Below are 144179 nucleotides of genomic sequence, written 5' to 3'. Positions count from 1 at the left end.
AGGTGAAAAAAAAAGTTTAAATCTCTTACCTTAGCTCTCCCGCAGTCGGGAGTGTTTGGGCCCTCTGCATCGAGGTGCTCAGCTCCTGCATCAGGGGATGTAAATTCCATCTCGCCGGATGATCGGACCCCGTGTCGGGGCTGGTCGAGCCTCTGTGCAGTTGGAGCTTCCCGACTAGCCTCTCCCGAGACTGAGAGCTCTTGATGGTAAGTCTGCAGGCCACGGTTGGAGCGATCCCAGGCAAGGGATCGGCTCCGATGTAACTCCACACCCCGCGGTGAGGCCCAAAGTCAGTCCGAGGAGGCCTCCAGCTCGATCGATGGTAGGCCGCAGAGCGACCAGAGAACGCAATCCGAAAGTTAATTGCATCTCTGGCAAGGTAAGAAACTGAAAAAAAAGTTTCCCCCGACCCCTCCCTCTCCCCCCACATAAAACAAACAGAACATTTACACGGACTTTTAACACACGCTAAAAAAAAGACGATAAAACACACAGACTGTTGGGGCTGCCAATTGTGCGGTGCCCCTGGTGGGGAAATCATGCTTGACTAATCCTCTGGAATTTTTTGAGGTCTAGGAAAATGGACAATGGAGAGCCGGTGGATGTAGTGTACCTGGACTTTCAGAAAGCCTTTGATAAGGTCCCACAAAGGAGATTAGTGGGCAAAATTAAAGCACATGGTATTGGGGGTAGGGTATTGACATGGATAGAAAATGGGTTGGCAGACGGGAAACAAAGAGTAGGGATTAACGAGTCCCTTTCAGAATGGCAGGTAGTGACTAGTGGGGTAACTCAAGGCTTGGTACTAGGACCGCAACTATTTACAATATACATTAATGATTTAGATGAAGGGATTTAAAATACCACTAGCAAATTAGCAGATGACACAAAGCTCGGTGGCAGTGTGAAGTTTGAAGAGGATGCTATGCGGATGCTGAGTGACTTGGACAGGTTGGGTGAGTGGGCAGATGCATGGCAGAAGCATTTTAATCTGGATAAATGTGAGGTTATCCATTTTGGTGGCAAGAACCAGAAGGCAGATTATTATCTGAATGGTGTCAAGATAGGAAAAGGGGAGGTACAATGAGATCTGGGTGTCCTTGTGCATCAGTCACTGAAAGTAAGCATGCAGGTACAGCAAGCAGTGAAGAAAACTAATGGCATGTTGGCCTTTGTAACAAGAGGAGTTGAATATCGGAGCAAAGAGGTCCTTCTGCAGTTGTAGAGGGCCCTGGTGAGACCACACCTGGAATATTGTGTACTGTTTTGAGGAAGGATATTCTTGCTATTGAGGGAGTGCAGCGTAGGTACACGAGGTTAATTCCTGGGATGGCTGGACTGTCATATGTTGAAAGAATGGGGTGACTGGCCTTGTATACAGTGGAATTTAGAAAGATGAGAAGGGATCTTATTGAAACATATAAGATTATTAAGGGATTGGACATGCTGTAGGCAGGAAACGTGTTCTCGATGTTGGGGGAGTGCAGAACGAGGGGCAACAGTTTAAGAATAAGGAGTAGGCCATTTATAACGGAGATGAGGAAAAGCTTTTTCACCCAGAGAATTGTGAATCTGTGGAATTTTCTGCCTCAGAAGGCAGTGGAGGCCAATTCTCTGAATGCTTTCAAGAGAGAGTTAGATAGAGGTCTTAAAGATAGTGGAGTCAAGGGATATGGGGAGAAGGCAAGGTCGGGTTACTGAATGAGGATGATTAGCCAGGATCACAGTGAAGGCGGTGCAGACTCGAAGGGCCTACTCCTGCACCTATTGTCTATAAAATTGCTGCTACAAGTAATCCAAGTTAAGTTGGGTTTTACAATCCTAGAGTTTTATTGCCAGCCTGCAGACTGAGCAGTAGCCTTGGTGTGCGGCCACATGGGACAAGTGGGACTATAAAGATCGTGAGTGTGGTATGGACAAATCATCCCTTATGTTCTACACCACAATATACTGCTCATGTTGTTGAACTATTAGCAATAATGTAATGTATATTGTGACGATTGTTCTTGGGCAGCCATCCATACTATTGTTATTCTGACCATCATGCACCTGCTTCCACTTTAACACCCTAACCTTCCACTAAAAGCGGTACTCCCATACACTCACAATAGAGTTTATACTGTTATTTCAATTTATTCACTTTTGAAATAATGGAACAAGAAATAACGTTGTGAAATCTATTTTATATTATCAATGTATATAATTTATTTTGGTCAAACAGCTCAAGCATTCTGTAGTTACAGAACTGTCCTTGCAGTTTAGAATTGGGGGAATTGTGTTATTTTCCATTGTAGCCCAAACACATACGTCGAGCTTCAGATTCAGAAGATATTTGTCCAAAACCTAATTTATACCTTGGGGGAGCTGCAGTGTATCAACAATCTGTTTTAATGGGACTATTTATTCAACATTTTATAGTTCTTTACATGTTTGCCTTTGACAGACATGGTTGGGCTGAGGGACTGTCAACTATCAAGATACCACATGTGAAATACATTTGTCCAAATGCGTAAGTACTTGAATCAAAAGGTTTATATGGACCAATTTTTACTTGCTTAAACATTGACAGCAAATTAGAATAAATCATTTATTATGAATGAATGAATACTTTATTGCCACATGTGACACAATGAAATTCTTTAAGGTAGACAAAAATGCTGGAGAAACTCAGCGGGTGAGGCAGTATCTACGGAGCGAAAGAATAGGCGACGTTTCAGGTCGAGACCCTTCGTCAGACTTATTCTTTGTTTTGCATACCCAAGGTTAACAAGGTCGCCACATAAGGGCGCCAACAAAGTAACATGTTGTGAGCCAATCATATTTCACCTTGATTTTCCCAAGGGAAAGTGACTAGGAACGATAACTCCTTTGAAATGCTAGGGAAGGATGACAATTTGTGTCTTGTGGTAGTTTGCTTATTGGAAGTGGCACAGCAGTTATTGCTGCTGCCTCGTAATCCCAGTGATCCAGATTCCAGGTACTGCCTATGTGAAGCTTGCTTGTTACTCTGTGTTTGTATGGTTACCTTCAGATGTTCTGGTTTCTTAGTATGTTAAAAAATCATGCAGGAAAATTAATTGACTCCTGTAAATAACTCTTGAGTATGTGGGTGACAGGAAAATCAGGAGGAGCTGTGAGCATGCGAGAGAGAATAGACTACAGGGATATAGATGAGGCAAGGGAATGGTGTGGATGTTCTGAAACGCTGGCATAGACTTAATAGACCAACCTACAGCCTCCAATGTTTGAAAAAATATGATACATAATTTAGCTATTTCTATTAAAAAATCAGTTCAAATCTAAAATAAAATGCTTTAATTAAAGCTAAGCTCATTAGTGATGTAATTGCAGGTCATTGTTTAAGATATTGTGTCTCCCCAAATGTACTCATAGATTTGTTTTTGTGGTCACCATCCTTTCCTGCAGCTCATTAACCATCATTCAGACTGTGATTCATAATGCCAAGTTTACCAACTAACTTCCACATTTGCAACATGAAAATCCTGCTGCTTTCACATTTATTTTCTGTGTCTGTTTTTCCCAGAGTCTCCCTTTTCCAAATCTATCAGAGATAGGATTCAAATCACTCAGAGCTAACATACCCAGCAGTTCAATACAGGCTTAATAATCCGGGTACATGATCTGATTATCAAGCGCCATGGATTCAAATCCCACTAATATGATCAAATAAAATTTGAAATTAAAGGAAATACTTCTAACTATAATGATGTCCATGAATTTATTCTGCTTCTGTCAAAACCCACCGATTGATTTCAAGGAAAGGAAATGTGTTGTTTTGGCCTTTATGTGACACTGGTCTCATGACAATGTAATTGTTGTCTGCCCTCAATCATCCACAGCCATGCACTGCAGTGGTTTGCCATGCCTCCTCCTTTGCTTGTTCCTCCAAAATCCTCGATCAAAAGCAGCAAGCAGGAGATCACTTGCACCTACATTTCCCATTCTTCAATGCTCTCAATTTGAACTAGGAAAACATATCACCCATTGTCCACGTGTCAGAATCCTTCTGTTGTTTTCTTTAATGTTAAATTATTTCAACATATTTCAGCAGTGTAAAAAATTGGCGGCTCATCATTATTCTCTCAAGCACTTGTTGATATGCAATAAATGCTGAGTTTGCCAGCATAGTCCACATTCTGTAAAAGGAAACTACCTAATAAGGTGTTCTCTTCCTTTGTTAAAATCTCTGATCATTGTATTCAAATATAATCATATTTGCTATCACTTTTATAACATTTTATACCTTCACAAGTACAATTTGTCGATGCCAGCCAAGGTGCCCCAATTAAACTACAACCATTTGCCTGCATTTGGCCCAAAGCTTTCCTATCCATGTACAGTGCCCTCCATAATGTTTGGGACAAAGACCCATCATTTATTTATTTGCCTCTGTGCTTCCCAATTTGAGATTTGTAATAGAAAAAAATCACATGTGGTTAAAGTGCACATTGTCAGATTTTAATAAAGGCCATTTTTATACATTTTGGTTTCACCATGTAGAGATTACAGCTGTGCTATACATAGTCTCCCCATTTCAGGGAACCATAATGTTTGGGACACATGGCTTCACAGGTGTTTGTAATTGCTCAGGTGTGTTAAATTGCCTCCTTAATGCAGGTATAAGAGAGTTCTCGGCACCTAGTCTTTCCTCCAGACATCCAGCCAAACCTTAGGCTTACCAAAATCAATTGTTTGGAACATCATTAAGAAAAAAGAGAGCACTGGTGAGCTCACTAATCGCGAAGGGATTGGCAGGCTAACGAAGACCTCCATAGCTGATAACAGAAGAATTCTCTCTATAATAAAGAAAAATCCCCAACACCTGTCCAACAGATCAGAAATGCTCCCCAGGAGTCAGGTGTGAATTTGTCAATGACCATTGTCCACAGAAGACTTCATGAACAGAGGCTACACTGCAGGATGCAAACCACTGGTTAGCCGCAAAAATAGGATGGCCAGGTTACAGTTTGCCAAGAAGTACTTAAAAGAGCAATCACATTTCTGGAAAAAGGTGTTGTGGACAGATGAGACGAAGATTAACTTGTATCAGAGTGATGGCAAGAGCAAAGTATGGAGGAGAGGAGGAACTGCCCAAGATCCAAAGCATACCACCATCTGTTAAACATGGTGGTGGGGGTGTTATGGCCTGGGCATGTATGGTTGCTGAAGTTACTGGCTCACTTATCTTCATTGATGATACAACTGCTGATGGTTGTAGCATAATTAATTTTGAAGTGTATAGACACATCCTATCTGCTCATGTTCAAACAAGGCCTCAAAACTCATTGGCCGGCGGTTCATTCTACGGCAAGTCATTGATCGCAAACACTGCTAAAGCAACAAAGGAGTTTTTCAAAGTAAAAAACAGGTCAATTCTTGAGTGGCCAAGTCTATCACCCGATCTGATCCCAATTGAGCATGCCTTTTATATGTTGAAGGGAAATCTGAAGGGGACTAGCCCCCATAATAAGCATAAGCTAAAGATGACTGCATTACAGGCCTGGCAGAGCATCACCAGAGAAGACACCAAGCAACTGGTGCTGTCCATGAATCACAGACTTCAAGCAGTCATTGCAGGCAAGGTATATACAACAAAATACTAAATCTGACTACTTTCATTTACATTACATTGCTGTGTCCCAAACATATAAGATTGTTAAGGGCTTGGACACGCTAGAGGAAGGAAACATGTTCCCGATGTTGGGGGAGTCCAGAACCAGGGGCCACAGTTTAAGAATAAGGAGTAAGCCATTTAGAACAGAGACGAGGAAACACTTTTTCTCACAGAGAGTGGTGAGTCTGTGGAATTCTTTGCCTCAGAGGGCGGTGGAGGCAGGTTCTCTGGATCCTTTCAAGAGAGAGCTAGATAGGGCTCTTCAAAATAGGGGGGGGGGGGGCTATGTATAAAGACTGTTGTAATTTCTACATGGTGAAACCAAAATGTGTAAAAATGGCCTTTATTAAAATCTGACAATGTGCATTTTAACCACATGTGATTTTTTAAATTACAAATCGGCCGCCTTCAGCACTATCTGAGATGCCACTTTCAGGAAATTATGTAATTGTATCCCTAGATTCTCCTACTCTCCAGGTGTTAATGTTCCCTGTGAAGATTTCTGTCCTGGTTTTACTTCCCAAAATGCAATAGCTCACTTACTTGAATTAATCTATATTAGCTATATTCCTCAAGATGTTCATGCGTCTTAGGACATCCAGCACCTCCTCATTTCGTTTTGTATTTGAAGCATAACTTGTTTCTGGAGTGCAGCTTCTCTTCTGCAATAAAGCTGGAAGTGATAATCTTGGATTTTTGACAACAATGGAACGTTGTACCTCATTGAGAAATTTTATCTTTGAATATGTACTATGGCTTGCCTTTGAGTTGTTCCAGAAAAGGTTTTGCCATTTCAAATTTATTTTAGGGGGAATGTTACTGATCTTTGATAACCTAACTGACATGCTTTTTTTTGTAGGCCTACTGCTCCTGTCACAATGAACTTCAATATGACTATGTCATCCTGGTAAGTGAGAGTGATTAATATTATTCATAATCAGTATTGTAATACAGAAAATCGGGAGGGAGGGACACGATCTTTTGAGTGCATGAGTAATGTTAATCACATAAATGTACACAGAAATATGCCCTTTCAGACCATGTTGTCTTTGCCAGCCATGATGTCTCGGATGTACCTAAGCCATTGGTCACCGTCATAGACATCAGGTTGGTTTTCTTGAAAGTGCAACTGACCCAAATGGAGTCCTCAGCCACGTCCTCAACCTGCACAAACCATTTGTCAGAAGTATTCGCAAATATCTCTAACCTTTCCCTATTCTATTGTGAGGATCCCACCTGCTTTAAGATGTCCACTAGTATTTGTTTGCCAAAGGAAAGCAAGGTAGTGTAAGTTAATGACTATCCCATGGTGGATCTGCCATCCATTATCACAAAGTGCTTTGAAAGATTGGTCATAGGATCAACTCCTTCCCTACAACCTTCATTCACTGAAATTTGTCTCCTGCCACAACAGGTCCAGGGTAGGTGCCATCTCCTTGGACCTTCATTCATCCCTGGAACATTTAGATAACACTTTGGTAGCAAAAACATGAAGGCAGATTACTATCTAATTGGCGTCAAGTTGGGAAAAGGGGAAGTACAACGGGATCTGGGGGTCCTTGTACATCAGTCTATGAAAGTAAGCAAGCAGGTACAGCAGGCAGTGAAGAAAGCGAATGGCATGTTGGCCTTTATAACAAGAGGAATCGAATATAGGAGCTAAGAGGTCCTTTTGCAGTTGTACAGAGCCCTAGTGAGACCACACCTGGAGTATTGTGTGCAGTTTTGGTCCCCTAATTTGAGGAAGGACATTCTTGCTATTGAGGGAGTGCAGTGGTGGTTTACAAGGTTAATTCCTGGGATGGCGGGACTGTCATATGCTGAGAGAATGGAGCAGCTGGGCTTGTAGACTCTGGAGTTTAGAAGGATGAGAGGGAATCTCATTGAAACATATAAGATTGTTAAGGGCTTGGACACGCTAGAGGAAGGAAACATGTTCCCGATGTTGGGGGAGTCCAGAACCAGCGGCCACAGTTTAAGAATAAGGAGTAAGCCATTTAGAACAGAGACGAGGAAACACTTTTTCTCACAGAGAGTGGTGAGTCTGTGGAATTCTTTGCCTCAGAGGGCGGTGGAGGCAGGTTCTCTGGATCCTTTCAAGAGAGAGCTAGATAGGGCTCTTCAAAATAGCGGAGTCAGGGGATATGGGGAGAAGGCATGAACTGGGTACTGATTGGGGATCATCAGCCATGATCGCATTGAATGGCGGTGCTGGCTCGAAGGGCCGAATGGCCTACTCCTGCACCTATTGTCTATTGTCTATTGATTGTAATCATGTATGGATGATTTACCTTAGTGTGAAAACTAGATTTTTTTGCTGTATATCTGTATAAATGACAATAATAGACCAATATCAATAATTGCCTCCTTTGGCAGCTCGTTCCAAAAAATAATCGCCCTTAGTGTGAAGAACCAACCCTTCAGATATCCTTTACATTTCTCCCCTCTCACAAACCTCTAATTTTACGGTAGACAAAAATGCTGGAGAAACTCAGCGGGTGAGGCAGAATCTATGGAGCGAAGGAAATGGGCAACGTTTCGAGCCGAAACCCTTCTTCAGTCTGAAGAAGATTTTCGGCCCGAAACGTTGCCCATTTCCTTCGCTCCATAATGCTGCCTCACCCGCTGAGTTTCTCCAGCATTTTTGTCTACCTTCGATTTTCCAGCATCTGATTTTTGACCAAAGATCATAGAAGGCTAAGATAGACCACTCCTGCAAAATCCAATGGACTGACGTGTAGTACGCAACGGAGCGGAACATCAGCCAGTTTGGGCACCTGACTTCTGTTATGCCTCTCGCAGTGTAATAAGTGTTGCGGGGGGACAGTGGGTGTGTGAGATAGCTCATCTACCAAATTCATAATTTTGTTAATTTTCTTTTGATATGTTTTCCTCCCTGCTTAATCTATCTCTTTCTGCCCATTTCCCTCCCATCCTTCCTCCCCATCCCCCTCTTTTCTGCATTTTCCCTTGTATTGCACTAACACACACCATGCACAAATATAACATTTTTGTTGTAGACCCCCCCCCCCCATCGGTCATGACTGACCATGGGCGATGCATCCTAGTTATTGGCTGCTTGCTCCAAACCTCGGCTAGAGCAGCGTCGCTTGTGGCTGAAGAGACCAATATGGGAGTGACCGTCTCTGTGGCAAACGTCACATTTGTATGTGGTCTCTGGTTTGTTAAAGTTGCTGTGCTCCTTTCTGCGTGCCCACTTGTCTGCCGCAGTTTCTCTTCCCCCGTTTTGAGATGTTGGTTCAGGGTGCCTCTCCACCTCGTGTGGTCAGCTGCAAGGCTCTCCCAGGACTCCTCATCGATGTCGAACGCCTTCATATGTCTCTTGCAGACATCCTTGTAACGTAGCTGCAGGCGGCCGATGGTTCTCCTCCCAGATGTCAGCTCTCCATAGAGAATATCTTTTGGAATACGGCCATCCTCCATGCGGTGGACATGGTCCAGCCACCACAGTCTGCGCTGCCTGAGTACAGTGTACATACGAGGAAGGCCAGCGTGAGACAGGATCTCAGCGTTGGTCACTCTGTCTTGCCAGGGTGTGCCCAGGATATAGCGAATGCCTCTAAGGTGGAAGATGTTGAGTCTTCTCTCCTGTCTGGCATATGTAGTCCATGTCTTGCTGCTGTACAGCAGCATGCTGTTGACACAGGCATTATAGACTGCTATCTTTGTCTTCAGTGTCAGCTTTGGGTTGATCCACACTCGAGTTGTGAGGTGAGCGAGAGTTGTAGCTGCCTTCCCGATCTTCTTATCAATCTCTGTGTCCAAGGAGAGGTTGTTGGTGATGGTGGAGCCGAGGTATTTGAACTGATGGACGGCATCGAGTTCGTAGTCGTCGATGGTGATGACAGGCGGCGCCTCTATCCTGCCCCAGGACGTTTGTCTTCTTCAGGCTGATGGTCAGCCTAAAGTCCTGCATGCCCGATAGAAGCGGTCCATCAGTGACTGTAGTTCCTGCTGGGTGTGGGACACAACTGCAGCGTTGTCGGCAAACATCATGTCTCTGATGAGAGCTTCACGTACTTTTGTCTTTGCTCCGAGGAGGGTGAGGTTGAAGAGCCTGCTATCTGATCTAGTCTGCAGGTAGATCCCTTCTGTTGCAGTGCCGAAAGCATGTTTCAGGAGCAGAGCGAAGAAAATCCCAAAGAGTGTGGGAGCGAGGACGCAGCCTTGTTTGATGCCACTGGATGTTGAAGGGCTCCGAGAAGCTGCCATTGAACTACACTGTCCCCTTCGTGTTGATGTGGAAGGATTCTATAATGCTCTGCAGTTTTGGTGGGCAGCCGATCTTTGGCAGAGCCTTAAATAGGCCATCCCTGCTGACGAGGTTGAACACCTTGGTGAGGTCAATGAAAGCAACATACAGGGGCATCCGCTGTTCTCTGCACTTCTCCTGGAGCTGGTGAATGGAGAAGACTGTTAGGTATGTGATAATTAGCATATGTAATTAGCATATGTAATGAGTGTCTTGTCATATGTTGTGCAAGTACGCATGTGCGGGAGACTCAAGGTGGCGTCCTGTAGTAAAGAAGCTTGTAAGATTACTCCCATGTCCGAGCCTTTATTCAAGTGTGCTAAGCATCCTGAATACATAACAATTGGCGACGAGGATAAAAGAACGAAGATAAGAACAAGGCCAGCAAGAAGAATCAAAAGCAAGATTTAAAAAAAGAAAGAAGTGTATTTGGAAACAGCACGAAGCCTAAAGATTTGGCGCCAAATGGTTTTGAATTGGCGTCAAAAGGAAAAAAAAAAAGAAAAGAAAAAAGGTAGGAACGGGAAGCAATAGCTCAGGGAAGAGCGAAGGAAAACAAGCAGGGCAGTTAAACGTCCGTCGTTTGAACCTCAAACGTCGCGTGAGGGCTCGTGCCGTGAAGCCAACGGCCAGCCCCAGGAGCAGCCACAGATGTCGGGTGGGGGCCTAGTACCGTGAAGGCCACGGACATGTCCAGAGAGCCACCGACAGAGTCTGAGTCTTCAGCCCAACCGGGAACAGTCAGCCCGGTGGGGGAAGAAAGTAAAGAAGGCCCGGTCGGGATTAGAGTCAGCCCGACCGTGAGCAGAAAAGAGGGTCCGGCCGCGTAAGAGAAGCGGTCCGGCCGAGGGGGAAAGCCCGGTCGCAGGGGATGGCCGAGAGCGGGGAAAGCCCGGACGTGAGAGGAAGTCCGGCCCCGAGTAAAGAGTGGGTCCGCACGAGAGAAGCAGGACAGCACTTAAGCACTTCAGCCCGATCGGGAGCAGAGTCAGCCCGGTCGCGAGAGAAAGCCGACCGAGGGAGAAGCGGGTCCGTTCAAGAGATGCGGGACACAGCGCTTAGCCAGCCCCCGACGGAGGGGCACAGTCCTGACGCTTGGAACAGCGGGGACTAGCAGCGGTAACTAGCAGCGACTCGCCTTCGGTAGGGTGTCCACGGAGCCAGCGACGAGCCGAGCAGCGGGTCCAGTAGCAGCCGTGAGGGCTGTGGAGCCAGCGGGCAGGCAAGTCAGCAGAGCAGCGGGAGTCGACTTGGCAGCGAGCCAGCGGCAGCAAAAGTAACGGTGAAGCCCGGGGGAGCCAGCAAAAGCAGCAAAAGTGAAGGTCTGGTGAGGCCAGCAGCAAAAGTACCGGTGGGGGCAGCTCGAGAGGTCGAGAAGGCATAGGCCGACAAGCTGGACCAGTGAAATCTTTCAAAGTAAAAGCAGGACTGTTGAATGTAATGCATTGTTCACTATTCCTTCACAGTAAAAGTGGGACTGTTTGGATTTAATGTATGGGCCACTGTTATCAATAATTTAAGTAAATCTGTGTGCATAGAAGGAATAGGAATAGAAAAGGGCCTCACCAAGGGAACTATAAGATTATACTATATTTTATGTGAGATTTATACTATTATTATAAGATTAAGTAATAGTCAGTGAGCTGGATAATCTCTTAGAATGTAAAATAAATAAGTCCAGTGCAGAGAACACTGTGTGAGAGAACAGAACGTAGTGTACCTGAATAGCAACAGTGTAACATGGCTACTTCAATTGTAGGAAAGTGGCCCCAGTTAGATTCTGGGTGCAATTTTGAGAAATGGACTGAAGTCTTGAAGGCTTCGTTCATTTCTAATGATATCGCTGCAGAGGAGAAGAAGAGAACATTGGTTCATATTAGCCTTAGGAAGAGAGGGTTATCATACCTTACGTACGTTACTGCTGCCAACAATGCCCACAGAGAAAACGTACGAGGAGGTTAAGGAGGCATTAATGGCTCATTTCTCGCCAAAACCTCCAAGGGCATCCAGAGGCAAGGAGCCTGAACTAAAGAGGGCAGGGAGTCCCTCAGTGGACAAAGGTCAAGTGCAAAAGGACAAAGATCAAGTACAAAAGGACAAAGATCAAGTGCAAAAGGACAAAGGTCAAGTGCAAAAGGACCAAGGCCAAGTGCAAAAGGACCAAGGTCAAGTGCAAAAGGACCAAGGTCAATTGCAAAAGGACCAAGGTCAAGTGCAAAAGGACAAAGGTCAAGTGAAAAATGACCAAAGTCAAGTGCAGAGGGGAAAGGCCAAAGGTAAAAGGCAAAGGAAAAGGAGTCAAAGGCAAAGGAAAATTGCCATTCAAAGGGCAACTCTAGTTATTCAAGCTGCATTTAGGGGGTATGAAGGTACGGAGAGAGAACCGGAACAAACAGAAGGCAGCAACGGTAATACAAGCAACATTTAGAATGCATAGAATATATCGTCAATACAAGGCAATGAGATTAGCAGCTGTAATAGTGCAAACTCATTATAGGGCACACCTTCAAATGGTAGGTAATCGCAAAACTTACATGAAGGTACGCAGCAGTGTTGTACTGCTTCAGGCAGCCTACCGAGGAATGCTTGTTCGAAAGCAACTGCGGTACATGCATAAATCTGCCAAGGTCAAACAGACTTATTATCAGATGCATAAACAGCGTCAGTATTTTAAGAAACTACGCTGGTCTGCCATTGCGGTACAGCAACGATACCGAACATGCCAGATAGGAAATGTCCAAGTGAGACAGTATGATAGTTGGAGAAAAGCAGTGATTGGTATTCAGGCCTTATACCGCGGGATCAAAGCCAAAGTATTGGTAGAGAAAATCAAGGCAGCACGCCGTATTAAGTCATTCATAAGAATGTGCATTACAAGAAAGCATTTCTTGATGCAAAAGGCGGCTGTAGTCACTCTGCAAGCAGCATACCGTGGTTACCAATTAAGGGCACGCTACCAAGCTGTGCGTCAAGCAGTCATTTCGATCCAGAGATGGTACAAAGCATGCAATATAGGGCATTCCCAGTTTGTGCAGTATCAGTCAATGAGGGATGCAACTATTACCATTCAGACTGCCTACAAGAGTATGATGGTTAGGCAGGGGGTTAAGCAAAAGAGAGCTGCTGTAAAAGTGCAGTCAGTACTCCATATGAGTTGGTATCGGAAAGAGTTAAGTGGACAAATAGATAAACAACAGAAAAGGCTTAAACGATACAAAAGGCTTAAACAATATAGGAAAGCCAGTGTTGTATTGCAAAGACAATATAGATCCTACTTCTTGATAAAGAAACAGAAAGGTGATTTAAGAAGACGAGTAGATGAACAACAGAAAAGGCTTGAACGATGCAAGGAAAGGTTGAATAAATGTGTGACAATGAGTAGAAGCTGCTAATAGAAAAGTATAAAGAAGGGAGGCTGGTCGGTCAAGACAAAAGTAGGCAGGACCGATTGCAATTAGGACACTTCAGTATAATCCAGCATGGAGCCTCCTTCACTGAGCAATGGACAAAGGGTTAGGCATTGCAGAATCTCATGAAACACCAAGAGCAGATAATTAATCAGAGAAGGGAAACTGGACAGCAGAGGAAGCTGCTAGAAAATGGAAACTTACAGCCATGGGTCAGATCCCACCTACAAAGAGGAAAACAAAACAAATACATAAACTAGAAAATGAGAACTCATAAAGCAAGGGGTAATGTATTTGGTTTAAGTATAATACCATTGTGTAACAGTGTATTATTCAATGATGGGTAGGAAAAGAGCATATACCATACAGGTGAAATGGACTTAAAAGGGGAGGAGTGCGGTGTATGTAATAGAAATGGTATTACCTGCCTCCAAGTTAAAGGGGGAGGAGTGTTAGGTATGTGATAATTAGCATATGTAATTAGCATATGTAATGAGTGTCTTGTCATATGTTGTGCAAGCACGCATGTGCGGGAGACTCAAGGTGGCGTCCTGTAGTAAAGAAGCTTGTAAGATTACTCCCGTGTCTGAGCCTTTATTCAAGTGTGCTAAGCATCCCGAATACATAACAAAGACCATGTCCACTGTTGACCTTCCAGCTCGGAAACCGCACTGTGACTCTGGGTAGACATGTTCTGCCAGCTTCTGCAGGTGGATCAAGATGACCCGAGCAAAGACCTTGCCGACAATGTTGAGGAGGGAGATGCCTCTGTAGTTGTTGCAGTCGCTTCTCTCGCCCATGTTCTTGTAGAGAGAAGTCCTGTAGGTTTTCAGGGAGGCCGGTCATCATTGTCCGGACATTCCACGGCATTGGGGGTTCAGTATTGATGTGGATAGAGAACTGGCTGGCAAACAGGAAGCAAAGAGTAGGAGTAAACGGGTCCTTTTCACAATGGCAGGCAGTGACTAGTGGGGTACCGCAAGGCTCAGTGCTGGGACCCCAGCTATTTACAATATATATTAATGATCTGGATGAGGGAATTGAAGGCAATATCTCCAAGTTTGCGGATGACACTAAGCTGGGGGGCAGGGTTAGCTGTGAGGAGGATGCTAGGAGACTGCAAGGTGACTTGGATAGGCTGGGTGAGTGGGCAAATGTTTGGCTGATGCAGTATAATGTGGATAAATGTGAGGTTATCCATTTTGGTGGCAAAAACAGGAAAGCAGACTATTATCTAAATGGTGGCCGATTAGGAAAAGGGGAGATGCAGCGAGACCTGGGTGTCATGGTACACCAGTCATTGAAAGTAGGCATGCAGGTGCAGCAGGCAGTGAAGAAAGTGAATGGTATGTTAGCTTTCATAGCAAAAGGATTTGAGTATAGGAGCAGGGAGGTTCTACTGCAGTTGTACAGGGTCTTGGTGAGACCACACCTGGAGTATTGCGTACAGTTTTGGTCTCCAAATCTGAGGAAGGACATTATTGCCATAGAGGGAGTGCAGAGAAGGTTCACCAGACTGATTCCTGGGATGTCAGGACTGTCTTATGAAGAAAGACTGGATAGACTTGGTTTATACTCTCTAGAATTTAGGAGATTGAGAGGGGATCTTATAGAAACTTACAAAATTCTTAAGGGGTTGGACAGGCTAGATGCAGGAAGATTGCTCCCGATGTTGGGGAAGTCCAGGACAAGGGGTCACAGTTTAAGGATAAGGGGGAAATCCTTTAAAACCGAGATGAGAAGAAATTTTTCACACAGAGAGTGGTGAATCTCTGGAACTCTCTGCCACAGAGGGTAGTCGAGGCCAGTTCATTGGCTATATTTAAGAGGGAGTTAGATGTGGCCCTTGTGGCTAAGGGGATCAGAGGGTATGGAGAGAAGGCAGGTATGGGATACTGAGTTGGATGATCAGCCATGATCATATTGAATGGCGGTGCAGGCTCGAAGGGCCGAATGGCCTACTCCTGCACCTAATTTCTATGTTTCTATGTTTCCAAGTTCTCAGTTTTAGAGCTGGTCTCTTTTGATGTGTTCTTTTGTTGGTAGGTGAGAAGGTTGCGACCTGCTGTTCGGATGGTTCCTAATCCCCGTGCACCCATGAGGATAGTAGACCATGGCGGGACAGCACCTTATTGACTGGGGGCTGCCCAGCTTGAGGCGGGCGGTAGCTGTCCACTGTGTTCCGAAAATCCCTCCTGCCATCAGGAGCAACCCCTGGCGCCTCGCTTTACGCCAATCTAGGGATGACTTGTAACCGGTAACTGTTGCTCCCCGTGTTGTGTCGACACCGCAGGCGAAGCTGGAATGTCCTCTCCAGGTTGTAGGTGTAGGTTTGCAGGTGATGTGTAGTCGGATGTAAGCAGGGCAGGGCAGTTACAGTTTGGCACCAGTGCCGTCACAGGAGCTGCCAGAGCGAGGTTGTAGACAACGATGAACTACTGCCTTAGGGACTCCGACTCCAGATTTTTCTTGAGGTTTACTCCTGGAGCCTTTTCCATGACTGGATATGGCCACAAAGCAGTGGAGGTTTTAAATTGGAGTTTTCCCTCTCCTAGATGGACTACCTTCCCAGGCTGACGAGCCCCATCTGCCCGAGACTCATGGAGGTGGGAGCATCTACATTCCCGTGCCTCTCATGGATCAGAAGCAACTTTGATTTAAAGCAATGCTCTATTTCTCTATCTTATTTCTCACATGATGTATACAAACCATAATATATATATTTATATGTATGATAAATATATGTGTATTTTTACAATGCTGGAGAGATTTCAGCACAGAACATTAAAAATGTCATATCGCTGTTACAAGTAGTATGGTGTTAATTTCTTCAGGGATTGTTACTCAAATGTGCACGAGATAATAGAGATAAAATCAAGTTAGGAATCCCTGATTCAACCAGTTTGTATCTCAAAAATATCAATTTTTAGCTCACAAAAAATGTGACATGACACAATGAAATAGACGCAATTTCTGCGTTAATTTCATTATAATCCAAAACATTTTCAAGTTTGTTGCTTTGCAGAGATGCATGTTTCACAGTAATAAGCTAAACTTTTGATGAATTTGGCATTAAGTGCTCTGAATGACCATATTTCAAAGAGTGTAACGGTGGTTACTCTTGGTGTCCACCCTATTTTACAGTAACCAAGTTCAAGTTCAAGTGAGTTTATTGTCATGTGTCCCTGTATAGGACAATGAAATTCTTGCTTTGCTTAAGCACACAGAAAATAGTAGGCATTTACTACAAAACAGATAAATGTGTCCATATACCATGATATAAATATATACACACATGAATAAATAAACTGATAAAGTGCAAATAGCAGAAAGTGGTTATTAATAATCAGTTTTGTCCGAGCCAGGTTTAATAGCCTGATGGCTGTGGGGAAGTAGCTATTCCTGAACCTGGTTGTTGCAGTCTTCAGGCTCCTGTACCTTCTACCTGAAGGTAGCAGGGAGATGAGTGTGTGGCCAGGATTGTGTGGGTCTTTGATGATACTGCCAGCCTTTTTAAGGCAGCGACTGCGATAAATCCCCTCGATGGAAGGAAGGTCAGAGCCGATGATGGACTGGGCAGTGTTTACTACTTTTTGTAGTATTTTCCTCTCCAGGGCGCTCAAATTGCCGAACCAAGCCACGATGCAACCGGTCAGCATGCTCTCTACTGTGCACCTGTAGAAGTTAGAGTCTTCCTTGACAAACCGACTCTCCGTAATCTTCTCAGGAAGTAGAGGCGCTGATGAGCTTTTTTGATAATTGCGTTAGTGTTCTCGGACCAGGAAAGATCTTCAGAGATGTGCACGCCCAGGAATTTGAAGTTCTTGACCCTTTCAACCATCGACCCGTTGATATAAATGGGGCTGTGGGTCCCCCTCCTACTCCTTCCAAAGTCCACAATCAGTTCCTTGATTTTGCTGGTGTTGAGGGCCAGGTTATTGCGCTGGCACCATATGGACAGTTGCTCGATCTCTCTTCTGTACTCTGACTCATCCCCATCAGTGATACGTCCCACAACAGTGGTGTCGTCAGCGAACTTGATGATGGAGTTCGCACTGTGGTTGGCTACGCAGTCATGGGTATAGCGTGAGTACAGCAGGGGGCTGAGCACGCAGCCTTGAGGTGCTCCCGTGCTGATTGTTATCGAGGCTGACACATTTCCACCAATACGAACAGACTGTGGTCTGTGGATGAGGAAGTCGAGGCTCCAGTTGCAGAGGGATGCGCAGAGACCCAGTTCTGCGAGTTTGGTAACCAGTTTGGAGGGGATGATTGTGTTGAATGCCGAGCTGTAATCGATGAATAACAGCCTGACATATGAGTTTTTGTTGTCCAAGTGGTCCAGTGCGGAGTGGAGGGCCAGCGAGATCGCATCCACCGTTGATCTGTTGTGGCGGTAAGCGAACTGCAGTGGGTCCAGGTTTTTGTCGAGGTAGGAGTTGATTTGCTCCATGATCAGCCTCTCAAAGCACTTCATCACCACCGGCGTTAGTGCCACTGGTCGATAGTCATTGAGGCACGTCACCTTACTCTTCTTGGGCACCGGTATAATTGATGCCCTTTTAGTGCAGGTGGGGACCTCAGACCTCAGAAGTGAGAGGTTGAAAATGTCCGTAAAAACTCCCGCCAGTTGGTCCGCACAGGTTTTTAGAACACGACCGGGTATACCATCAGGACCAGGTGCTTTTCGGGGGTTCACCCCTCTGAAGGATTTCCTGACGTCGGCCTCTGTGACTGAGACTGAAATGCCATCACAGCGAATGGGGGATCGGGAAGGCACATCAGTATTCTCCCTGTCAAAGCGTGTGTAAAACGCATTGAGCTCGTCAGGGAGTGATGTTTCACCGACATTCGAGCTGCCTCCTGGTTTCGCCTTGTAGGAGGTGATTGCATTCAGGCCCCGCCACAGCTGCCGAACATCTGTCTCATCCTCCAGTTTGGAGCAGAAGTCCCTTTTGGCCTTTTTGATGGCCTTACCAAGGTCGTATCTGGACTTCATGTAGGCCACTGTATCATCGGACATGAATGCCCTGTGTCTGGACTTTAGAAGAGTGCTGATCTCAAAGTTCATCCAAGGTTTCTGATTGGGAAACACTCTGAAGGTTTTTGTAGGGATTCAGTCCTCCACACATTTCTTTATGAAGTCTGTAACGACTGTGGCGTATTCGTTCAAGTCTGTTGCCGAGTCCTTGAACATTGCCCAGTCTACAGACTCCAAACAGTCCTGGAGTTGTTTTTCTGCCCCCCCCCCCCCACCAGCTTTGTGCTGTCCTCATTTCTGGGGGTGCGCTCGTTACACCATGGTGGTAAATTAAGATCAAAGAACTTCCCAAGGAGATTGAAAATGTTCTAGTTTGAAGAACACAATAGATAATTAAATTATGAGAAGAAAGTAACCTTAATATCAAGATTCTGTAAAAGCTGCTGCAATCCAAAATTAATGAATATTTTTTGTGTCCACCATCACACGCGTAACACCAACATTTTGCAGTAGCTGCAATTTATGTACCTGCAGTCTCTTTTTATGTATCGACAATTATTTCCATAAAGTTTATTCAAAACATGAGAAAGAAATACTGGAAGAAACAGGAGCTACTTTCATTTTGGTGTCCACCCTTGGACACTGTGTAACGCCTGTAACACACGTTTCAGTAGATAACAGGAATATTGCTCGTTTGGTCACAGACTCCATGTTTATAACAAGAAAGTACATTTGTATGTTGAAAAACAGCAAAAGTGAAGAAATCAGCTATCATGCTTTAGAGAAAAATAACTTTCTAAATTTCATGTAACGGTTGCTGTGGTAGACACCAAGCAAAGTGTAAAAAACACATAGGAACACTTGTTAAACAAGGAATTTTGTTCATTAATGAAATTTTCTCAAACTTCATGAACTATCTCCCTGTCATGTACTGCCGCTGTGAGGGTTTTTGATTCATCTGAATCATTTGGGGCACGGGTTATTGATAGGGGACGATCATCCATGATCACAATGAATGGCGGTGCTGGCTCAAAGTGCCGAATGGCCTCCTCCTACAGCTATTTTCTATGTTTCTATGTTGAAAAAAATTATTTGTGAACCTCAGTTTTATGAATGATGTCACACTTTTTGTACCTAGTATTGTAAAAACACACATATATTGGTGATATATACGTATATAAATACACACACACACACACACACACATGCACACGCACACGCACACATATATAGAAACATAGAAACATAGAAATTAGGTGCAGGAGTAGGCCATTCGGCCCTTCGAGCCTGCACCGCCATTCAATATGATCATGGCTGATCATCCAACTCAGTATCCCGTACCTGCCTTCTCTCCATACACTCTGATCCCCTTAGCCACAAGGGCCACATCTAACTCCCTCTTAAATATAGCCAATGAACTGGCCTCGACTACCCTCTGTGGCAGAGAGTTCCAGAGATTCACCACTCTCTGTGTGAAAAAAGTTCTTCTCATCTCGGTTTTAAAGGATTTCCCCCTTATCCTTAAGCTGTGACCCCTTGTCCTGGACTTCCCCAACATCGGGAGCAATCTTCCTGCATCTAGCCTGTCCAACCCCTTAAGAATTTTGTAAGTTTCTATAAGATCCCCTCTCAATCTCCTAAATTCTAGAGTATAAACCAAGTCTATCCAGTCTTTTTTCATAAGACAGTCCTGACATCCCAGGAATCAGTCTGGTGAACCTTCTCTGCACTCCCTCTATGGCAATAATGTCCTTCCTCAGATTTGGAGACCAAAACTGTACGCAATACTCCAGGTGTGGTCTCACCAAGACCCTGTACAACTGCAGTAGAACCTCCCTGCTCCTATACTCAAATCCTTTTGCTATGAAAGCTAACATACCATTCGCTTTCTTCACTGCCTGCTGCACCTGCATGCCTACTTTCAATGACTGGTGTACCATGACACCCAGGTCTCGCTGCATCTCCCCTTTTCCTAGTCGGCCACCATTTAGATAATAGTCTGCTTTCCTGTTTTTGCCACCAAAATGGATAACCTCACATTTATCCACATTATACTGCATCTGCCAAATATTTGCCCACTCACCCAGCCTATCCAAGTCACCTTGCAGTCTCCTAGCATCCTCCTCACAGCTAACACTGCCCCCCAGCTTAGTGTCATCCGCAAACTTGGAGATATTGCCTTCAATTCCCTCATCCAGATCATTAATATATATTGTAAATAGCTGGGGTCCCAGCACTGAGCCTTGCGGTACCCCACTAGTCACTGCCTGCCATTGTGAAAAGGACCCGTTTACTCCTACTCTTTGCTTCCTGTTTGCAAGCCAGTTCTCTATCCACATCAATACTGAACCCCCAATGCCGTGTGCTTTAAGTTTGTATACTAATCTCTTATGTGGGACCTTGTCGAAAGCCTTCTGGAAGTCCAGATACACCACATCCACTGGTTCTCCCCTATCCACGCTACTAGTTACATCCTCGAAAAATTCTATAAGATTCGTCAGACATGATTTACCTTTTGTAAATCCATGCTGACTTTGTCCAATGATTTCACCACTTTCCAAATGTGCTGCTATCCCATCTTTAATAACTGACTCTAGCAGTTTCCCCACTACTGATGTTAGACTAACTGGTCTGTAATTCCCCATTTTCTCTCTCCCTCCCTTCTTAAAAAGTGGGGTTACGTTTGCTACCCGCCAATCCTCAGGAACTACTCCAGAATCTAAAGAGTTTTGAAAGATTATTACTAATGCATCCACTATTTCTGGAGCTACTTCCTTAAGTACTCTGGGATGCAGCCTATCTGGCCCTGGGGATTTATCGGCCTTTAATCCATTCAATTTACCCAACACCACTTCCCGGCTAACCTGGATTTCACTCAATTCCTCCAACTCCTTTGACCCGCGGTCCCCTGCTATTTCCGGCAGATTATTTATGTCTTCCTTAGTGAAGACGGAACCAAAGTAGTTATTCAATTGGTCCGCCATATCCTTGTTCCCCATGATCAACTCACCTGTTTCTGATTGCAAGGGACCTACATTTGTTTTAACTAATCTCTTTCTTTTCACATATCTATAAAAACTTTTGCAGTCAGTTTTTATGTTCCCTGCCAGTTTTCTTTATATATTTCTCTAGTTTCTTTCTAGTGATTTCCTCTATTTGTAGAGCAACCCTTTTCTTTCAATCTCTCTCTCTCTCCCTCTATGAAATCCTAATATTGTGAACACATGCCAAGATATTTTTTTGGTAGACAAAAATGCTGGAGAAACTCAGCGGGTGCAGCAGCATCTATGGAGCGAAAGAAATAGCCGAAACCCTTCTTCAGACTTTTATTCTTTTCATTCTATATTAGTGTAATAAAATGTAGTGTATACATTGTATACGCTGATACAGATGTGCTAGCTTTAGACATGAATAATGTGTATTGCTACCATAGTTTAGTTTTGAAATTAACATATATCATGATCTTGATTTTTTTGACGTCCCATTAAATCAGTTAAATGTCTAAATTATGCTTGAGGAAGTTTTAAAATTTAAATTGCATTTTTCCATTTATTGTTTGAATCACAAAATTAAATATATCTACATTATATATTCTCAATCTTAAATGAGAAGTAGATAAGAACTTATTCAGTGTTCATTTTCACAATTGTCCATTTCGTTACTTAATGTGTGCAATATCTAAACAAATTACTTGCCTCTTAATTACTTTTTAATACGTGAATAAAAGTTAATGAGTGAATGCAAGCACCCAAGGACAGATCGGGGAAACTTCCCACATTTTCGCTCCAAGAGTGCATGCATTTTTCACTGCAGTCCCATTCAAAAAATTTGCACAATGAATTAAATTAATTGCATAGTCCAAACTTAGGATAAATTACTTCCTCGGAGATAACGCGGTAAATACATGGAGCTAGGAATGCTGTTGCTATGGTGCATGCTGACTCGAATTGCTTAATCACGGCTGCAGACGTGTATAAACAAAAATGATTACAATGGGAGCCCCCCCCCCCATTAATGTGCCTAAATATAACATTAATGTGCGGCGCTGGCGTGATCAACGTAGCGCTGCGTACTCTGTACTTGCAGGCGACGATACCAGAGCATGACGATAATTGCAAAGCCGGTTTCCAAGATGGCGCAAAAAATTACCCATGACCTACTACGGCTTTTTTGTCGAGTGGACCATCTTGCTCTTGCTCTAGTATCATTGATTTTGACTCTCAATTCTATCTATAACCATAATTTTCTGAACCTTCATAAGGTCAACCCTCAGCCTCCAAGGCTGTAGTGAGATTAAACCCAACCTATCCAATCTTTATACTTACAACCCTCCAGGCAAGGTTCAAGTAGATTTCTTCTGCGCCTTCTCTTTATTGCTGTCATACTTCCTCTAGTGTGACTATACTGTACACAAAACTCTCTGCACTCAAACCAATATTTTATACATGATGCCCCAGCTCTTATACTCAATGTTTTCTTGTGAACATTCTTTACTTTCTGAGCAGTATTCTAAGACTGATACCTTAAGCAAAATCCAGTTTTTCATCTATTAAATGTTTTCTTTCCATAGGTTTGATATCTTTGGACTAACTGTGGATTCTCATGAAGATGAGGGAGGCATCAGGAAGGCTGCTGATAATGGTGAGAGAGGAATGCCTAATTAGCATTGCCTAATTAATACAATAATTTACTTTGTTGCTAAATAATTATCGTCACGTAGAGTTTCAGCCATCTAATAACCAAATCATCTTCCCTTGCTCTACTGCCCTACCTCTCATGTTTTCTTTTATACATGAATTCTTCTGTGGAAAAATAATTGATTTTCACAAGGACCATTTATGTTTGTGTAAAGTATTTGTTCCATTTTCAGGACTATTTGTGCACAAATGAATAGGATTTACTTTCTGAAATTAACAAATATGCTAAATGAGCTTCTCTTGAACTATAGAGTTCCAACATTCCGCATCGCTGCCCTGGGTATGAAAGCATTAATAACAGCATTTGTCTTAGAGCCTTGAATTGAAATATCTGTCTTGAATGTTTTTTCTTGACACTATTTATAACTTTGGGGTTAGCATACATACTAATAGGTGTAAACTTCACCAATAATATAAACTCCAGGAGAGTTATTATTGATAAACCCCAAATCCAATACGACAAATTGTAATTAATGCTTTCTGCCTCATTTTTATGCTAAATTCATCAGTCTGCTTGGCTTAATGCTTGGGTATATTTAATAGAATAGAATAGAATACGTTTATTGTCATTGCACAACAATTGTACAACGAAATTCCATTGCATCTCCTTCGGTGCTTACATAGAAGACACGGGATAAAAGATTTAAAAAGAACAAAACACAACAGCCATTGACTCACATATACACAAGATCAGTAAAGAAAATAAGAAATAGGTATTAAAAATATTTTAAAAGAATATTGCGCATTATTTTGCACCCCAAATTAGTACAGATCAGTGTGTCCATATACCATTGTATAAATATATACACACATGAATAAATAAAACAGATAAAGTGCAAATAAACAGATAATGGGCTATTGATGTTCAGAGTTTTGTTTTGAGTTGAGTTCAATAGCCCAATGACTGTGGGGAAGAAGCTGTTTTTGAACCAGGACGTTGCAGTCTTCAGGCTCCTGTACCTTCTACCTGAAGGTAGCGGGGAGATGAGCGTGTGGCCAGGATGGTGTGGGTCCTTGATGCTGCCAGCCTTTTTGAGGCAACGACTGCGATAGATCCCCTCGATGGTAGGGAGGTCAGAGCCGATGATGGACTGGGCAGTGTTTACTACTTTTTGTAGTCTTTTCCGCTCCTGGTCGCTCAGGTTGCCAAACCAAGCCACGATGCAACCGGTCAGCATGCTCTCTACTGTGCGCCTGTAGAAGTTAGAGAGAGCCTTCCTTGACATACCGACTCTCCGTAATCTTCTCAGGAAGTAGAGGCGCTTATGTGATTTCTTTATGATTGCATCAGTGTTCTTGGACCAGGAGAGATCTTCAGAGATGTGCACGCCCAGGACTTTGAAGTTCTTGACCCTTTCCACCATCGACCCATGGATATAAACGGGACTGTGGGTCCCCATCCTACCTCTTCCAAAGTCCACAATCAGTTCCTTGGTTTTGCTGGTGTTGAGGGCCAGGTTATTGTGCTGGCACCATTTGGTCAGTCGGTCGATCTCTCTTCTATACTCTGACTCGTCCCCATCAGTGATATGTCCCACAACAGAGGTGTCGTCAGCGAACTTGGTGATGGAGTTCGCACTCTGACCAGCTACGCAGTCATGAGTGTAGAGTGAGTACAGCAGGGGGCTGAGCACGCAGCCTTGAGGTGCTCCTGTGCTGATTGTTATAGAGGCTGACACCTTTCCACCAATTCGAACAGTCTGTGGTCTGTGAATGAGGAAGTCGAGGATCCAATTGCAGAGAGATGCGCAGAGACCCAGTTCTGCGAGTTTGGTAACCAGCTTGGAGGGGATGATTGTTTTAAATGCCGAGCTGTAATCCATGAATAACAGCCTGTCATATGAGTTTTTGTTGTCCAAGTGGTCCAGAGCGGAGTGGAGAGCCAGCGAGATCGCATCCACCGTTGATCTGTTGTGGCGGTAAGCGAACTGCAGTGGGTCCAGATTTTTGTCGAGGTAGGAGTTGATTTGCACCATGATCAACCTCTCAAAGTACTTCATCACCACCGACATTAGTGCCACTGGTCGATAATCGTTGAGGCACATCACCTTGCTCTTCTTGGGCACCGGTATTATTGATGCCCTTTTAAAGCAGGTGGGAACCTCAGACCTCAGTAGTGAGAGGTTGAAAATGTCCGTAAAAACTCCAGGCAGTTGGTCCGCACAGGTTTTTAGAACACGACTGGGTATACCATCAGGTCCAGGCGCTTTTCGAGGGTTCACCCCTCTGAAGGATTTTCTGACGTCGGCCTCTGTGACTGAAATACCATCACAGCGAATGGGGGCTCGAGAAGGCACATCAGTATTCTCCCTATAAAAGTGTGCGTAAAACGCATTGAGCTCGTCAGGAAGTGATGCTACGCTGACATTCGAGCTGCCTCCTGGTTTCGCCTTGTAGGAGGTGATTGCATTCAGGCCCCGCCACAGCTGCCGAACATCTGTCATCCTCCAGCTTGGAGCAGAAGTCCCTTTTGGCCTTTTTGATGGCCTTACCAAGGTCGTATCTGGACTTCTTGCAGACCACTGTATCATCAGACATCAATGCCCGGTGTCTGGTCTTCAGGAGAGTGCGGATCTCAAAGTTCATCCAAGCTGCCATTTCCTTGGCCTTTTAGCTGAGACTCTTGACCCAAGACTAGCCATATCCACTTTTGTTCTCATCTAACTGTTAATTCTTTGCACCCCAAGGAATGAACTTAAAATTTTGAATCTCATTATGTAGTTATTTCAATAGTAGCAGTAAGTCACTTATGCTCACTGCATTCTCTTGCATGTCTTTGCTATTTGAGTCTTGTATTTTTGTTGTAGCTGCTTCAAAGCCCCCTCAGTTTTACTTTGTGTGCAGTTTCAAAAGTCAAAAGATTTGTCTTTGATTTCTTCTGCCTGAGTGGATGCTACTCGATCTGATAAGAGGCAGTGGAGGAATACAGACAGATGATGGAAATGTAGAGTTGGCTATCAGAGTATATCTGGTCTGCCGAGGGTATCTCCAGCAAGAATGGACAGTGTCCATGACTGAATACTTGGAACACTTGAAAGTAATTGCAGTATCGTAGGGAAAACATGTATTGGTGGAGGTAACCGTGGCTAGGATCAGAGAGCATAAGAAATAAGTTAAAATGTAATGTTGGAGGTACTAAGCAAGTTAGACAGCATCTGCAGAAGGAAAACAGTCAAGACATCAGGTTGGTATTATTTCAGATTTCCAGCATCTAGATTCTTCTGTGCTTTTCAGTTTCAAGGAATTAAGGCGTGCAAGTATAGTGGCAGACAATGGGGACGAAGCATTGGCCAAGGAGTAGTGTGATATCGATGAACAAAGCGAGGCTAAGAGGAAATAAAGCCACCTGGTCGGAGTAATGGAAATCCATCTGTGATTTTAGAAAACTGACATTTTAGTGCCCGGGCAGAAAAAGTTGGAAAGATAACCATGTATTAGTGGTAGACACAAAATGCTGGAGTAACTGGAGAGAAGGAATTAGTGACTTTTCGGGTTGAGACCCATCTTCAGACTGTATTAGTGGTATGGGATTTTGGAATGTAATGGAGAAGCAAAGTTTTACATGATTTGCAGATTTTACAAGGTTATCACAATCCAGGTCATTGTTTAGGTAGGGTGTTGGCAGGGAAAGTTGATACAATTTTGTAAGTTCACACTTTATGATTCTAATTTAAATTTAACAGGTGCAACTGCAACAAAGCAGATTCCTTCATATTTTTGATACATTGAATGAAATAATGAAACATGTATATTTTGTTTTTGTTTTGCAGTTAAAGAAATGATAAATCTGGAAGTTAGAAATGGGATACCATCTAATCGAATTATTTTGGGAGGATTTTCTCAGGTAAGATATGTTCACAAAACGTCAGGTCAGTTTTCATTTTGTCTCTTTTAAGATAGAGATTGGATGTCACTAAATATGAAACAATGTTTTGGATAACCTCTTTTAGAAAGCAATGTAGAAAACAACCACTGAAATGTATAGCGAGCCTTCATTTTTTAAATGGAATTATTCCATAACTTTAAATGCAGTAATTGCAATTATTTTGCTATGCATTGATCAGTGACCCCCTGCAGTCATTTATTGCAGATATACCAGCTAAGACATCTGTCAGAACTTGCTCTCGTGACCCTGTGGTCTGTCTTAAGTGTTTGAATTTTGTTGACATATTCTTTTAGTCCATTATTTTTGCAGTTTTTCAATTTTTCTGAATTATATTCATTATAAGCAGTATGATCAGCATATTAAATATATTGTTAGACAACGTAAGATTAGGAAACATACAGCAATTGGTTCTTGTACTTATTCTGATAGTATTGGTAAATTAATTTTATTATATTGTTTATTCTAACATAATGCCTGGGGTTTGTTTGAGTCATAGACTATACTATCGAATTCCTAATGAAAGTTAGAAATATTTTGTATTTCAACGTATTAAACAAAAACGGCTGATGCTGAAAAACTAAAGTTAAATAACAATGCTGGAAACACTCAACAAGCCAGGCAGCAAATGTGGAAAGAAAACAAAAACAGTTAACATTTTGCATTTAAGATCTTGTGTCAGAACAAAAACTTTTGGGGGGGATGGGCGAGGTGGAAGGGGGGAGATGGGTAGAACCATCTCTGATAGGATGAGATTAGATGGGTTAATTGACAGTTAAAAGCACATTTTGTTTCGTTATAAGACAATAATAGCAGTGCTGTAGAACAAGCCCGGCAGGCCAGGCTTACTAATGGGGGAGGGGAAATTGAGACATTATCGTAGATCAATGGCCAGTTCTGATACACATCGGAAAAACAATAAAACTGACTGTGACCTCGTGTGGTATTGTGAGGCCCAAGGCGAACTTGAGCAACAACGCCACATGGGCTTATCGTCACCTTCTGGATTTGATCTTGTATTCTTCAACCTTAGACAAGTCGCCCATTCTTTGCTGAATGTTAGCAGCATTTCCTATTTTTATTCTTTACAACTATTAATCGTTTGTTACTGTTGGATCATTGAATTATACACAGAGCCTTTTAAAGAAAATTGAAACTTCAGCCAGTGAATGTCAGAATGAGTCATTTGTTATAATGTTTAACAATGGGTAAATTATTGATTTGATTTATTCTATAGGGAGGTGCTCTGTCATTGTACACAGCACTGACAACACATCAGAGGCTTGGAGGTGTGATTGGCCTTAGCTGTTGGCTTCCACTTCGGAAAGCTTTTCCGCAGGTACTAGCCATTATTTTCCTTTGGTTCATTATGAAATGAATGGCAAAGATCTTATATATACAATTAAAAAAGGAGAAATCGGTAAAGCTTAAACATGGTGTAATAGTGGATATTTTATTTTAAGAAAAAGCAATTCCACTGTGAAAACTCCAATGACCAGATTTTGAAGAGGTAACACCATACATGCAATGCGTTGATTTGGTTTGGCAACTGTTATATTCATGTCTGCCCTATATTGGTGATATGTAATGTGGAAAATTCATGTGGCATTGCAATTGTGGTCACTGGTCCATTATTGAAGAATAATTACAAATCATAGTATTCGTTACACAAAAATAGGTGCCATCTTAAAACCAAGATGGTAAACACACAGATTCAGTATCTTATCTATATCTATATATCCATATCTATCTATCTACCCATATCCTTATTTATAACTATAAAACTCTGATCTTGGATGTGTGTGTGTGTATTTATTTATTTGTTTGTTTTCACATCTTCTCGAAAAAAAGACGCTCTAACGGTAAATCTTTTACATATTCCTGTAGAGATTTATCCCGTGAAGTCAAAAATCACCTTATCTGAAAGATTCATGCATTATTTCTCAAGTTATTAATCAATATGCTCAAAAATCTCAAATAACTTAGAAAATGAAATCGCTGGCTTTGGCTGATGACGTGATGATGTCACGATGGCTGCACGTTGTGTTCACGGGCTGCGAGTCACGTCGTTCAGGTCTGCCCGCTCAAAAGACGCTGAAAATTGGTAACCCCAGCTCCAAAAGGCAGCGGACACCCGGAACACCAGCTCCAAAAGGCAGCAAGCTATCCTGCCTCTGTGTCCCCTTATGTGTAGCAATGTTACAAAATTTTGAGATTTTAAAAATCAAGTCTGTAATTTATCCCATCAGATAAAGCATAAAAATAAGTTTAATTTGACACCTAATTCACTTTCATATCTCAAGTATTTAAAAAGTTATGGCCATTTTCATACTCGGAAATGAGCATCTTGTTCCCTATTGATTTTCTATGGACATAACAAAAAAGTTGTGATCGTGAACAGTCAAAAGCCCATAACTTTCTTAAAAATTAAGAGAACTGAATGAAATTTTCAGTTATCATAGATTGAAGCATTCTGAAACAAATATAAAATAATCTTACTTGGATGACCTGAAATTAAAGCATATAATTAGTTAGTTACCTAATTGTAGCTAATTTCAGACTTCAATTACTAGATCTAAACATCTATCCATTTCTTAATAAATTATTAACATTTTTAAATAGCCTAAATGTCCAAATAATATTCACAAATAATTCACAATAAAACATGATTTTTAAATCTCATTTACATTAATTTATAGACCAAATGGAAGGAATTCAGTGTTTAATTGCTGTAAATAAATGCCCATTTAAATCAGCTTTCCAGTGGGTCCCTGTGGAACGCGCTGGTTTAGAACGTTCACATTGCGGTAGATTTGTGCCCCAAATGCCCAGAAAAATACTGCGCGATATAATGGGCCCAAATTGAGCTACTCGCAATATTAAATTTTGTATAAAGGGATCTTTAGAAGCCCTTTTTAATGTAAAAATATACAACCTAACTTCTGCTATTTGCTTTATGAGACTCTGCGGTTGCTGGCGGTCGCGGGTTTAGAGATTGATTTTTAAACTACTATAACTATTATACGAGGCCTTTAAACCTAATAATAGCGTTTGCGACGGGGTCTTCCAGCGATTTTTCGTTAATAATTAACTAGGCTGAACATCTTCGATTTGAACAGCCTAGAGAAAATCGCGTTTTAAACCCGCCCCCTCTAAACGGCGCCAAAATCGCGCACACAGGCAGCGGCAGATTTTCAAAGACGCTTCAGGTACGCTTTGCAACATACCTATTATGTGCCCCTCTCTATGCCTCTGTGTCCCTCTCTGTGACCCTCTCTCTCTCTCTCTACCCCTCCTCCCTCTAGCCGCACCTGCGAGTTGGGGGCTATGCGTGTGGCTAGGGCGGGGATGGGATAAAAGAAGTGAATTAATAATATTAATATAATATCAATGGGGGTGGTTAGTGTGTGTGAGGGGTTGGTTAGTGTGTGTGTGACGCCGCAGGCTGCCTCCGCCCGCAAATGCGCATTGAGGGGACGGGACCCAACAGGTCCCACTTGGCCCACTTAACTATTAAAAGTCTGTTCTTGTGTGTTTGTTTGTGTATAATCACATCTTAGCATTTCTCCCTCCCAACTCACTCTCCCCCTTGCTCTCTCTCCCCTCTCTCTCCCCTCTCTCTCCCCTCTCTCTCCCCTCTCTCTCCCCTCTCTCTCCCCTCTCTTTCTCCCCTCTCTTTCTCCTCTCTCTTTCTCCTCTCTCTATCTCTTTCACATTGCCCCCCTCTCCCTCTTTCCCCGTTTCTCTCTTTCTCCCCTCTCTCCCTCTTCCCCCTCTTTTTACCACCTCTTTCTCTCCTCCCCCTCCACCCCCTCTATCTCTTCCTTTCTCCCCCCTCCCCTCTCTCCCCCTCCCCTCTCTCCCCTCTCTCTCCCCTTCTCACTCTCCCCCTCTCCCTCCCTATCTCTCTCTCTCCCCCCTCTCCTCTCTCTCTTCCCCCTCTTCCTCCTCTCTCTTCCCCTTCGTCTCACCCTCTCTCACTCCCCCCACTGTCTCTCTGACTCCTTTCCCTCTCTCTCTCCCCCTCCCTTTGAGACTCTCTATCCCTTCGGAACAGAGACTCTCACGGCAGCGGCGCAACGCTTCCGATACTTCCGACGGCCCGGGACTCTTGCACTGGGGCTGCTCCATGGCCGGAGCTGCAGCGAGCCACTCGCCAGCCCCGCAATCACTCGCCAGCCACGGCTCTCCGCATCTGTCCCCGCCCGCTGCTTCCATCCCTCCCTCAGCCCCGGCTCTCCAACACACACGGCCCATGCAATTTATATGAGTTTTGAAATTTTCATTGATCACAGAATTTCTCACGACGGAGCATGAGAAATTTGTGATCAGCGTGAGAGCGCGAGAATTTGCCCAAATGCGTTATTCTCACGCTCAAAGCATGAGAGTTGGCAGCCCTGGATCATTCTTGTAAACCTCCTCTGGATCCCTCCAGAGCCAGCACATCCTTCCTCGGGTATGGTCACAAATTTGTTCTCAATTTTCTAAATGCGGCCTGACCAGCACCTGAAAGAGCCTAAGCATTACATCCCTGTTTTGTATACAAGCCCTCTCAAAATAAATGCTGACATTGCATTTGCTTTCTAAGCAACCAAGTCATCTGTAATATTTATTCAGATAAATGAATTTTAACTCTGATATCAGGGTAACTTACCGCTTGACCCCTTTTGAGTGAGCTCTTTTATGATGATGCAAAAGTTGATAAAGCCTCAGTTTATCTGGAATGTTGAATTTGTGCTCAAGTCACTGAAGTAAGATTTGAACTATCAACTACCAGAGGAGAGAATACTCCTCACTTAATCTCTTCAACTGTAGTATTTATTTTGGCTTTTGATTGCACCTTGGCATGTTAATTATCATAACCCTGAGGCTTTAATGACAATGCAGCTTTGGGTTTAAATTGAACAATGGGAGTACAATGATACGATACGATAGAACTTTATTTATCCCGGGAAGTGTGAGGCCAACAGTCATAAAAATACATGAAGCATGAAATTAAAGTGATGAGCGGAAAGGATTGGGAATGTGCAAAGATGGGGGGGGGGGGGGGGGGGAGGGGGGAGAGAACTGCATAGTTTGATAGCCATAGACTATCTGCTTACTTCCATTAGCAGACAACAGAGCGCGCATCCTGATGGAGTCTTTATAGTAGCAGGGGATTTCAACCAAGCAAGACTAAAGACTGTCCTCCCTAAATCCTATCAACATGTGCAATGCCCCACATGAGGTAAAAACATACTGGACCATGTTTATAGCAACATCAAACATGGGTACAAAGCATCACCTCTCCCCCATCTGGGCCAATCTGACCACATCTCCCAGTTTTTAACCCCAGCATATTGACCACTCATCAATACGGTCGAACCAGCTGCTAGGGACCTTCAAGTGTGGCCTGAGGGAGCTTCTGGGCAATTACAGACTGCTTTAACTGAACCGACTGGGACTTGTTTGAGGACGAGGACATTGACACCTACACCTCCATTGTACTTTTTTACATAAAAAGCTGTGTAGACAATCTCACTAACACTAAACGCATCCGCATCCCTCCCAGCAACAAACCATGGATGACCTAAGTGGGACAGGCCCTTAAGAGTGCACAATTTGGAATGGAAACCAGCACAGTAACTTGCTCAAATTTTAATTTCTACAAAAATTACATAATTTCACACAACTTTATTCCATTTTCTTATTGAACAGTTTATTGTCTTTTTGTTCCCAAGGCTGCTGCTAATAGTCCAAACAAGGATATTCATGTTCTTCAATGTCATGGAGAGATAGACCCCCTAGTGCCTCTATCGTTTGGAGATCTTACTGCAGAAAAATTAAAATCTCTCATCAATCCAGAAAATGTCATTTTCAAGTCCTACCCAGGCATGGCACATGGTTCTTGTGCCAAGGTTAGTAATTGAAAATCTTAATGTTGAAGTTGAATATATTTAGAAAAATGTAGGTTGTGTTGGATGTGTAAAAGGGTCGTCTCAACATTTTAATATGTCTGTAAAAATTATAGATCTGATAAGCTATTAAGAAGGCAAGATTGATCTTTAAAATGCATAATTTCAGGCAGAAATTAGAATTATTTTTGAATTCTGTGATATTTATGATTTTTATGTCCTCCCATTTGACCTTAATTTCACCAAGCTGATTACATTTACTGGTATATGATTTGAAAAGAAAATGTAGTTTTGAGGTGCCATATATTATGCCCACATTCAAATGCAATGATGAGTAGCTAGAAAGATTCATGATCAGCACTCGACATTTCCAAGAAAAAAAACACGTAGGCATTTACGTATAGTAACTGTTAAATAAGCCTTGGGGATTAAGGATATATACATTTTGTTATTTACTTAATATCACATCTATTATTTGGTTATGAAGCTTTCTGTAAAAGCAATATGCCTTTTACATAAGATTTGAATTAGGTCAGAAGGCCAAGACGGTTAGAAAGGTTCTGACCCAAAACATAATTTTATAGCAATGTTACAAAATTTTGAGATTTTAAAAATCAAGTTTGCAATTTATCCCATCAGATAAAGCATAAAAATAAGTTTAATTTGATACCTAATTCAATTTCATATCTTCCGTATTAAAAATGTTATGGCCATTTTCATACTCGGAAATTAGCAACTTGTTCCATATTGTTTTTCCATTGACTTAACACAAAAGCTGTGATCGAAGACAGTCAAAAGCCCATAACTTTCTTAAAAATTAAGAGAACTGAATGAAATGTTCAGTTATTATAGATTGAAGCATTCTGAAACAAATATGAAACATCTTACCTGAATGACCTGAAATTAAAGCATATAATTAGTTAGTTGCCTAATTGTAGCTAATTACAAAATTGACCGTTGTGACGGAAATACTAATAAACACCCAGACTGCCTTAAAAATTCAAAATTGTGATATTCTCAAGATCAGAACTTTAATAGTATTGTATTATATGCTGTAAGTCCGTCACAGATAGGTAAATAAATTACAATTTCTAGCAATAGACCAAGTCTTTATGGAGAAGATCAGTTGCTAGCTGGTACATGGGCATATCATAATCAGTAGCATCATCATACTCCTCAGATTGTAATCAATAAGCAACTGTACCTTGTTTTTTCTCAACCTTTCCATTTTGGCATTGGAAACTACAAGTTTTTGCTCTTCAAACCACGCATGACGTGCCTTTCTGCCTACTACTTTCCCATTAAGAATGTCCTGTAGATCATCACATTTGGAGTAGTCCAAATTCGGAAAATCTCTGCGAATGCTGTCTAAATTGGTCTCTTTTGCTGGGCATTTGTATTGACAATTTTGCATTTCTTCTTTGGAGACATCTGTTTAAAATGTAAAGGAAAAAAAACACACTGAACAGCATTAACAGAAACAAGTTATTATTTGCAGTTTTAGAAAAAAGGTAGAAATGATAAAGTTAAACGCTAAAACAAATAGTAAATACCCAACAAAAAATTCATATTCATCAGTTTCATCAAATCAATTAAATTAATCTAATCATCTAATCCATCTAAATTCAATTACTAGATCTAAACATCTATCCATTTTTTAAGGCTATTTTTTTTTTTTAAATAACCTAAGTATCCAAATAACAAACTAATCCCATTCATACAAGAATTCACAACATAACATGATTTTTAAATCTCACTGTTATTGACTTATATGCCAAATGGAAGGAATTTAATGTTTAATTCCCATAAATTAATCTAGAAACATCCACTCTCAATATAATCAAAATTATTATTTTTTGCACAATACATGTGACTAAAACTGTTGTGGATATTTAGTATAAAAATATTGATTATGGATATTCAATTACACAAAATATAGACGATTCATGACATGATTGTCCAAAAAAAAAAGAATTTTAATCATCTTGCGAGTGTGTGTTTCTGGAATGCGACCGATTGGAATGTTGTTGCCGTGAATTTTAACCCCATATCGGCAGGCAAAGACATGACCGAATCGTTTGGGGACTAAATAACATTCTTGCGTCGTAAAAGTAGACTAAAGCCACCCCAAGAAGCAAGATTATATGTGAAATAGACGACTTACCCTTTGTTTTGTCCTGGTACGATCCGGCACGTTGAAGGCGTTGAGGGCGTTCGAAGTCGCTTTTTACTTTAATCCAGCTATTAAATTGTCCAGTGATTTAAAATAAATAAATAAATTATTGTATCGACAAGCGATACAAACCTGCATTTTTATCCCCCCCCCCCCTCAAAGGCGCCACAGTCGCACACACAGCCTGTGGCAGATCTGCAGCGCCGCTGAAGGCAGGTTTTGTTTTGCTCAAGATTCTGACATCTGCAATTTCTTGTGTCTCCATGGGAACATTTTGGTTTCAAAATGGAATTTGGGCTTGCATTGGTGTGGTGTAACACAGTACTTTGATAATCATGTTTAGAGTTGGGGTCTGTGGTTAATAAGTAGCCTGCTGTACTAAGGGGCTATATTATACTTGGTTTAATCCCTTGAAATGCATTCTGTTTGATGTTTGCCTTGCTTCTGTGGGGAACTTGTCAATATTCTAATTATTTAATATATATAAAAACCAATTTTGACTGCATTAAAATAATTTTGTCTATTGTTTTAAAATCAGGAAATGTCTGATGTCCAAGAGTTCATTGAAAAGATGCTACCTCCAATCAACTAATGAAAAGCCAGAATTTTTTTTCTAAGAAGCTGCACCAGCATCTGATCATGATAGACCCTAATCTTCCTTTCACTTACCTACATAAGATGCAAGTCATCCATCATTTTAACATTAGCACTTTTTTCTCAATTTATATTCTGTAATTGTCACAGTAACTTGGTGTTACGTTGAGGTTGCGCTGTCTGCTAGTTTATACTGAGCAATGCAGTAATTGCAGGCAGCATTTTAAAAAGCTTATCTACAATGCAATCATTCCAGTTTTTACTTTGTCCGGGTACTATTTGCTTTGTTCAGCCTGAGATTCATTCTATCTTGACTAAGTGTGGTATTGGTGAGTGTATGAACATATAGAAGAAACAAGTTACAACATGCAAGTGTCTATAATCTCCCAAAAGGTCACTTGCTATTTGTGTTTTACTGCAACAAAAATTGTCATAGAAATCAAATAAAGGTCATATTTGATAACCAATGGTTTGTTCGTATAAGTGTGACGTTCTGATTAGTTTTAAAGTATATTTTTCTCTAAAGCATTTGGCATCCATATAAAACAGTAGGAATAAGTGTTCTAATGGAACAACTGTTTCCAAGTCGTAGTCAAAACTGCATGAAGCCAGGAGCACCAAAACAATTGGTACTTGCACACTTGAAAAAATGCATCTTTTTTTAGGCATTGTTAATTATGATCCAATATACCAGTCAAAGAGACAATTCTGAATCGGATAATTATTGGCTTTATTTGATTATATTCATTTCCAAGTTTTAAACTGCACAGGGATATCTTTATATGATATATATTCCAGTTAGATTTGTGCAAAGTTGTAATGATGGATGTGGCGTGTACTCTTATTTCCTTTTTGTATAATGTGGAATTTGCCGACATTTAAAAAAATACGAAAATGGATTAATCTCAGCCAAATACGTGGCTTGTGTAACACACAAATAATTCTAGAATGCAAATAGGTTTCAGTGGCAAGCATGCTTCATAGTTTTCAAAGCAGCATAATGAGATTCAATAGAACCATCCAACTGTCACAATTGGTACAATGCTTAATTTATTTCTGAAAAATATGGCTTTTGTACAGAATTGCATTTTAAAAAAAAGTAAATTTCCATGGAAACTAGGTGGTTCCTCTCTGAACAGATGCAATTTACCATCGTTTGAAATATTTTCAAAAATAAATTATGTTTCAATTGAACGAATATGAAAATGTAAAGGAATGTTAGACTGGATTTGGAAGCAAAGAAATTTTGTGTGGCAGATAAAAACATTTTTAGAATATAGTCACAAGAAAGGGAGCCAACGTCCGAAACTAAGGTGTGTAATGATTTTTGTTAATTAAAATCATTACTATGGAAAAAGCCCTGCAGTTCCTGTACGACATGTAACTGTGAACAGCTAATTCACAAATATTTGCCAAGGTTAAGGTAAATCTGTCCTACTTTAGTGCAGATATTAATTTCAAAGAATGGGCTAAAAACGACTTTAAAATAAACCACAATTGATACCGAACTGTTAAGAGCTCACATGGGCTATGTGTTTTGGTTATTTACTTTTGGGTTAATTGTTTTCTCTTGGACTGAAACTATTTAAAAAATATTTTCAAACCAAAATCCAGTGTGGATAAGATGGATAGGGACTTTGTCTAAAATGTCTAGGCTATGACAAATGGACTTCTAACTGTTCTACTTGTACTTATTTGCTGGTATGTCCTGTTGGAATTTTGTGGGCTGGGAACTTTACAAAAGATTGTCCTTAATGCCATTGTCTGAATTGGTGAATAAATCCAAAATTAAAAAAGATTTGTTTGCATCAATAATTTGGAACTTCTTGTAGACTGTGAGACTTCGCAAACTCATGAAGGAACACACCAAATGAACACATTGAAAGAAGCATTGGAGGTCTGGAAAATAATTAATGATAAAGCACAGGGATTCATCTTAATGGTGGTGGTTAAAATATGAAACCTAGACGACTGGATTGGCAATCTAAAGATTTAAGTTCAAATCCCACCAGGTCTGACCCTTGCCCTTACCCTTGTTGAGTTTTCTGGTGTCAGCAAAGGCTTTACCTTTGCATCCCAATGCCTACACCTCCAAGTCCTGAGCCCGCCAAGTTCTGCACTCTTCTGTTGCCTCGCCTCCGGACCTTTTTCTCTGGTTGCCTCGCTTCCGTGCCTTTTTCTTTTCCCATTCCAACATTACTCCTTGTGAAGTCCCCATACCAGTCTTCTACCCACTCTGGTCCTTTTTATTTCCAACTGCTGGTGCAACATCAAGTGTCTTGACGTCACTCCCCTTACCCACTCCAATCTCACACCTTCCGAATGCACAACCTTCAGCTCACTCAGCACCAATCACAGCATTGTCATTAAACCTGCCGACAAGGAAGTGCCGTTGTAGTCTTGTCGGGCTGACCTCTACCATGCTGAGGCCAGGCGCCAGCTCTCCGACATTTCCTCATACCTACTCGTTGGCCATGACCCCACAGATAAACACCAGAGCATCATCTCACAGACTGTTTTCGAGCTCATCACCTATGGTGATCTCCCCTCCAGTGCTTCCAACCTTATCGTTCCCCAGCCCCGCACTGCCTGCTTCTATCTTGTTCCCAAAATCCACAAACGGGACTGCCCAGTCCATTTTGGTGGAATTGCCTTGTCCTGATTCCAATCTTGGCTATCAAATCTTATTTATGTGGTTACAGCAGGGTTTGTTTCAGTTCTTGCAGTTACCGCTGAAAGTTTGCCGCAGTGTGAATATCAACAGGGCATTGGACCATTCAATGAAATAGGGGCAATGTTCCCACTGACTTCTTGGAACCTCTGGTCTACAACTGCTGAAAGTGGAGGAGTTGATAATGAGAACCTTGAGACCATGTGTTAGAAGTATACAGAAATATACCTGTGCAACTGATGAAAATAAAGCTTATAGTCAAGTCAATTTTATTTCTATAGCACATTTAAAAACAACTCTCGTTGACCAAAGTGCTTTACATTAGTGCAGGTACTAACTTTCTACAAACAGTGGTACATAGATCAACAATACATACATAAATACATACAGCGCGCCCTCAGAGGACCTCAAGAAAGGCTTGAGAATAGAGTAGGGGGCAGTTCTGATGAGAAGAGGGATGCTGTTCCAGTCTAGGTGCTGCAACCGCAAAAGCGCGGTCGCCCCTGAGCTTATGCCTGGACCGCGGGATGGTCAGTAACCCCAAGTCGACCGATCTGAGGGACCTGGAAGTGGTATGGTGGGAAAGCAGATTTTTAATGTAGTGGGGGAGAGTCCATTAAGGGCTTTGTAAACAAAAAGTAGGAGCTTGAAATTGATTCGGAACCACACTGGGAGCCAGTGGAGAGAGGCCAGAATCGGGGTGATGTGGTCCCTTGTTCGGGTGCCCGTCAGGAGTCTCGCTGCGGCGTTTTGGACCAATTGCAGGCGGGACAGGGATGATTGGCTGATGCCAGTGTAAAGGGAGTTGCAGTAATCAAGACGGGAGGAGATAAATGAGTGGATGATTTTTTCGAGGTCGTCAAATAGGAGGAAAGGTTTTATTTTTGCTATCGTTCAAAGCTGGAAGAAGCTAGCTTTTACCACGGCATTGACTTGTTTGTCAAATTTCAACGCAGAGTCAAATATCACACCAAGGTTTTTGACGTGAGGTTTGAGTAATGCGGTAAGGCTACCAAGGCTGCCTGCTATTGTTTTGATGGATTCCGAGGGGCCGAGTAGGATGACCTCAGACTTACTCTCATTTAGTTGGAGGAAGTTCTGGGCCATCCAACACTTTATATCCTCGAGGCAGTGGGTAAGGCTGAGTAGATTTGATCATTTGTTGGGTTTGAGGGGGAGATAGAGTTGTGTATCGTCTGCATAGCAGTGGAAGAAAATGCCGTGCCTTTGGATGACTTGGCCTAAGGGTAGCATGTACAGGGAGAAAAGAATGGGGCCTAGGATGGAGCCTTGTGGAACCCCGCAGCAAAGGCTAGCTGGGGAGGAGAAAGAGTTACCTATGTTTGTAGAGAAACTCCTATCTTTGAGATAGGAGACGAACTAGCTCAGGGCAGTGCCATCAATACCAACCCCGTACCGGAGATGGTCAATTAGGATGGTGTGGTCGACTGTATCGAATGCAATGCTGAGGTCGAGAAGCATCAGGATTGCACAGTCGCCGGAGTCAATGGTGAGAAATATTTCGATATGTATCTTCAACAAAGGCAGCCACTGTGCTGTGGTGGGCCCTGAAACATGATTGGAAAATTTCCAGGATGGAATTTTGGTGAATATAAGGCATAAGTTGATTTAAAATTATATTTTCATGGACTTTTGAAAGGAAAGGCAGTTTGGAAATAGGTCTGTAGTTGCTAGGCAAGGTGGGGTCTAGGTTAGGTTTTTTCAGGAGGGGCTGGACCACCGCGTGCTTGAAGCAGGTAGGAACAGTGCCAGTGGCCAGAGAACTGTTGATGATGGCGAGGATGCTGGGACCGGCTATAACAATGACATCCTTCAGAAGGACAGAGGGGACAAGGTCAAGGGGGCAGGTAGCAGGTTTCATTGTGGAGACCAGCTTTACAAGCGAGGGAAGAGTAACGGGTTGGAAACAGTCTAATTTAGAAGAACAGACCAATGAGACACTAGGTCATGCATGGGAGGGGAAATATTTGTTCTGATGTTCTTAACTTTGTTGTTCTTAATGCACACTACCTTACACTTTTTAGAGAAAATATGAAGCAGGTTTTGTGTTTCATTTTATCTAAATTTTGGATCTGAAACACAAATCCTGTATAAACTACATTTTCGATGGAGACAATGGGAGGTAAAAGCTGAGTAATACAAATAATGTACAGTGGCTTGCAAAAGTATTCATACCCCTTGAACTTTTCCACATTTTGTCACGTTACAACCACAAACGTAAATGTATTTTATTGGGATTTTATGTGATAGACCAACACAAAGTGGCGCATAATTGTGAAGTGGAAGGAAAATGATACATGGTTTTCAAATTTTTTTACAAATACAAAAATGAAAAGTGTCGCGGCAAAAGCATTCAGCCCCCTTTAATCTGACACCCCTAAATAAAATCCAGTGCAACCAATTGCCTTCAGAAGTCACCTAACTAGTAAATAGAGTCCACGTGTGTAATCTAATCTCAGTATAAATACAGCTGTTCTGTAAAGGCCTCAGAGGTTTGTTAGAGAACATTAGTGAACAAACAGCATCATGAAGCCCAAGGAACACGCCAGACAGGTCAGGGATAAAGTTGTGGAGAAGTTTAAAGCAGGGTTAGGTTATAAAAAAAATATCCCAAGCTTTGAACATCTCACGGAGCACTGTTCAATCCATCATCCGAAAATGGAAAGAGTATGGCACAACTGCAAACCTACCAAGACATGGCTGTCCACCTAAATTGACAGGCCGGGCAAGGGGAGCATTGATCAGAGAAGCAGCCAAGAGGCCCATGGTAACTCTGGAGGAGCTGCAGAGATCCACAGCTCAGGTGGGAGAATCTGTCCACAGGACAACTATAAGTCGTGCACTCCACAAATCGGGCCTTTATGGAAGAGTGGCAAGAAGAAAGCCATTGTTGAAAAAAAGCCATAAGAAGTCCCGTTTGCAGTTTGACACAAGCCATGTGGGGGACACAGCAAACATGTGGAGGAAGGTGCTTTGGTCAGATGAGACCAAAATTGAAGTTTTTGGCCTAAATGCAAAACGCTATGTGTGGCTGGAAAACTAACACTGCACATCACCATGAACACACCATCCCCACTGTGAAACATGGTGGTGGCAGCATCATGCTGTGGGGATGCTTTTCTTCAGCAGGGACAGGGAAGCTGGCCAGAGTTGATGGGAAGATGGATGGAGCCAAATACAGGGCAATCTTGGAAGAAAACCTGTTAGTCTGGAAAAGACTTGAGACTGGGGCGGAGGTTCACCTTCCAGCAGGACAACGACCCTAAACATACAGAGCTACAATGGAATGGTTTAGATCAAAGTATATTCATGTGTTAGAATGGCCCAGTCAAAGTCCAGACCTAAATCCAATTGAGAATCTCTGGCAAGACTTGAAAATTGCTGTTCACAGATGCTCTCCATCCAATCTGACTGAGCTTGAGCTATTTTGCAAAGAAGAATGGGCAAAAATTTCAGTCTCTAGATGTGCAAAGCTGGTAGAGACATACCCCCAAAGACTTGCAGCTGTAATTGCAGCGAAAGGTGGTTCTACAAAGTATTCTCAGGGGGGCTGAATACTTTTGCACGCCACTTTTCAATTTTTTATTTGTAAAAAAAATTGAAAACCATGTATCATTTTCCTTCCACTTCATAATTATGCACCACTTTGTGTTGGTGTATCACATAAAATCCCAATAAAATACATTTACGTTTGTGGTTGTAACGTGACAAAATGTGGAAAAGTTCAAGGGGTATGAATACTTTTGCAAGCCACTGTAAATATGTTTCACCCGAGCCTACCGACAAATTATTGTTGTATAAAACTGGAGCTTGTATCTCGGAGAAAAACTCAAGCGTGTTCTTTCTGATCTGAAGCTCCCTCAAAGCTTGTGTGGTATAAGTTAAAAAATTATCTTAAAATCTATTAGAACTTTTTGAAACGTTTGAGCTTACTAACTTTTCATTAATGCATACAAACAGTAATTACACTAAAATAAAAATGCTGGTTTCAGGCTAGGAATCCCCAACCTCAGAAAATGCATCTCCCAGATGGTTGTCAACCCCATCCCATCAGCTGTCATTGAACCAATTTTAGATTCAGCATCTTGCAGCATGGTGCTCATGATCTAGGTTGGCTATAGAAAACAGAACATCTGAAAAATTTGATGTCTATCTATTAACTGTGATGCGTCTTAGGAGATGGTATTGTACAATAGTGACTGGTGGTGAAAACAAGACTACAAAGTATTTCTAAACTGGGTTTATAAAGCACTGCTTCAAGCCAATATGATGGTGGATGTAGGAGGGGGAAGGTGGTGGTGATTATTATAGCTTATTTTGATCAGCCAACATCTTTGATTATTCTAGTGGTAAACTGAATCAGGATGAAGACAGCAGGCTTTGTTCTTGGTTGCACCCAATCAGTCACCTACTTTTAAAAAGCCCAAGGAATGAATGTTCTCCAAATAAACACATTATTCTGCCACCTGATAAGCAAATATTCTCCCGCATAACCTTACATTTCATCAAATTACCGGATGCACATTTGCGTTTGCAATATGAAAACATTGTATCACGGTTGGCTGTAAGTGATTCCATGTCACTGAGTAAAACAGCAATAGAATGAAAAATAAATCCTAAGAAATAATTCTCATTTACTAGAGCATCAGAATTTCTATTATTCGCACCTTGATTGAGAGTACAATATAAAATACCATTGTATGTGAGGGATAAGAATCTATATCATAAAGTAGTTTCCAATTAGAGAACAAGATCAATTTTTCAAACTCCTGATATCAGGTCATATAACTGCAGCAATATAACACTGATTTTCTTGTCCTGCTCTCAGCTTTCCTTGGCAGTAAATAAATATCTTTGTTTTGCTCTAACATACTGCCTTAAACCAAAGCCTGAGCAATCATTCCATATTCCTACAATTTTGCATGCCTGTTACCCTAATAGCTTTCAGATGCATTTAAAAAAGATCAGTATATAATAAATCAATATTGATGCTATTTTTGTAGCCCTCCATTAGCCCCCCACCTGTAGAATACCAATTAGTCAGCTCAAGCTTGTCAGGATTGAAGAGGAACAGAATTATACACGTTCTTCATTAATATTCTTGTCATCTTGTTTGTGCATGGAATTACATGGTCATGGTGAAAAATTCCAAGATTTAAAAAAAAAAAATTGCCTGATTTTTAACTTTTTAATATAAAGTTTATGTTTTAGATTAGATTAGATTAGATATAATTTATTGCCACACAGCCAGGCTGGTGGAAATTTGGGTTGTCTGCAGCGATACAATAATAAAGAACACACAACCACAATAAAACTGTAACACAAACATCCACCATAGCATTCATCACTGTGGTGGAAGGCACAAAATTTGGCCAGTCCTCCTCCTTTGCTAACAATTGGTGATTTTTTAACCTACAATCATACACATAAATAATCAAGAAATTATGAATTATTAGCACTTTTTTGCTAAGCCAATAATTTGACTGACTTTCTCCCCATCACCTATAGATCCATTCTGGAGAACATGCATAGACTATCCATATGTGTGTCCATATGTTAAGTCACTGTTCATATAACATCCCTTCTGAGATCAGTAATCTTTTTAGTGTACTTGTGAGGTGATGTTTATAATAAATGAACATTAAATTTATAATGTGTTTTATTGTCTTTTGTTAACACAATATTGAAGAACCACAACTGGAGAATTGCATCTAATTCTGGGCACAGTACTTTAGAATGGATAAAAACTGATTCTGATACTGAGAACTAGGGGACAGAGGTATAGATGATTAACAAGATAACTAAATGTGGCATGAGGAAAAGGTAACCTACACAATGAATCATTAGAGACATGAGGAGCTGCTGAAGGTAGATAAAAAATGCTGGAGAAACTCAGCGGGTGAGGCAGCATCTATGGAGAGAAGGAAATAGGCGACATTTCGGGTAGAGACCCTTCCGCAGATGTTTGGTAAGCACTTGGTATACAGTAAATGACAGGCTGGTGAAACCACATTTAATTGTAGCTGTGTTATGAAAATTTGAAGAGTACTTGAGGGAACAAGAACTGCGGGCCTCACAAGGTCATAAGTGATAGGGGCAGAATTAGACCATTCGGCTCATCAAGTCTACTCAGCCCTTCAATCATGGCAGATCTATCTCTCCCTCCTAACCCCATTCACCAGCCTTCTCCACATAACCCTGACACCCGTACTAATGCCTTAAAAATATCCATTCACAATAACCCTTTATTTAAACCATCTCTTATTGATAAAACATATAACCATGGGAAAGTTTCGGAATTAAAAGGATCGGGGATATGTATGAAATGAGAAATCTATTATCATTCCAACAATTACAATTAAAATTTAAATTGAAAAACAGCCAATATTTTAAATATCTTTAGATTTGCGATTTCATGAAGAAATACATACAAGGATATCAAAAAATAACTCCTGACTTATTGGAAGAAGCAATGAATATTAAAGCTGACTCACAAAAATTAATATCATATTTATATAATAGTATTTTAAATATAGACCTACCATCGACAGAGGTACTTAGAGAAGAGTGGGAACGGGAATTAATGATAAAAATTAAGGTTACATGGGAAAAGTACTTGATATATATTCACAAATGTTCGATTAATGCAAGACATAATCTAATTCAATTTAAAATTTTACATAGATTATATTATTCAAAAACAAGATTGAATAAATTCTATCCAAATATATCCGCCATTTGTGATAAATGTTTATCCCAAAACGCAACTATAACACTCTTTTGTTTCCTGCATAAAACTTTATAGATTTTGGAGTGATATTTTTGAAATATTTACAAAATTATTTAAGATAAGAATGGAACCTAATACTGAAATGATTATATTTGGAGTAATGGAAGATGGGAATAAATTGAACTTAACCTACACCTTAACCTACTTAAGGAAGTAGCTCCAGAAATAGTGGATGCATTAGTGATAATTTTTCAAAACTCTTTAGATTCTGGAGTAGTTCCTGAGGATTGGAGGGTAGCAAACGTAACCCCACTTTTTAAGAAGGGAGGGAGAGAGAAAACGGGGAATTACAGACCAGTTAGTCTAACATCGGTAGTGGGGAAACTGCTAGAGTCAGTTATTAAAGATGGGATAGCAGCCCATTTGGAAAGTGGTGAAATCATTGGACAAAGTCAGCATGGATTTACGAAAGGTAAATCATGTCTGACGAATCTTATATAATTTTTCGAGGATGTAACTAGTAGAGTGGATAGGGGAGAACCAGTGGATGTGTTGTATCTGGACTTTCAGAAGGCTTTCGACAAGGTCCCACATAAGAGATTAGTATACAAACTTAAAGCACACGGTATTGGGGGTTCAGTATTGATGTGGATAGAGAACTGGCTGGCAAACAGGAAGCAAAGAGTAGGAGTAAACGGGTCCTTTTCACAATGGTAGGCAGTGACTAGTGGGGTACCGCAAGGCTCAGTGCTGGGACCCCAGCTATTTACAATTTATATTAATGATCTGGATGAGGGAATTGAAGGCAACATCTCCAAGTTTGCGGATGACACTAAGCTGGGGGGCAGTGTTAGCTGTGAGGAGGATGCTAGGAGACTGCAAGGTGACTTGGATAGGCTGGGTGAGTGGGCAAATGTTTGGCAGATGCAGTATAATGTGGATAAATGTGAGGTTATCCACTTTGGTGGCAAAAACAGGAAAGCAGGCTATTATCTAAATGGTGGCCGATTATGAAAAGGGGAGATGCAGCGAGACCTGGGTGTCATGGTACACCAGTCATTGAAAGTAGGCATGCAGGTGCAGCAGGCAGTGAAGAAAGCGAATGGTATGTTAGCTTTCATAGCAAAAGGATTTGAGTATAGGAGCAGGGACGTTCTACTGCAGTTGTACAGGGTCTTGGTGAGACCACACCTGGAGTATTGCGTACAGTTTTGGTCTCCAAATCTGAGGAAGGACATTATAGCCATAGAGGGAGTGCAGAGAAGGTTCACCAGACTGATTCCTGGGATGTCAGGACTTTCATATGAAGAAAGACTGGATAGGCTTGGCTTATACTCGCTAGAATTTAGGAGATTGAGAGGGGATCTTATAGAAACGTACAAAATTCTTATGGGGTTGGACAGGCTAGATGCAGGAAGATTGTTCCCGATGTTGGGGAAGTCCAGGACAAGGGGTCACAGCTTAAGGATAAGGGGGAAATCATTTAGGACCGAGATGAGAAGAAACTTTTTCACAGAGAGTGGTGAATCTCTGGAACTCTCTGCCACAGAGGGTAGTTGAGGCCAGTTCATTGGCTATATTTAAGAGGGAGTTAGATGTGGCCCTTGTGGCTAAAGGGATCAGGGGGTATGGAGAGAAGGCAGGTACGGGATACTGAGTTGGATGATCAGCCATGATCATATTGAATGGCGGTGCAGGCTCGAAGGGCCGAATGGCCTACTCCTGCACCTATTTTCTATGTATCTATGAACTCATCTCAAAATTTATTTTTTAATTATGGTTAAATAATAGCAAAAAAATTAATACTTAAATTTTGGAAAAATACATCAATACCAATGCTTAAAATGTGGATCGCAAGCATGTTGGACACCGCACATCTTGAGGAAATGCGATTCCTCCTAATAGATAAATCAGGCCAATTCATAACGAGTTGGTCTCCATTTGTCGTCTTTTTGGAATCATATGGTGCAACACAATTGTAAAAGCTAACTGTTTCAGGACTGGACGAGGGATGATCAAGATTATAAATAATGATCTCCTTACTTGTTTTTTTAAATTTCTTACTCTCTTTTTCCTGTTTTCTTTTCTTTAACTTTTTTCTTTCATTCTTTTTTTAATCCTTTTCACACACTATATATCTCACGTTTTTCTATCCTTTATTATCTAATTTCTTTTTCTTATTCTTCTTTATTATAATAAAAAAAAATAAGAAGCTGTACATAAAATGTATTATGAAAATATATATTAGGCACTTTGGTGCCATACGATTGTACTTCTAATAAAATTAAAATATTTAAAAAAAAATTAAAATTACCATTCACGGCCTCGTCTTCTGTAACAAAGAATTCCAGATTCACCACACTCTGACTAATGCTGGCATTTAATGCTATTCATGTAATTCTGCTCCTAATCTCACCCCATTAGTCTAGTTCAGTAAACCACTGAGTCAAGCACTGGATCAACTAAATTTCTTTATTCTCAAACACGAACACACTTCCTGTACGATACCTAACCAACACCGCAGGTCCGATCCTTGTCTCTACTCGTCCAAGCCCTTCAGCCTCGTGCGAATAGACACCTCCTGATATTCAGCACCGTCCCAAGTGCTACCCCAGAAGATCAACAGACTCATGTGCTGTCCCCTCTTATATACTGTATCGGATCCGTGGCGCTAAATACATGGGGGGATGGGGGGCAACTGCTACAAACGAATCATAAATAAAGATCATACAATACATTAATTGACAGTTCCCTAACCCAATCACAAAATACCCCATTACATTGTTTCTACATAAAGTTCCTAATGGAAGACAGTTCCCCTAAGTACAGAAACATTTTACCAGGTAACATAAACAATTTGGGAAAGGTCCCTTGCCTTGTTCAATCACAAGATAACAGTGCAAAGACCATGCAGCATGGTTCACAGTGGTATTATAACATACCTTTCCCCAACCAATCCTGATTATGCATTTGCAGCAAGGCTCAGCTCTTTCTGCAAAACCCTCATGCATATTAACAATTGCGGGGACATCTGGACATAAATATATAGATATGTGACTTTATGAAGAAATATACACATAGATTTCAAACTATATTTTTAGACCCTTTAGAAGAAGCAATGAATATTAATGCTGATTCACAAAAACTAATATCATACTTTTATAATAATATATTAAATAGAGAATTACCCTCAACAGAAGCACTAAGAGAAGATTGGGAACATGAGCTAATGATAAAGATCTCGAAGGATAGATGGGAAAAGTATCTGATGAACACACATAATTGTTCTATTAATGCAAGACATAATTTAATACAATTCAAATTATTACATAGACTATATTATTCAAAAACGAGGTTGAATACATTTTATCCAAGCGTCTCTCCCAGATGCGATAAATGTTTGTTTCAAAACGCTAATATAACACATTCATTTGTAGGATGTACAAAGTTGAATACATTTTGGAGCGATATATTTGATATATTTACAAAGCTTTTTAAGTCCACAATAGAACCTAAAACAGAATGGATTATTTTTTCAATAATAGTAGAAGATATCAATTTAAATAAAGACCAAAACTTTTTTTAAATTATGGGTTAATAATTGGAAAGAAATTGATACTTAAATTTTGGAAAAATACAACCATACCAACCGTTAAAATGTGGATTAGGAATATGATGGACATAGCACGCCTTGAAGAAATGAGACTCCAACTAATAGATAAATATGACCAATTCTTAAGGAGTTGGTCTCCTTTCATCGACTTTTTGGAATCATGTGATGCAGCGGTACCGTAAAGATTGCTGATTTCAGTTCATGCCACGGATAGATCTACATCTCCGAATAAAGATTTGAAAATTTCTCTTTTAAGGGGCCTTCTCTCCTATTTCTACTTTTTCTTTTTTTTATATATACACACTTCACGTTTTTCTATTCTCTACCATCAATTTTTCCTCTTTTTCCCCTTTCTATTGTTTTCTTTTTCTTGTCTTACTTCCCTTCTCAAAACATAAAAGTAGAGGTTGTACATAGAATGGATTACGGTATGACATAGTTGGCACCTAAAATTAGGTTCCACTGTACTGTTTTGTACTGTATTAACTTCTAATAAAATAAACAAAACATAAAAAATAAATTAAAAAAACATGGTTCACAGTGGTATTATAACATACCTTTCCCCAACCAATCCTGATTATGCATTTGCAGCAAGGCTCAGCTCTTTCTGCAAAACCCTCATGCATATTAACAATTGCGGGGACATCTGGACATCACGCTGCACTTAGCTTCCTCCCAGATTCCAGACATTCTGGAACCATGAGCCCCATGGTCTTTGCAGCTTTTGCAGAAAGATGCCAAGCAGGTTTAGCAAAGGCAGAGATCCTCAATTTTGTCATTCCCCTCTTTTATCATACTATGATAACCAATGATACAAAAAAGACAACACAGTTAACAGGCCAATATTATAATTCATACTAACAAACATTGGTAATCTAAACCAAGACTTATCTTATTTATTAATAAGACATTTGTGTGTTGAGACATCAAAAAGGAAAAAAGTTAATAAAAAATACTAGCATAATTAGAATTATTTGAAGATCCATTGATGTTATGATTCCATCATCATGAATTCAACACTGCCAAATTACACCAACTATTTTACACCTTTGCAGAAAATTCAAATGAACTTCCTTCGGAGACAGAACTGTACTACATCTTAAATAACGGGATAAAAACGGAAAATTCTACTGCGGAAAGAAAAATAATTATAATGATAACTAATATTATAATTATTATTTTAATTTAAAACACTTCAGCATAACTGATCTTATTTCAGATTTCCAGCCTCGACACATTTTTTTTCTTTTCAGTAATTATATAAAATGCCATTACCATTCTGTAAAACAATGGCTGATTTACCAACAATGCTACGTTTAACGATTAAAAGTATATCAGAATTAATCTTGAATATATTCTTGGACTGATTAGTTTGTGCACTTGGGTGATATTTTAATCTTACACAATGGCCATTTAGTTTTACCGTCATTGTTCCAACTTTACCCCAAATGCTGTTTATTTTCCAATAAACGTTCTACAGCAGAATGAAAACTATTCTTTGCATATCATTTTCTCACATGTACAAATATTGTCCCCAAGTCTGTGCCACCGGTGTTAAACTACATTTAAAACAATTTTGTTTTTGCAGTGATGGGAAAATTGGGTAATACTCAACATTCAACAACCCGGCATTTATATTTATTGATTAGTTGTGGCTGCTTAGATCGCTTCCTTTATTTACATGATGGCGGTTCCACTACTTTGGGCTTCTCTCTGTGAGAGGTTCGCGCCTGTGGCAGCGGATCAAGAGATTTTTTTTGGGGGTGGGGGGGATTGTTTTAATACCACACACTATATATAGCCGATAGCAAACGAACGAACGAACGTGCATAATGAGTAAAAAAGCGGAAGAAGATATTGTCCGAATTGCAAAAAAGATAGACAAGATGGTGTCGAAGAAGAACACGGTGAGTTGTTTGAGGCCATTAACTGTCACAGAAGGAGGGAGCCGGGCCCAGCGCGCGCTTCACTCGGAACAATCGATAGAACGTCCCGGGCCCGGCGCGCGCTTCGTTCAGGCAATCCGTAGAACGTTCCGTGCCCGGTTCGATCGGACAATCGATAGAACGTCCTGGGCCCGACTCGTTCGGACAATCGATAGAACGCCCCGGACCGGCGCGCGGTTCGCTCGGATAATCGTTAGAACGTCCCGGGCCGGCGAACAACTTTCCCCATCCCTGGTCCTCGCAAAAGTCAGCTCAGAGCTCGAAGCCTGGTGGGCGGCGTAATAGTTGACACAAGAAACCGACGCCAACTGCTGAGTGAGCTCACTTCAACTAGCTCCTGCGCTCGAAAAGCAGGGGGGGAAGTAATGCGCCTTTGGATGGAGAGGATAAAGTGCTCCGCTTCGAAATTCGGTTCTTTTTTGTGTGTGTGGGCTTTACAGCTGCAAAAAACACTCCGATTTCCACGTGTTCTTCATGTGCATAATCTAATAAAACGAGGGGGCCCAATCACTTAGATACATTGCAGAGTTGTTCAAGTGGTTTACCGTAGAAATTTGAAAGCACATCGACGTAGGTGCACAAGCCTGTAGTGCTTGTTCCCCCCCCCCATTTTCTAAGTGCTGTGTGACCGTTCCGTGGTGGGAAAAAGTTTGCTTACTGCAAACAGCAAATAATGACACACATTTGGATATATTGAAAACTACTTGCAACATTTGAATACCGTTCTTGCCTCAGCAAAGCAGAAGGAGCTGGAACAAGGAGGAGAAAAACTTTAGATGGAGACGAGACCGCCTCTGGACGTGCTCAGTTCAATTGCCTGGAGATTCCCATTCTACTGACTGCTGCCTACAAACTGGTTGTCTGACTACAATGCTGTCAGATCTTGCTATTCTGTTTTGTCTTTGGAATTTTGAGTGGTAAGTTACCATGGTATTGCATAAATATCTGGCAGAGACCCATCAGTATCAAAGTCTCAGCCTTGTGCAAGATCTGTGGTGTGTACACAGTAAATGTTGAGTATGCACAGGTGATGCCGATTCACAGTCAATGCTTAAAGGCTTGCCTGTGAAATGTAAACATGTAATTCATATGTATCATTGATCAAATGCTCAACTGGATATGTTGTGGCTGCATGAGCAGGTCGCAACCAAGATGTACTGTGAGTAATTTACCTCCTAACTGCCAAAAATATTCCATAATGTCAGATGCAGGTGTGGGAATATCCTACAAATTGCCCAGATCTGTACTAGGCACAGTGATGATTTAAAAACAAATAAGTTCAACACCTTCTAGAACAAGGCAGCACACTTAATTGATGCCCTATCCACTATCCTAAGCTTTCATGCCCATCACCAGTTGATTGTGGTGGCCCTTGTACCTTCTATAAAATACAGTGATTACATGCCAAAGTCACTTCAGTTACATCCCATCCATTGTCTTAACAACTTAAACTACAGGAGACGTGGTGAAGCACATGCACCAATCAGCATCAGGGCCGGCCTTAAGCCGATTGGACCGATTTCTCCCAATTGGGCCCCGTGTCTAAGGGGGGCCCCGCATTAATTTTCCGTATTTCGTATGGAAATACAAATTTGCTTTGCTAAATAAACATTAAAAAAAAACATTCGCCATACGGATTTTTTTACAAAACGAACATGGATAACAACTGCTGCGCGGCCATCAGACACAAACGATTTGTTAACCACTACTGATCCACATTCCTCAGTAAATGCAATTATTAATGATGCTGCGTTCCTTTGAATACAATTCACACGACCTCATTAATACTTGTTCAAAACACAATTACATTTACTGAGGAATGTAGATCGATGCATTGATAACACATTGAGAATTTCATAAAACTCACCATGATTGAGGGCTTCTTCTTGGTGAGCTTCTTGGTGTGCAGCAGGCTAGTCATTCAATTTACCTACCGACCCACGTTGTGTCTCTCTGACTTTCGCTCTCTCCCTCCCTCTCTCTCTCTCTCTCTCTCCCGTTCCCCATCTCATCTCTCTCCAGCTCTCTCGGCATTCCCGGAATCATTGACGTTTTGCGGTAGGCAAAAATGCTGGAGAAACTCAGCGGCTGATGCAGCACCGATGGAGCGAAGGAAATAGGCAATGTTTCGGGTCGAAACCCTTCTTCAGACCCGGCCCGAAATGTTGGCTATTTCCTTCGCTCCACAGCTGCTGCCTCACCCGCTGAGTTTCTCCAGCATTTTTGTCTACCTTCAATTTTCCAGCATCTGCAGTTTCTTCTTTGCGGTGACGGCTGCATCTGCGGTTCCTTTCTGTTGGGGGGGAGGGAGAGGAGTCCTGGCCCGTGGCGGCTCCTGATAAGTAATATGTTCCCCCCACGGGTGCTGCCTTGCTCGCTGAGTTCCTCCAGCACTCTGTGTTTTTTGTTTGGCTGAAGTTGAAGGTAGACCCCCCTGTGTCTACCTTCAACTCCCTGTCTGTGGTGGCTCAGTGGGACGGGCAGGGACTCTGGGGAGAGGGTTGCGTTTCTGGTCGAGACCCTTCTTCAGACAATCACAAGTACTCTCATCGACGAGAGTTCAGTTCAGTTTGAAGAAGGGTCTTCTCTCCAAGGTCGCAGTGCTGCCTGTCCTGAGCTACTCCAGCTTTTGTCTATCCTCAATTTCAGGGTTAAATAAAATTCCTCATGGGGGGCTTATAGCGTCTACCCCCTTCCTGCCCAACCTCAGCCTCACGGACCTTAGCGTATCCCTAGTTCCTAAAACCCATTTCCATCAATGTATATGTAACACCACATTGCAGGTTCTACAGAGATTTTGATTAAATTGAGTGGATGTTTCTAGATTAATTTATGGGAATTAAACATTAAATTCCTTCCATCTGGCATATAAATTCATGACAGTAAGTTTTAAAAATCATGTTATATTGTGAATTCTTGTGTGAATGGAATTAGTTTGTTATTTGGATACTTAGGCTATTTTTAAAAATTATCCTTTTCTTAAGAAATGGAATCTACAGGACATTCTTAATGGGAAAGTAGTGGGCAGAAAGGCATGTCATGCGTGGTTTGAAGAGCAAAAACTTGTAGTTTACAATGCCAAAATTGAAAAGTTGAGGAAAAACAAGGTGTACAGAGTTGTTTATTGGTTACAATCTGAGGAGTATGATGATGCTACTGATTATGGTATGCCAATGTACCAGCTAGCAACTGATCTTCTCCATAAAGACCTGGTCTATTGCTGGAAATTGTCATTTATTTACCTATCTGTTACGGACTTACAACATATAACACAATAATATTAAAGTTCTGATCTTGAGAATAACACATTTTTGAATTTTTAAGGCAGTCTGGGTGTTTATTACTATTTCCGTCACAATGGTCAATTTTGTAATTAGCCACAATTAGGTAATTAACTAATTATATGCTTTAATTTCAGATCATCCAAGTAAGATGTTTTATATTTGTTTCAGAATGCTTCAATGTATAATAATTGAAAATTTCATTCAGTTCTCTTAATTTTTAAGAACGTTATGCGCTTTTGACTGCCCTCGATCACAGCTTTTGTGTTAAGTCAATGGAAAAGCAATAGGGAACAAGATGCTAAATTCCGAGTATGAAAATGGCCATAACTTTTTTAATACTGAAGATATGAAAGTGAATTAGGTGTCAAATTAAACTTTTTATGCTTTATCAGATGGGATAAAATGCAGACTTGATTTTTTAAATCTCAAAATTTTGTTACATTGCTAGAAAATGTACCTGCATCTTGGAGGCCGAAGGTTAGGTTGTTAGCCAAGAAAGATAGACTTCGTTATCCCTCAGCACAGCAACATCAAGAACGATGTTGCTGTACTGAGGATAGCCAAGTCTATCCCTCATTACTAGCAGCTGATGGGAAGCGGCTGTAAAGTGGGAAGCGGCTGTAAAAGGACAGCGCTGCTGTGGGTGGGGGGGGGGGGAGTTCCTTTCACAGCGTGTGGGTAGTCTGGCCAGGGGGAAAGTTGCGGGGAGGGCAGGAGCGTTGAGAAGGAGGGGGTCGGGGATGATGCCAGCATCCAGCTCGAGAGCGGATCAGCGGGCGATGGATAACAGGACAGCGGGCGGTGTAGCTTACTCCATATATCAGTGCGAGTAACCTCAATTGATCCCTTGTTCGCGCTGACACAGGAGTAAGCTCCACCGCCCGCTGTGATGTTATCCATCACCCGCTGAGAGAGTGGGTTACTGGCATGAACCCGACCCCCTCCTTCTCAACGCTCTCGCCCTCCCCGCAACTTTACCCCTGGCTAGACTCCCCACACGCTGTGAAAGGAACTCTCCCCCCCAATTGGTCCCTTGAATTAATATAGTCATTCAATAAGATGACAATTAATTCATGTTGTCCCGGTGCACTCCAGTTTTTCCCACCATCTTTCCACCTGCCGTCACCCTCCACCCCCCACCCATTCAGTAATTCGGAAAGAAGGAGATTTGGAAGCCTTGGGCAAATTAAATTGTTACTTTGTTTATTTTAATTTTTACGGAGAGGATAACAATCTGCACATGCGCGGTTTATGATTTTTTTTTAAAGTCGACTGACTCATATTAATCACGACATGTGACGCATTTATAATTATTTATTTATATTTCTATGAAAATTGTTCTCAATTGGGCCCCGCACCTCCTAAGGCCGGCCCTGATCAGCATCAGTGGTGATGAAGTGGGAATGGTCCGGTGCTTAAAGTTGGTTAGTGTAAATATCACCAACAATCTGTCCTGGACCAACCACATTGAAGCTATGGCTTAAAAAAAGTACACCAAAGCCTGTACTGCATCAGGAGACTAAGGAGGTTTGGTATCTCCAACAACGCTTACCAACTGCCAAAGATGCCCAAGACCGCAAGAAATTGCAGAGTTGTGGATATAGACAATACATCACACGGATCCACACTCCTCACCATCAACTCCACCTACACTGTACGCTTCCTCGGGGATGCAGCCAATCAAGGATTTTCTTCACTTCGGTTGTTCCCTCTTCTCTCCTTTCCCATCGGGCAGAAGATACAAAAGTTTGAATGTGGGTATTGCCAGACTTGAGAACAGCTTCTTCCACTTTTATGACCACTGACCCATCCTTCCATAGATTAGGAGCTGGTCCTGATCTTCGAATCTACGTTCATTGTGGACGCTGGACTTTTTCTCTGTAACTGTAATGCTACAATACTTTGCCCTCATGTATTTTTCGCTTTGGACTATCTGTTGTACTTGTTGATCTAATTGCATAGCATGCAAAAAAAAATGCTTTTCACTGATCTTGGTACACATGACAGTAATAAACCAACACTGGTAGCAGAACAATGGTGACAGACACATGTGCATGCCACCGTTGGCCAGTTCCTGTCCCCATTGATTTGGTAGGATGTTGCCATTCCTTCATTGTTGCTAAGTCTAAATCTTGATACATCCGACATGACAGCATTCTAATTTTACCTTCACTGGATAGATTGCCGTGGTTGAAGGAAAAGTTCATCGCCATCTTCTCGAGGATATTTTGGGTACAAATAATATATGCTGGTATTGACAAGGCCATATCTTGTGATGGAAATAAAAACAATATTTGTGGGCCAAAATGGGTGCTGTTTCTTCACTTTCAGGATATGTCATGCCCCTGTGGCAATTTAATTGCAGATACTTGTACTTCAGACCATTGAACCAAATACAGATATAAATTTGTGTCGATGGGGTCAATGCTTAGCAAGTAATTACTTGTGCGAAACTTGGTTCTTTCGCGGTGAAGCAGGAGCTGATAGCAAGAATGATTTCCCAAAGAAATGCTATGAGAAACAGGTGTAATCTTCCTATTGTAAAAATAAGAGCCACTGTTTTGCATCTGACAGTCAGATGTCCTATATGTGGTGAAGCACTTTATTTAATGCTCTTCAGTCTCTGGTATTCTCGATCCTTCTCAATTTTGCCACAGATCTCGTACAGCAAAGTACCGCATGTTTCTTTGGCTTCCCACTTGTGGATTTTGCCAAAGGGGTTTGTGCATTTTGGCAGTAGCTAACTTTATCTGAAATACATTAGAAATTGTAATGGAAACAAGGCTACATTGGAATCTGAAATGTAAGGGTTCCTGCTGCTACAATTTAAGGTCAATATGTGGCTAAAATAAATGTTGAAAGAAATGTGTTTGCATTACCTGGTCACCTGGCAAGGTACTGAGAGCACAAGACTACATTTTTCGATAAGAACAGGTTACTCTTGGCATTAGTTTTTTTTTTAAATACGTAAAATGCATCAGCTGATCAGTACCATAAATGGCACACCCTCCTAATTAAAGTACGATGTTTAGTTATTAATGTAAGCTACTTTATTGAGGATGATTTGGAAATACGTTTAAGGAAATGGTATGCATTGGTTGGGGATATATGATATGCAATATACATTGTTGTTTTGGTCAATTAACAACAACTACAGTTTCTCTGGATCTTGTTAGGATCAGTTGTCAAGCTGCCAGGACATTCAGTTTTTTCTTACTAGATTGAAGGCACATTCAATTCTGATTCGGTACATATGTAAAAGCTGGTTATTGAGAATCTGTTGGGCACTTTTAGAAAATAGATACTGTAAATTATAAATTAGTTTTTATTGCATCATATCTATGGAAGTCTTGCTGTCTCATTTATTGATTACATTTGAGTACAAATTAAATGCATATTATTCAAATCCTTTAACATCCAAGACCTGAAATTAAAGCTGCATCATCATACCTTATTTCTTTCACAGATTAAATAGGTGCAGAGGGACATGGAGTGCTGGTGCAGGATTAGTCTGCAAGTGACCTCATTCAAACGTACAGAATAGCAAAAGGCTTGGATAGAGTGGATGTGGAGAGGATGCTTCCACTAGTAGGAGTTTCTAGGACTAGAGGACATAGCTTCAGAATTAAAGGGAGAGATAGATCCACGATGATTGAACGGCAGAGTAGACTTGATGGGTCAACTGGCCTAATTCTACTCCTATCACTTATGATCTTATGACTCGCGTTGCAAAATTAAGAAAGTGATCATTGGAAAATGACCGTACAGACTATTTTGCAAATTGTAAATCTTGATCTGAATATTTAGTAAATGCAATTAACCATCGTCATTTTATTTATATTCAGAGCTCTCACAGTATGAAAATTGAATTCTCCAATTTTAGGGGATTCTACACAACCAACCCCACTTTTTTCTCCTTTCCTTCTTTCTTTCCTCTCCCCCCCCCCCCCCTCCCTGCTAACCCCTCCTTCCCTGTGCCCTGCCTGGACTTGCACCCATTTCTTCCTTCCCCACCTCCCTTCCATCTATATTCCTTCCTCTGGCTTCACAATCTACAGCTCTTCTATCCTTATATCACATCTGTTTTCTTTCAATCTCTGGCCTTTGTCCGACAATCTGCCGATTAACAACCCCACCTTCACTCCCACCCAGTCTCACCTGTATCCACCAGTCACTTGCCAGGCTTTGTCCTGTTGCTCCTCTCTTCCAGCTTTCCACTCTATCTCTCTTTTGCCCCTCTTCCTTGCACTCACACACACACACACACACTCACTCACACACACACACACACACACACACACACACACTCACTCACACACACACACACACACACACACACACACACTCACTCGCGCGCACACACACACACACACTCACTCGCGCACACATACACACACACACTCGCGCACACACGCACACACACACACTCACTCGCGCGCACACACACACACACTCACTCGCGCACACACACACACACACACTCACTCGCGCACACACGCACACACACACTCACTCTCACACACACACACACACACTCACACACACACTCTCTCACACACACTCACACACACTCATTCACACACACACACTCACTCTCTCACACACACACACACACACACTCACTCACACTCACACACTCTCTCTCATGCGCTCTCACTCTGATGAAGGGTCCAAATGCAAAACATCACATCCCAGGTTATCCAGTGAGATTGCCCAACCCGCTGAGTTACTTTCTGTCTATTCCAGATCATCTTCACCATTCCAGTCCTAACTGAATCACCACAGCATAAATTCAGAAATTACAAATGGTTGATTTTGAATATGTGGTGACATGCCAACCAAATATATTAGGAGGCTAAAAGAGTTTCTTGTAGATTTTTATGAACATAAAAAGATTGCTTGTGCACCTGATCTTGTGAATAGAAGAGGTGTGAAGCCATCTGAAATTATAACCATATAACAATTACAGCACGGAAACAGGCCATCTCAGCCCTTCTAGTCCGTGCCGAACACTTACTCTCACCTAGTCCCATCTACCTGCACTCAGACCATAACCCTCCATTCCTTTCCCGTCCATATACCTATCCAATTTATTTTTAAATGATAAAATCGAACCTGCCTCCACCACTTCCACTGGAAGCTCATTCCACACAGCTCCCACTCTCTGAGTAAAGAAGATCCCCCTCATGTTACCCCTAAACATTTGTCCCTTAATTCTCAAATCATGTCCTCTTGTTTGAATCTTCCCTACTCTCAATGGAAAAAGCTTATCCACGTCAACTCTCTATCCCTCTATCCTCTGTCAACTATTATGATCCAAGTCAATTCTTCTAACAGTGAAGGACACCATTCTGGAATAACTCAGCAGGTCAGACAGCATCTCTTGCGAACATGGATAAGTGATGTTTCTAGTCAAGATCCTTTCTACCTTTGAACCCTAATGATTTAAAACAAAGCACAACTGGCAGTAATGATGGCTTAAACACCATCTTCTGCTTAAACTCCTGTCTGGTTTGACAATTCTTAAAATCGTATGCAGCGGTATGACAGTCTCAGTTTAGATTGGAACGCAACCTTGCAAAAAGGTTTGTTACCATTTATTTCTGGAATAACATACCAACCATGATAGTTTCATGAAGTATTATTTGTACGTTTGGTATATCTTTATTTGATGTGGATGGCTATTTGGTTCTCTGTTTTTACATTCTAAAAGGTTGAACTGTATTTTACAGGTTGGTGCCTTGGACTTGCTGAAGGAGCTGAAGAGCATTCCTATGACCTTGGAGCTTTTGCAGGTATGTTGCCGGGAACAAATGCAAAACTTTAAGAAGCAACAATAATGGATTCCATTATTGCATTTTATCTCACTTTGTTCAATACACAGTACTATAAACATTAGTTGCGTTAGCTTGCTGTTCTGAAACTTGCACCTTAAATCCTTATACCTTGTTATCTTACTTCTAGCAATGTTACAAAATTTTGAGATTTTAAAAATCAAGTCTGTAATTTATCCCATCAGATAAAGCATAAAAATAAGTTTAATTTGACATCTAATTCACTTTCATATCTCAAGTATTTAAAAAGTTATGGCCATTTTCATACTCGGAAATGAGCATCTTGTTCCCTATTGATTTTCTATGGACATAACAAAAAAGCTGTGATCGTGGACAGTCAAAAGCCCATAACTTTCTTAAAAATTAAGAGAACTGAATGAAATTTTCAGTTATCATAGATTGAAGCATTCTGAAACAAATATAAAATAATCTTACTTGGATGACGTGAAATTAAAGCATATAATTAGTTAGTTACCTAATTGTAGCTAATTTCAGACTTCAATTACTAGATCTAAACATCTATCCATTTCTTAATAAATGATTAACATTTTTAAATAGCCTAAATGTCCAAATAATATTCACAAATAATTCACAATAAAACATGATTTTTAAATCTCATTTACATTAATTTATAGGCCAAATGGAAGGAATTCAGTGTTCAATTGCTGTAAATAAATGCCCATTTAAATCAGCTTTCCAGTGGGTCCCTGTGGAACGCGCTGGTTTAGAACGTTCACATTGCGGTAGATTTGTGCCTCAAATGCCGAGAAAAATACTGCGCGATATATTGGGCCCAAATTGAGCTACTCGCAATATTAAATTTTGTATAAAAGGATCTTTAGAAGCCCTTTTGAATGTAAAAATATACAACCTAACTTCTGCTATTTTCTTTATGAGACCCTGCGGTTGCTGGCGCTCGCGGGTTTAAAGATTGATTTTTAAACTACTATAACTATTATTCAAGGCCTTTAAACCTAATAATAGCTTTTGCGACGGGGTCTTCCAGCGATTTTTCGTTAATAATTAACTAGGCTGAACATCTTCGATTTGAACAGCCTAGAGAAAATCGCGTTTTAAACCCGCCCCCTCTAAACGGCGCCAAAATCGCGCACACCCACAGCGGCAGATTTTCAAAGACGCTTCAGGTAGGCTTTGCAACATACCTATTACTTCCCACCGTAAAATTCTCAGCCGAGCTTTTTATCATCTGTGCCTGAAATGGCCTTTCTTTATTCCATTTACCTCCTTTAACTACTCTATTACATCTTTTTTGCTCTGGTGATTGACCTGGGAAGCTTTCATTTCTGAAAGGGAGATTTGATTTTGTGAGATTATGCAAAATGGATTAGAATATATTGACATAACTTAACATCTCCTTTTTAATTTAATTAAAGTCAATACAAGTACAAATTGGGACGGATGTACAATAGGCTGCTAGTACATGTTTTCATTTTTACAAAGATCAAGAACAAACTTAATTTTAATTGAGTAAGGTTTTTATTAAGTGCGATAACATTTGTCTTTACAATTTTTAAATTGCCTTTTTTTCTAACTAGTCTGTTCATAACTGGAATTGCCATTTTAACCAAGGACCACCAAATACTAAAGGAATATATCATAGTCTTTATCATATTGTCCCACCAGAATCTACTGAATTCTACTATGAGGGCATTAAGAGTGACGCATGTAGCGTGGGACTGGAATCACTTATAGGCCAGAGAAGGTAGGGATGGGTGGCTCTATTTTATGAGTCACCTGGGTTTTAATAACAAAGTACAAGTTCCTGAGTATTTATACTGATGCTGGCCCATAATTGACTACAATTATCAAATGTGTTCTTGTAATTTGCATTGCTGGCCCAGATGAATAACAATAGGCTTCCATATCTTGTTTATAAAAACAGCCCATTCCTGATTTGTGTCTAATGAAAAAAACAAAAAAAATACTTTGTGAATCTTCATGGGGATACTGTACTACTGTAAAGTACAAAACCAAATAGTTGTTTGTGGGAACTTAATGTGTGCATAGGCTCCCATGTTTCCCGTATTACCCTGAAGTGTGATCGATATTGTCCCTAAAGTGCTTTACAATGTATTGAAAGTAATATGAAAGACAATATAGAAATGCAAGTCTTCATTTATAATTAAATATATTTGTGCTTTTTTTTTTTAAATTGTCGTCAAAAGTGAAGTGTGAATTGTTTAATGCAAGGAATCAATAAGTAATTACATGGTGTTCATTTTCTTTATTTCGGGTATCTTATGCTTGGAAACATAGAACTTTGCACACAGATTGAAGCCAGTCAGATTACTATATTTGTGTCAACCCTAAGAATTATTCAATTTAATCCCACTTTTTAGCATTTGGATTGTGTCCTTGCAGTTTATAGGTTTTCAATTTTGCACCCAAGGACTTAAATATAACACAAGTTCATGCCTACATGACCCTTCAGATATTGAGTGCTTGGCTACACCACTTGCTCGGTGGTGGCGATTGGACTATGGAGAGGATCACGTGGGTCACGTAATTCAGCAGACGTTTTAGTAGAAGCACTTCTTTACCGTTGGGGCCTATGTAGTATGTTGCAGCTTGTTATTGAGTCTGGATGTTGAATGGGGTCACCGTACGATAGTGGAATCTTCCATTTGGTTCTCCTACTCTTCATACTCTGACTTATAATCCCCACGTTCCAGGTCTTCCTGCTGCTCATTGTCCGGCAGCATCTTCTGTCTTGGATTTGTAGTTCATACAACAGGCTGTTTGACTTGCACTGTCCTATGCCTATGGACAAGAACATGCGTCAACACTTTGTGTAGGAACGAACTACAGATGCTGGTTTACACCAAAGATATAGACAAAATGCTGGAGTAACTCAGCAGGCAGCATCTCTGGATAGAAGGAATGGGCGATGTTTTGGGTCGAGACCCTTCGGACTTCAGAGTCTGAAGAAGGGTCTTAACCCAAAACTTCACATTTTCCTTCTTTCCAGCGATGGTGCCTGTCCCGCTGAGTTACTCCAGCATTTTGTGTTTATCTTCGATCATCACATCTTCTTGAAATGGATGTCATTTGCAGCTGAGGAGGTAGAGTAGTCCATTTCTACCCCTGCCCTTAACTAACGGATTAATCCTGCATCACACAGACCAGACTTCCTATCATCAATTCCATCTATATTTCACGCTGCCTCAGAAAAGTAGCCAACATAATCAAAGATTTGTCCCACCCTGGTCATTCCTCCTCCTTGCTCCCATCCAGCAGAAGGTACATAATCTTGAAAGCGTGCACCACCTTATTCAAGAACACTTTCTTCCCCTCTGTTATCACGCTTCGGAAAGGTCATTCCTTGAACTACGGTACTGTTCCATTCACCTCTACCCCACTGAGGACATTCGTCTTGTCCAAGGAGCTGATGCGCTGCAATGCTACATTCTGCACACTATCTTCCCCTTTGATCTACCTATTGTACTTGAGTTTGAACTGAATCTATCTACTTAAGGTATATCTGATCTGTTTGGCTAGCATGCAAAATAAAGCTTTTCACTGTACCTCTGTATGTGACAATAATAAACCTAAACCTAGATTGATGTTGTGAACATTCTATCTATGTGGCATTCACAGAGAAATGCTTCTCATGACCAATAACCATCTCCAAATTGTGTGAGTGTAAATAATTTGTAATGATGAAAGGTCAATTGTATTCATTGACCTCAAATGTGGAAGTGAATGCAGTCAATGGTAGCCTGCACTCAAGTTCAAGTGAGTTTATTGTCATGTGTCCCTGTATAGGACAATGAAATTCTTGCTTTGCATCAGCACACAGAACATAGTAGGCATTTACTACAAAACAGATAAGTGTGTCCATATACCATAATATAAATATATACACACATGAATAAATAAACTGATAAAGTGCAAATAACAGAAAATGGGTTATTAATAATCAGAGTTTTGTCCGAGCCAGGTTTAATAGCCTGATGGCTGTGGGGAAGTAGCTATTCCTGAACCTGGTTGTTGCAGTCTTCAGGCTCCTGTACCTTCTACCTGAAGGTAGCAGGGAGATGAGTGTGTGGCCAGGATGGTGTGGGTCTTTGATGATACTGCCAGCCTTTTTGAGGCAGCGACTGCGATAAATCCCCTCGATGGAAGGAAGGGCAGAGCCGATGATGGACTGGGCAGTGTTTACTACTTTTTGTAGTCTTTTCCTCTCCAGGGCGCTCAAATTGCCGTACCGAGCCACGATGCAACCGGTCAACATGCTCTCTACTGTGCACCTGTAGAAGTTAGAGAGAGTCTTCTTTGACAAACCGACTCTCCGTAATCTTCTCAGAAAGTAGAGGCGCTGATGAGCTTTCTTGATGATTGCATTAGTGTTCTCGGACCAGGAAAGATCTTCAGAGATGTGCACGCCCAGGAATTTGAAGCTCTTGACCCTTTCAACCATATATATATATATATATAATATAAATGGGGCTGTGGGTCCCCCTCCTACTCCTTCCAAAGTCCACAATCAGTTCCTTGGTTTTGCTGGTGTTGAGGGCCAGGTTATTGCGCTGGCACCATATGGACAGTTGCTCGATCTCTCTTCTGTACTCTGACTCATCCCCATCAGTGATACGTCCCACAACAGTGGTGTCGTCAGCGAACTTGATGATGGAGTTCGCACTGTGACTGGCTACGCAGTCATGAGTATAGAGTGAGTACAGCAGGGGGCTGAGCACGCAGCCTTGAGGTGCTCCCGTGCTGATTGTTATCGAGGCTGACACATTTCCACCAATACGAACAGACTGTGGTCTGTGAATGAGGAAGTCGAGGATCCAATTGCACTCGTGCTAAGTCAGCAATTTTGGCAAATCCCAGTGCCTAAGAAGCTGCTTTTTTTTTTCTCACTGAAATCACAATAGATGAGATGAGTACCATGATGACCTTGTGAGACGGCAGATTGGGAAGGAAAGCAGGGATTTGCTGGCGAGGTGGGGATCTGCTATGGATGCTTGGAAGCATCCTGCAGTAAAGAAATTGTGTTGTGATGAACTAGCCCTCCATACAGAGAGAGCAGTCGAGGCATGAAAGTGTAGCTGAAGGTCCTCCTGAAAATTGGCCAATTCCTTATGTGACTGGGAAGGAACTGAACCCCTGAATGCATTGATCATTAGGTGAGGTCTTTGGGAGTTGCCACGTTGCTGATGGATATGTCTTTTTTTTTGTCATTGCCCCAAGATCCTTGGCCCACAATGTGGCCAACCATGGACATGACAATACCTCCAATAAAGGACTGCTGCCAACTTGACACTACTGAGGCACCCATGGAATTAGAGTCTTTGCGGCTATGTCGGTCAAAACTTATGCTGTTAGATTCAACACATTTCATATTTGTAATGTGTTTGAGCAGCTGGCAGTGAATCTGTTCAGTCACATCTCCTGCTAAAGGTGCATAAAATGTATAAAGTCCATATTTTTATTGATTGTTATAGATCAGGGCAGGAGTGTGAAATTAACAGGTCAGTTTATTAGTGGGGGAATATTCCATATTTAACTAATCAGATTTTACTACTGACCTGAGCGAAAGGTCACCATTTTAAATTAATTGTAATTCTGTCACATTTCCTGCCAATGCAGATGTGCACCTTTAACATTCACAACAAATGGTACTTTGTCAATATTGATAGACAACCACTTAGGCGGCTGCCTAGAAACTAATTTCTATTCAGTTTATAAATTTTGCTGAAGTTTAATGTTAATACTACTTTTAGTTTGAAATATTTCACACACTTCTATCCAGTACCACAGATTGTACATTCATAAAAATCCTCATTTAACAGAACATGGACCCATTAGATTTTGGGATGATATTGAATATTATTTATGGGATACCAAAATAACCCCATGAAAGACCAAATAACTTATTTTTCAGTCAATAGTTCTAATCGCAATGTATAGTCGCATCAGAACATCGTAACCTTGCCTCTGAAATTCAATGGAATGAGCTTAAGAGACATAGGGCAATGCTACAATACTGATTGTTTAGCACTACAGACGGGATGAATTTCTATATATATATTTTGTTTACAAGAAAATTAAATCATTGATTTATTTTGGCTAGTTGCAATCCAAGTCTACCCAGCAAATAGTCTAATTTATAGCTTTTATTGGGTCCTATATTTACTGATGATATAATACTGAGTATTGTTGTGCTACTGCAAGTATGAATTTCATTGTTCCCTTTTGGTATGTCTATATTACTAAAATTAATCTCATTTGTGAGTCTGTCTGTCCGTTTGGGTGCCTCTCTGCGTGTCTGTCTGTTTATTAGTCATGCCTTGAATTGCGGAAAAAAATGTACACGATAGTGCTACAATATTTGGACAACCTTACTCACCATTGTCCTGTGGTATGTTGTATCAAGTTTTGTTCCGATTGATGTTATATTTTACAAGTTATTCACATTTAAAACTTTACAAATTTAACTTTTCACTTAACTTCTCACTGTAAAAAATCCACATCCAATTGCTGGCCGTGCCCGTTACAATGTTGCAAATCCCAGGACACCGAGTCCTGGCAACAAGTACAATTGGATTTTTTTTTTCCTGGCAGCAAGCGCAATTGGATTTTTTTTTAAGTTTAAGAAGAGGGAGAGTGAATAAGGGGAAATGAGCCGCCCCTGGGCAGTTGGAGGCTATGGGTGAGTGGTGGAATATTGCGTTGGGGGAACTGATTGCGTTGGGGGAAAGGGTGAGTGGTGGAATCTAGCGTTGGGGAATGGATTACGTTGGGGAACCAGGCCTCCTGGGGGCTATGGGTAAGTGGTCGAATATTACGTTGGGAACGGGGGACCAGGCCTCACGTGTGACAGAGACCCAATGGGTCCCACTTGGTCTAGTATATATTACTTAAACTTTCATTGTGTTTGTGAGTCTGCGTGTCTGCCTGCCTGCGTGTCATGCCCTGAATTACGGCAAAACGGTACACAATAGCGCTACAATTTTTAGACCTCCTTACTCAACATTGTCCTATGGTGTGTTGTATCACGTTTTGTTCAGATTGAAGGTATATTTTACAAGTTATTCACATTTTTAACTTTACAAATTTAACTTTTCACTTAATGTATCATTAAAAAATCCAAATCCAATTGCTGGCCCTGCCCGTTACAATATTACAAATCACAGGACACTGAGTACTGGCAGCTAGTGCAATTGGATTTTTAAAAAAGTTTTAAAAGAGGGAGGGTGAATAATGGGAAATGAGCCGCCCCTGCGCAGTTGGGGTCTATGGGTGAGTGGTGGAATATTACGTTGGAACGGGTTGCGTTGGAGGCACGGGTGAGTGGTGGAATATTGCGTTGGGGAACGGGTTGCTTTGGGGGACCACGCCTCCTGTGGAGAGCTATGGGTGAGTGGTGGAATATTGCGTTGGAGGACCAGGCCTCCCATGTGACAGAGAACCAATGGATCCCACGTTCTAGTATCTCAATAACACTTTCTTGACTAAACTCTTAAATCTGTATAAATTAATGCTGTTTGTGAGGCTAAACTGGAGAAGGTGATGTGCAAGGTGCCTTTCCAAAATTTATTAATTTCAAATAATTATTTTTCTTTATTTTTCCTTCTGGTGCCACAGTAATATGAAGGAGAAAAGGTCCAAGTTCAACAAGGAATCTGTTTATATGCCATTAAAATGAAAATTTCAAGAAGAATTGACAATCTATTATCCAACATATTCATTAAATTCTTCTCCAGTAAATGACATCCATCCTCCCACCAGATTATATTGTAAATACTTTCCACTTTAATTCATTATTTTCATTATATTGGACGCAGGGCATAACACTCCGTGTATGTGCTCTGCAGTGGCTGCTCAGTTCCCTCTATTCCTGATTTCCTTTGTGTTCAAAAATATAATCTTGAATATATTCAAGATTAAATAAACCACAGTCCTCTGGGGTAGAGAATTTGAAGATTTGCAACTTCCAGTGTGTAGAAATAATCATTCTAGATGACCTTTACTCCTAACTCCAAATTTTTAATTTATTTAAATATTATTTAACTCCTTTTTGTTTATTATGGTATCTACTGAGTGCATTGGTTCCATGTTTACATACCTGTCGTGTTGCAAGTAAGAATTTCATTGTTCTATTTCGAGACTTATGACAATAAAACACTCTTGACTTTCCAATTGGAGGAACTAGTTTCCTCCTGTCAGTCATCCTTCTATCATTTATCTTTTCATTCTCTTTCATGATTTTTCATGCCTCGAGATTGCCTCTCATTCTTCTAAAGTGAATATAGGCCAATTTTACTCAATCTCACCACTTGGAACAAGTTCCCCATCCTGAGAATCAGCATGATAGATATCCACTGCATTGGTTCCGAGACAAGCATATACTACTTTGGCTACCAGGACCAAAATTGGACACCCAGCACTCTAGGTGTGTTCTCTCCAAAGTTCGATAGTCATCATTTAATGACGACTTGCCAATTCAAAATCACTATCATTGGTCTTTTCTCATAAAGCTCATATTCTCCATAGGTTGCTGACTCATCTCCTGTTTTATTTCTTCAAAGCTGTTAACCATGCAATAGCATCTCAAATCTTCACTACAGTTATAAGACTTCCTTGTCATGTTTCCATTCCTGGCTATGTGGGAAATAGTCCTGTTGAAAGTTTCAAATGAAATACCATTTGACTGTGGTGTTGGTCTGGTATACTTCCTCATTCTTCCAACAACATTTTAACTGTGACAGCTTCCTCTATTTTCCAAGTGAATTGGACTATTACCATCCAATACTACTCTTGCCTGTTCAAGAGTTAAGTCAAGAGTGATTGATAGTCATATGCTCTGGGAATGGAACAATTAATTTCATCCTTGCAGGCAAACTGAACACGCCATCACAACAAACAACCACACAATAAATTATCGGTTTTATTATGTTGGTCCCTAACTATAGGATGCTTGTTCCTTACCTTCAACCGTTAGTCACAAATTGTCTAAGCTCTTTTCAAAGCAGCCCTTTTATTCCTTATCACCATCATGTGAAGGCATGATCTTTGGTTCAAAGTGCTATGCTTCCAAATGATCTTTGTATCATGAGCCTGTGTTGTCTCACGTTTAGTTTTGGATCAGGCACAGTTTCCTTCAGTTGTACATCGAAGATCGATAGCCAAAGTGATTGTTTTCTATTCTGTTCACAAAACGTCATGCTCTTGAGCTCTTAATTTCATTGCTTTCTTTTTTCACCTATCTATGAGTACTGCAACCCTGTACCCATGTATTTTTTAATTGAATTTCTAACTAGGTGTGGTTTCATTTCAAAGGTGGGCTGTTTCCATCTGTGGTAATGCTCCACTACTGAATCAGCCAAATGATCCTAATCTATTCCAAAGTCTTTCTATGGTAATGAAATTCTTTGTAGTTGTTCAAAATGTTGGATCTAATCAATTTGGTAAGTAATATGTATTTATTGTTTTGCAGTCTACCAGAATTGGGATGTCTGTAAATGCCATCAGGAAGCAGAGTAAAGAGGAAGACGTCATATCCTTGGCAAAATCCCTCATTAAATCCTGGAAGAAACTCTTGGGTAAGGGACTGCACACTCAAGTCTTGGTCTAACACCAGTAATTTTCCATCTTGCAAAGATTACCTGTGAGCTAAATCCAGATACCATTCATGAAAATGGATATAGCGGTGCTGAACTACTACCTACCTCATTGTTGACCCTCAGATTATCCTTGATTGGACTTTGCTGGTTTTACCTTGCACTAAACATTATTCCTTATCATGGATTTATACACTGTAAATGGCTCAATTGTAACCATGTTTGGTCTTTCTGTTGACTGGTTAGCATGCAACAAAAGCTTTTCATTGTACCTCGGTACACGTGACAATAAACTAAACTGAATTTTATGGAACTCTTTGCCAAATGCATAGCAAAAACAAAGTATCACCCAGTTTCTGGGGGTGTTGGAATTTTATCTGTCCTTAAATGGGGAAAATACAAGTCAGGAGTAATAAGATCCAACAAACACAAAAAATAGTTGCCAGTGGCCCAGCTCTGCAGGTTATTTTGTTCCTCTTTTCAAAATATGCATAATTATCTCATGAGGACTAGCTGAACTAACTATCGTTGCCTTTTTGTTTATGCTCATAAATTTTAAGTAGTTATTAAGGTATTGCTTTTCTGTATAATTTTCCAAAGAGCAAGTGCTTGTTGTCTCTTTAAACCTCAAATATCTTGTTTAATGATTGAAGTAGTCACCTACAGGGTAAAAACAGAAACCGCATAGGTGTCATGGGTGGATTTGATAGAGTTTATAGTTGATTTGAAGTAATTTGTTCCAGGAGGTATCTCAAATTAATTTCAGAATATTGCAAGCTGTCGTGTGTTTAGTGTTGTATGTGGTCTTTTGTTTTCCTGAGGCGTTTTTAATTACCGTAAAGTAATTACTGTACATACTGGAAAGATAAGAGAAATTAGATTGTGCATCACAACTAATGTCAAATTTTGGAATAAAAAGTTGCAAGAAAACCTTGCACATTCCAAAGTAAATTATGAAAGATAATTTACAGAACATGTTTGAAGAGACAATGAAGCTCTGATTCAGAGCCTCTGAATACATCAACTGTTATTCTGTAGGTTCTATTGATACTGAACAACCCTGAAACATTTAATGTGCCAATTTGCAATAATTTTCCAATGTGTGATTCTGAATATAAGAAAGTGCACATACAACCAGTGTGCAAATAATTATTCCCAGTGATGCATGTTAGAATACAGGGAATTGTATAAATCACTTCTTATTCCAAATGTCTCTTCTCCATGCAACATATGGGTTTGTGTGATGAGGAATTGTATCTTCCCATGCTGTGTATTGTGCCTATTCTGAGTACAATTTGTAAAAGTGTTTTTGCATTTTCTGTACCTTTTGTTTTGTAATGCTCTGAGGATTAATCTGTTCTGTTCACCATTTTTAGCTGGTATGTTGATTGCTGCATTTTACATAGTCTACATAAAATTGGAGATAATGAGATTCTTGTGTTAATCCTAGGAGTTATAAGATTCACACAAGGAATCGATGTTCATGAGAAGTAAACAAATGCATGCGAACAACATCCAAAGTCCTACTTCTTGTAGAATTCATATATCTCTTGTAGCATTATGCACACACCTGGACATCTTAAAAGTATGATCTTATTAAAGTATCATCTTAAATGATTTGTATGAGGGGATTGAAGGCTTTATGGCCAAGTTTGCGTATGATATGAAAATAGGTGGAGGAGCAGGTAGTGCAGAGAAAGCAGGGTCTCTGCAGAATGATCTGGACAGGTTGGGAGAGTGGGTAGAGAACTGGCAGAGAATGGAATATAGTGTAGCAAAGTGTGGAGTCGTGCATTTTGGTAGTAGGAAGAAAGACGTAGACTATAATCAGAAATCGGAGGTGCAAAGGGACTTGGGAGTGCCTGTGCAGATTCCCAAAAAGTTAATCAGCAAGTCGAATCAGTAGTAAAGAAGGCAAACGTAATGCTAGCCTTTATTTCAAGAGGGCTAGAATACAAAAACAGGGATATAATGCTGAGGCTCTATAAAATGCTGGTCAGGCTGCATTTTGAGCGTTGCGAGCAATTTTTGGCACCTTATCTGAGGAAGGATGTGCTGGCTAGAGAGGGTTGAGAGGAGGTTTACAAGAATTATCCCAGGAATGAGCGGGTAAACATATGATGAGCGTTTGACGGCATTGGGCCAGTACTCGCTGGAATTTAGAAGAATGAGGGGGGACCGCATTGAAATGTACAGAATAGTGAAAGGCTTGGATAGACTGAATGTGGAGAGGATGTTTCCACTAGTGGGACTAGGATTAGAGGTCATAGCCTCAGAATTAAAGGACATTTAGGAAGGAGATGAGGAGGAATTTCTTTTGTCAGTGGATGGTGAATCTGTGGACTTCTTTCCCACATAAGGCTGTGGAGGCCAAGTCAATTAATATTTTTTTAATGCCAGCGATAGATAGATTCTTGATTAGTACAGGTGATTGGGGGAGAAGGCAGGAGAATGGGGTTTGGAAGGAGAGATAGATCAGCCATGATTTAATGGCGTAGTAGACGTGATGGGCCGAATAGCCTAATTTTTCTCCTATTACTAATGACCTTCTGCCCCAAGTACATATTTTGACCATTATCAATGAATATGGCTGCATGTTGAATTGAATCAATCTCATCACGAAAACCTAGAGTTGGTATGTGGAGTATACTATTGTAAACAGTCAGGGTTGCAGACAAGAGAACTAATACTATAATCCTGCTCAATTTTAATTAAAAATTGCAGTAAACAGGGCAAGTGTTTCTGATCTCTCTACGTTGCTATGGAGAGTAAGATCTGTATATGCTGAAAGATTAAAGTATCGCCATTTAAAAAAAAAAAAATTTATACTTATCTTAAATTTGCAGGAGCGATTGAAATTGGAAACAGAATTTTTTCTGATCTTTGATTGTCGGCAATATCAAAACATGTTTTCCAAACAGTCAGATTAATTTGGAGTGGGACGTTATTTATAACTGATTGCATGAGGTCTACATCTGTTGAAAATTTACTTGGGGCTATTGCGATAGAGTTGTCATCATTGTTATCACCATCGTCTGTTTTGATTGGGATACAAATGTTGGACTGCAATATAGTTCCATTGTATTTTAGTAGACATCAGGAACTGCAAATGATAGTTTTAAAAAACAAAAACAAAGTGCTGGAGTAACTCAGTGGGCCAGGCAGCATCTCTAGGGGACCTGGATAGGTGGCGTTTTGGTTGGGACCCTTCTTCAGACTCCTACAAACAGTCTGAAGAAGGTGTCCTGACAAGAAATGTCACCTCTCTATCTCCTTTGGAGATGCTGCCTGACCTGATGAGTTACTCCAGCACTTTATTCTTTCAATATATTTTGGTACTCAGCATCTGTCAAATTGAAGCTGACAATGAAAATTTACCGGAATATTCTCAACTATTTTTTTTTAATGCATATATTTCCTGCTGAGGAATTTTGCTTCTGTACTTTCCTTATGTAATTATTGTAAATATGGAAAAAATGTGGAAAATATGTTTCAAAACTTGGAAAGCAAAGAGCCTTGTAGAAGATCTCACAGTAAGATGTAGGATGATGTAGGTTAATTGTTTTAAATTGATCCCTATGTTTAGATGACTATTGGAAACTGTGGAGATTTAAATGTAAGGAGAATAAAGAATGCAGCATCAGTGCAAATGGGTTAGACAATAGGTGCACGAGTAGGCCATTCGGCCCTTCGAGCCAGCACTGCCATTCAATGTGATCATGGCTGATCATCCACAATCAGTACTCCGTTCCTGCCTTCTCCCCATATTCCCTGACTCCGCTATCTTTAAGAGCTCTATCTAACTCTCTTGAAATCATCTAGAGAACCGACCTCCACTGCCTTCTGAGGCAGAGAATTCCACAGACTCACAACTCTCTCTGTAAAAAAGTGTTTCCTCATCTCCGTTCTGAAGGGCTTACCCCTCATTCTTAAACTGTGGCCCCTGGTTCTGGACTTCCCCCAACATCTGGAACATGTTTCCTGCCTCCAGCATGTCCAAACCCTTAATAATCTTATATGTTTCAATAAGATCCACTCTCATCTTGGTGCAGACCTGCAGGGCCAAAGGGTGTGTTTATCTATTGTGTATTTCTATGATGCTAAGATGACACAGGAAACCTCCCAGATGAGGAGAGCATTAGTTTAAAAAAATCTTCGTACAAGCACCCCATGGTTATATAATTGTTCTGTTCCTAAGATCTGTCCAAATTTTCCATATATTGGAAACTTCTCTGTTCTAGAGTTACTTGTATTAAATCGCTCTACTTACGCTTTAATTCTTCCATTTCATAAAAAATCACTCTAACAAGATTGAATCGTCAAAGTGATTTTATTGTCATATGTCCCAGATAGACCAATGAAATTCTTACTTGCTGCAGCACAACAGAATATGTAATCATAATTGATATAACAAAAAACTCAAAAACAACCAATAACAGTGCAATAATAATAATAGTTCGTAGCTTATGAGGTTGTAGTGTTTAATAGCCTGATGCCTGTAGGGAAGAAGCTGTTCCTGAACCTGGACGTTATCGTTCTCAGGCTCCTGTACCTTCTTCCCGATGGCAGTGGTGAGATGAGTGTGTGGCCAGGATGGTGTAGGTCTATGATGATGTAGGCTACCTTTTTGAGGCAGCGACTACTATAGATCCCTTCGATGGTGGGGAGTGTTTAAGAAAAAACTGCAGATGCTGGAAAAATCGAAGGTAGACAAAAATGCTGGAGAAACTCAGCGGGTGAGGCAGCATCTATAGAGCGATGGAATAGGTGACGTTTCAGGTCGAGACCCTTCTTCAGACCTTCTTCGATGGTGGGGAGATCAGAGCGGGTGATGGCCTGGACAGTGTTTACAACTTTTTGCAGTCTTTTCCGCTCCTGGACATTCAAGTTGCCGAACCAGGCCAACCTGTATGCTCTCTACTGTGCACCTGTAGAGGTTCAAGAGAATCCTCTTTGACATACCGAATCTCCGTAATCTTCTCAGGAAGTAGAGGCGCTGATGTGCTTTCTTTATACTGAGTTATTGAGGATACTGAGTTGGATGATCAGCCATGATCATATTGAATGGCGGTACAGGCTTGAAGGGCCGAATGGCCTACTCCTGCACCTATTTTCTATGTTTCTATGTTCTATGATTGTATCAGTGTGCTGGGTCCAGGAAAGATCGTTGGAAATATGTACACCCAGGAATTTGAAGTTTTTGACTTTCTCCATCATTGTCCCATTGATGTAAACAGGATTGTGGGTCCTCAACCTTCCTCTTCAAAAGTCCACAATCAATTCTTTGGTTTTACTAGTGTTGAGAGCCAGGTTATTGTGCTGGCACCATATGGTCAGTCGGTCGATCTCACTTCTATACTCTGACTCATCACCATCTGTAATTCATCTCACAACGGTGTTGTCGTCGGAGAACTTGAAGATGGAGTTCGCACTATATCCGGCTACGCAGTCATGAGTTTCGAGTGAGTGAGTTTCGAGTGAGCATGGAATAATCTCCACCCTACTACAGTTACCCAACCAGATGCGACTAAATTTAAAGTAGCTCTTTCTTCCCAATAACCCTTTCTGGCTTAAGTCCTCCCTCCACCACCTCCAGTTTAAATTCCATTTGGAATATTTTGGAGGAACAAGAAACCAAGAACCAAGTAGACCAGGGGGATGAGCACGCAGCCTTGAGGGGATCCCGTGCTGATGTCAATGGTGTTTATTTGTCATATGCACCGGAATAATGAAATCCACTTGCTACAGTTTTACAGGCAAAGTATACACAATAACATCAATAAATATACAATAGATTTTCAGTTATTCTAAGAAAAACGAAGTGAACATGGTTAATCTAATGAAATATATGCTGTAATGTGTTATCAGACATGAAACATTATTATCTTGGAAAATGGTTTAAAAAATATGAGAATTTGCATATAATCAGATTTTCTTTAAATTGGGTCATGATACCTCAGAGCATCTGTATTGGAGAAATGAAAAGGATTGAAATCCAATTAATCTCCAGGACTTAAAAAATTGCAACAAGGATATTTGAAAATTAAAACTGTGGAGATAGTGGAAGCACAAACCAGTTTTCACAATTTCATAGATTGTAGACTGGCTTCCACAGATTTGAAAGTAACAAATGACTCTATTTGTTAAGAAAGGAGTGGGATAGAAAACGAGGAATGGAGAATCCCATAGCCTGACTTTAATTCTCAAAAAAATGCAAGAATCTATTATTTAGGAAGTGGTCATTGGATGCTTGGGTGGACAATAATCGGTCTGGAGAATCATTACCCTTAAATTTAATGAATATTTTGAAGTTGTAACTAACAGTATAGGTAAGGATGAATCAGATACTTTATTTGGACGCTCAGAAGGCCTTTGATAAGCTAGAACATAAAACGTTATTGATCATAGACGGCACTGTATTGAGGACAATATATGAATGTGCATTTATGCTGGTGGATTGAGAATCATGGACATAGAATGGAAATTGAACTTATTGAGTGGAATGGCTAGAATCCACAGGAGTTGGTGCAGAGGTCCCAGCTGTTCCCAATCTATATCAATAATTTGCAGGAAAACGTGTAATATATCCCAGTTTGCCGACTGCGCAAAACAAGTAACCATTGTGGGCTATGAACAGGGTGCAGAGATGCTTCAGTGGGGTGTAGGCAGGTTAGTTGTACAGGAAAAGGCAGGGCACACGAAAGATAAGATGGGGAAAAAAAATGATATCATCGACATTGTAACAAAAAGTAGAATGTATTTTGTAAGTGACGAGAAATGGAAAAATGTTTTTGTTCTGATGAACTGGAATGTCATTGCCCACACATGGCTGAAAGTTAAGAAGGAAGTTCAGAAACCAATGAAAGGGATAAACTGCGTGTTAGTCTTGCGTGCCAGGGATATATTTTCTAATTTTGCAGGTCCCTGACGAGCCCACAACTGGAATATTATGTACAAGAAGAAGAAGAATGTTGTGATCAAGGCAGTACAGCAAAGGTTCCCCAGAATGATTCCTGGGACGATGGTTTGCTATTTGAGGAGACGCTAAACAGAATAAGCCTGTAGTGCCCTGAATGTAGAAGAAAGATTGATCTTGCAGAAACGTACAGATCTCTTGCAGAGCTTGATCGGTTTAGCGTGTCTGTTTATCTTAGCTGAGATGTTGAGAACAAGGGGTCAGGCTAATGAGTTGGCCATTCAGGGATGATAAGAGGAAACCTCTTCACATGGAGGATGGAGGATCTTAGAAATTCATATCCCAGAAAGGATGTGCAGGCTTAATTGCTCAGTATATTCAACATTGAGATGGATGGAACTTTAGATATTAAGAAAATCAAGGGATGTGAAGTTAATGCAGGAGTGTAGTGCTGAGGTAAAAGTTCAGCCCTGATCGTATTAAGCAGACACAGAGGTGAATGCCCTACTATTTTATTTCAGCATATTTGGTTTCTGTGCACAGGTCCTTTCAGCAAATTCAGTTTCTGTGCACAGGTCCATTAGGTGTGTGACTCACACGAGCTTCAGTAGCTGTGCATCTTAAATTCCAACCATTAATTACTGCCTTGTTCATTGTGATGAGAGATCTTTATGATTTGGAGAAAAGAAACACGGTGAAATGGTATTTAATTCAAAAATGCGATTTTGCAGATGGACCAACAGTTGAGAAACCTACAGAAGACAAGAAAAAAGATTCCTTGGCACAAAACAGCCCAAAAGCAAAAGAAGAAAGGTACAAGTTTCTTGAAATATGAGTAAGAAAATCAATACATGACTGCTTCCATTGACTTTTGACATCCATCCCCAGCTGGGTGAAGTATGCTTTTGGGGTAGCTAAGGAAAGGAACCAATTTCAAAGATTTTGTAGCTTCTGTGATACACTTTTCCACTCTCTTTCATTTGCTCCTCTGTCCACTTAGCCCTCACTTGACTGTCTCTGTGCTTTCGATGTATAGTAATCTTTTGCTTCCCTTATTAAACAAGCTCTTTCACATTAGGTATCCCCAGATTTGAAAAATGACAAACATTTTCATTTGACAAACAAAACCTGTGAACGAATGGACATTTCTGTGGATAAATGTAGATTTTGTGAAAACTTGGGTACAATAATTAGGTATAGTATCTTAGATAAACTCTTCATGTAGAAGTCCTTGAAGCAGAGTCAATCAACCTATTCAGATTCTGATTAAAAACTTGAATTTTGTGCTTTTTAGTTCAGGAAGCAATTCCAGTATCTCACATGAAGCATTATATACTCCATCACCGTTTCAACTGAAAAGTTATCCTCAGGCTCCTTTTACCACTGACTCGGTACGGGTCAAGTGTAGAGAAATGTTAGCTGCTGCAATGAAAACGGACGGTAAGTCATGCTTCAATTAACTTCATAAACAAATACTATTTAAAAAAAAAACTTCAGTTCAGTGGCAACATTCCCATCTATACATTCACATCTCACTCCAGAAAACCCTAGCAAGCAGCCTTGAGCATTTCGGTTCTGAAAAATGGTTGAATCTTGCAGGATACTCTCATCTAATGGGAGTAGAGAGGAGTCACCTTCAATTCCAGCTGGTTCTCTTGGAAAGGGCACGTGAGTCGTATGTATAATGTCAATTACAACAAAGGTTTGTAGTCACTTAAATAAAGCTCTTTGTTATTGAAACCATCCAGAGCATGATTTGCTGGATATGGAGATACAAATAGGCAGAAGGGCATGTTATGATGAGGACATTATGATTCTAAAATGGGTTATAGATAGATTGGAGTGATTGAACATAGCTTAAAGTGGGGTAGTATAAAGTCAAGCACATCAGAAATAGGAATGCAATGGTGGATTATTATCTGAATGAAGGGAGAGGCAAATGACTGAAATTTAGAGGGGTCCAGGTATTCTCCTGCATGAATCACAAATTAGCAACAAGGTCCAACATGCAGTTAAAAAGGCAAATAGAATGCTGGCCTATATTGAAGGCATTATTACAATTGTGCAGGGGTTTAGTTTAGAGGTACAGCGCGGAAACAGGCTCTTCGACCCACTGAGTCCGCAACGACCAGCAATCCCCACACATTAACATACGCAAACTAGGGCCAATTTTCACTTATAGTAAGTAGCCAATTAACCAACAAACCTGTACATCTTTGGAATATGGGAGGAAAACGAAGATCACAAAGAAAACCCACGCGTTCATGGGGAGAACGTACAAACTCCGTACAGACAACACCCGTAGTCAGGATTGAACCAGCGTCTCTGGCGCTGCAAGAAGCTGTAGGGCAGCAACTCGCTGTGCCACCCTAGGGTTAGCGAGTCCTTGCCTGGAATACTGTTCCAGCCCCTTTACTGAAGAAAGGATATAATGGCATTGGTGGAGGTTTACCATGCTAATTCCTAGAAAAGGGGATTGTCCGATCAAGAGAGATTAGGCAGTTTGGATTTGTGTTCCTTGGAGTTTAGACGATTGAAGGCGACTATTCAGACATGTTGTATCATAAAGCAGGTTTGACAGTACCTGGGTATGATATTACATAATATGGGATGAGGTATTTAGTCAAGTGGAAGATCACAAACAAGGTAACAAGACCACAAGATAAGGGACCTGTCACTAAAAGTTCAGGTGTGCAGAGTTCAGATTCTTGGAGGGTAGTAAATCACTTGAATTGTCTGTCTGAGGGTGGTGGAAACCAGATCATATATGAAATGGATAAAGATCTGAATTAAGCCTGAAGGGGAGCTGGCACAGAAGTGGTATTGAGGCCAACATAGATCAGTCATGTTTAAATTGAATTGAGCAGCCAGATGTGACAGAGAAGGAGATAAGTTGGAAAATATTTTTAACCTTAATGATCCCATATTTCCCCATTTATCAAGTTAAACAGCAAAGTGGCACTACTGTTTCCACACAGCTCGAGTGAGCTGGGATCAATCCTGACCTTCGGTCTTGTCTGTATGTGGTTTGCACCTTCCTTGACGATTTCCCCCAGATGCTTTACTTTCCTCCCACATCCCAAAGAAGTGCTGGTAGGTTAAAGGGCAACAGTAAATTACCGCTAGTTTAGGAAAATGCAAGAAATCAGTCTTGAGTTGACAGGCATCTGAGAGAGAACGGGTCACAGGGACGTGGACAGAATAGGACAGATGCATTGTCATTGACTTGATTGGCCAAATGGCATCTTTCTGTGTCCTAAAGAAAATATGAGAGACATTTTTTGGACACTAGTTAATTTCCCTAACAAAACCACATCTACTTAAAAATAGATTAAGTTACGTATTTTTAAAATTTGCTTGATAATCAGAGGTAATGGGTTAATAAGTTTCATTGTTCAGGAATGGAGATTCATTCAGTTCATTGCACTGAAGTATGTAACAAGGCAATAGCAGTTCACTATTGTGAATGAAATGTGCATTTTATCAATATTGTGTGAATATCAATGTAAATTGTATAAATGCAATTTTCTAAGATGTATTTGGAATATGAAAGTATGAGGAAATTTTGTTTGCCAACTGTGCCAATTTGGTTTCCAGCTCCAAAATTATACATTGCCTGGTATAAATATAGTAACAAATCTGTCATAATAATATAAGAAATGGAAGCGAGAGTGGGTTTTCCATGGCATCTTTTCTGCTATGAATTCATCCGATTGTTATTTATTTGTTGCTTTCATATACTAGCTGCATAGCCTTTGATTCCCTTAATATCCAAAAATCTTTAGTCATCTTGTCAATGTAATCACTGCTCTCGTACTGTCGAGAACTACAAAGCTTCAGTACCCTTTGGATGAAGAAATTTAGGGGAAACATCATCCTACCATCCACCGTGTCATGCCCCGCAAGAAATTTATGAAATGTCCTAATTTAAAAATTTAAAAACTCCATAATACTAGTCTACTTAATTGGTTAGCATGGAGACTTTGAGAAGATCTTCCTGTGTGAAGTGTTTCCTGTGTCTTTATGATTGGCTCTTAACTGAAGTCTTAAGCTTTTTGAGCTTTGGTTATTCAGTTTAAATTAAAGAGATTTTGCATGCTACATTTGGTATTCAGTGATTAAATTGTTAATATTGTGGTGAAAATTGTATTTGATGGTCAGGGAGAGTTGATGGATATGTTGGGGGCAGGGATGGTGGTATTTGTGTTGAGGGAGTCTGATGTGGCTGGGAAAGGGAATCTCCATTTTAACAGTGTTTGAAAGGAGGACATTATGGATGTGTTTTCTCACGTATTTTCCATCTTTTCTGTTTAGGTGACTACATAGCAATTGGCTCAGATTGTGATGAGCTTGGAGCGCAAATTGAGGAAAATATCCTTCACAAGAAATAATCTCGGTCCTTGACTGTTACAGTGATCAGAATTAGGCTGTGTAACCATATTAAACTTCAAACTATCCGACCTTGGATGGAGAATCGGCAAGTTGTGAGGGTGGTGAGGGACGGGCAGTGGTTAAAGGACTAAGCAAGATTATGAGACGTGAATTTGCTTTTGTTAATATATATTGCTCGATTTATTCAGCTTTTCATTTCCGTCCATCTGGGTTCTGCCGCCATGATTGAGAAACAGGGCGGACAATACAAAGATAGAACAGTTTTGTTTGTGTTTCAGATTTACAGTATCTAGAGTATCGTGCAAAATTCCTTAGTGTGGTTACCATTAGGATGTTTAGGATTGTAATCCAAAATGACGGGAGAACCAGTCCAAGCAGCAGACAGGCCGATGGCTCCAATCCTAGCGACGAGACTCGACTGGTGAGACCGACGTCAGGCAGAACCATAGTGGTGGGTGACTCCATTGTCCGAGGTGCGGACTGGAGATTCTGTGGCGGCAGGCGAGACCCGAGGATGGTCTGTTGCCTCCCTGCTGCAAGGGTTCAAGATATCACAAACCGACTTCAGTACATCCTCGAGAGGGAAGGTGAACAGCCGGAGTAGTTGTGCACGTCGGCACAAACGACATCGGGAAGAAGAGTAAGGAGGTTCTGCAATGCGAGTTTAGAGAATTAGGAAGAAGACTGAAAATACAGGACTTCGAGGGTGGTTATCTCTGGATTGCTTCTGGTACCTTGTGCAAGTGAGGGCAAGGAACAGGGCGATAGGGGATCTGAATGTGTGTCTGGGGCGTTGTTGCAGGGAGCAAGGATTTAGATTTATAGACCATTGGGATCTCTTCTAGGGTAGGGGTGACCTGTACAAAAAGGATGGGTTATACCTTAACTGGAGGGGGAACGACGTTCTGGCAGGCAGGTTTGCTAGGGCTACACGTGTGGGTTTAAACTAAATAGTGGGTGTGAGGGGTTGACAAATTGGGAATATAAAGATTGAGTTAAAGGGGAAGTGAGTACAGGAAAAGTTACAAAAGTATCCTGAATTAATGGGAAGGAAAGTTCAAGAAGCGATAAGAGAGTAAGGTCGGGGCCAATAGTGAGCGGTGTGAGAGGGGAGGTGAATACCGAAGTTAAAGTGTTGTACGTGAATGCATGAAGTATAATAAATAAGTGGATGAGCTGGAGGCTCAGTTAGAAATTGGCAAGTATGATGTTGTGGGAATTACAGAGACATGGCTGCAAGAGGACCAGGGATGGAAACTGAATGTTTTGAAGATGTAACTAGGAAAATGGATAACAGAGCCAGTGGAAGTAGTGTACCTGGACTTTCAGAAAGCATTTGATAAGTTCCCACATAAGGAATTAGTGGGCAAAATTAGAACACATGGTTTTGGGGGTAGAGTGCTGACATGGATAGAAAACTGGTTGGCAAACAGGAAACAATGAGTAGGGATTAACGGGTCCCTTTCAGAATGGCAGGCAGTGACTAGTGGGATACCACAAGGCTTGGTGCTGGGACCGCAGCTATTTACAATATACATCAATGATTTAGATGAATGGATTCAAAGTAACATTAGGATGAGAGAGGATCTTATTGAAACATATAAGATTATTAAGGGTTTGGACACGATTGAGACAGGAACATGTTCCTGATGTTGGTGGAGTCCAGATCCAGGGGCCACAGTTTAAGAATAAGGGGTAAGCCATTTAGAACAGAGATGAGAAAAACCTTTTTCACACAGGGTTGTGAATCTGTGGAATTCTCTGCCTCAGAAGGCAGTGGAGGCCAATTCTCTGGATGCTTTCAAGAGAGAGTTAGATAGAGCTCTTAAAGATAGCAGAGTCAGGAGATATGGGGAGAAGGCAGGAACGGGGTACTGATTGTAGATAATCAGCCATGATCACATTGAATGGCGGTGCTGGCTCGAAGGGCCGAATGGCCTACTCCTGCACCTTTTGTCTATAATCCACAGGAACTGACCCTGAATCAATAGAACATTGGAAAATGATCACCAATGCGTCCACGATTTCAGGAGCCACTTCCTTAAGTACCCTGGAATGCAGACCATCAGGCCGTGGGGATTTATCAACCTTCAGCCTCATGAGTCTACTCAACACCATTTCCTGCCTAATGTGAATTTCCGTCAGTTCCTCCTTCACCCTAGATCCTTTGGCCACTAGTACATCAGGGAGATTGGATCTGTCTTCACTACAGAAGACACAAAGTACCTGTTCAACACGTCTCCAATTTCCTTGTTCCCCCATAATAAATTCTCTTTCCTAGTCATAAAGATTGTTTATTAGGGAGCTGCTGTCAATTAAGCCTTGGTAAGTTATTACAATGCATTGGAGGATGCTGCATTTTGCTACAACAGATCCATCAGTGGTGGATAGAGTGAATGTTTGAAGATGATATTTAGGTGCCCATCAATGGGCTGCATTGTGAAGTTGAGTTTCTTGAGTATTGTTGGAACTGTACTCATTCATGCTAATGGAGAATATTCTATTGCACTCTTGGCATGTACCTTGTGGATGGTAGAAAGGTTTTATGAAGTCAAGAGCTAGAAATTGTTTGGGCCGAATCGTGGTTTGCTCAAGGACAAAGATGGTGCCCTACTTTGAAACTAAAAAGAACCTCTTGGGAGGAGTTCAGTGGGTCAGGCAGCATCTGTGGAGGGAAATGGATAGTTATTGTTTCATTGCTACAGTCTGAAAGAGCAGATGCTGAAAATTTTACCTCCACCTGTCTCTCCCCTCATAGACTTTTTCCACAAATGCACTCCTTACATGCATCCACCTATTGTATGCCAGCTGTTGCCCACTTCCCTTCACCTCTGTACACTGGCTACCTCTTTTCCACTCTTTCAGTCCTGAGGAAGGATCTTGGCCCAACAAGTCGACTGACCATTTCCCTCCACAGATTCTACCTGACCCCCTGTGCTCCTCCAGCTGTTTGTTGTTTTTTGCTCCAGATTGCAGTATCTGCAGTCTTTTGAAAATCGGGTTAACTCGGAGCAGAGCAATTCTATGCATATTTCTGGGTGCCTTAGCACCTTAAAAAAATAAATAAAATTCAATTGGAATTTTAGTTCTAACAGGTTTTTTTAAATGACACCAATAATCACACATCACACAAACAATTCAGCTCTGAAAAACAATTCTTCTTTACTGAAATCAGATTTTACTTTTTCTCATTTGTATTCTTGTATTGGTGCTATTTAAAAGCATTTTTAATCCTCTTTGTGGCTTACTATGACCTTAATTGCAACCTTGCATGTCTGTCGTGACTGCTAGACCACTTCTTCACCAGCCTCTGCTAGTCCTTTTGGACACTCTGGGAACATCCCCCCACCCGTCTCCCATCATGATAGCAGCCATTCATTCAGTGGCAAACATGGTTGTAACTGGAATATTATGACTGGTATTGTAATACATCCCTTTAAAAGCTTCCAAAGAGATGGACCTGCCTATGTCCCATGCTGGCAATGCGAGAACTTTCAACTTGTCACTAGGGAATGCTGCTCTAAAACCGACAATGTCAAATACAAAGCAACCAAACAATGCTATTCTCTGAGCACTGAAAGTTCTTGCTGTCTAAGCGACTTTCACAAATGTTTTGAGTGACCCACAACACTGATTCCACATCCAAAAAAATGGTGTGAAGCAATTTCAAGGCCATGTGTGTCACTTGGCACAGAATACCTCTGCCCAGCTTTTGATCCTGCAATATTTAAGGAATGATGCAGTGTGCCATTTTCTGTGATACTTCACGGCTTGAATCTGCAAAGTGGTTTGCAGGCTTGCTTATAGTACGTGTGCTTCTCTGATGATGTAGACTGATCTTCCTTTGCCCCATATCAATGGGCACTTTCCCCTGAGCCACTTCCACTGGGTGCCTAATACTTGGATGCAGTGCCGCACAGGGGCTGTGTCAGAACAGTCAGTTGATCAGACTCCCAGAAGCATAGTTGCAGCTGACGAGGCCCCGCAATAAATTTCCCATTTTTTGTACAATGGTCTCGTTTTGGCCTGAATTGCTCTTCTATTTTTAGATTGAGAATACTTTTTGCCATTACTAAAAAAATACCCTGTGCCACCCACCGCCTCTCCCATTATTGTGCTGAAGCATGTGCTTCCACAGTGCAAATGAGTGTGAGAAAAGTCACACTACAATTCAGTATTAACAAACAACATTTGGGCTTTTCCTCATCAAGGAAGAATATTGATATCTAGAGACAGAATTCTTTGGCTCAACCAGTCCATGCTGACCAAGATGCTGCTTCAAGCTGGTCCCATTCTCCTGCATTTCGTCCATATCCCTCTCAACCGTTGCTATCCATGTACCTGTCCATGTGTCTGTTAAATGCTATTATCGTACCTGTCTCCACTACCTTCTTTGACACTCATTTCATATACCCACCACCCTCTGAGTGGAAAAAGCAGCTCTTTGGGTTCCCATTGAAACATTTCCGTCTCACCTTAAATCTGTACTGTGGGTCAAAGATTCTATGCAATCCCCCTATCTATTCCCCCACATGATTTTATACACATCTATAAGATCACCCTCTGTCTTCTGTGCTCCAAGGAATAAAGTCCTAGCCTGCCCAACATCTCCCTATTGCTCATGCTGTTGAATCCTGGCAACATCTTCATAAGTCTTCGCTGTACTCTTTCCAACTTAATGATGTCCTTCCCATAGTAGGATGGCCAACTCTGAACACAATACAACAAATGTGGCCTCACCAATGTCTTGCGTGACACAGTTTTGTGAAGTACATGTATTTAACCAGGTCCCAGTTGTGATTTGTTAACAATATAGTTCTGTTAATGCACAAGGTCAGCAAAATAACCCATAGGTAGAAACTGTTCATCTCCCAGAATCAAGCTTTTGCTTGTAAATAAATCCGACACTTTGTACAAAGTATAGAAACAAAAATAAGTGTCATTTGCACATTATCACAAGATAGTATGTAAGTTTATTAAAATATTTCATTGCATATAATTGTAATAGCAGTAATATTAGGATGGCCCTGGAGTGATTTATTGCATATGTAATCTTTCTGGTATTCAATTAATATTATTTTCAAGAAAAGCTACAACTTGCTTGAGTTTCCTTAACAGTTTCTGACGTGTATATCAAGAATTTAAAAACACAGATATGAAATATAAAAACAGAATGAGGAGCAGAATCGCAAATTTGAAAGACTCTAAGAACCCTAATCTGCGAAGAAATGTCCTTTGTGGAAATATTGCACCAGATAGACTGGCAAAAATGTCTGCAGAGGTAGGCACGTTTGTTTGATTTCCACTTGCAATATTAGCCAGAACAATATTGAACTTCTCATGTCAGTCAAAAATGTGCTTTGCAACCTGTAGGACTCTTGAGGATGGCTACTGGTAATGTCTGTATAATGTGATAGTTGTGTTCCCAAGAAATCTCGTCAGAAAATCTCACTATAAAGGCAATTGTGTCATGGGTTAGGGACGACAGTATTTCAGACTTGCAATGACAAAGTTATTTTTCATGCAAGATTTTCAAATATAAATGTATTTTCAATAAGAAGTTGTTACTATAAACTAAAAATACTAAAGGTTGTTATTATTTAACAATCTTCCCACAAGTGTCATTAACAGTGAATGCTTATCAATTTCAATGGCCACACACAGTTTAAGTAGCAGAGGAGTCTGAAGAAGGGTTTCGGCCCGAAACGTCGCCTATTTCCTTCGCTCCATAGATGCTGCTGCACCCGCTGAGTTCCCCCAGCAATTTTGTGTACCTTCCAGTTTAAGTAGCAGCTGTGTTCTTAAGATAGCAATGTTACAAAATTTTGAGATTTTAAAAATCAAGTTTGCAATTTATCCCATCAGATAAAGCATAAAAAGAAGTTTAATTTGACACCTAATTCACTTTCATATCTCAAGTATTAAAAAAGTTATGGCCATTTTCATACTCGGAAATTAGCATCTTGTTCCCTATTGATTTTCTATGGACATAACAAAAAAGCTGTGATCGTGGACAGTCAAAAGCACATAGCTTTCTTAAAAATTAAGAGAACTGAATGAAATTTTCAGTTATCATAGATTGAAGCATTCTGAAACAAATATAAAATAATCTTACTTGGATGACCTGAAATTAAAGCATATAATTAGTTAGTTACCCAATTGTAGCTAATTTCAAACTTCAATTACTAGATCTAAACATCTATCCATTTCTTAATAAATGATTAACATTTTTAAATAGCCTAAGTGTCCAAATAATATTCACAAATAATTCACAATAAAACATGATTTTTAAATCTTATTTACATTAATTTATAGGCCAAATGGAAGGAATTTAGTGTTCAATTGCTGTAAATTAAAGTCCATTTAAATCAGCTTTCTAGTGGGATCCTGTGAACGCGCTGGTCTAGAACGTTCACATTGTGGTAGATTTGTGCCCTCAAATGCCCAGAAAAATACTGCGGGATACAATGGGGCCCAAATTAGCTACTCGCAACATTAAACTTTGTATAAAGGGATCTTAAGAAGCCCTTTTTAACGTAAAAATAAACAGCCTACCTTCTGTTGTCCCCTGTATGAGATCCGACCCGTTGTCGGCGGTCGCAGGTTTAGAGGTTAATTTTTAACCTACTATAACAAGTAAAGAAAGCCCTTAAAACTAGAAATAGCTCCAGCTACGGAATCTTCCAGCGATTTTTCGTTAAGAATTAACTAGGCTGAAAAACCTCGATTTGAACAGCCTAGGGAAAATCGCGTTTTAAATCCGCCCCCCTCTAAACGGCGCCAAAATCACGCACACGAGCTGGGACAGATTTTCAGCGATCTTCAGGTAGGCTTTGCAACATACCTACTTAAGAGACAACAATGTCTTATTATTGTGGGGTAGCCTATGTAGACTTTTTTTCCCCCAAGACAGTTTTTTTTTTAACCTGGTTTGTCAATTTTCAGAGAAACTTTTAAGTTGTTCTCTAGTTCTCAGCTAAATCACATCATAATTAATTCGGTCCTGCATAATGCAAATAGTGTTCCCTAATTAATTGCTTGTGTTATATCTAATTTGTGTTATCGAAATGCACATTATAGCAGAACTACAGTACTAGTGACTCAAGACTATGTGCAATTTACAAATACAATGTGGTTCAGTGGCACCAAGCTGCTTTGTTTGCATTTGTTGGTTCTGTACCTATTTGGAAATATCATACTTGTTCTGGAGAATGATAGTATTAAAATCCAATAGAAATCAAATCGATACGACTTGAATTTTGAGAGTGAGTGAGAGCGAGCGACATATGAATGTAGGAATATGAGAAGCAGCTTTTAAATAAATATTTTATATAGTTGGTTTATAAATAATTCCACTTAACTTTACAACAAAACATCAAATGGACCTTTTGATACTGTGATACACAGATGAAATCAACACATTCTGGAGTAGTAAATTAAATACCCTTAGTTTATTTTAGAAACGCAACATGGAAATGGGCCCTTTGGCTCAATGAGTCCGTACTGACCTTCAATCATCGTTTCACACTAGTTCCATGCCATCCATTCCCACAACTATGGGGCATCGCGCAGAGGCCAATTCCGCACGTCTTTGGGATGTGGGAGGAAACCAGAGTACCTGGAGGAAACCCACACGGTCACACAGGGTGAATGTGTAAACTCCACACTGATGGCACCCAAGGTCAGTCTCGAGCACAGGCCTCTGGCACTGTGAAGTAACTGCTCTACCAGCTGCGCCACTGTGCCTATACAAAACATCCTCTTTGTTGACTTCTGAAATTTCTATATCTTTTAAAAAAAATATATTTTATTTTATTAGAAGCAAGTACAATCATATGGCACCAAAGTGCCTAATATTTATTTTCATAATACATTTTATGTACAGCTTCTTTTTTTTTTTGTTATATTAAAGAAAGATTAGAATAAGAAAAAGAAATTAGATAGTAAAGGATAGAAAGACGTGAGATATATAGTGTGTGAAGAAAAAGAAAAAAGACAAATGAGTGAAGAAAGTTGAGAAAAAGAAAATAGAAAAAAGAAAATGTAACATTAAAAAGTAAGGAGATCATTGTTTATAATCTTGACCAACCCTTGTCCAGTCCTGAAACAGTTATTTTTTACAATTGTGTTGCACCATATGATTCCAAAAAGACGACAAATGGAGACCAACTCGTTATGAATTGGTCTGATTTATCCATTAGGAGGAATCGCATTTCTTCAAGATGTGCGGTGTACAACATACTTGCAATCCACATTTTAAGCGTTGGTATTGATGTATATTTCCAAAATTTAAATTTTAATTTTTTGTTATTATTAAACCATAGTTAAAAAATAAAAATTGAGATGTGTTCAATTTATTCCCATCTTCCATTACGCCAAATATAATCATTTCAGTATTAGGTTCCATTCTTATCTTAAATAATTTTGTAAATATTTCGTAAATATCACTCCAAAATCTATAATGTTTTATGCAGGAAACTAAGGAGTGCGTTATAGTTGCATTTTGGGATAGACATTTATCACAAATGGCGGATATATTTGGATACAATTTGTTCAATCTTGTTTTTGAATAATATAATCTATGTAAAATTTTAAATTGAATTAGATTATGTCTTACATTAATCGAACATTTGTGAATATAAAGTACTTTTCCCATGTAACCTTCATAATTTTTATCATTAGTTCCCGTTCCCACTCTTCTCTAAGTACCTCTGTCGATGGTAGGTCTATATTTAGAATACTATTATATAAATATGATATTAATTTTTGTGAGTCAGCTTCAATATACATTGCTTCTTCCAATAATTCAGGAGTTATTTTTTGATATCCTTGTATATATTTTTTCATGAAATCGCAAATCTGAAGATATTTAAAATATTGGTTGTTTTTCAGTTTAAATTTTAATTGTAATTGTTGGAATGATAGTAGGTTTCCCATTTCGTACATATCCCCGATCCTTCTAATTCCGAGACTTTCCCATTGGTTATATGTCTTATCAATAAGAGATGGTTTAAATAAAGGGTTATTCGCTATTGGCATTAACAATGATAAATTTCTTAATTTTAAAGATAATTTTATTTGTTTCCAAATTCTTATTGTACCATATATAATTGGGTTCTTATATATTGTGTTATTCAGTTTTTTCGGGGAGAAGAGGATCGTTCCTATATTACAAGGATGACAATCCTCTTTCTCCATTTTTATCCATTCTGTCTGTTGGGTAGAACTATCCAGCCAATAAATTATATTCTTAATATGCACTGCCCAGTAATAATACATAAAATTCGGAAGTGAAAGTCCCCCGACCTCTTTTGGTTTACATAAGTGTTTTTTTTGTAATTCTATGTGATCTATAGTCCCAAATAAAATTAGTAATATTAGAGTCTAATTTAAAAAAATATATTTTGGTATATATAGACTGAAATAGGTATAGTAATTGTGGTAGGAAGATCATTTTTATTGCATTTATTCTACCTAATAATGATAAAGGAAGTGTTTTCCAAAATTTAATCAGCGTATTAAGTTTATTTAATAAAGGTATAAAATTAGCGTTGAATAATGCTTTATATTTTCTAGTAATCTGAATACCCAAATATTTAAATTTTTCTGTTGCGATTTTAAAGGGGAACTTCAATAAATGTGTAGGTTCTTGAGGTTTTAATGTCATGATTTCACTTTTATTCCAGTTTATTCTATATCCAGAAAAAGACCCAAATTCCTCTATTAAATTTAATAAATTTGGTATGCTCGTTTGTGACTTTGTAATATATAAAACTATATCGTCTGCATATAATGAGATTTTATGCTTTGAGTCCCTGGTATTATAGCCCTGAATATTCGGATGAATTCTTATACTTTCAGCCAGGGGTTCTATCATAAGGGCAAATAGCATGGGTGATAACGCACATCCCTGCCTATTACCCCTTGATAGTTGAAATGTTTGAGATAGCATGTTGTTAGTTAAAATTCTTGCCATCGGTTTATCATACAATAATTTTACCCATGTTATAAAATTCTCTCCCATATTAAATTTTTGCAGTACTTTATATAAGTATTGCCACTCTACCTGATCAAATGCTTTCTCTGCATCCAAAGAAATAATTGATATATCTTCTTCCTCTACTTTATGTGAGTACATTATATTAAACAGGCGTCTCAAATTATTAAATGAGTATCTTTTGGGTATAAACCCCGTTTGATCAGGGTTTATCAATTTACTAATATATTCGCTTAATCTTCTTGCTAAAGTCTTTGCTAAGATTTTCTGATCTGTATTTAAAAGTGATATAGCTCTGTATGAGCCCGGATCTTCTAAATCTTTCTCTTTTTTTGGAATAAGTGTAATAGTTGATTCTGTTAGTGTTTCAGGTAGTTTGTTTTCTTTAAAAGCATGGGAGTATAAATTAAATAAATAAGGGGTCGTTATCTCATGATTTTTTTAAATAAAATTCATTACTAAAACCATTTTTCAACGATTTTATTGTTTCACCTATTTCTTTAATTGTAATTTGAGCTCCAAGTTCCTCTTGTTCCAAAAGGTCCAGTTTTGGAAGATTACAGTTATCTAAAAAAAATTTCATTTTACTATCTTCTATTTTAATTTTAGATGTGTATAAATTTTGGTAAAATTGAGCAAATCTATTATTAATATCTTTAGATAGTATTAGTAATTCACCTTTCTCTGATTTAATTTTAGTTATAGTATTTTCCTTTTCTTGTTTTTTCAATTGGCGAGCTAAAAGCTTATGTGGTTTGTCACCAAACTCAAAATGTTCCTGTTTCGTAATTTGGAATAGTCTTATTACTCTTGCCGATAAAATTCGATTAAGTTTAAATTTCAGTAATATTATCTTATTGTGTTTATCTGTCGTGGAATCTTTAGCATTATCTAACTCTGTCTGATTTCTTGTTCTAACAACATTTGTTCTGTCTTATTCTTTTTATTTTGAAAACTTTGATTATAATTCCTCTAATAAATGCCTTAAAAGTTTCCCATAATAAAGAAGGCAAAGTACCTGGTGTATCATTTGTATCAAAAAAAAGTTTCATTTGTTGTTTTAAATATTGATAGTCTTGCAAGTCATTTAAAATATGTGTATTAAACCTCCAAAAAGATTTTTTACCCGGCATTCCCTCAAATTTTACTGAAAATGTCAACGGAGAGTGATCTGAGATACTACTAATGTGGTATGTTTGATTGTTTGTATATGCCATTAATTTCATATCCACTAAAAAATAAACAATTCTTGAATAAGTTTTATGTACCGAAGAGTAAAACGAGTATTCCCTTCCAACTGGATTAGCAGATCTCCATACATCTATTATATTAGTATATTTCATATATGTATTTAGAAGTTCACTAGTCTTAGATTTTAAATTACTCCTCCTTTGTTTTGCTGATTTATCTAGATATGAATCTAAAACACAGTTGAAGTCCCCCCCTATTATCACATTTTGGTAATTAAACTCTGATATTATATCTATAATTTTATCAAAAAATTGGTGGTTGTCAAAATTCGGATAGTAAATATTTATCATAGTTAGTGGGGTTGCATAAATTTCTCCTGAAATTATAATATATCTTCCCTCTTTATCTGATATAGTATTCTTTAATTTAAAAGGAATACCTTTTCGAATAAGAATAGCCGTACCCCTAGATTTAGAAGTAAATGAGGAATAGTATGTTTGGCCTATCCACTTCACCTTTAATCTAATTTGTGTTTGTTGTTTCATGTGCGTTTCCTGCAAAAACATTATGTCGCTTTTCAAAGATTTTAGTTGGGCAAAAATTTTACCCCTCTTAATTGGTTCGTTGGCACCCCTTATATTCCAACTACAGAATGTAATTCCTCCATTCTTTATTTGTCTATCGTCTTGCATTGTAAATCAAGATAGTATTCCTGAATCATATGGTGCAACCAAATACCTCAGAATTCTGGGAGTTGGGTGGTCATCCCGAGTTATTAAATTTATATTGCATCTCCTTCTTGTAAAGTGCCTTAGAAAAAGAAAGAAAAAATGTGACATACAATTACTTACAAAAAAAATAAACAAATAAAAATCTTGATTGTGCTTAAAAAAAAAAGGTGCTATTAAGGTATCTAAGAAAAGATACCTTATAGACGAATAGCCATCAATGATGGCAAAAAATTTATAGACATCCGTGATGTTGTTATACATTGAGCTCCACCCCCTTGGTAGAGCCTCATAAAATGTTACATACCGTTTCATATTTTGTCTTTTCTTATATGAATTTATCAAACCAGTGCCAGTGAAAGCCAAAAAAAAATCAGGAAAAGACATAAGAAGTTAAAAAACAAATATAAAACACAACATATACACGATTATATAAGTATATATGTCTTTCCAATTTATCTAATCTTAATCTAATCTAAACTTTACCATATAAATTCACCCAGGATTCTTACATAATATCCCATTCTTTAACTACCATACAAGCAGGTACCAACACCATACAAGCAGGTACCAAAGGGTTAACTACCATACAAGCTGGTACCAAGGGGTTAAACTGAAATTTCTATATCTAGCATCTAGTTTTCCACCTTAGCCATTTTATTATTTTGACAAATTCTCTCGTTACTTAGAAAAACCCTGCACCTCTTCATTGATTAATCTCTAACTTACACCAAGAATGGTTTCCAACAACTATCCACTATCAACATTAGCCATGCTTTCCTTGTTTTTCTTGTAAAAATATATTGGAACAGTAAAACCTTCAACTGAGCAGCATGTTGCAATTTGCAAAGGTCATGTCGTTAAGCATCACATGATGAATATCCTATGACTGAATGGCATTTGATCGTATTTTAAATGATCAAATGTTCAGGAATGTATAACGAAAGAGCCAGAAACGGCTCACAAGAGCAGAAAAATAAAAAAGTGATTCTAACGGAATCCACCTTGAATCTACAAAAATCAGTCCCATTGAGTGATATTACTCTAAACATCATAGTTCAGACAACACCAATTAGCTTTGCAAAAGAAACTCAGAATGCCATCAGAGAGGAACTGGGCCATTTGCAGTCTCAAAGTGAAATAAGGGGTCAATATTAGCTTACTCTGGCCCAGACCTGTACTACAAGGAAGTTAGCCACATTTATCCGCTCTATATTCTTGAAAATATTGAAAAATATTGACTTGCACTCTAGATCTACAAGGCAATGTGAGGTGTTGCAATTTGGGAAGTCTAACATGGGCATGGCCTGCGCAGTGAATGGTAGTGCTCTGGGGAGTATTGTAGAACAGAGGGATCTAAGAGGGCAGGTGCATGGTTCCTTGAAGGTGGAGTCACAGGTAGATAGGGTGGTCAAAAAGGCATTTTGCACATTGGCCTTTATCAGTTAGAGTATTGAGTAAAGAAGTTGGGAGGTCATGTTGCTGTTGTATAAGATGTTGTGACAGCATTCTGAGTATTGTGTTCAGTTCTGGGCATCATGTTAGAGAAAATATGTTGTCAAGTTGGAAAGGGTACAGAGAAGATTTACAAGGATGTTGCCAGGGCTAGAGGGTCTGAGCTGTAGCGAGAGGTTGAGTAGGCTGGGACTATTCCTTGGAGTGCAGGAGGACGAGGGGCGATTTTAAAGAGGTGTATAAGATCATGAGAGGAATAGATCGTGTAGAAGCACAGAGTCTCTTGCCCAGAGTAGGTGAATCAAGGACCAGAGGACGCAGGTTTAAGGTGAAGGGGAAAAGCTATTAGTGCAGTAGCAACTCAAGGCTGTGTGATCAGCCCCCTGCTCTACTCACTCTATACTCATGACTGTGTAGCCAGGCACAGTGTGAACTCTTCAAGTTCGCTGAAAACACGATCGTTGTTGGACAAATTACAGATTATGATGAGCCAGAGTATAGAAGTGAGATCGATCGACTGACCAAATGGTACCAGCACAACAACTTGGCTCTCAATGTCAGTGAGACCAAGATACTAATTGTGGACTTTGGAAGAAGAAGAATAAAGACCTACAAACCTGTTTATATCAGCCTGCCACTAGGATGCAGACTACCCAAGCGGAATATGAGGTGCTGTTCCTCCAATTTGGAGGTGGTGCTCACTCCGGCCATGGAGGAGGTCCAGGACAGAGAGGTCGGATACGGAATGGGAGGGGGAGTTGAAGTGCTGAGCCACCGGGAGGTCAGGTTGGTTAATGCGGACCGAGCGGAGGTGTTCGGCGAAACGATCGCCAAGCCTACGCTTGGTCTCACCGATGTAGATCAGCTGACATCTAGAGCAGCGGATGCAATAGATGAGGTTGGAGGAGATGCAGGTGAACCTCTGTCGCACCTGGAACGACTGCTTGGGTCCTTGAATGGAGTCGAGGGGGGAGGTGAAGCGACAAGTGTAGCATCTCTTGCGGTTGCAAGGGAAAGTGCCCGGGGAGGGGGTGGTGCGGGAGGGAAGGGAAGAATTGACAAGGGAGTTACGGCGGGATCGGTCTTTGCGGAAAGCAGACGGGGGTGGGGGGGAGATGAGAAGATGTGGCGAGTGGTGGGGTCACGTTGGAGGTGGCGAAACAGACGGAGGACTATTTGTTGTATGTGACGGCTAGTGGGGTGAAAGGTGAGGACTAGGGGGACTCTGCCCTTGTTACGATTGGGGGGGATGGGGAGAGAGAGCAGTGTTACGGGGTATGGAAGAGACCCTGGTGCGAGCCTCATCTATAGTAGGGGAGGGGAACCCCGGTTCCCTGAAGAATGAAGACATTTCCGATGCCCTGGTGTGAAACACCTCATCCTAGGAGCAGATGCGGCGTAGACGGAGGAATTGGGAGTAGGGGATGGAGTCCTTACAGGAAGCTGGGTGGGAAGAAGAGTAGTCTAGATAGCCATGGGAGTCAGTGGGTTTATAAACAGCCATGGGAGTCAGTGGGTTTATAGATAGCCATGGGAGTCAGTGGGTTTAGGAAGATGGTGGGGAGAGTCAAAAGCTTCAAATTCCTGGGCGTGCATATTTCCGAAGATCTTTTCTGGACCCAGCACACTGATGCAATTATCAACGCCCCTACTTCCTGAGAAGATTGCAGAGATTCAGTATGTCAGAGAGGATTCTCTTGAACTTCTACAGGTGTACAGTAGAGAGCGTATTGACTGGTTGCATCACGGCCTGGTTCAGCAACTTGAATACCCAGGAGCGAAGAAGACTGCAAAAAGTGGTGAACACAGCCCAGTGCATCACGGGTTCTGACCTCCCCACTATCGAATGGGTTTACAGGAGTCGCTGTCTCAAAGGCAGCCAGCATCATCAGAGATCCACATCACCCTGGCCACAAACACATTTCATCCCTGCCATTGGGACGAAGGTACAGGAGCTTCAAAACTGTAAAGGGGCTGTCCCACTTGTGCGACCTAATCCGCGAGTTTGCCCTCGACTCATACTCGCAGAATGGTCGACAGGAGGTCTATGTAACTCTCCTTCATGCTCGAGAGTAGTCCCCATGTACTTGAGGCCTCAGCTAGGTCGAGGCGTATTTTTCAACATGTTGAAAAATGCCCTGAGTAAAAACAGGTCGCCATGGAAAAAAAATCGATACTTTTTTTACTCATAGGTTTAGTCGTAGTAGGTCGGCATGTTAGTCATAGGTAATCGAGGGTAGTCAAAGGTAGTCGTAGACAGTCTTCATCATAGTTGAAGGGAGGTCAAAGGAGATAGGAGGTCATCTTCACTCTCCACTATTCGGTGTCCAATTTTCCCGAAGTTAGTCGTAGCTAGTCAAAGCTAGTCTTCAACATAGTTGAAGGAGGTCTTCTACATAGTTGGAGGAGGTCTTCAACATGACATTTTTTCCAAACTCTCCTAAACTCGCCAATTAGGTCACCCAAATGGGACAGCCGCTTAACATTCAGGTTCAGGAACAGCTTCTTTCCTACAGCCATCAGGCTATTAAACACTAACCTCCAATGAATTCTGAACTAGATAGATGGGGGCATTGGTTTTGTCTTTTTGCACTGTTATTGTTTGTTTTTAATGTATACGTGTGTGTGTGTGTACGTATATATATGTGTATGCACATTGAACTTTTTTTCCTTGGTTATTGTATTGTAAGTAAGAATTGCATTGTTCTATCTGGGACTTATGACAATAAAACTCTCTTGACTTGGAATTTTGAGATGACCTAATAAAAAGTCTTTTTTTTTTTTTAATTACTGAGTCGGTAACTATTGAGCCGTGTGTACAAATTGATCGGCAAAACATCTAAAAGGAAGATAAGAATATTTTCCACCAGGGATTTTTCAGGATCTAGATTATCTGCCTGGAATGTGGTCTTTGTTGATTCCATAAATAATGTACTTTTATTGGCTATGAATTGTTGGAGACATCCTGAAAGGGCAGGTGCTATCCAAATGTAGATCCATTTGTCTGTCAGGTTTTGGTTTGACTTGTATTTAATTTGCAGCATTTTTGATCAACATTGTAAATGTGCATTTTGAATAATTCATCTCCTGGAATGCCATCCCTTGCACAAATCTTTCCCTAATATGATCGCTGTGTTGTAAATCATTCCAGGAAATGGCAAGCGATGAGCTTAAAGAAATGCGAAAAGCTCTAACCAAAGAAGCCATCCGAGAACATCAAATGGCTAAGACAAGTGGCTCGGAAACTGACCTGTTCAAGTGTGGCAAATGTAAGAAGAAAAATTGCTCCTATACCCAGGTAAGAGTTTTAGATAAGCACTGCAAGCAACTGATGATGGGGGTATTGTTAAAGAGCCATCCTCATAAATTCATAAGCCGTTTTATATGACTCGCAGCTTTCTATGCATACGACAAACAACGTTGTAATTGAAATTAACCTTCAGAATTATACTTGCTAGTTTTTTATTACTTTTATAACATTTTAAATCGCAGTTTGCAATCTGAGTTTGTAAGGTACTGTTATTGTTTATTTTCGTGTAGACCCAATTGTAAAATCATCATGGCATGGATCCTCAGTATTCCCTCTCCGGCCCTCCTCCACCCAAGTCGCACTAGCTTCTCATTCTCACCCAACAAACAGCTAACAATGGGCTGTTTCCTTTATCATTTTTATTTTTTTGCATATCTTTCATTTATTTTTCATTATCCCTCTACATCATCGTCTATATCTCCGTTCCCCTTATCCCTAACCAGTCTGAAGAAGGGTCTCGACCTGAAACAGCACCCATTCCTTTCCTCCGGTGATGATGTCTGTCCCGCTGAGTTACTCCAGCAAATTATTTTCCATCAAGCACCTGCCTGGTTTAGAAATCCCCTTGGTCTTCCCCCAGGTGACCACACTATTTGTACCTATGCCTGCAGCTGTCCAATACAAGGAAACATCCTCAGGTTCACGTGGCGCTATTGTACATTTCACAGGTCTGATGGCTCTGTCCTGCCTGTGTTGATTAGGTTCCTTCACTAATAAATAATGTGGCAGAGGAGCATCTCTTCCTCTCACTTCACGAAATTCCCCCACATGCCAAGTTTCCAAGTTTCCAAACGTGACTCTGTCCCTGCTGTCCTTTATTGACCACCGGGTGGCGCCGCGATGGCAGCCTCGCCAGCAGCCTGTGTGTCATTTCGACTTTTTTTGTTATTTTTAGTTTGTCTTAAATATATGTTTTAATATTTCTCGGTATGTTTTATGTGGCGGAGGAAATAAGCAAGTTCACTATTCCGACTGCGCATGCCCAGGCCAAAGATCACTATGCATAAACAGCCCTGGAAAGCAGTGAAACAGTGGACCTTAATTTCTTCCGTTTTTTCCAACTTTGATTCTTCTAGGTAAGAAAATACTACTTTCAAACTATGAAATAGTTGTATTTATTGTTCATTTGTTAAAAGCTAAGATTATTTTGTTATTGTTTTTTGCTTTATGCTTTGGTGAGTGAGCGAGATCGCGTGGTCGGTGTCGGGCCTGGGTCTGTTGAGTGGCTGCTGGGTCGTCCCCGTCCCCTCCTGGGTGTCCCGTCCCTGTCCGGGGGTGGCCAGAGGTGTCGGGCCGGGCTTGCAGCCGGCGCTGTAAGAAGGTTGAGTTGCTGCAGAGCTTTGTGTGTATGGCTGGTGCTCTGCTTTCGCTGGTGCCGGGGGGGGGGGGGGGTCGCTCACTCACCAAAGCATAAAGCAATAAAAACAACAAAATAATCTTAGCTTTTAACAAGGGAACAATAAATACAACTGATTCATAGTTTGAAAGCAGTATTTTCTTACCTAGAAAAATCGAAGCTGGAAAAAACAGAAGAAATTAAGGTCCACTGCTTTCCAGGGTTGTTTATGCATAGTGACCTTTGACCTGGGCATGCGCAGTCGGAATACCAAACTCGATTATAGGGGGAAACCTTTTTCAGTCACTTACCTCGACGGAGATGTGATCTTTCAACTTGGATTATGCGGCCTTTCCTGGAGACTGGCCCGGAACTTCAAGCCGCAAGTGCGATGCGGACTTACCATCGCGGAGCCGACGATCCTTTGCCGAGGATCGCTGTGGAAGTGCTCTGACCACGAGGACTTTAACACCGTGAAGCCGCGGTCTCTGGTAAGAGGCCGACTCGGGAGCTCCATGCCACGGAGTGTTCTGATCCGTCATGATGCCGGAGTTTCCATCATCCCGATGAGAGGGCTTGAACAGCGGACTGTCAGCAGAGGCAGTGCTGAGGGTTCAAAAGCCCGGACTATCACCGTTGAACAAGGGAAGAAGATGACTGAACTTTAGTACCTTCCAACACAGTGAGGAATGTTGATTCCACTGTTTTGGATGTTTATGTTAAACTTATCGTGTATTGTGTTCATTTTTACTTGTATGGAACTCAAATATCACTACCTTAATTGGTGCATGTGACAATAAATGTGAACTTGTAATTCTGGTAGTTCTGGAGAAGGAAGGAACGGGTTATTTGATTGGGGACGATCAGCCATGATCACAATGAATGGCGGTGCTGGCTCGAAGGGCCGAATGGCGGCCTCCTGCGCCTATTTTCTATGTTACTATGTTTCTATGAATAAAATTGAATTTGACGGTAATTACTTAGTAACCAGTTCTAACTAGTGATGATGCTGCACATACCAGCTGGCTGCCGTAATATCTCTTGTATCTGTTTCTGATTCAATTGCACTAATTTTACATGCAGAATGTCTTTAAATTACTTTTTATATTTTGTTAAATTACTGCCCTTCTTGAATGATTTTTCTTGTTAACATTTTGAAGAGGGAACAGCTAACAGAACTTTTAACGCCTTCTCAGGTTCAGACTCGCAGTGCTGATGAACCAATGACTACATTTGTCGTATGCAATAGCTGCGGAAATAGATGGAAGGTAAGATTTCTTTTGGCTTGGGTTTGAAAAATATAGTTTAGAAAAGTAGATTACGTACCACCGACCGAACCATATAGATACAAATGGGAAAATGAAATAGGTCACCCTATCACGAAAGATATGTGGGACGAAAATTTACAACAAATACATCAATGTTCATTAAATGCCAGACATACTTTAATACAATTCAAGGTCTTACATAGACTACACTACTCTAAAATAAAACTAAATAGAATCTTCCCACAAATCTCTCCTATTTGTGATAAATGTCTACATCTAGAGGCTAATTTAACACATACGTTTGCAAACTGTATAAAACTTAAATATTTCTGGACTGATATTTTTGAAATAACTTCAGAAGTTATTAATACAAAACTGGACCCAGACACAAAATTAATAATACTTGGAATATCAGAACAAAGCTTAACACTCACAACAAACCAAAGAAATTTCCTCAACTACAGTATAATAACCGGGAAAAAATTAATATTAAAATTTTGGAAAGGCCCTACAACCCCCACAATTAAAATGTGGATTACGGAAATGTCGGAGACCCTATACTTAGAAAGAATTAGACTTGTCTTAATGGACAAACAAGATCTTTTCCATAAAATTTGGGCTCCATTCATTAACTATCTGAAGGGATAGATTGGCACAGCACGAGGACCCAACTGAAACTTGAACTCAGGACCAGATGAAAAGCTATACTTTATAGCCTACGAACCTATCTCCATTGACGTATTACAGGTAACCCATTCCACCTCCCTTGTTTTTCTGTTGTGTTTTTTTCTTTTTTCTTTTTTCTTTGTAACTTTCTACCCTCTCTTTCTCCCTCTTTCTATAAAAAATAAAAACACTAGAAGCAGAAGTAATTGATAATGGAAAATTTTAATAATGTATGACTGATGTATATGAAAAGTTTTTTTACTATAATATGTAACTACATTTTATAATATGTCTACTTCTAATAAATAAAAAAAAATAAAATAAAAAAAAAAGTAGATTACTAACCTTTATATATTCTATAATGTGCATTTATAATTTGGGAAAAATGTAGATGCAGTAAGGTTTCAGGCATTGATGAAACAAGAGTATTTTAAGCTAGTTGGTTTACCTGGGAAGTTAAAAATGTTAAAAAATCTCAAGCCCAAACTATTTATTTCTTGAATGTCTCCACTTTCAGTTTTAACAGGTATGCTAACAGCCAGTTTCCCACTTGGCATTCCAATGTCCCACCCCACCCTGTACAAAAACATCTCTGAAAGATAAGAACTACGCAGCAAAAATGCTTTATATGAAGATACTGATTTGGCCTTCAAATATTCATATAGATATGATTGGTTAAAGCACAAAATGCTGGAAATACTTAATAGATCAAACATCAAATTGTTTAGTTAACGACTATTCCTAACAGCAAAAGCACATCTCTAAATCATCCTACTTGTAATGGGTAGTCATTGACCGGCTGAGTATTTCCAGTATTTTCTATTTTATTTTGGATTTCTAGCATCGGCTTTGTTTTACTTTGTGGCCATGACTGGCTAACTTGACTTGTTTGTGGTATTTTACTGCAGCTAATGTTTTCTTTTGGCTTTTCACAGTTCTGTTGAGATCCTGAAGAAACTCCAGAAGAGACTTTCTTGGACCAACAGTTAATTATTTTCAGTTTCTAATTAGTTGTGCAAATGAGATGTTAGAACTTCAACAAGAATATTTGTAGAACAATACATCCCTGTGACATTTTTGTATAAATCTAATTTCCTTAACACCATTTTATTGTCTCCCCCCCCCTGCAGTACAGTTCACTGAAACAAAAACTTTCACTCATACAACCAGGCAGCATCTAAATGTACAATTTTTCTTTTCTTTTTATATGTAGTTTGACATTAAAGTTTTAAAACTCCCTCAGTGTTATCTTTGTTTCTTGGTCTCTTGAAATTTGATTTGTTATGGGAATTGCTATTTGGCCATTATCTACATATCAATTTGTGAAATGAATGTCAGTAATGACATAATCTTCATAAGTATGCTATCTGAAATGTTAATGATTATTATGTAAAACCTTTCTACTGATATCTGCTGGCCTTGGTGGAGCGAGGGGAGGGTGAAAGATAGAATACCAAAAGGTGAACATTGTGTTACTGTTAAACGCATTTGGAGTTTGAATCTTTTTTTTCTCTGTCTTCTACATATGAAATGAGTGGTGCTGCTGCCATGGACAATGTAGTGGCAGATTATTATATTGTTCAAGGAATTTTTTCCTCTAGCCACTATGATTGAAGACAGGGGTAAGGAGATAATTTTGTTACACATCCATGAGCTCTTCACGAGACTGAATGCCGTCGTAAGATAAATCTTCAAAACACAGTCTCTTAATTAATAGTTTCTTTATTGTCGTAGTAAAGACAGTGAGATATTCATCTAAATTTCTTCTTGTTCAAGTCCATTTTGATCTTACGTAGTCAAACTCTGTGCATGGTCAAACTCCATATATGGTCAGACTCATGCATGGTGGAACCCATGCATGGTCGAAAGCTGTGACCTCCCCCATGCTTCTTCAAAACTTAAAAGTTAAAAACTGCTAGTGTCTACGCAAGAATCCCAGCCGCAAACACGCCTCCAACTATGTAATAAATCCCACCTCCATAATTACAGGAGGATAAAATTTAAAGGTAACTGGTTATAGTTTATAACATACTGAGTTAAGCTAAATGGCTACTACATACTGGCCCCTAATTGTTCTGCGTATATAACGAGGCAATTACTAATAGACATTAAAAAAAAGTAGCTATAAAAGCTTAACATATATCATAAAACAAAAAATAGCATGCATTATATATCCGCATTCAGACTTCTTCAGCAATTCTTCCATCTTCACATTCACCTTCTAGAAGCAAGCATAAGGTCTTCCAGACAGGATGAGGTACCACACTGTCCCAAAATTTTGGCATGAGCATCAGCCATTTCAGCAACACGACATCTGTTTTCAGCAGTCTCTAGAGTAAGTTCAGTATCGCGTAGTAACTGGTCACGTAATTTATCATTGCGGACACCATAGACCAGACGGTCACGAACTATGCTGTTGCATAAATCACCAAAGGCGCACCGACTGGCAATGTGTTTCAAAGCAATAACATATGTTTCAACAGGTTCGCCATGTCTCTGGCTTCGTGAAAAAAATGTGTCTCTCCATGACTAAATTAGTACGTAACTCACATAACAGTCGGAATTTGCGTAGCAAGCAGTCGGTGTCCCGGATGGTTTCGGCGGGAGCAATCTGGACACCGGCCAGGTCAAACCTAGCTGGTTCGTAATGAAATCTTCTGGCACGCGAGCAACTTCTGTGCCTGCTAGGTTAAGGAGAATTGATGCACGAACACCTGGAGCAGCAGCCGGGTGAGCCACGTCTATGTAAATGATAAAAATCTTCTTCAAATATTCGCCACCGTTCTGCGAGGTCTTCATCAAACACCAAAGTCTCTGGTTTTCTGAGAGCAGCAGCCATAGTAAAACATATACTGGACTAAAAAACAAACTAAAATAAAAACAATAGAATTAGGCAAGGAGTGAGTCCGAGATTTCTGACACCATGTTGGAATGACTTACCTCACGCACGGTGATTAAGATCCAAAGACTTTTATTAGCAATACAGCATAGGTAACTTCATCTTAACATACTACTCAAGACTGGGGAAGAAAGGGAAAAGGGCTTTCTATTGAACCAGTGGGGGGAGCCACAGTATGACTTATAGCACGAGTGACACTGATCTAGTTATTGGTCTTATTAAAACATTGTTCTTAGTCTGAAGTTGTACCGTATGCACCAAACCCTTAACATCAGGCATGATACCCAGTATATAGTCCAACGTTTTGACAGCATGAAGCTTCTTCCTCCATGTCCGATCAATTCATGAATATGTCGTAACAACAATGTTGAAGCGTGAAAATCCTTCGGGAGAATAATAAGATTTTTAGCAATAACGTTCACTGTGATGTTTTGTTTAATTTCCGGATCATTAGCAGACATTTCAAATCCCAGCTCAAGCTTTGGCCATTCTCTGTCTGGCTTACAGAGAAACTCTGGTCCATTGATCCATCTCTTATTGCTTAAGAAGCGGTCTGCTGTCAGTCTTTAGAAGCTTTATCCGCAGGATTTTCCTTTGTGTTAACATATTTCCATTGTGAAACATTAGTAGCTCCCAATACAAAAGAGATTCTGTTTGCTACAAATGTCAAGAAACAATTGTTCTCATTGTTGAAGTATTTAAGCACCGTAGTACTATCGGTCCAGAAGATGGATTCTTCCAGTTGATGCTGTAGTTCGTTTTGCAGCAATATGTCAACTTTAACATCTAAGACTGCGGCAGTAAGTTCCATTCTGGGGATTGTCATTTGTTTCAATGGTGCCACTCTGACCTTTCCCATTAAGAATACAACATGTACCTCTTTGTTATAATTTTCCAGTCTTAGATATGAAACAGTACCGTAGCCACTTTCACTGGTATCTGAGAAATGATGCAGCTGTGCACTTCTGATCTTACCAAAGCTTGTAGGCTTCATGCACCGGTCCACTTTGAATTCTGAGATCTGCTAACCATTCTGTCCATCCATGAGAGGAAGTTTGTGTTACACTCTCATCCTATCCAAGTTTTTCCTTGCAAAGATCCTGCAAAATCAACTTGGCTGGCAGTGTAAATGGTGCAAGAAATCCCAAAGGGTCGTGGACGGAACCAATCACAATAGGATACCCCTTCTAGTACATGGTCGCTCTTGAATCAAGATTATGAACTTAAACACATCTGTTTCAATGCACCAGTGCAGTCCCAATGCTCTTTCCATTGGCAGATTGTCTTTGTCCAACTCCCTGGTCTCTTTGGCTATCATCTGGTGGAATGCTTTTGAAGACAACACGACTGTTGCTGATCCACCTGGAAAACGTGAATCCTCCCTTATTGCAGAGGGAAGTCAGATGTTTTACCATTTGAATTGCTTCCTGCTCAGTAGACATGAATTTTAAGCAATCATCCACATTGAAATTATTCTTCACAGTGGTTATCACTTCTTCTGGGAAGTGAGCTTTATTGTCCTCTGTGGTCTTCTTTAATGCAAAGTTTGCACAACTTGGCGATGACACTGCTCCAAAGGGATGTACCTTCATCCGGTATTCAACAAGATCTTGTGCATCCCCATCAGGCTACCATAAGAATCGCAAGTAGTCAATCTGTTTTTCTGACACTTTGACTTGAAGAAACAGTGCTTTAATATCAGCCATCAAAGCAATCGGTTCTTATCTAAATTTAATGAGAACTCCCATGAGTGAGTTGTTAAGGTCTGGACCTTGCAGTAGTTGACAGTTAAGTGATGTTCCTTTGAAGACTGCAGCACAGTCAAAGACCACCCTCAAGGTCCCTTTCTTCGAGTTATACACCCCATGGTGTGGAATGTACCAAAGCTCTTCATCACTTCGATTCAGTTGATTTGTTGGTACCATTTGGCATAATCATTGTCAATCATATCCTTTAGGAAAGATGTATATTCCTCATGGAAAAATTGGGTATTCTTGCCAAACTTGGGTTTCAGATTCTGGGTGCGTTGCTCTGCCATACAATGATTATTCGGCAGACTAACTATTTCTTGTTTGAAAGGTAAGTCCAGACAATGGTGTCTGTCTATCATCTTTACTGAGTAGTTCATAATATGAAAGAACTTTAACTCTTCCCTGTACATTTCTTCTCATTCCTTACTGGTCATTTCATTGAAGTCATGATTGTATTGCTTGATCAATAGCTTTTCTAATTAACCTGTAGATATTTGATTAACAGCAGCGGCAGGGTAGTTCTTCTGGTTCCTGTTTCGTTGTTCCTTCTCAAGGAGCCATAGATAACCCATCCTTGTAGGGTTTTCACAGCAAACGGCTCCTCACAGTCTGTATAGGTTTCAATGCCCTCAAAGCATTCGTTCCGATAAGTAGGTCGATACCAGAATTTATTTTAGGTATCTTGACATCCTTCAAGTAAGGCCATTGTCTCAAGTCCTCATGTCTGGGTATATTTTGATGACAAACAGGCATGGTCTCGTGTAAACACCACAGATATTGGTATAAAATTGTCTTCATCCAGACTAGTTATCTCCATACTTGTAATGTAATGACTATCGCAGGATTTCTCCTCATTCATGGTACGCAATAGAATCTTAACCTCTTCTCCTGTGATGTCCAACCTTCTCATCAAGCTTTCTGTACAAAAGGTAGCCAAACTTCCATGATCCAAAAATGCATATGTTTGCAACACTATATTCCCCTTGCTATTCCTTACCTGTATAGGTAAGATACAGGTTTTTACCCCGGCCCTAATATGAGCAGTTATGTGAGGTGAGGTGACAGCATCACTAGTAGCTGGCTTCTCCTGTTCTATTTGCTCCGGCTTCTTCTTTACAGTATGAAGTGCTTCAGGATGATTTTACTTGTAGGACTCTCACAGTCTTTAACCATGTTTCCTTTTTTCAAACATCCAAAACAGATTCCCTTCTCCTTTAAGAAATCCATCTTTTCTTTATATTCTTTCTTCATGAATCTTCGACACCACCTTATGGCGTGACCAACTTCATCACATAACAAACAAAATCCTTTTTGCTTGATAATAGATACATCTTTCATTCCACCTGTCGTTTCCACAGGTATTATAGCGGTAGCAAAACTGCCTACCTTAGGTCCTGATCTTCATTTAGTTTTAGTAAAGGTAGAACCTTTGACAGTTGCAATTGGTTTGTGATCTTGAATACTCCCGTGGCGTGGATCTAACATGAACCGTACTTCCCTTTCCAAGAAATCCACCAGGTCTGGTAACATGGCTACTCGATTCTTCATTATCTGGAAGGTACACAAAAATGGTGGAGAAACTCAGCGGGTGCAGTAGCATCTATGGAGCAAAGGAAATAGGCAATGTTTCGGGCCGAAACCCCTTCACTATCGGGCCTGCTTTATCTCCCCACTTTTCTCTAAGTCCAAAGGGCAGTTTTAGAATGATGGTTCCAGTATTACTAACAAGGTTGATCTCCATGTGGTCGAGAATTTTCATCGAGCTACAACAACCTCGAATAAATATCACAAAATCACATAATGCCTCCACATCTTCTGACTTAATATCTTTCCAAGCATAGTCCTTCTTCATGAATATCGTTCTTTAAATAACCTTCTTGCCTCTCGACATGCCTTGGCTTTCAGGCCTATTTGGACAACTTTCTACAAGTATCTCAGCATTTCCTTTTGTATAATACGCCAGAAATCATAAGCGCTATTTTTCATCAGTAATTTTCATTTCTACTACTTCGTGAAAGCCATTATGAAAGCTTCACACCGCAAAGGATCACCATCATATCTAGGAATTTCTATTGGTGGTAGGGTGGAAGAGAGGATTTTGTTGAGAGATGAGCTTGTTGAATTCAGCTTGATTCTTCGCCATTTCAAAGAATTCACCTGAGATCCTTGGCTTGGCGCAAACGGATGATAAATATATGACTAGTTGTTTGCCTCTGACGAGGCCTCTTCGTATCATAAACAGGCATCCGCCCATCTTGGCTAGCTCGAGCCTGTGTATCAGGCCTCAGAAAAGGCTACTGAGTTGCTGGTTTGTCCGGAGTGTCGACTGACGCCCCATAAGTACTTTGCTTTGGTCTAGCACCCAGTTGCTGACATGGTTTTATCGGCCCAACACTGTTCCAATGGGTGTTCAAAGCCTTGAAATCTGGTGGTCCTCGGTTGTGGAATTAATCCAATTGCTGTCTCACTTTGAGCAGTTCTTCCTCTCATACAAGAGTTCTTCCTTTCAGATACTTTAGAGCCACCCCTTGGCCCTCCAGTATCTCAATCTTCGTCCTGGTTTCTTCCAACTTTGTATCCAGTTTCAACTGTTCCTTTTCTCTCTTTAACTGCCTTTGTTCCTCAACCTCTCTGTTCGTCTGTTCCGCACATGCCTCGGCCTCTTTCCTCAACTCTTCCAACTGTTCTTCCTGTGCTTCTATCTCATGCTTTCTCGCCAAGACGGCAGCTCGTAGCGTAAGAGCAGCCACAGTTGCTTCAGCTTCCATACGAGCAGAGGCTCTTGAAATTGAACTTGCTTCTGAACTAGACTTGTGTCTCGATCTTCGTGTTGAAATGTTTGAGATACTATCTTGTGGTGTTACTTCATGTTCAATTTTGACACCTTGTTGCATAGCATCTCCTGCTGTAGCACACACGGTCCTTTGATCAACTTCAGCTAACCATTTCTCCACATTGCCAACGAGGCCGTTAAGATATTCAATTGCTTTTTGAAACCACTGATTGCGCTCTTTGCCTTCCTCATGAGGCAGTGATAGGCTCAGTAATAATTTGTGGTTTTGTGCACTCAAGGCGGAGGTTGACTAGTCGTCCATGATTAGATTTTACTTCATCAGCATTCTCTTCAAGGCACATGAGTTCCTCCTAGATCTCTATTAAATCGATAACACGCTTCCATAGCTTGTTTCTTTCATTCTGGCATTTCTCCAGAAGTACAACTCGGGCCTTTTCGGTGAGCTTTGTTTCTCTTCGGATATCTTGGCTCCTCTCCGCCACCTTGTGGCTCCTCTGACTCACCTGCTGCATCTTGCTCTTTGGATTTATTCAGGTCTTGGCAGTTTGCCAAATCTGCCAATTGGACAAACGGGGCCTCTTTAGTTCTCTCCAGTCACGATTGATAAACATTCTGCTGAGTGTTCTGTAAACATCAGACAACAAACCAAAACAAACTGGACTTCCAGAAAACATCCAAATATTTTTGAAGTATAGAGTGACTTCAGTTCAGAAAGAATATGTCTTATCTCAACTTCAAAACAAACCAAGGCCAGCACCTGGATCTCCAGTCACTCACTCGCCCTTGGCATCTCATTAAGAAGCTGTTCTAAATTAAAGCATTCCAGCTTTCAAATTTACAGCATAATACAATAGCTGTTCTCACGATTTTATGGTGAAGTTTTCAATCTTCAGATAAGTCGTGTGCCTGTCCATAAATCTCTAAGCCAATCTCTGGCTGAGATATATTTTCTTCAGTTCCTCTTCTTCGGAACCAGTCTTCAGTTTCACTTTCATGTAACTAATGGCCGGTTCTCACGGTGCGACCTGACGCAAGATGTCACAAGAGTGAAGTGGTCGTGGTCCAGCACGAGTTCCGCACGATATAACGGGGGGTAGATAAAGAGTTCCCACGGTACTCGGCAATTCTGTCATTTGTGCGAGTGACTTGTCCGTCTCAATTCAATTCAATTCAATTCAATTCAACTTTAATGTCATTGCACAAATACTGAGTATGGGTACAACGAAATGCAGTTTTGCGTCAGTCCGTAGTAGTGCAATATAGAAATAAAAAAAAAAATAAAAAAAAAGAGGATACAGAATAATAAAAAATTCTGTGTGTACTGGGGCATTCCATCACTTCAGCTGAATAAAATTGGATGATCTCCCGATCTTTCCCGTTAATCGTGAATGAACATCGTGGACTGTAGTGTAGTTAATCATGTGGCACAAATGATGTCACTTTTTTTCACACACTATATAAATATCCTCCGTTCGTAGAATTAGCTCATTTGCAGACATGCCTATACAAAGTTGGTTCGAGTACAGGCTGGTTGTTATTTTCATTGACGCGCTGTATGCATTAGCGCAACATGTGCATCGAAAACGCTTGCGTGAAGGCAGAAGGGTGAGATTAATTAAAAAGAGAATTAAGAGGAAGTCTCACTGGGTTAAGCCCATGTTTCAACGGAGACCTCAATTTGGACAATATGAGCAACTGCTTAATGTGCTGTGCGAAGAGGATAAAAGTGCATTCAAAAACTTTGTCAGAATTTCACCCGAGCTCTTTAATGAGTTAAAGAATAATTTGGGACCTCTGCTGAAGAAGACTGACACTGTAATGAGAAAGGCACTGGAACCAGGGTTGCACATAGCAATCACCCTCCGCTACTTGGCCTCAGGCGATTCTTATAAAAGTCTGTCTTACAACTTTCTTGTCGCCACCAGCAGCATCTGTGGTATTGTCCGAGAAACCTGTGAGGCGATCATCCAATTTTATTCAGCTGAAGTGATGGAATGCCCCAGTACACCAGATGCGTGGAAGAGAGTTGCACTGGGGTTTGAAAACAGGTGGAATTTTGCTCACACATGTGGGGCTTTGGATGGCAAGCATGTGGCAATTCGTAAACCACCTGTGGCTCAAATTATTTCAATTACAAGAAATTCCACTCAATTGTACTCATGGCGGTGGTTGATTATAACTACAACTTCCTGTATGTGGATGTGGGCACACCTGGAAGTGTTGGTGATGGCCGGATTTGGAAAGAAACCTGGCTTGGAAAGAAAATGGAAGGTGGAACAGCAGGCATGCCTGATCCAGAACCTCTGTCAGGAGAAGACAGCCCGGACATCCCATATGCGATGGTTGCTGATGAAGCCTTTGCACTACGGCCCTGGATTATGAAGCCATATCCACAGAGGAATCTAACTAGGGAACAGAGGATCTTCAACTACAGGCTGTCAAGGGCCAGGAGGGTAGTAGAAAATTATTTTGGCATCTGGGCAAACAGATTTAGATGCTTGCTCAAGACAATGGAGCAGAGGCCCAAGAATGTGGAGAGTATAAGTATATGCAGCATGTGTTCTGCACAACCTGATCCGAATGAGAGGTGCAGCTGCTGGATCAGCAACAGCCATCCAGGACGGTGACATAGTGGACAGTGACACAGGGGAAGTAACACCAGGTGCTTGGAGAAGTGGTGCGAACAAGTTGAAAATGGTCTCACTGCAGCGTTTGAAAGGTAACTCGGGCACATCCAGTGTGAAAGAGTAAAGAGACCATCTCTGCGCTTACTACAATTCACAATTGGGGAGTGTGCCGTGGCAGGACAGCTATATTGATGGGTAGCCGACCACAGGAACACTACTGCATGTTATAAGCTGACTTCCTAGTGTTGTCCTCTGAAAAGTGCTTCCTATAAGATGTTCGTCCGCAAAACCTGCCGTTTAGAACATTGCATTGTCCCTTTAAATGCCTGAGTTCACGCTTGTAGCGGAGGTTGATGGATATAATGTGTTTTAAATAATCTCGCGTGCCTCATTTGTTGTATTTCGTGTTTGCGAGGCCCTTTTACAGACAAATGTTTTGTGTGATGCATCTCCTCTCACTATGTGACAGAATTCGTCTTCTTATATTGTCAAATAGGAATAAAGACTTTGTATCACATTTACCGTGCTGATTGTCTTATTTCATTTTCTACCAAGAGGTGAAGAACACGTTTAAATAGCTGAACATTTCAGGGTCCTGCACACTCAAAAATGTAAATGAGTGAAAATGTGATTATATCACCTCCATTAAGGTATTTTGTGTTTCAGCATGAGAGGGATTATAACATTAGAGACATTCATCTTGTAGTGATGTATTAATGACGATTTGCAGACATCAAGCTGATAGTAAAAAAAAAATGTATTTAGCAGTGAGGTAAACAAGCAATGACAATCAAAATGCTGAGGTAAAAGCTTTATCACACTTCAGGATATAATAAAATGTGGAGCCACCAACATGAGCATCACAATCCACTCACATGAGCACCCGGGATACTCCGCAGCCTTCGTCTCCAGCAGGTTGCGCTTTCTCTCCCTATTTCTATAATCCTCTCTGGATTTGTCATAGAGAATCTCATTGCATTGGTACCACTCCACCAGTTCCCCCTCTTGTTCCCTGTTGAAGTTATATGGCCTCACCTTCTGCCATCTTCCCTTTATGTTATCGTCTGCTGAGGCTATTGGGGAGGCAACAGCTACTGGGGAGGCAATCTCAAATCCACCTTGATCACCCTCTCCCTGCTCCAAGGAGCCCACAGGCAGTGGTATCTCTGACATCTCCCCTTGCCTCTCCACCTGTCTCTCTTGCTGAGTCTCCTCCTCATTTACCTGCATGGCTAAAAACTTTCTGACTTTCTTTGACCCCTTTCTTTGCGCTTTTCTGAGAGGCATCTCTGCAAGTCTTACTGTGAAAAAGATTCTCAAACAATGACAATTAGGTGGGACATCCTCGATGGACACATGGTTCATTGGCGATATTGAGACCACCTTTTTTACTCGCCTTATGTCCCCTCTGTCAAGCTTCCGGGTTTACAGTTCGCAGGAGTTCCCATGGTACCCGCAAGAGTCATTACGGATATCGCACGGATATCGCACTGGCATCTGCGTTCATACAATGTTGCAACGCTGTTCAAGTCACTCTTGGAGAAATTCAAAATTTTTTGAATTTTCTCCCGACCGTACAAAGTTACACGACTACCTGCCGTTAGTGCCACGGAGGTCCTCGGTGGTCCACGAATGCCGTACTGCTATCGCAGATGTTAAACTCTTGTTAAGTCTTGCTTCAGGTTGCACCGTGAGAAAGCCCTTTAACTCTTCTAGCAGTAATCTCTCTCCAGAGATCCAGCCCAATCTTCTGTCCCTCTTCTATGGGACCAATTCTTCTACCTCCTGTCTATAAGGTAGCTTTTGACTAGATGTAGTGGCAGATTATTATATAATTCAAGGAATTTTTTCCTCTACCCACTATTATTGAAGACAAGGGTAAGGAGATAGTTTCGTTACGCATCCACGAGCTCTCCACGAGACATTCAATGCCGTCGAAAGATAGAAACATAGAAAATAGGTGCAGGAGGAGGCCATTCGGCCCGAACCAGCACCGCCATTCATTGTGATCATGGCTGATCGTCCCCAATCAATAACCCGTACCTGCCTTTTCCCCATATCCCTTGATTCCACTAGCCCCTAGAGCTCTATCTAACTCTCTCTTAAATCCATCCAGTGATTTGGCCTCCAATGCCCTCTGTGGCAGGGAATTCCACAAATTCACAACTCTCTGGGTGAAAAAGTTTTTTCTCACAGTCTTCAATGGCCTCCCCTTTATTCTCAGACTATGCCCCCTGGTTCTGGACTCGTCCAACATTGGGGGGGGAAATTCCTGCATCTAGCTTGTCCAGTCCTTTTATAATTGTATATGTTTCTATAAGATACCCCCATAAGATACCCCCTCATCCTTCTAAACTCCAGTGAATGCAAGCCTCAATCACAAGGATGTCCTTCCTCAAATTAGGAGACCAATACGGTGGGTAGTAATGCCTGGGTTCTCAAGTGAATTTGGACTGATTACTACCAAATCTGTTCTATTCTTTCCATCTACATGGCCCCAGAGTATTGCTGCAAGATGCTCAACATTTCAAGGATCCATAAAGGCATAAATTCAACACCTTACGGCCAAACTTCATCAACTCCCAGGATGCAAGCTCTGCATAGTGTGCACAACTTGTGGATTTCCCTGAAGACCTCCATCATTGAACCTGTGAATAGATTTTTAGCTTCTCTATCTGGACTGCTTTGATAAATAACCAATCAACAGCTAATCATCCACAAGTCTAAGACATACCTAAATAGGAAGGTTATTTTATTGAAGGATAAAGATATAGCTGAAGACAGAGTTATGGCAGAAAACCTGTGAATTGATGAACAGATAGTGGTTGAGGTGAGTGCAAGAGGCTCAGCAAATTGTCCACATCCATGGTATGTGGTTTATATCGCACTGTAAAACCATTAGTGGTTCAAACATACAAGGCCTGATCCCACTGAGAACCAAGAATGGGCGTAAATTCGACAGAAAAGAGAGGCAGTCAATGCTTGCTGGTGGGAACATTCAAAACACACAACCATGACTGTCCTTGATGGGAGCAACCAGGATTCCATCCCAAAGCAGCCTTGACTGGAAAGGAGAAGATCACACCCCAACTTAAAAATAACAAGACATTGTTGCAGGTGGCATCTTTACTGAAATGCTAAAATGTGGCAGTAAACACGTGCAGTCACAAATCTGCAATTTCTCTGCAACTTCTGGAGGATGAGGGGTGACCTGAAAGAAGTATATAAAATTACAAGAACATAGAACTTTTTTCCCATGGTGGAAATATCAAACTCTGGACAGTGAAACTTTAAGATCAAGGTGGAAAGTTTAACGGTATGTGTCATGTAAGTTTTTTTATATACAGAGTGGTAAGTGTCTGGAACACACTGCCAGGAGTGGTGGTGGAAGCAGATATGATAGTAGCTTTTAAGAGACTATTGAGCATAAACAAAAACATTTGACGTAATCTAATTTCTCAGTTATTGTTACAAACAACTAGCATTAAAATTCTTAAATCGGTATTTGGGGGGGGGGGGGTAGAGAGGGGGAGGGGGGTAAGGGAGGGGGGTTAGAGAGGGAGAGAGGGAGGGGCAGAGAGGGAGGGGTGCAGAGAGGGTGGGGGCCAGAGAGGGAGGGGGGAAGAGAGGGAGGGGGTAGAGAGCGAGAGAGGATAGAGGGATAGGGATGGGTAGAGAGGGAGGGGGATGGGGTAGAGAGGGAGAGGAGGGGAGTAGAGAGGGAGTGTAGAGGATGGGGGAGGGGAGGTAGAGAGGGAGAGGGGCAGAGAGGGAGGGGGTAGAGACCCCACCCCATCTCCCTCCTCCTCATTTCCCTCATCCTCCTCATTCCCATTCCCTGCAGCCACATCTACCCAGGTCATAGCGCAGCGCCAGGGCCTGGAACTCGGCCTGGCTCTTGTACTCAGCCCGGGCCTGGCTGTAGACTGCCGCCGCATGGGCTCCAGTCCAGGCCTAGCAGCCCCCCCACCAGGCACTGGGCCGTGGGTGGGCGTGGACCCGAGGACCCGAGCAAGGTCACGGGTGGACGTGGACCCCGAGCGTGGCCGCGTGCGGGTGTGGACCCGAGGACCCCGAGCGAGGTCATGTGCGGGCGTGGACCCGAGGACCCGAGCAAGGCTGCATGCGGTCGTGTGTGAAACGGGCGCCGACCTGAGCCATGGTGCCCGTCCACCTCATTGTGACGTCATATCTTTAAAGATGGCGAAGTCAGAATGAAGCGTCAAGGAGTGCATCAAGCAGTGAGAATGAAGCAGGTCGACTGTTGGGGAGGTGGTGAAGCATATGAGGAATGTTCTGGATATGTGGCCCTCCCCCTGACGTCACTCGAAGCTCGTGGAATATTCTATGTGTGAAAGGGGTGCTGACCCGAGCCATCGTGCTCGCCCACCTCATTGTCTCGTCATCAGTCGAAGCTTAAAAGGCAGTTTTGTCTTTTTTTAACCAATAAGTCAGGAAATATCACGTCATATCTTAAGTGAAGCTGATCACTGCTTAGAAGGGAAAAATGTGAGTCAGAATATGTAAAAATGTTATCGTTACCGCGTAGCATTTTGGCGAAAATATAAAGACACACACATATACACACACATAAACGCACACATATACACACACTTACCCACACACATACAAGATGATAGTTTTAAAGTTATATAGAGATGTGGTGACTACCAGGAATCTGCTGCATGAAGCTTCACAAATGGACAAATGAAAATTGAATAATTTGCGTAGAACTGGAGTAATTAGGCAGCTGTTTGCTATCACATTAACAAGATACAGCAAATTGTTGCTGAACAGTAACACAACCTCGTATAGCAAAACATTCATGTACAAAACAACTTATCCCTTAACCCTTAGCCTTGTGATCTATTTAGTGGAGGTTGTATTCTCTGAGCATCACAAATGTCACATTTTATCTCACCTTTTGTTGTGCATTCATAATTTTCGTTTTGTTTTTCCGATTATCAGTATACAAATCTAGCAATTCTGTGTATATCATATTTTCCTTCACGTTGTTTTCATTTACATAATTACTTGGAGTAATAGATTTAACTTTTGGCATTTGTTTTGTCAGTATGACTAGTGTGCTACATTTGTTTTTGTATGGTATTGAAGTACATATTTTGAAACTTAAAATCACCAGTAGACTATAGCATAAATTATAGTATAGCAATTGATTTAAAATGAGAAGACCATACTATTTCCTCTATTGTGTCCTGATGTGATCATTTGATTCTACTTAGCTTAATGAAACTGGGAATTAAAGGAGTTTCTGGTTATACATTTCTACAATACTTCTATGTTATGTCGAGTGATAGGAGAGAAAAAAATTAGTTTCTGGGTATAAAGTTCTCCAATACTTTAGTTTTTAGTTTAGAGATACAGTGCGGAAACAGGCTCTTCGGCCCACCAAGTCCACACCAACCAGCGATCCCCGCACATTAACATTGTCCTTTACACACTAGGGACAATTTGGATTTATACCAAGCCTATTAACCAACAAACCTGTATGTCATTGGAGTAGAAACATAGAAACATAGAACATAGGTGCAGGAGGAGGGCATTTGGCCCTTCGAGCCAGCACCGCCATTCATTGTAATCATGGCTGATCATCCACAATCAGTAACCCATGCCTGCCTTCTCCCCATATCCCTTGATTCCGCTAGCCCCTAGAGCTCTATCTAACTCTCTTTTAAATTTATCTTGTGAATTGGACTCTACTGCCTTCAGTGGCAGGGAATTCCACAAATTCACAACTCTCTGGGTGAAAACGTTTTTTCTCATCTCAGTATTAAATGGCCTCCCCTTTATTCTTAGACTGCGGCCCATCGTTCTGGATTCCCCCAACATTGGGAACATTTTTCCTACTCTACTCCCTGCACCTCCCTGCACACTATCAACACTTCAATACTACACTATCAATACTACATTCAAATCATCTAAATGGAGGAATGAACCTTGCAAAATGTGGGGAAAGGATTTTTTCTCCCAAGAAGAGGTGGGTGATTCTGTACAATCATAGAAATGTTTTATGCCGTGTACAATATATAAACAAAATATTACTTTTTAAAAGATTTTAATCACATTGTATACACTAATTCAGTTTTGACAGATCACTAAATAATTGTAAATTAAAATTATTTGTGCTTTATTTTTTGAAAATAATTGAAATGCCCACATTTTGTCCGTTTTCCATTTGCAAAATAAAACAAGTGATAAATTTGTGAAATTAATTTTTATAAGTATTCACAAATCATAATGAAAAAAATTGCATTTGAAGAAAAATATATTAAAATAATAGAAGTCTTGCAACATGCTTTATAGGCAGTATTTCAGTAGTTTTTCAAACCATTGGCTTCGATACTTGAAGTTGATCCATTTAGTTTCCATCAGCATTATGTTTACATATATCAAGTATAATATACTCCAAGACAAGTGGAAGTACTGCCCAATGTGGTTGTGGCATCATTATCATAATGTTCAATGTAGGAGACTTTTAAACCGTATTGTAGCATATGTCGCTCTGGTGACGATGTCATTAGAGGAACATCAAGGCACTTCCACATACAAACTCTTGTCTGAGTACATGTTAATAGTTTTTCATGTAAAAAATACAACTACAGGCTTTTTAAAACGACTAACATTTCATCAGTCATCCTTTGGAGAATCTTGCTGTGTTGATCTGAAGCTGTGTTTTGGCCTGTGTTCAGAGCCCTCTGCAGATAGACATTAAAATCCTTAGTAAAATTTGCCTGAGTATTACTTTCTGGTGAAGATCAAATAGCTCCAGTGTCCCTGTGAGTAATAATAGCCCACAGACATTTCATTATTTTATTTTCAGAAACAAAGTCGGGAAGGCTTAAGGTTCTGACGATGTATCAATTAAGGATTGAAGCAGGGTTTTGTAGACTGCAGAGTTCATAAATCTTGGATAAGAGTCTCTGTGCATTAATGTGTAAATCTGAAGCTGTGCATCATCAAATGTATGAGGGGTAGGTTCAAGCATATTTCTGTTGATGACCTCGCGGACTCTGGAATCAAGGCTGACCTAAATTTAGAATAATACAAAAAAAAGGACCAGCTATTTCAGAGTATAATGTGCTTTTTATATGAACTAATGAAAGATTAATTTCAGAATACTACATTTCTGTAAAACCATTTTACAGAATAATAACAGGATAGAAAATGTATAAATGTACCCTTGTTCAGTATAAGAAGAATCTACTACCTGGTTGAACTCATAAGGATGCCTATTTAAAAATGTATCGGGGCAGAGGCACATGAACTTCCCTCTTCGCTACTTTTAAGTACCGGTACTCTATAGATTGGAGAAGACATCCATTTGTGTTAGCTTAAGTTTCCTGGAGGATCAGCCATGATCATATTGGAGGTCAAACTGGCCTAACCCTGCCTCTGTGTTTATGTTCTTTGTCCTTCATTTCAGCAGGCAACATTCATTGGACTTTGGAGCAATAAAACGATAACATGGATGATCTCAATAAGAAATAGTATTTACATACTATTAGCACAAAAACAGATGTTTCGTTTGGATGATGAAACAGGAAGGAGAGTAGGATTGTAATGAATATAATATTAGAGGAACAAGAATCAATCTGATGCATTTTATGAAGACCTCATGTTGTTGAAAAATCTCCCTACTAATGAAGGGTAACATTTTTTTTAATCTGATAAGCAGTGGCGGTGCACAGAAACTAATACAATAGGAGTCTGGGAGTGGAATCAGGACTAATGGAGACTGTAGCCATAGGAAGAGATGGAAGAATTTATGGAAAGGAACCTTCTTCTGACCTTAGGACTGACTTCAATATAAATCACTGATCCAATAGGGTAATATAATTAAGTAATTTAACAAAAGTTAAAGCTCAAAATATTGGATTTTGAGGGTGATCCTCTACTGAATTATCATAGCAGCAATAACTGAGGAAATAAATGCATTGCGATTAGAGCTTCCATACAATATAGAGGTGGTTTGTTTTTTTATAGATATATTCCAATTATTGACTACACACTTATGAGTTTGTATCTATTTAAATGCAGGGCCATACACAACAGCTAGAACAGAATTAACACTTAGAACTATGGATTTAATTTACCAGATATATCTCCAAAGCGTTATCATTGAATTATTCTCATCTATCAAGACCTGTACAAGTATTATTCAGACACTTCTGGAATAGAACCACTACCAACACGCAGATTCATTTGAAAATAATTCAGACATAAACATTGAATGTTCCAATTTACTCATGGTATGCAATCCATAGAATCCTTTCTGGTAAAAGATGATCCTTCACACATTTTGTACTTATCAATACAGATTTTCAGTTCTGATGCCATCGAGAAACCTGTCCAAACTCCCTTGAACTGCCCTTGATTATCTGAATGAGCATAGTAACTCCACTTTAACTTCGTAAACCAATTCCAAGATCTTTATTTCCCAGGTGTTCTGAAATGTGAGGAAGAATCTACTTTCTTGGATCAGCCATGCTGGGAAATGTAAATGATGGATGAAAAGTCCAGGTTGCAAGGGACCGGACGTCAAAAAAATACAACTGTAAGTGCAGATAAATTCCAACTGTAATGAAGTTTAGTCCATCCACATTCCTGAGTCGGTCGAAATTGTATGAATTAATTTCTTATTTACTTACAGTAAACTGAGTAAAATTTAGAAACAGTGAAGGGCTATTCTTGCCGAGAAAAAGCTTCTAGCCAACTCCTCACCAGCCAAGCATTTAGCGAGATGGGACTGCAGGTAGAACAACTGGGTGCTCTTCGTCACTGATTTATGGAATGTAAAAGCAGACTGCATAGCACGCAACAAAAGCTTTTCTCTGCACCTCGGTACATATTACAATAAACTAAACTGTAACTGTAACCTGGACTAAACTTACATATATTTTTTCCTACCTCTTGATATACCACTTTGGTTAAACATAAAATGACAGATATATTCATTTCTAACATATCAATATTCTTTTCTTCTCTTTGCTTTGATGGTTTTTCACTCTTCTGAGAGTGGTTTGGTAATATATCCAAATCTGTTTTTAATTAGATAAATCATCTTTGATTTATAAAATCCTTTTCTCAATTACATAGGTATTAACTTTTTCATTCAAGCTTGTTTTAATGCCACAAAGATGAGCTGCTAGGTTTGGTTTCATAATATACTAGAGGATAAATATTCAAATTATACTGACTTTTGGGATTACAAAGAAAAATTGATTATTTCCAATAAGGCCACCTTTAAAAAACATCTCCTGCTAGTAGATGATTTTTAAAAAACATTTTGATATAATTTTCAACTTAGCGTAGAAGATTATTCAGGTTCTAGGCTTGACTCATCTTACAATGTGAAGGTTAAACAATCTGAAACCCTAACCTTGTTTTAAGCTTGTGGTAATTTTGAAATTTAATACAGTTAAACACCAGTGTGCCGAAGATAATAAAATAATACTATCACACTTTAAAGATTATGGTCCATATTTTACTGCCAATAATGTAGAATGCTTACAGATAGATACCCACGGTTTGTTCATGGGTCCAGCTCACCGAGTGTCTTTGTGCAGCATATCTTATAGAGCCCTCTAGTGGTGATCTGGGAGACATCTGAACATTATAGAAACATAGAAAATAGGTGCAGGAGTAGACCACTTGGCCCTTCGAGCCAGCACCACCATTCAATATGATCATGGCTGATCATCCAGAACCAGTACCCCGTTCCTGCTTTCTCCCCATATCCCTTGATTCCGTTAGCCCTAAGAGCTCTATCTAACTCTCTTGAAAACATCCAGTGAATTGGCCTCCACTGCCTTCTATGGCAGAGAATTCCACAGATTCACAACTCTCTGGGTGAAAAAGTTTTTACTGATCTCAGTCTTAAATAGACTACCCCTTATTCTTAAACTGTGACCCCTGGTTCTGGACGTCCACAACATCGGAAACATTTTTCTTGCATTTGGCCTGTCCAATCCCTTAACAATTTTATATGTTTCTATAAGGAAATTATCTTGGAAATTCTAGTTTAATTATGCTCTCAAATTGTTCATACATAGGAATGGGATAGGAATAATATCTTCCAATTGAATAGGAGTGAATAATGCTAGCCATATTTTCCAAGATTTATTATGCAGCTCTTCTAAGAGATGAATAGATTTTTTTTTAAAGCAATTTTATTTTATTATTTAGCATTTTGTGTGCCATTCTTACTTCTGGCAATATTTTTGAAAAGAGCAATTGGTTTTAATCTCAATCCTTTCTTGCACGTGCAGTGGTAACTCAGCCTTGGTTATTTCTTCACATTTTGTTACTACAGGTAGTGGCAGGTCTATTTTACTTATATCTGATATGTCAGTACTAATCCGATTATTTCCAAGAAACTGAAATCTGCTTAATTCTACTTGGATTGACAGAACAAAAATACATTTATTTATTTTAGAAAATGTTGGTGAATGCGTTTATGGAACGGTAACAATACTTGCAATTAATTTACTCACAATTGCACATTATTACATTGTGATCTTTTAACAATTAGGTTATTTGTTACAACCATGGTATTTGTTTGATCGAAGAATATTTTAACAACACCTATTTTTGTTATTTTTAGATTAGGATCAAGTTAATTCAAAGTATTTTTTTCAGACTGACTTGATTCCTGGTGCAATCTGCTTCAAACATTGACAGACTATTATTGTGTTGATAATCTGTCACAATATTTTACATCAGTAAAAAGAGCTTTCAAGGGATTAGTAAATAGCGATTACAAAAATCCCCATCTTTACTCCCTCACGACCACACATTTAATATTATGTCAATTCCTTTAACATAAATAGTGTGTGTAATGGAGGTCCGACTTCATTCCTCTGTCCAGCTTAATGCTCTCAGTAATATCTCAGAATCTGATATGCAGCCCTTGCAAAAGTCCCATAATTGTAGAGATAGTGTTACAACATCTCAGAGCAACTCTTCTTACTAATGATTCCACTGCTTAGTTGGATTAGGATTGAACATTGGCCACAAATTAGTTAATTAGATTAGATTATAAGATTAGAGATACAGCACGGAAACAGGCCCTCCGTCCTACCGGGTCCGTGCCAACCAGAGATCCTTGCATATTAACAATACCCTACACACACTGGGGACAATTTTTACATTTACCAAGCCAATTAACCTTCTAACCTGTACGTGGGTGGAAACCGAAGATCTCGGAGAAAACCCACGCAGTCATGGGAAGAACGTACAATCTCCGTACAGACAACACCCGGGTCTCCGACGTTGCAAGCGCTGCAAGGCAGTTAAGGGCCTGTACGAGCTAATTCAAGAGTTATCCCGAGTTTCCCCTGATTCGAACTCAGAGAATTATGGTAATACCCGCGAGTAGGTACTCGGGGCTCTCGTGGACATTTTTCAACATGTTGAAAAATCTTCACGAGTCTTCACGAGCTTACTGCGTTTCCCGAGTACCTGCCGTTAGCGTTACGAGCTGCTAAGAGATGTCCCGAGCTCTGACGTACCCGCTACGTACATTCTACGTGCTTACCACGAGTTTGTTTAATTTTAAAAACTCGGGCGAGCTCTTGAATTACCTCGTACAGTGGGCCAGGCCCTTAACCCTACCGCTGTGCCACTGTGCCACCCCAAGTTGATATCACAACTCTTAAGTCACTTAATTTTGTATTCTAATGAAAGGTCATCAACATTGACCCTCTTTCTCTCTACATTAATGATGTTTGACCAATCTTTGGTCAAAGATTGTGTATTCCATATCTTCAGTGTTTTGTTTAAAAAGTAGCTGTGCGGCTTAAGAAGAAGGTTTGAATGTTTTCTTTTCTAGGCAATATTCTAGCTACATGCATCATTAAGCACATTCTGCTGGAATCTATGACATATCATTTTAATTGTGGAATTAATGGGGGTCCATAGGCTAAATAACCTTTTCCTTGTTTCGTACTTAAAGATTGGCCTTTGAGAACCATGGACATTTAATGCACCGTATTTATGGATCAAGGAGAAAAGGGGGAAGGTTACAGCTAAGGTTAATACACTTTAAAATAACTTTATAAATGTATACCTCTCATTTGCAGCTCTTGTAGTTAAATAGGTTTTTTACTCCTTGATCATCAGACCATTTTGCCTTTAGTCTAGGTGTTCAAGAAGGAACTGCAGATGTTGGAAAATGGAAGGTACACAAAAATGCTGGAGAAACTCAGCGGGTGCAGCAGCATCTATGGACGAAGGAAATAGGTAACGTTTCGGGCCGAAACCCCTCTTCAGACTGATAGGGGGTGGCGGGGAGAAGGAAGGGAAAAGGAGGAGGAGGAGCCCGAGGGCTGTGGGTTATAACCCACTGACTCCCATGGCTATCTGGACTACATTTCTTCCCACCCTGCTTCCTGTAAGGACTCCATTCCCTACTCCCAATTCCTCCGCCTACGCCGCATCTGCTCCCAGGATGAGGCGTTCTACACCAGCGCATCTGAAATGTCCTCATTCTTCAGGGAACGGGGGTTCCCCTCCTCCACCATAGATGAGGCTCACACCAGGGTCTCTTCCATACCCCGCAACACTGCTCTCTCTCCCCATCCCCGCACTCGCAACAAGGGCAGAGTCCCCCTAGTCTTCACCTTTCACCCCACCAGCCGTCACATACAACAAATAATCCTACGTCATTTTCGCCACCTCCAACATGACCCCACCACTCGCCACATCTTCCCATCTCCCCCCCTGTCTGCTGTCCGCAAAGACCGCTCCCTCCACAACTCCCTTGTCAATTCTTCCCTTCATTCCCGTACCACCCCCTCCCCGGGCACTTTCCGTTGCAACCGCAAGAAATTCAACACCTGTCCCTTTACCTCCCCCCTCGACTCCATTCAAGGACCCAAGCAGTCGTTCCAGGTGCGACAAAGGTTCACCTGTATCTCCTCCAACTAGCAATGTTACAAAATTTTGAGATTTAAAAAATCAAGTCTGTAATTTATCCCATCAGATAAAGCATAAAAATAAGTTTAATTTGACACCTAATTCACTTTCATATCTCAAGTATTTAAAAAGTTATGGCCATTTTCATACTCGGAAATGAGCATCTTGTTCCCTATTGATTTTCTATGGACATAACAAAAAAGTTGTGATCGTGAACAGTCAAAAGCCCATAACTTTCTTAAAAATTAAGAGAACTGAATGAAATTTTCAGTTATCATAGATTGAAGCATTCTGAAACAAATATAAAATAATCTTACTTGGATGACCTGAAATTAAAGCATATAATTAGTTAGTTACCTAATTGTAGCTAATTTCAGACTTCAATTACTAGATCTAAACATCTATCCATTTCTTAATAAATGATTAACATTTTTAAATAGCCTAAATGTCCAAATAATATTCACAAATAATTCACAATAAAACATGATTTTTAAATCTCATTTACATTAATTTATAGGCCAAATGGAAGGAATTCAGTGTTCAATTGCTGTAAATAAATGCCCATTTAAATCAGCTTTCCAGTGGGTCCCTGTGGAACGCGCTGGTTTAGAACGTTCACATTGCGGTAGATTTGTGCCCTCAAATGCCCAGAAAAATACTGCGCGATATAATGGACCCAAAATGAGCTACTCGCAATATTAAACTTTGTATAACGGGATCTTTAGAAGCCCTTTTTAATGTAAAAATATACAACCTTCCTTCAGTTGTCTGCTTTATGAGACTCTGCGGTTGCTGGCGGTCGCGGGTTTAGAGATTGATTTTTAAACTACTATAACTATTATTCAAGGCCTTTAAACCTAATAATAGCTTTTGCGACGGGGTCTTCCAGCGATTTTTCATTAATAATTAACTAGGCTGAACATCTTCGATTTGAACAGCCTAGAGAAAATCGCGTTTTAAACCCGCCCCCTCTAAACGGCGCCAAAATCGCGCACACCCGTAGCGGCAGATTTTCAAAGACGCTTCAGGTAGGCTTTGCAACATACCTACTCCAACCTCATCTACTGCATCTGCTGCTCTAGATGTCAGCTGATCTACATCGGTGAGACTAAGCGGAGGTTGGGCGATCGTTTCGCCGAACACCTCCGCTCGGTCCGCAAGAACCCACCTGACCTCCCGGTGGCTCAGCACTTCAACTCCCCCTCCCACTCCCAATCCGACCCCTCTGTCCTGGGTCTCCTCCATTGCCAGAGTGAGCAACAGCACCTCATATTCTGCTTGGGGAGTCTGCATCCTGCGGGCATGAACATTGAATTCTCCCAATTTTGTTAGCCCTTGCTGTCTCCTCCCCTTCCTTAACCCTCGGGCAGTCTCCTCCCATCCCCCAGCCCTCGGGCTCCTCCTCCTCCTTTTTCCTTCCTTCTACCCGCCACCCCCTATCAGTCTAAAGAAGGGTTTCGGCCCGAAACGTTACCTATTTCCTTCGCTCCATAGATGCTGCTGCACCCGCTGAGTTTCTCCAGCATTTTTGTGTACCTTTGCCTTTAGTCTAGTTATTTTCTTTTCTATGGTTACATTTTATTTTACTGAAACTTGCACTATCTGTATCGTTTTTCTTCAGCTGCTAACGACTTGTCCTGGAGTCATTAACCAATGCTAGAAACATGCGTTAATCCTGCCTACATCCATCATTATTTGTGCATTTTTTCTGTGCAATTAGATTGTGTCACTCTGTTGTCTAATTGCAAAATCACATTTTGGAATTATTAAGTGCATTTATGAGGTATTCCTGAAGAGAACCTGGTTACCATTGTTAATATATTTGATTTAACATCCACAAAATATTTAATGTAACATAAACTCACCTCTTTCGGTGAAAGGATGGATATATAATCCTCATATATTAATCTTGCCTTCTCCTTAACAAGAAGATTGTTGACTTCATTTTTAAGGTCCTCACAAGCCAGCCAGAACAACATATTTTCCTCACTGTACTCTGTTCGTAAAAACTCTCGGAATGCATTTCTTCCTGCAGGGCTTTTCATTAACTTGTCAAAAGACTGTCCCCAGGACTCCACTTCTTCAAGTGTTGGCTTTGGACTGTACGAGCAAAGTGAGAAAAAGTGAAGGAAGTCATTGTTAACAGGGAATTTTTTAATGAATATTTCAGGAAACAACTTGAACCTCAAAATGTTAGAAATAAACCAAGAACTACACAGTTAATTTCGTAAGGAGCGTGACAACATTTGTTCAATGACATTATATTAAATTCACACAAAATTATTTTATCATGGCATCAAAGCAAGGTAGATTATGTATTTGATCAATTATCTCCAATCCTAGATCCATGAAACATATGAGCTCCTCAAATTCTGGTCTCTTGTGGAGTTCCAGTTTTAATTCTTTCCTTGTTAACGTTTGCATCTTCAGCTCCCAAAGTCCTAAGCACTGGATTCCTCTAGCTAAACCTCTCTGTCTCACCATCATCCTATAAGAAGCTCCCAACTATGTGCCCTCGTAACTAACTTTGTTGCTTGTTGCCAGATTTTGGTTGATAATGAGCAGTGAGCAAGACTTTGTGCTGCAAATAGCTTATTTTACTATTTGATCAATTTATGGATGATCTGCTATCTAGCTTCATAAATCTGTCTTAGCTCAAAATAAATTAATACATCTGGTTAATAAAAATCTATCAATTGTGGACATCAGATTGATTCACTTTGTATTAATTCCAATTTAGGGAATAAACTTCCAACTTCTACAGCCCTTTACATGTATTCATAACTTAATTCCTGGAAGGACTGAGGAATTGTAAGGGTAAGAAGACCCTTATGGGAGTTATCTGCAGGCCCCCAAACAGTAGCCTGGATATAGGGTGCAAGTTGAATCAAGAGATGAAATTGGCATGTCGCAAAGGTAATGCTACGGTGGTTATGGGAGATTTCAACATGCAGATAGACTGGAAAAATCAGGTTGGAACTGGATCCCAAGAAAGGGAATTTGTGTAGTGCCTCCATGATGGATTCTTTGAGCAGCTTGTACTGGAGCCTATCAGGGAGAAGGCAATTCTGGACAGTGTTGTGCAATGAACTGGATTTGATAAGGGAACTCGAGGTAAAGGAGCCATTAGGAGGCAGTAACCATAATATGATAAGTTTTAATCTACAATGTGAGAGGGAGAAAGGTAAATCGGATGTGTCAATATTACAGTTGAGCAAAGGGGACTATGGAGCCATGAAGGAGGAGTTGGCCAAAGTTGTCTGGAAAGATATCCTAGCAGGGATGACAGTGGAACAACAATGGCAGGTATTTCTGGGAATAATGCAGAAGGTGCAGGATCGGTTCATTCCAAAGAGGAAGAAAGATTTCAAGGGGAGTAAGGGGGGGGGGGGGGGGGGGGGGGGGGGGGGGGGGCCATGGCTGACAAGGGAAGGCAGCGAGAGTATAGAAATAAAATAAAAGAAATATCACATAGCAAAGATGAGCGGGAAGCCAGAGCATTGGGAAACTTTTAAAGAGCACCAGAAGATAACGAAAGGGGCAATATGGGGAGGAAAGATGAGGTACAAAGGTAAGCTAGCCAAGAATATAAAGGAGGATAGTAAAAGCTTCTTTAGGTATGTGATGAGGAAAAAACTAGTTAAGGCCAAAGTTGGAACCTTGAAGACTGAAAAGGGTGAATTTATTATGGGGAACAAGGAAATGGCAGGTGAGTTGAACAGAGGTACTTTGGATCCGTCTTCACTAAGGAGGACACAACCATGTATTAACCAGAGGCTCTGGGCTGGCGGAGGAACTGAAGGAGATTCACATTAGGCAGAAAATGGTGTTGGGTAGACTGATGGGACTGAAGGCTGATAAATCCCCAGGGCCTGACAGTCTGCATCCCAGGGTACTTAAGGAAGTGGCTCTAGAAATTGTGGATGCATTCATGATAATTTTCCAATGTTCTATAGATTCAGGATTAGTTCCTGTGGATTGGAGGGTAGCTAATGTTGTCCCACTCTTTAAGAAAGGCGGCAGAGAGAAAACAGGGAATTATAGACCAGTTAGCCTGACATCGGTGGTGGGGAAGTTGCTGGAGTCAATAATAAAGGATGAAATAGCAGCACATTTGGATAGCTATAACAGGATCGGTCCGAGTCAGCATGGATTTACGAAGGGGAAATCATGCTTGACTAATCTTCTGGAATTTTTAGTGGATGTAACCAGGATAGTGGACAATGGAGAGCCAGTGGATGTAGGGTACCTGGATGTGTCAGAAAGCATTTGATAAGGTCCCATATAGGAGATTAGTCAAGCATGATTAGGGCAAAATTAGGGCACATTGTATTGGGGGTAAGATGCTGATAAGGATAGAAAATTGGTTGGGAGACAAGAAACAAAGATTAGGGATTAACGAGTCCCTTCCAGAATGGCAGGCAGTGACTAATGGGATACCGCAAGGCTCGGTGCTGGGACAACAGCTATTTGCAATATATATTAATGATTTGGATGAAGGGATTAAAAGTAACATTAGCAAATTTGCAGATGACACAAAGCTGGGTGATAGTGTGAACTGTGAGGAGGATGCTATGAGAATGCAGGGTGACTTGGACAGATTGGGGGAGTGGGCAGATGCATGGCAGATGAAGTTTAATGTGGATAAATGTGAGGTTATCCACTTTGGTGACAAAAACAGGAAGGCAGATTATTATCTAAATGGCGCAAGTTGGGAAAAGGACAAGTACAACGGGATCTGGGGGTCTTTTTCATCAGTCACTGAAAGTAAGCATGCAGGTACAGCAGGCAGTGAAGAAAGCAATAGGGCATGTTGGCCCTATTAACAAGAGGAGTTGAGTATTGGAGCAAAGAGGTCCTCCTGCAGTTATACAGGCCCTAGTGAGACCACACCTGGAGTATTGCGTGCAGTTTTGTTCGCCAAACTTGAGGAAGGACATTCTTGTTACTGAGGGAGTGCAGAGTAGGTTCACGAGGTTAATTCCCGGGATGGCGGGACTGTCATATGTTGATAGATTGGAGCGGCTGGGCTTGTATACTGTGGAATTTAGAAGGATGAGAGGCGATCTTATGGAAACATACAAGATTATTAGGGGTTTGGACATGCTAGAGGCAGGAAACATGTTCCCAATGTTGGGGGAGTCCTGAACCAGAGGCCATAGTTTAAGTTCAAGAAATGGTAAGCCATTTAAGGGCCTGTCCCACTAACGCAACTTTTCTGCAACTGTCTTCGACCTTCAAGCTCGAGGGCACTCTCCTGAAAAACCTTGAGCTAGATCGACCGTCAGCAATGAAACTGCGAGCTGGATCGACCATTAGCACACACACACACACACACACACACACACACACAAACACATCGCAAAGGTGGGGGCCAGGGAAAGTGGAGGAGCGCTGTCTGAAATTCACACCCGTGATGAAGAGGAAGGTAAAAGACGGCTGTCACAGTGTACGGTAAGTCCTTTAGAGAGTGCGGAGAGAAGGGGAGAGAGAAGGGGAGAGAAGGGCATTTAACATTACCGGTCGGTTTTCCTTGGTTCTGAAAACTCCAATGAGCTAATTAAAATGCCCGGTCAGCAAAGGAGATTGCCTACGGCTGCCCTTGACTGCCTATAATTACATAGCGACCCCACTCCACTGCACTAAGAATTCAAAAGTACCACGCCGACCAATTTTTACTCGCGGAAATTTTTTCAGCATGCTGAAAAAGTTTCCTCGACCAAACTGAGGCCGTGAATATGCGGGAACTTCCCTCGAGCATGAAGGAGAGTTACAGTGACCTCCTAGGACCACGTGTCGACCATGCTGCAAGTTTGAGTCGAGTGCAAACTTTTCTAAATTCGCCAATTATGTCCCCGATGTGGGACAGGCCCTTTAGAACGGAGATGAGGAAAAACTTTTTTCACACAGAGAGTTATGAGTGTGTGGAATTCTCTGCCTCAGAAGGCGGTGGAGGCTGGTTCTCTGGATGCTCTCAAAAGAGAGTTAGATCGAGCTCTTAGGGATAGCGGAGTTAAGGGATATGGAGAGAAGGCAGAAACGGGGTGCTGATTGTGGATGATCAGCCATGATCACATTGAATGGCGGTACTGGCTCGAAGGGACGAATGGCCTACTCCTGCACCTATTGTCTATTGTCTATTGACAAGCTCTAACTTTTTAGACTGCCCTCTGAACATAGACCATCCAATTAGTGGAATTAGTTTCAATGTACCTATTTCATTTAAAGTCTTGAAACTTCAGTAAAATCTTCTTAAGCATCTGGTTTCCAAGGGACATAACTACAAATAGTTTAGTTGTTCTTTTTAGTTTAACTCTTGGAGTTTAGGTATATACAGTACAGGTACTTAGGAATTTAAATTTGACCAGTAACAGAGAGGCAGATAGCAAATATATTGTGCATATTCTTAACAAATATTGCGTGATAATGGGGAGACTTATAACCCCTGCTGACTCAATCTCTGCAAATTCCCCTGCTTAAAGTCCAGGTATCCTTTCCTGCAAGACACTGCATCAGATGTATACTATATGAGAATGTCATCTGAGAATAAAGATGTTAGAAACTGCAGGTGCTGGAATCTTGAGGAAAAATTTATCTTTTGGTCATCAGCATCATCTGAGAATATTTATAAAGTCACTTTAATGGAGGGAAACCTCTCAATGTGTTAATCCTGGTCAAATTGTAGAGGCTCGGACCCTAAAATTGAGTAAAGGCTTCGGGGCTGCTAGGCCACTTGGTCAATTTGAAAGTGCTTTCTGTAGAAATGATGCAAGCTGCAGAGTGGTGACAGTTTTTCTAAAGCCTAGATCAGAGCTGCAGGAAGAGAATGGGAACATCTGCAGACCCTGATAATTAGGTGCAAAATGCATAGAATGGATTGGATGAATGCAGACCAGACATACACACAGGGCCGGCCTTAGGAGGTGCGGGGCCCAATTGGGAATTTTTTTGTTGTAGAAATATATAAATAAATAATTATGATTGAGTCACGTGTCGTGAGTAACATGACAATTCGGGGGAGAGTTCCTTTCACAGAGTGTGGGGTGTCTAGCCAGGGGTAAATTTGCGAGGAGGGAAGGAGCGTTGAGAAGGAGGGGGTCGGGTTCATGCCAGTAACACTCACTCACCGCTACGGGCGCGGAGCTACCGCATTGTGGCCAGGGAGAGAAGCAGCTTGCGCGGCTACGAGCGGCCTCCATCACCGGACAGCGGAACCGACTGCCATCTCAGCGCCTTCTGCCGGCCCACTCACCTCTGGCAGTGCTCTCCGTTTGAACAGTGAGGGGACCAGCTCAAGAGAAAAGATCATAGAGCGGAGTGGGTCAGCGGGTGATTGATAACATCACAGCGGGCGGTGGAGCTTACTCCTGTGTCAGCGCGAACAAGGGATCAATTGAGGTTACTCGCAGCGACTCTGGAGCAAAGACCCTTCTTTAGACTGAACTGAACTCTCGTCGGTGAGAGTATTTGTGATTGTCTGAAGAAGGGTCTCGACCAGAACCGCAACCCTTTCCCCAGAGTCCCTACCCATCCCGCTGAGCCACCACAGACAGGGAGTTGAAGGTAGACACAGGGGGGTCAACCTTCAACTTCAGCCAAACAAAAAACACAGAGTGCTGGAGGAACTGAGCGGGCAAGGCAGCACCCGCGGAGGGAACACATCACTTATCAGGAGCCGCCACGGGCCAGGACTCTTCCACTCCAACAGAAAGGAACCGCAGATGCAGCCATCGCCGCAAAACATCTAAGAATTAACTGTAGATGCTGGAAAATCGAAGGTAGACAAAAATGCTGGAGAAACTCAGCGGGAGCGGGTGCGAGGCGTCTATTGAGCGAAGGAAATAACCAAAGTTACGAAAGAAGGGTTTCGACCCGACACGTTGCATATTTCCTTCGCTCCATAGAGGGGGGGGGGGGGGGGGAATGCAGGGAGTCAGATAGACTGCGCAATGTCAGGGGGGGATCCCAGTGTGAGAGTGAGTCACCACCTGCGTACAGCGTTCCCACATCCCTCTTCTCCACCAAGCAAGGCACACTCCTCTCTCCCCTCCGCCCTCTCCCCCCTTCCTTCCCTCATCCTCACCCCCCCTCTCTAAAGTAGGAGGCAAGGGGAGGGGGGGGGGAGGTAGGGAGAGGGAGATCTAAAGGGTAACTGGTTTTGGTCTCCAATCACCTCACAAAGGGCAGCCAACAGTGGTGGTGAAGCAGAAGGGAGAACTCTCTCTCTCTCTCTCCCGCCCCCTTCTTTGCACCCGCCCTCCCTCTCTCCCCCCTCTCTCTCTCCAACTCTCCCTCCTTCCTCTCTCCCTCTCTCCTCTCTCCAATATCCCCCTCTCTTCCCCCCCCCCTCTCTCTCCCCCCCTCTCTCTCTCTCCCCCCTTCCTCTCTCTTCTCTCTCCATTTCTCTCTCTCTCTCCCCCCCACCCCCCCCCACCCACCCGCACTCACACACAGCCCGCCTGCCCGCTCCCGGCGTTTAGCCTTGAATACTCACGGCTGAGTTCGCTGCGGTGCTGGGGCTTGCTGCCCTGTAGACTCCCACCCTCCCCCCGGATCTGCGCCGGTGGCAGCGAGTGACACAATATAACGCATTTACTGAGGAATGCATTGTTTAACTACTTGCTAACTACTGCCTGTTTACAAGTGTTACAGCAGCAGTTAACACATCGTTTGTTATCCATGTTCGTTTTGTAAAAAAATCCGTATGGCGAATGTTTTTTAAAAATCTTTATTTAAGATAGCGAATTTGTATTTCCATATATAATAAGGAAAATTAACGCGGGGCCCCCATTTGGCGCGGGGCCCAATTTGGAAAAATCGGTCCAATCAGCCTAGGGCCGGCCCTGCATACACATTGTAAATAATGTTGCAAAGCTTTACTTTGCTGGATGTTGATTGGATTAAGTATTGAGCCTTGTCTGGTTTTCTTGCATATCAGGATACATGTTGCGATGTTTGTTTCCTCTGAGAAACTCTGTTTGAAAACAATGTATTAGCCACTGTATTATTGGGTTAGGGAAATGTCTGTCATGTATGGGGTTAATCGATATTTCAAGATTCAAGATTCAAGATTCAAGAGAGTTTATTGTCATGTGGCCCTGATAGGGCAATGAAATTCATGCTTTGCTTCAGCACAACAGAACATAGTAGGCATGACTACAAAACAGATCAGTGTGTCCATATACCATTATATAAATATATACACACATGAATAAATAAACTGATAAAGTACAAATAACAGACAATGGGCTATTAATGTTCAGAGTTTTGTCCGAGACAAGAGACAAGTTTAATAGCCTGATGGTTGTGGGGAAGTAGCTATTCCTGAACCTGGTCGTTGCAGTCTTCAGGCTCCTGTACCTTGCTTATTTGTTATATAAATCCAATATTTGTTATTGGATTGTAAAGAGACCACCCCCATGTGGTTCGGCCCCTCGAGGTCCGGAGGTCCTATAAAAGTCCGCTGTCACGAGGTCCTGCGTCGAACTTCTGGGAGAGCGCTTAGGACTGCGTGACCTTCTAGGGTGTCTCTGTTTGAGCGAGGCCTAGCGGGCTTGATCAGGCAGATACGAGGATCGAACCCGCGGTGGTTAGGTACAGTAGTGGGAACTGCAATTGTGTTTTGTCAAACTAAAGTTTAGATTTATGAATCACTTGACTAAGTGATTTTTGACTGAAACTTGACTGGGGGGAAGCTTAGAACGAGCAATTTACAAATGCACACCACAATATGTAAATGCTTTGTATATCTCTGAGCTTTTAGAGATGCCTGATCAACTAATTATAATTAGAATACCCAAATGCTTTGAGTAATAAAGGAAAGCTTTTTTGTTTGCATGCACTGATGAATTAAAACCGAGGTATGACAATGATCCCTTAGATGTTCATTCTCCCCATTATTCAGTGGTAAGTATGAAACCAATGTGCTCACAACAATTAATAATAATCAAAATTATAGTGTCAATTTAGTGTCAATAAAGGAAACTCCAAGGTAGGTTAACAAAGATTTAAAAAAGTAAATTCCCAATTTTATAGAGCATTACTATTAAAAAAATGCAGATTTTCTAGGCTGGGATTTTTGCATTTGAGCCCACCACATAAAGCATGAATATATGAAACAACATATAACAAACAATGTTATACAACAGATCAATATACGATGACATGACAGATTGGTTACAAAAAACAACTTACATGTTATCTATAGTCATACAGCATGAATACTTCGGCTCAACTCAGCCGAGCTCTAGTGGCGGCGAGGCTCTGGCTGCAGCGGCCCTCCGGCAGTCCTGTTTGTTTTGTGTTTTTTGTGTTGTTCATTTTCGTTTTGGTTAGTCTAGTTTTGGTTTTTAGTTTCTGTTTTGGGGGGGGGGGGGTTGAAACGGGGCTTGCTGTCTCTCCCTGCGGGGGAATGCGACTTTTTTGTCGTATTCCCCTTCCCTGCCTCCGCCTGCGCTGAGGCCTAATGGCGGAGCTGGCGACCTCGAGTCTCAGGAGGCAGAGCCCGCCAGGACTCGCACTGGGCTCGCTCCCGTGAGGACGGCCCGGCTCGGGGCTGGAACAGTGCTTTCCTGAGGGGCTGTGACGCTCCCGTGAGGACGGCCGGCCCGAGGAAGGAACGGTGCTCCCGTCGGAGTGGCCGAGCTCGGGGAGGTACGGCGCTCCTAGCCCGAGGGAGGAGCGGCGCCCATGTTGGGGCGGCCCAGCCCGAGGGAGAAGCGGTGCCCAGTCGGGGTGGCCCAGCCCGAGGGAGGAGCGGCGCCCAGTCGGGGCGGCCCAGCCCGAGGGAGGAGCGGCGCCCGTGTCGGGGCGGCCCAGCCCGAGGGAGGAGCGGCGCCTAGTCGGGGCGGCCTGACGCGAGGCTGAGACGGTAACGGTACTCACGTGAGGGCGATCCGGCTCGGGGCTGGAACGGTGCTCCGGTGGCTGGGACGGTGTTCTGGCGGCGGTGGCCTGAGTCCGGGGTTCGGCCGCGGGCCAGCGGCTGCGTCAGCAGGACTGGTGGGCGGCAGCTTCGACCACCCCGGGCCGCGGTGTTTGAGCCGCGGGACAGTTGTAACATCGCTCGGGGGGTATCGCCTCAGCACAGAGGGAGAAGAGGAGGGAAGAGACTGGAGACCTAAGACTTTTGCCTCCATCACAGTGAGGAGATGTTGGGTGGACTCACTGTGGTGGATGTTAATATGTGTTTATTGTTGTTTTTTATTGTATTGTATTGTATGTATGACTGCTTCAATTTCGTTCAGACTTCGGTCTGAATGACAATAAAGGCTATCTAATCTAATCTAATCTAAATCTAATCTAATCTAATCTATCTAAACTTGCCCATGACGACCAAGATTCCCAATTTACACTAGCCCTGCCTGCGTGCATTTGGCCCATATCCCACCCATGTACCTGTCCAAATGTCTTTTCAATGGTGTTATAGTATCTATCTTAACTACCTCCTCTGGCAGCTCCTTCCATTTACCCACCAGTCTCTGTATGAAAATGCTGCCCTGAGGTTCCTATCAAACCTTTCCCCTCTCATCATAAACCTATAACCTCTGGTTCTTGATTCCCCTATTCTGCATCTACTCTACCTATTCCCCTCATGACCTTGTACACCTGTATAAAATCACCCCATGTATAACGTCCTTGCCTGCCCAACCTTTCCCTATGGCTCAGGCCCTGGCCACATCCTCATGATGTAAGATCTTTTGTTCTGGGTTTTCCAATCAATTAAGCAGAGCGGTGCAAAGGCATAGCAGGTATCAATTTCAGGGCATTTACATAAACTTGACTTTGAAAAGGTATGACTTTATGCTGTCTATCTACCTGCAGGCATAAAGGAACTGAAGTGTAAAAATGCCAAGCACAACCCCAGATTCATAATTGCCTGGTTGATGATCATGATGGGTGCACCCAGGGCAAACATGTTCATTGTGTAGGAAAGCATTGCATATGCTGGTTTAAACTGAAGATAGACACAAAATGCTGGAGTAACTCAGCAGGACAGGCAGCATCTCTGGAGAGAAGGAATGGATGATGTTTTGGGTTGAGTCTGAATAAGGGTCTTGAACCAAAACGTCACCCATTCCTTCTCTCCAGAGATGCTCCCTGTCCCGCTGAGTTACTCCAACTTTTGTGTCTATCATACAAGTTCATTGATTTATCTAGTAGAAGGAGGGAGAAGTATGGACAAACACCAACATTGCACAGCTGGAGTGCTACCAAAATATAGCTAAGGTAGACAAAAGTGCTGGAGAAACACAGCGGGTGAAGCAGCATCTATGGAGCGAAGGAAATAGGCAACGTTTCGGGCCGGAACCCTTCTTCAGACTGATGTAGGGTGGGGGGGGGGGGGGGGGGAGAAGAAAGGAGAAAGGAAGAGGAGGAGCCCGAGGGCTGAGGGAGATGAGAAGGGGAGGAGACAGCAATTGGAGAAGTCAATGTTTATGCCATTAGGGTGCAGACTGCCCAAGCGGAATATGAGGTGCTGCTCCTCCAGTTTCCGGTGGTGCTCACTCTGGCCATGGAGGAGGCTCAGGACAGAAAGGTCGGATTCGGAATGGGAGGGGGAGTTGAAGTGCTGAGCCACAGGGAGATCAGGTAGGTTAATGCGGACCGAGCGGAGGTGTTCTGCGAAACGATCGCCAAGCCTACGCTTGGTCTCACTGATGTAGATCAACTGACATCTAGAGCAGCGGATGCAATAGATGAGGTTGGAGGAGATGCAGGTGAACCTCTGTCGCACCTGGAACGACTGCTTGGGTCCTTGAATGGAGTCGAGGGGGGAGGTAAAGCGACAAGTGAAGCATCTCTTGCAGTTGAAAGGCAAAGTGCCCGGGGAGGGGGTGGTGCGGGAGGGAAGGGAAGAATTGACCAGGGAGTTACGGAGGGAGCGGTCTTTGCGGAAAGCAGACGGGGGGGGGGGGAGATGGGAAGATGTGGCGAGTGGTGGGGTCACGATGGAGGTGGCGAAAATGACGGAGGACTATTTGTTGTATGTGACGGCTAGTGGGGTGAAAGGTGAGGACTAGGGGGACTCTGCCCTTGTTCCGAGTGGGGGGATGGGGAGAGAGAGCAGTGTTACGGGGTATTGAAGAGACCCTGGTGAGAGCCTCATCTATGGTATGGGAGGGGAACCCCCGTTCCCTGAAGAATTAGGACATTTCCGATGCCCTGGTGTGGAACACCTCATCCTGGGAGCAGATGCGGTGTAGACGGAGGAATTGGGAGTAGGGGATGGAGTCCTTACAGGAAGCAGGGTGGGAAGAAGTGTAGTCTAGATAGCCATGGGAGTCAGTGGGTTTATAGTGGATGTCGGTCAGAAGTCTATCACCTGCGATGGAGATAGTGAGGTCAAGAAATGGTAGGGAAGTGTCGGAAATGATCCAGGTGTATTTGTGTGCCGGATGGAAGTTAGCGGTGAAGCGGATGGTCAGTCAGTTGTGTGTGGGTGTAGGAGGCACCAAAATATAGCTACAAGGGAATACATTCACGAATGCATATAAATATAATGAGAATGCTCTCATACGGTTTAATCAAAAGCACTAGCATGGAGAAGAGCCAGAGGTTCAATTTTACTGGATATGAGGTCAGCAGTTTTATGAGCCTGTGGGTATGGAGGTTGGTACTTCTAAGCAATTTAAAGGAAACTTACCTGAGTAAATTACCCAGTCACGAGCTGGGATTTACTCAGGAAGGTTCCCATTAAATCACACAGCTGCAGTGCCCGTTCTATTTGGCTGAGTGTCCTGCAGGCATGTTTTGGATCAATGCAGGCTCATGTCCTCCAGCAGGGCTATAAATGAGCATGGACATCACTAAACATGTAATCAGTGCCTACCAGATTCATGACAGAAAATAACTGGGCAATTCCAGGAAAGGTGCAGGAAATCATCGCACCATGTGTTACATTGAAACACGTTTATTTTCATACACAGAAAACTGGGGGGGAAAAATAGTGCCACATGAATGAATTTCTAAGCACTCGATAATCTGGCTGGTAAATATTCATGGCAAAATTTTTATTCCACAGATTCCTTTCTGGATCCCACAGAACATATTGAGATTACAGTGAGAGGGTAAAAGGAAATTATCTCCCAATTTATCATTTTGAACGGTTATCTTATTTTACGTCAACTTTCCACACAAGTCTCTTCATCAATCTTTGTTTAGAAAGTAGCAAATAAACTTGTTAAAGAAATATTATACTAAAACAGTAGGTGCAGAATGCTATTTAAATCCTGTATATACTTGCAACGCAGAATGCAAAAAGATAATTGAATGATTCTCTTACTTTATTTCTAATACGAAGAATGTACATTGCTAACGTAATCAAAATATTTCAATATCCTGAATACATTAACCCATTTATCTAATTCCTTATTTGTATTGGTTATGTAGTAATGTCCTGGAAACTGGGTATCTTGCAAGTTTTATTGAGGAAATTGGTGAAAGGTAAATACATTTTATCAAAGTAAATATGTTAGTCCATAGTAAATAAATCGGTAGTTTGGCTGATCGTAAATATTTACCAAAAGGTGTTTACATGAGAGGGAGGGCCCCCTCTCCCCCTCTCCTCCCCCTCTCTCCTCCTCCCTCTCCCCCCTTCTTCCCCCTCTCGTTCCCCCTCTCCTCCCTTTTCTCCCCCATCCCTACAACCCCCTTTTATCCCCCTCTCTCTCTCTTTCTCAGCTCCTCAGCTCATGGCTGCGTGTTGAAAACTCTGCACAACTTGTCACGAGGAGCAAAGGCATTGTGATGTCATCAGCTCGCTTCAGCATGTTAGATTTTTAAAAGATGTCAGATTGGTGAACAATTTTAGTAAAAATCTCGGGAAATCAAAATTTCAGATGACGGGATTTTTGAAATCATGATGTAAATCTCTACCGGAATATGTAAAAATGTCACCGTTACCGCGTCGGGTTTTTGAGATGTGAATCACATTTGAAAAGACAGACAGACAGACAGACACACACACACACACACACACACACACACACACACACACACACACACACACACACACACACACACACACACACACACACACACACACACACACACACACCAACCACCCCACACACACACTAACTACCCCCCGCACACACGCTAACTACTCCCCTTGATATTATATTAATATTATTCCTTTGCTCCTTTTACCCCATAATTGCGCTATCCACTGATGCATAGCCCCCAACTTGCAGGTGCATCGAGAGAGGGAGGGGGAGGGGTAGAGAGTGAGGGCAGAGAGAGAGAGAGAGGGGAAGAGATAGAGAGAGAGAGGCAGAGACAGAGAGAGAGGGGGGTCGAGAGGTGGGGGGGAGGGGTGGAGAGGTAGGGTGGGTGAGGGAGAGGAGGAGAGAGAGAGGGGAGGAGAGAGAGAAGGGATGAGAGAGAGGGAAGGAGGCTAAGGGGGGGAAGGAGGGGAAGGGGGGAAGGGGAAAGGTGGGGGAAAGGGAGGGGGAGATGGGGTGGGGGTAGAGGGGGGAGTGGAGGGGGGTGGGGGAGGGGTGGAAGGGAGAGGGGCTGGAGGGAAGAGGGTAGGGCAAGGGGATGGAGGGGAGGGTGTGGATTGGAGGGGGAAGGGGGTTTAAGGGAGGGAGGGTGGGGGACGGGTTGAGGGGGAGGGGGAAGTGAGGGGGGAGAGGTGGGGGCGGGGAGGGGGAAGGGGGAGGGAGGTGTCGGGGGAAGGGGGGTGGGAGAGGGGGAGGGGGAGAGAGGGGGGGAGGGGGAGAAAGAGGGGGGAGAGAGAGGGGAGGAGGGAGAGAGGGGGGGAGGGAGGGGAAAGAGTGGGGAGGGAGGGGAAGGCATAGGGAGAGGGGTAGGGGAGGGGTAGGGAGAGAGGTAGGGAGAGAGGTAGGGAGAGGGGTAGGGAGAGGGGTAGGGAGAGAGGTAGGGGGAGAGGGAGGGAGAGTGGGTGGAGAGAGAGGGGGGAGGGGTGGGAAATGAGGGGGTGGGGGAGGAGGAGAGAGTGGGGAGGGGGGGAGTGGGGGAGAAGAAGGTGGTGGGAGGGGGGAGAGGAAGGGGGAGTGGGGGAGGGGAGGAGAATGGGGAGATGATGGGGTAGAGATAGGGAGAGGGCGGACTTGAACTCGGCGAGCGGGCGGCTCAGATGGGGCCAATTGCGAAAGGGCAGCGGGCCTCGGCAGCTCTTTGGACCTCAGGCGGTGTGGAGGGCCTCGGCAGCTCTCTGGCGTCACGATTTCCCGTGTCCATGCGACCAATGGAGGAATCGCGGGTTTCCCAGAGGGAGTAATGGCCGCCAGGGCCACCTTCTCTTCGCGCAGCCCCGCTCGACAATAACGGCCACCGCCGCCATGTTCTACGATCGGGCGGGGGACACGGAGAGGATTAAGAAGCAAGCCGGTGGCCTCCGGTGACAGGCGGTGACCTCCAGATCTGCATAAGTTGCTCGTTCTTTCTGCGTCTTTTGAAGAACGGGGGTGGGGGAGTGGTCGTGGGGAAAGAAGTGGGGGGAAGAGGAGGAGGAGGGGAGTGGAGGAGGAAGGGAGAGAGGAGTGGGGAGCATAACTGGCTGCGCATTGAAAACCTGCGCGAGGAACAAAGGCATTGTGACGTCAGCAGCTGGCCAGCGGTGATATTTCAAAAAAACAGTCTGTTTGGTGAACAATTTTAGTGAAAATATCAGGAAATAATTGACCAAATTTACAGAGAAGTGGATTTCTAAAATCATAAGGTAAATCGCTATTGAAATATGTAAAAATGTCCCTGTTTTATCGTCTGGTTTTCGAGGAGATATGTTTCACAGGCAAAATGGCACCTCCCCCCCCCCTCCCCCCCCCCCCCCCCCCCCCCCCCCCCCCCCCCCCCCCCCCCCCCCCCCCCCCCCCCCCCCCCCCCCCCACCACACGCACACACACACTGAGTTTTAATAAGTATACGATATGATATACACTGCACAGTGAAATTCTTGCACTCGTCAAGAAGAGTGTTGTCCAAAGTGTGGCTCGAACTCACGATCCTCAGAATAAGAGTCGTATGCACTGCCGACTGAACTAGCCGGGCTGGGTCAGTCCGAACCTGTTCCCTGTCTGAACCAAAGTTAAACTCTGTTCATTGCTTTTACTTAGAACTTGCTTCAGGTACCAAATCTCTGTTAACATGGTCAGAATCATCAAATATTTTCTGTCTGCTATTTTCACTTCATCCTCTTTCAAAAGCCCTAAGCAAAGAACAATGGCAATACTTTTCAGAGCACACAGAAACCGTTTAAGTAATGGTGTACCTTTCTTCACAGTTTGGCTGGCCTTCTCCTCTGGCTTCCTGAGACATCCTTCTTGCTCTTTCGTCATCTTCATTCCTAACAGTAAGACTGCAAGGTAGTAAATAAAATCATTTTATCGAGGTACAGGAGCAGATGGCAATGGTGTGTTATTCACAAAAGTAAATCAGATAGATCAGCAGTAATCTTTTTGATTACTGAAAATATGGACAGGGAAGAATTTCCAAAATGTTTGCTCCTGGCTTGAGCAGTTGTTTTCAAATCAATAACAGAGTTTCATAGAGTGATACGATGTGGAAATAAGTCCTTCGGCCCAACTTGCCCACACCGTCCAACATATCCCAACTACACTAATCCCACCTGCCTGCGCTTGGTCCATATCCCTCCAAACTTGTCCTGTCCATGAAAACTAACGCTTGCCATGCTTGCTATGCCGACAAGCATTGACAATATTATCCAGCTTTGATGATAATACAAAAAAACTCAAATTACAATTTGTTATCTCCTGCCGCGATAATACTTAGGCCAATTAAAACATGTGTTGCTTATTGTAACGTATATTAATTTTCTCATGGTAATGGCAATTAGAAGTAGATTATCCTCTCTCTATCTCTCTCAATTGCTTGTCAAGTAATAACCCTTATTGTCTCTCATCTTCCAAATTCTTGGTGACTCATTCACCTTTTACTGTTGTCTTTATATAATGCTACACCACATATTTACTGCATATCCTACTCTTGCAATCTCTTGATGTTTTCTATCCAGGTTCTTCATTCATTTAAAAAAAATATTAAAACACAGAATGTTGGCAGATTATGCAGTCTGTCATTTCTGTGTTGCCTCTTTGTCAGCTATCCTTTCAGTTCCATTTTCTTGTTTTTTCAGTCTTTTTTACAGCTAAAGATTATCCTGAATAATCGTAAAACAGTCAATTTCCTGACAATTCCCTTGTAAATTAAATAATTATTTGTTTGCTTTGGTAATTGTATTACATTTGCGCACTTTAGTTCCTGACTCAGCACCCATTTTATTGGAATCCAGAACTGGTCTGCTCGGCATTTTTAAGCTGAGGAATGTCCATCAAAAATATATTTTCAAAAACAATGATATGAATATTTTTCCTGTGGAGCCAGGATGGGAAAGTGGATATATCCAAAAATGTGCATAATATTCCAATCACAGTTCACCCATTGATGACTATACATGGTAGCTATGTAATCATACAAGTAATACAAACCAATGGCAATGTGCAGAATTAAACATTCAAATTTTCATGATGTGCTTAAACAGAGAACTGGTTAATTTGCCCTGGGCTCTATTTACAGGGCAACAGGCCTTCTAGCTTAGTTTAGTTTAGTTTAAAGATACAGCCCGGAAACGCCCTTCAGCCCACCGAGTCCGCGCCGACCAGTGATCCCCGCACACTAACACTATCCTACACACTAGGGATAATTTTACCAAGCCAATTAACCTATGAACACGTATGTCTTTGGAGTGTGGGAGGAAACTGGAGCACCTGGAGAAAACCCACGCGGCCACAGGGAGAACGTACAAACTCCATACAGACAAGCACCTGTAGTCAGGAGCGAACCCGGGTCTCTGGCTCTGTAAGGCAGCAACTCTACCACTACTCTTCCGTGCCGCCGTGCCACCTTTTAGTACCTTGCTATTGTCTAATTCAACAACCAAATACACGTAAAAGGCTTGCTTTGGCAGAACAATTACATGAATACAAATAATTACTTCCGTTAATTGGAATTTGCCACTGGTGAAGGTTACACTTTTGATTTTCCCTTCCTTTAAAACTTATTTCATATTTTCAAACCTTTTCTGAAGCTGCTAATTTCATTCTGTGAGTGAGCTGCCAGCCCTGTGTGAGTGAGTTGCCAGCCCTGTGTGAGTGAGCTGCCAGCCCACCAGGCCTGAGTGACTGAACTGCCAGCCCACCGGGCCTGAGTGACTGAGCTGCCAGCCCACCAGGCCTGAGTGACTGAACTGCCAGCCCACCAGGCCTGAGCGACTGAGCTGCCAGCCCACCAGGCGTGAGTGACTGAGCTGCCAGCCCAAGAATCCATTTGGCCCACAATGTCCATACTAGCTCTCTGGAAACCAGTCCCTTGGCCCACAAGTAGCGCTCCAGAAAGCCCCCCCTCCCCCCACTGGACACCAATATTGGAATTGGTGGAGAGGTGGAATATTGTGTTGTGGGACCAGCTCCCACTTAGTCTAGTATATATACTGTGTTGTGGGACCGGGTCCCACTTAGTCTAGTATATATATATATATATATATGTATGTATGCAGAGGGAGCTGAGGGTAAGGGTGGATGCTGCTCCTGGTTACCCCTGCCCATACATGGTCCTGCATAATGGGCATTTATATTGGATGTACACTGTATATATTTGTGTCAGTTTAACAAACTCTGCATTTGTTTTATCATATGCTTTTTGCTCCATTCGTGTAATTCTCATGAAATATTTCCATCCTGAACTCCTATAATATTTTAAATCATACTACGATTCTTCCATTACTTTCAACATTCTTTAAATTTCCAACCACCAAGTCCATGAAATAGATCTGCCAACCTGCTCCTAGGATTAAAGGAGTCCATAACCAAGAAAACCAATGACCTACTTTGTGACGATGTTTATCATATCGTTCAGTGCCTCACTGCTTAGCCAGTACCCAGGTAAATCACTGTTCACGCACTTGCAACTTCATTGTGCAGAGATATGTAACAGGAGTGCACCGCAGTAGAGTTGCTGCCTTACAGTGCCAGCCTCCCGTGTTCGATCCTGACCACGGGTGCTGTCTGCACGAAAGTTGGACATTCTCCCTGTGAATGCTTGGGTTTTCTCTAGGTGCCTCGGTTTCCTGTGTGTAGGTTAATTGGCTTCTGTAAATTGCCCCTAGGGTGTAGGATGCAAAACTGGGATGACATAGAATTAGTGTACAGGTGACCGTTGGTCAGCTTGGACTCAGTTCGCCGAAGGGCCTGTTTACATGTAGTATCTCTAAATTAAAACGAAGCTAAACTAATGTCCTTGGAGCTGCTCATGTAATGAAACATAGGGCAGAGTGCTTTATGGCCGAATGAATATTAAATGGATACTGATTTGAAGATTGAAAAGAAGAAAGAACAAACTCTCTTTGACACTGGCAAATACTTAAGGGGTGTAGAATAGCAGGTAGAATGCTAATGGGGCATTCTAGAGGATGGAAATGGAGTAGCTACAGAATGAGCGTGAAGCAAGGAATAGTGAGAATCTCAGATTACAGAATTTTATGAAAATGAAAGCAAAATTCATAAGCAAATGAATGAAAACACAAAGCTCAGTGGGTCAGACAGCATCTCTGGAGACAGGATTGGTGACGTTTCGGGTCGGGACCACTGCAATATTCATAACATGAATTCATTCCATATATTATCATCCAAGTTTAATATAGGCTGATG

At 41.3% G+C, this 144179-nt stretch overlaps 3 protein-coding genes across 8 annotated transcripts in view; 2 read left to right on the top strand and 1 right to left on the bottom strand.

The window, feature by feature from the left end:
- The window catches only part of lypla1 (lysophospholipase 1), a 51512-nt gene extending 14179 nt beyond the window's left edge, over window positions 1–37333 (top strand). Inside the window, exons 3-9 of the mRNA XM_033019735.1 lie at window positions 2444–2509; window positions 6495–6542; window positions 22867–22937; window positions 26764–26837; window positions 28114–28215; window positions 32597–32773; window positions 35482–37333. Coding sequence (XP_032875626.1) covers window positions 2444–2509; window positions 6495–6542; window positions 22867–22937; window positions 26764–26837; window positions 28114–28215; window positions 32597–32773; window positions 35482–35535 — 592 coding nt within the window. The 3' untranslated portion in view covers window positions 35536–37333. The remainder of the gene's footprint in view (window positions 1–2443; window positions 2510–6494; window positions 6543–22866; window positions 22938–26763; window positions 26838–28113; window positions 28216–32596; window positions 32774–35481) is intronic.
- Window positions 37334–50289: 12956 nt separating this feature from the next.
- tcea1 (transcription elongation factor A1) lies at window positions 50290–101723 on the top strand. Of its 4 annotated transcripts, none has more exons than XM_033019731.1 (10): window positions 50291–50479; window positions 59535–59597; window positions 69103–69208; window positions 76874–76955; window positions 77437–77582; window positions 80457–80513; window positions 85661–85815; window positions 97057–97203; window positions 99748–99819; window positions 101421–101723. In XM_033019731.1, the coding sequence occupies exons 1-10, from the start codon at window positions 50405–50407 to the stop codon at window positions 101427–101429; spliced, it is 912 nt and encodes a 303-aa protein (XP_032875622.1). In that variant the 5' UTR covers window positions 50291–50404; the 3' UTR covers window positions 101430–101723. The 4 variants fall into 4 exon arrangements, with proteins under 4 accessions (XP_032875621.1, XP_032875622.1, XP_032875624.1 ...); XM_033019733.1 differs by lacking the exon at window positions 101421–101723 and adding an exon at window positions 61281–61359 and having other exon boundaries at window positions 50404–50479; window positions 99748–99861; XM_033019730.1 differs by lacking the exon at window positions 101421–101723 and having other exon boundaries at window positions 50290–50479; window positions 99748–99861.
- Window positions 101724–116615: 14892 nt separating this feature from the next.
- The window catches only part of rgs20 (regulator of G protein signaling 20), a 110814-nt gene continuing 83250 nt past the window's right edge, over window positions 116616–144179 (bottom strand). For 2 of the 3 annotated variants that reach the window (XM_033019727.1, XM_033019729.1), the window contains 3 exons: window positions 140729–140815; window positions 125358–125592; window positions 116616–117604 (listed from right to left, as the gene is read on the bottom strand). In XM_033019727.1, the coding sequence (XP_032875618.1) occupies window positions 117416–117604; window positions 125358–125592; window positions 140729–140815 (511 nt within the window). In that variant the 3' untranslated portion in view covers window positions 116616–117415. The remainder of the gene's footprint in view (window positions 117605–125357; window positions 125593–140728; window positions 140816–144179) is intronic. The other variant, XM_033019728.1, reaches the window with a different exon arrangement.

Source organism: Amblyraja radiata, chromosome 4 (assembly GCF_010909765.2).
Source record: "Amblyraja radiata isolate CabotCenter1 chromosome 4, sAmbRad1.1.pri, whole genome shotgun sequence".
NCBI classification, from domain to species: domain Eukaryota; kingdom Metazoa; phylum Chordata; class Chondrichthyes; order Rajiformes; family Rajidae; genus Amblyraja; species Amblyraja radiata.
The sequence above is the reverse complement of the archived record's forward strand: the minus strand, read 5'-3'. Positions and strand labels throughout refer to the sequence as shown.

Excerpts from the sequence above, each read along its gene's own strand:
- tcea1 (XM_033019730.1), top strand. The coding sequence starts at position 50,405 with ATGAGTAAAAAAGCGGAAGAAGATATTGTCCGAATTGCAAAAAAGATA. Across the intron at positions 69,209-76,873 it reads ATCCTGGAAGAAACTCTTGG|ATGGACCAACAGTTGAGAAA; the intron begins GTAAGGGACTGC and ends GCGATTTTGCAG. Across the intron at positions 76,956-77,436 it reads CCAAAAGCAAAAGAAGAAAG|TTCAGGAAGCAATTCCAGTA; the intron begins GTACAAGTTTCT and ends TGTGCTTTTTAG.